Genomic DNA, 124446 nt, shown 5'->3' on the forward strand with positions numbered 1-124446 from the left:
CACAAAGAATGTTGACTTAATTCATGGCCGGATTTACATCCTAACTCAATATTTGTAGAATCGACAATAACGTGAAAAATTAGACTTGAAAAACAATCATCAAAAGATTTGCATAAAGTAAAATGGTCCATTTACATCGTACTGGATTTTAAGGATTTGATTGGATTAGTGGTTCTCTCTGTGCATCGTGGTATTTTCTAGAATTTCATAGAAGTCTCACAGGTGTGGTTAAAAGTTTTAAAAACATAAAAATTTATGTAGATTTTTTAACTTTAATTCTTTAAGTTTGTGTTTGGAACCAAAGACTGGTATAAATGCTGAGATGTATGTCATCATCATTTCATCAAGTTTTAGTCATTATACACTTTAATTCAAACGAAATATGAACACTTAAAAGTATAAACAAGAGAATGAAAAAAGGAACGAGAAGCAAAAAAGAAAAGCTCTTAAATTGAAAATACGACACGTACATATTACAGGAAATATTCACATTTACAAATATTTTAATAATGTACAAGAAGAAGAGTAGTTATGAAAAACGAAAAAGTATAAATTTCGTTTACAGGTAAAACGAGAAAGTATGGATTTACTTTCAAAACAACAACGTTAACAATATTGTACATAAAAACAAACTCATTTGTACATATGTAACAAGCATGGAATCGAGAATTTGTTTGCTAAATTCTTCTGTGACATTCTATGCTTTGAATGCTGCCCGATTGACACAATTCGACAAACTGCACTTTTTGGTGTAAATAAACCTTTAGCTATTTAGGTCTTTGAGATCCAGAACTGCTTTAGGGCGTTTCGCGAGCTAATTCTTATTTAACGAGTGAGGATGCGCTTGACTACTGCACTCAGTAGACCTATAGTATATAGTGGAATCAGAACCACTCTTTTGATGACGCTATTGTCAGCTTTTGGTCTTGGCCTACAAAGGGAGGCTGTGAGCCGCGTATCCACAGCATATGATTCGAAAAGAACAGATGATAAAGTTTCTCCTGCCAAGTCTCCGAATCCGAACCATGACCGCTTGATCGGTATCACAATAGTTAGGTACAAAACCATTCCGCCGGTGACCCACCCCGACTTTTGGTCCAAACCAGTCTTAATAATGACATTAGGCTAACTTCTTGTCTTACCGTTAACATGGTGATGTCGCAGTACCCTAGCGAACACGTTGTGCAGCTCGGGATTGTTGTTTTCCAAAAAAAAAGAACGGAAAGAAATTTGAGATGCTTGTTGCCGTTTGTATAGAATAAGCAATAATAATACATACATATCATACAGGTGCACTTGGCATGTGGTTAAGGAAAATATCAAAAAGATCGAAATATAATAAAATTAATCTACTGTCAAAGTCAGGAGTTAAAGTCAAGAGAGAAAAGAAAAAAAAATCATAAAATGAAATTCTCAAAAGCCTCTGCTGCTTCTTTCCTTTCCTTTCCGCTCTTCATTCTTATTTCGCTTCTTTACCTACCTTCGATTCACATTCAATGAAAAATTAATTTCTGTAACATCAAAAGCAGATTTTTTGAAATTCAAAAGAATCATTTCTTCTCTTTTCTTAAACTTAATTTACTACGTAGGAAAAAGAAACGTTCAGAGAGCAAAAAAAAAAGCAAAGTTCTTTTTCATATTTCTTATTTCTTTCTCTTTACGATGTCAAGCGATACTCAAAAGTAATTAAAATAAGTCAAGAACGAAAAAAAAAATTGAAATGCTTCGGAAATTTAATAACAGAAAATCTCGAGATTGAACAGTCTGTGACAACGAGACGAGTGACTCTTATTTTTCTTATAAGTACTTATTTATTGCTTTTTGTCTTTCTACATTAACTCTTTTGCTTATGGCAGTGTTGTGCAAAATGTGTGGATCGGCACAATCCTGAGTGGATAAAAATACATTATGACTGGTTGCAAGCTAATGCCTAGTTGTACGTATTTTTGTCCATTTGGGAATGGTTTTACATTAGAATAAAATCTTGCTTACTTACTTCGCTAGCCTTACAGATCAACTGTAATCCATGGTCTTTCTTATTTGGTTTCCGAAGCTGGTTCAATCAATTGCTGCCCTTTGCCAATTATCATCACCAAATTCAACATTGTTTCTATCAACAGTTCTTTGGCAAGTCTCAAGCCAGTATAGTGTCCTTTTGTTACACGATTTTATTAAAAAAAACTCAGGCTCAGGCTCAAAAATTTAATTGGTGTGCTGCAAAATCTTTTGTAATAAATAATATGCAGACAGAAAAATCTTCTGCATACAAAATGTGACATTGCTCAAAAAAGTTTGGACAACATAATGCAACACTGGCTTAAGGGCTCTTTTCTCAATGTGCATATTTAAAATTGACATTTAAGTTTTCAAAGAAAAAGTAATGAGTGACATAGAATGAAGAGGACGATCACAAATGTTTAGGGAAGAATCTAGAATTCCATATAAATGTACGAAAAAAAGGAACAAATTTTCGACTCTTGTTACATCATCTTAATTAATACCAATAAATAAAACCATTGAAAATTGTAAAAGATGTAGGAAGAAAGGGAAGGGACCTAAAATCCTGTTTTTGGTGGATGTTAATTAAAAATGGTCCAAATTATTTTCATTCGTTTCTAGGCAGGGAGAGGGATTCAATCTAGGTATTGAATACTTATTACGCTACGCGATAAATTGATCCCCACCTCCTCTCTACTGCAAAATTGGTCCAGAAAATCAGAAATTTTAATATCAAAACTCAGAACCTTTTCTCATATTTATGTTACTCAAATCAGACAAAGAGCTTGCTTTCATGGAACATAAATACCAGTGAGTTACCTAAAAGTGGTCACTTTGCCTCTAAGTGGATTATTCCAGATTTATTTGATAATTTGAATTTGAATAAAACGATGCCTTTATAAATGTTAGCGTAAAAATTTTAATATTGCTTAAATTACCGTAAAATATAATCATGCAGCAACTATACCTTTTATTAGTTTTTTTTTTGCTCAGAGCATTTAACGAAACGTGTTGGATTTTTATGTTTTTTAAAAGTTTACACGAAAAACTAATAAAAAACATAAAATCTTCTTTTTCCTCATTTAATGCTCTCAATTGAAATGGTCAAAATGTTCCATTCATAGCAACAGCAAAAAGAATCAACGTTTAAAAAAACAATTACATGAATATATAGCATGATGATGAGGGGGCAGGAAAGGAATATAGATATTCTGAAAATTTAATGATGATGCCTGCCATTCAAGTGGAATTGTCGATAAAAAATTAATGGTAAATTGTACAAACACAATATCGATTACAAATAACTTAAAAGGGAAGCAATTCCATTCACTCATTAGTCGATGTGGAGCTAAAAATAGCAAGGATGCTTCACTTGTTGAGGTTGTTTTTCTGTAATCCATAATCCTTCAAAGGTCAAAGATTCAAACAAACCATTAAGAAATTCAATTTCTATATTATGCAGCATTTAGGTCCAAAATTGATTATATACAAACATCAGAAGCTAGAGTTTTTCATGTCAATCGACATATGAATGAATAAATTTCTTGGATTTAATACATTCATCAAAAGCTTTTAATAATTCTTCTAAGAGTTGTTGAGGCATAAGTTTTCCACATAAGTGATTTTGTAAAGAGAAATATTTGATCAAGAAAGTCAATGAGGAGTGAGTTAGTTAATCGAAGAAATTAATTGAAAATTGTTTGAAAAAATGTTTATTTAAATTGGATGTATTTATAGGCTTATAAATTTGAATCTATATTTAATAGAAATTATGGTTTCTATGGAGTAATACAGCACATGCGGCTTGAATTAATAATTTTCAAATAATTTTTATTGCGTCTTAATTTGTAACGAAATTTGTATACAATAATTCGCAAAAAATATCCTGAGCGACACAAATGAAGGAGGTTAGAAGAAAGCTAAGCTACGGAGCTTATAAATCTACTCCAAATAGAAGCCGCTTTTGGATTCCTCGGGTTGCGATTAATATTTTTTATATTTTAAAATTTATTAATATTGTTTTATTTTTCGAAAATTTAATCAGATTTTAACATTTAGACAATTTAGACACTGATTGTTTGGTATAAAATTTGGACACACCCATTACTTTCATCAGTTACATACAGGTCCAGTCAATTTGTCAACTGCAAGCTAATGAGTCTTTAAAAAATTATTATCGAGACATGTGTATTCCGAATGTATATTTCCTTCCTTCGCTAGTCGAATAGAACAATTATGATACATGGCCTCCATCAAATGTCATCTGAAACTAGCTCTATCGCTTCCTTCCGCTTGCCAATTTCCAATTTGTATAGCTATAAAAACATTTTAAAAAGAAATGATTTCAATTCCTTTTGCAAATAAAAAATAATAATGCTGTTGCTACTCAGCCAACTAGTTACTCAAAAGACACAAGAAGGCGTATACCATCTTTATGGTTGCCAGATATAGGCTCTCTAGAGGAGAAAAACTGTTAGAACAAGTCATAAACTAGAAATTTAGTTAACTTTAACTAGTTACAACCTATTATTGCAGCAACTTAGGGTGGCTTCAATAGATGATAGTAACAGAGCGTCTGGGTCATCTGCCTGAAACTATGGATTCCATCAAATCTATAGAATTTATGGAATCCATGTACATGCTAATGGAAATCATGGAATTTATGGATTTTTTGGTAGATTTCATGGAATCTATGGAAATTATGGATTAATTCCTGGAATCAATGTATTGGTGGAATTCTTAAAAGCTCCCTGACGAAGCCTTTCCATTTGTGTCGCTCGGGTTGAATAAGAAAATTCCCAATAATTGATTTCCAGGAATTATTCAAATTATCCTAAATGTTCAAGTGTCGAAGCCTGAAAAAATAAAGATCCATTTAATGTTCTTAACATTTTAATTTCCTCAAACAATTGCCAATCATTTAGATTTAAATGAAAATCATTAATTGAATATGAGAATAGAATTGAAAATCAGCATTTTTTTCTTCTTATTATATAAAAAGATCCAGAATTTAAATGGTAGGAAGAGAAAGTACTCAGTAATAATGGTCGTTAGATTATATTGAATGGTTAAGGAAATTTATTCTCAATTTAATTCCTTTCGAATTTAGCATCATGTAGACTACACCTCTGTACTTTGATGGAAAAATAAAAGTAATTGCTGAAATTCCTTCTTCTTTTATTGTGGTTACGATTGCAAAAGTAAGAAATGAGAAGAGAATTAAGTAGAAGATATGTAGAAATATTCAGTGAGTAAAGAAAAAGGAATCGAAATGACACAGAATAGAAAATTAGTATTTGTGAGAGTTGAAAAGCTTAAAAGTCCCAGTGTGAATTCTTCGTCATTTTATATGAATACGTAATGTTATGCAAAGAACAATTTTTTTTAGATAGGGACGGAATGAGGGGCGGAAACGGTCGATTTGAGATATGAAGTAAAAACATGGGCGGTTAGAGATGAGAGTAGAAATGAAAATTGGCATGAGAAGTAGAAATGCTTAAAATTACACTTTCTACTGTACATTTGGAAATTGCCACACATAAAAGCAAATCACTGCCAAGTAGAAAGTCGAATAAGAGAATGCAATAAAATTATCATAAGTCCCTTTGGCTCAATTTCACTTTTTTTGGCAACTTTTTGCTGTTGCTGCTTTGGTTGATGTTTAACATGAAAGAAAGGAGGGATTCAGATATAATTTTATTTTCTCGTCCTGTTTTTTTTTTCCTTCTCTTATATTACTTATAAATTTTTTAAATGCTAAATCTGATAAGAAAAAATAAAAAAAAAACTGGAGCAAAAGAAGCAAGGAATGCTAAATAAATTATTTGCAGATGAAAGAAACAGCAAGAAAAAAAATGAAATTAAATTAAAAGAAGTCTTATAGGAGAGTATTATCGCATAAATTTAATTCTCTAGAAAATACATAATGGAGTCAATAAAAAGATTGTGATGAAAACATGCCAAGTGTGGAGGAGGTCAAACCTTAGAGTTGAGGATGATGTGAAATCTTATACAATTTAATAAACAAAACGGATTTGCCTTCAGAAAAATATAATTAAATTTGTGATGCAATTGTTGTTTTGAATGCGTATTCAGAGTTGGCATGGATGCAGATATAATTGGCGAATGCTCGCTGAACATAATAATATAATGTATAACAAAATTCACTACAAATATTCATAATTTTTGACAAGTTTGTCTATATAGGTGAAAGTCTCGTAAAGAGTCATCCATGGAAGGCGATAGCTTACAGAATGGGCCATCGGAAAAATGGGTGGAAACCTCGACGGAAGGAGGCAACCTGCGAAAGGCGTCTTCGACAGAAGGCGGCAACCTACGAATAGGTCCATAAGCAGAAAGAGACAACCTTAGGGTCAACAGCGGCTATCTACGGAATGGGCTATCGATGGAATACAACAACATACGAAAAGGGCCATCAACAGAAAGTGAAAATTTTAGGGACTCCAACAAAAGGTGGCATCGAGAAAAGGTTGTAACCTGCAAAATGGATCATGGACGGAATGTTAGCTTATAAGTGACAAAACTAAGATTTTGCCAACTCTGTGCGTATCCAATGATAAACTCCATGTGCTAAGAATTACAAATTTGAATCAAATCTCTGTTTAGCTGTGGCTTCTTCTTATTTAATGTAAATGCTTATAAATTTTTAAACTTTACAATTAGGTATTTTTTAATTAAATTTCTGAGAAAAATTCTCCTTGAATGAGAATGTTGAATAATTCATAAAAAATTCCATAATCACATGGAAATAAGCACATCTGAATTTCATTCAATTCTAATGCGATTTCTCTTATTTTGTGGAACCGAAGCATAATAAAAAATTCTCTAGAAATTATGTTGAATTTGCAACTCTTAATAGCTTAAGAATAATAAATGACCTTCTTACTCTCTTAATGTGCTTACTCTTCCTTTTTTAATTTACTTTATTCCCCCGTTCTTTTAATTTCGTCTCGCTTATTCAATTTCCAAAAAAATCTCACACATTTCACATTCATTGAATTTTCTTTAAGCTTTCTCGCAATTATGGATAATTGAAATTTAGCAGTCAGTGCCTTTCAGAGTACTTTATTTCTTATCAGATTACAGAAATTAATTCATCGCGGTTTCCTTAATTTCATGTCATAATTTTATAGCAGCATAAAATTTATGCTCGGTATTTGCTTGCGTAAATTTGCTGGAATTGAAAAAATTCAGAAGGAAATGACTGAATGAATGAGGTTACACATAATAATATTTGGATGTTAAAATATTCAAAAATGTTGCTCTTGAATTCCATGTATGTCGGCATTTAAATTTATATGCTAAGCATAAAGCATTCATGATAAAAGTCACTTTTTGCCACTTATCAGAGAAAATGTTTCTCTCAAAAATTGTGGAAAGAAATCATGCACAGTAATCATTAAGCCTATAAATTTAACGATTAACAGAGAACCATTTGACCATGGGCTAGAAAGGGAAATATAAGAACTAAGAAGAAGTAAAAGTTTTAGCTGAAAGCGCAATAAATAACATCCAACCATCAAGAGCATTGAAGTGAAACATATTTTTCTCGTGTTTTTCGTTATAACTTTATGAATTATTGCTTTCTGTATCCAGGCAGAAATAAATTTGATCAGCAATACTCCAGTACATGATGATGACGACGCTGGTAATGAAAGGAAGGAGGAACAGTTTGTTGTTGTTGTTGTTCGTATTATAAACATGTTTATATAATAATAAGAATACCTAAAAGGAAAAAATTTATTTCCCGTCATAATGCGTAATTTTCAGATTTACCTTTAGAATATTATTCATAAATTAAATTCATGGGATTTGGTGTGATGAAAGCATTAAAAAATTTGGACATGATGGAAAATTAACAACAAGTTTTTTATTTGTTTGTGGTTAGGGGTTGTTCATTTGTTACGTCCGATTATGATTAAGGAACATTTGGATATTACATTACGTTTTGGAAGGAGACGGGGGTTTGTAATTTTGTTATGGAATACACATTTTGGTACATGATTTAAGTTCCAGTAGGGGCAGGAATGTTACATAATTTTCAAACGTTGCCATATGATAAATAATGTGTTAATAACATTGTAACAGCTTAAATACCCCGAAGGTACATGGCGAATAAAATACCAAAAATTTGGCCAAAGGGTAGCGTGACTCTGGTCCTACACTAAATTATATAAAATATGACGTTAGGCTGATTCTAAAGCGTCCTTAGATCAAAGTTAAGTTGGCTTGGCGCTGGATTTTAGGACATTTCTACGACGTGTGCTTTCCGGAATAGTTTTCATCAAAAATTTGTGACGAGGGTAGGATTGGTCTGAAATTTTTTTTGTTTCTTTCATAACTTAATAAATGAATGACTCTTTTGACATTTTGTTTTAATTATATTTGCTAATGAAATCCTAATTAAATTTCGGTATGAACTTTTTTTTAATCAAACTCTGTAGAAAATAATAAATAACAAAATTTTAAGTAGAAGCTTTTAAAGTTTTTGTGATGTGACAAAGTACAATTACCATGTAGAACATGTTTGAACGAATTGACCTAAAGTTGTAGTTTAAACCAACAAAGTTCAATTTTGTATTTTAATTCAAAATGAGAGCATTATTGTTATTTGATATAAGGAATATTCACACAATGCTCATCACATGAATACGTAAGGATTTAGTGAAAAGCGTTAAAAATCATAATTGAAAGCTTGTTTTGAAAACTTTAATAAAGCATGTCAAATTGAAGAAATAAAAGTCAATATTATTCTGTTCGTGCTTTTTCATTTGCTGCATTTGACAACAAACAAAACGTTTTGTTTCAATAAATAGGTTGATGATAGTTTGTTGCTTGAATATGTTTAAATGCAACTTTTTTTGTATTTTTACTAGATTCTACTCTTCGATGTAATCCCGAAAAGCACAAGTCAGTTAGTCGATCCAAAATTCTATATCAGTCAGAACTGGCTCTAGCATGCATTTAAACCAAACCCTTCAGTACATCATCAAGTAACGCCTTTCAAAGGATTTTTGATTGATTGAGCCAGTTTGTGCTATTTGGGTATGATAATTCAATGAAACAGTAAGTATGACGTAAATAAAAATTGAAAATGAATGAAAAACTCTTCGCTATTATTAAATCATAAAATGTTGAGAGTCATTGTAGGTATTTTAAAAAAGCCGATTAAAACAATTGTGAGAGTACTTGCCAAAAATTCTATTTTATTGCATAAAAATTTGCGTTATATCCTTTGGTGGTTAAATTCAAGTGTTTTGTTGACATTAGCGAGACATTACATATAGGATATATGAATAAATTTTGTGTATTGCATAATGTACGAAAAATATAATAAATTATCCATATAGACTGAAATGGCAAACAGCTCAACCGACAATAAATTCATATATCATAAATATGTGCTATTTTGTGTGTAAAAAACAAAAATAAACTATTCACTTACCTTTCAAGCTGCCATTTTCATTTGTTTGCTTTCACAATTCAAATTTGTTAAAATTAAATTAAAGGTCGTGCTGGATTGAAAGATGAAAATGATAATGCTTGACTATATCAGGATCTACAATAAATATTTATGAAAAGATGCTTAAAAAAGTATTGTCAGATTTTTTTCTTATTGTACAACTTTTTATTATCATTTTCGTCGCTTAAGATAAACTTAAAAATAAAATTGAGATCTTTCATTATTATTTCTTGTTTTGTGAATTTTTTTATGATATAGAAGAATGGATTCGCTTTATTCTTGCAATCGCAATTTACCTACAATTTACATTATAATTCACTTCAGTTGAATAGATTTCATGACTTTTTGAAAAGGATTTATGACACCTTGTGGTTTTGTGACATAAATAATTTGAATTAAGGCTCCCGAATAGCACAATTCGGTACCAGACCGGCGTGACATTAGCATTCATACTAGAGTTCGAAGTCTCCTCGAATTTTGTAAGGAAAATTTGACTCAAATCGATTTGACTCCTTACAAAATTTAAGTCGACTTTCAGCTCTGATTTAGTCAAATTCGGCATCAAGACAGAGTAACGCAGGTCTAGACCGAATTTTTGATTGACTCATCAATTTGTGTTCTATTATTCCGACTAATCTCGGGAAATTTTTAACTAGTAAATAATTGGACTGTTTTGAATCCTTAAATTGGAAAAACTAGCTAAATTACGTTTTGAAATCACTCAAAAGTGCCATAAACAAACATGATTTTCATGTTAGAATCCTTAAAAATCATCGCCAAGAGTAAGCCTTTACAGTAATAATCGTGATTTACTCTTAAAGATAGCTCGATTGTACTGCACATTTTGTAGCTTATTTAGTCAAAAATGAAGAATTTACAATATAATAACGATATCTCCAATAGAGGCGTGTAGCTGGAAATGATTATATTTTTTGTGTAAATACTCTAGCTTTTTTGTTTAAACCATAAATAAATTGAATCATTTTAACCTGAAAAGGGCACCTCCCTCTCTAGCCTCAAGTCTGATACTTTAGATAATTTTGCCAACATGCTTTTGGCATTATTGTCAATTAATTGAGTGGAATAAAAGGTCAGAATTTTACATTAGTAAAGTTTATTTTTGTTATTCTGTTGACATCTAAGTATATTAATTTGAATAAGGGTAAGACATGACCGGTGGGCATTTACCTTTAACTTTTTTCTTTGTTAAGAGCCTTTTTTGTCTCAAATATAAAATTTAAAAGTCCTTCGATGTTCAAAAAGTAACTTTAAAATGGATTAAAATGTATATTCTCTGTTCTTGCTCGGTTTTTAGGGCAAGGATGGTTGTTCCTTTGAATCCTTTCATTCTTTTTCATAATTAAAAATTCACATACAGTAATTACAATTTTTTTGTATATCAGGTAAAGTTTTTTACATTCTTTTCAAAAAAAAAAATATTAAATATTTCTATCGTCACTACTGCTAAAATTATTCTTTATTCCATTCCTTTTATTAGTAATTATTAACCTTACACTAAAATTTCATCTTCATCAGTATGAGTTTTTTTGCTTTATTTTTTTATTTTATTTTATTAAGTACAAAGATAAATATTTACATCACTAATTTACAGCACTAACGGGAAAATGTTTTAATCTCATTCTCTCATTTTATCCTAAAAATTTTCATCATTTCCTTCCTAGTTTTCTATTTACATTTTTTATTCTCGTTTAATTTACAGAAACAAGTTTCTTTTTTTTGTGCTATGAATAAACATAAAATTGTTGTTAATTAAGGAGGAAGCATCAGAAATGAAAAATTTTAATAAATTATTTTGATATGCAGGAAACCTTAAAAAGATGCAGGGTTAGAAATGCGGTTTTAAGCAATCCCACAAATCAAGCAAAATTAGTCAATCATTTCGTTCCATTGTGTGGTGTCGTAGCAGAGTGGAATCTGGGGTATTGAGTCATATATAGGAACATCTGCAAATGCGACAGTAAGACCTCTGCGGCCGAGTGGTTGGGCAACAAACCAGATATCTGTATCACTTAGTCAATCATCTCAGTCATTACAGCAGTGTAAAATCTAGGGTATCGAGCCATGTATAGGCAAATCTGCCAGTTCTGAGAGTTCTGGATTCGATTCTTATGAGAGACCGGATTTCTCAATCATTATACAGAGTGCTGTCGATATGACAAGGATTCTCACAATGCTCACGACATTACACATAGAGTTTACATCTGTCAAGGCATTTTCTAACCCTGACAGCCTATCAACTAATATGAATAAAAAATTTTTGTTTAGAGAAGATTGAGACAAATAAGAAGAAAGGGTTTTATCGAACAGATATGAACTCAAAAAAGGTCTTGAAGCATTTATCATTTCATTTTGTATACAAAAAGATCTCATAATCATTCAAAAGCATTAATCAAATCTCGAGCATTTTGTGTGTCTTTTTTCCATATCTCATTATAAAAGATGGTATAGATGTGATAAAAGTCTTTTCCATTTCCACAAAATATTTTTCCTTTTTCTTATGCATGCTTTCTCTATTCATATTTTGTGTTTATTAAGTGTCTACGTGTGTATGAAGCTTTTCATTTTGAAATGCCAACAGAACTTTGATCATATCTATAAATCATAAAAACTCATTTGTTTCTCAATATATTCATAATTTTTTTGGGTTTCAAGCTATAAAAGCAACACAATGTCTTTTTTGTTCTTGGGGGTGATAAAGTCAGTAACTTACATGTAATATTGTTCCATATATTTAATCAATACCTCTAATAGCTATTAGGAAAGTTAAAAGCAAATATATGGATGTGCTTAATTGTAGTCTATTTCCAACAGAGAATTCAGACTGCACGGCCATTTCCACTTCTTCCTCAGTCATCATTAAGTTATTACTTTGGGTATAAAACTGATAAATATCACTAACCTATTGGGGGAATGGAGATACATAAAAAAATTAATTAATATGTAAATTATTCATTTTCATTCGTTTATAGTTGACTGCCGGTCTACAGTTTTGTAATGATCCTAGCGGACATGATTACTAATTCATTTAGTGTAACATCAAAAATTCCATAGAAAATTATAATGAAAATGTTTAATATCGCGAGCAATTAAAATGCATTTTTATGACCATCGTATTAAGCCAGTGCTGCTAAAACTGTGTGCCAAGGCACACCTGTGTCATGAACCGTGCCTTGTTGTATGTTTTTTTGATCGTGGCTTATCACAAAGGTGTGCCGTGGAAAACAAAGTTTGGACAACACTGTTTTAGACTGAATAACCAAATCAGCAGTTCTGTTGTTAAAATATGCTAAAAAATTACCTCATTCCACCCATATTGATTTTTAGCTTGTACAATTGCTTCATAAACGGAATTGTTTTCTAAGCCTCTTATTGTATATGTCTGTAAGCACCATCATTATTATTGGCGGCATCATTATCATCATGGTTGTTGTTATTAATAAGTTTTTTGATAATTTTATTAGTACAGATGAGAAATTATTGAGAGTGAAAGAAATAATCGCATTAATTAGAGGGAAAAAAATTCAGCATATTAGGTATAAACTGAGTAGAAGGAGTAATTTACCATGAAATGATGAGGAGTCTCCTGTCGAGTGTGAGGTGGTGTCAAAACCAATTCATGCCATCTCCCAGGCTGTTGATAAGTTTCATTCATCTATTGACAGAAAAATAAATTATGTAAATTTTAAAATCTTTTTCAATTTAACAAAAATAATAGAAAAATTGAAATGTAGGCGAAAAGAAAAATTGAAAATTAAAATCATGAACATGGAAATGAAAATGGAAAAAAAAAAATGATTCTTTTAAAACCACAAGCAACACGAAACAGCAGTAACGAATAACTTAAGGCAAATTTTGATGTAGTGAGAATGAAAAATTTATGTTAAGCTGTTTACTTGCAATAAAATTATTCCTCACACTACACCGCACGCACAGATAAAAGATGGGAAATAATTTTGTTTTATTTTTCTAAACCATTTCAACATCTGCTTTTGATTTAACTAAGCTGAAATATCTCGTCGAGTAGTGGTGTGATGGTGTGTATAAATGGAATATTATAATTTCATTTTGGTCTTGTGAAAATGATTCTCAAACATATAAAATAAAATGATTTTTCATCCTAATAAAGTGGTTAAATTATGTTTAGATGATGATTGTGTTGATGATGAGCATTGTGTTTTTGCTACAAATTTGCTCTGCTTACTGTATGGTTTACTGAATGAATGATGAGAAGTGAAAGTTTATACGTTTATACATAAAAAATAAGATAAAGATATATAGAATCTATGTACATAATAAAATCAAATTAATATCAGCATCACATGTGGAATTTTGTTTTATGTTTGGCAATTTGGTATGAAAATAGATCATAAAGATCTTTTCTAGTCCCAAAATGTCATGAAGCAGATCTGTGATTTTTCACGGCACACAAGCTGCTCACCACTGATTTAGATATTAAAAGCTCAAAAATTTAGAATGAATTTTGAGGATTTTTTTAAAAATTCTTAAATTAAATGATCATCAATGCTATATATGCAATAATACTTAGAAGATACTTAGAAGATACACGCAGTAGAAATTGCTGAAAATTCAACCAGCTTGACTCAGGCGACTGACCAGAATCGGTGAAATACGAATTCAAACTTGCGTCAAGACTGAAGTTACGAACTCAAACTTGCGTCATGAAGTCGACCTAGGATCAGATTTTTGGCTATTTCTACGAAGTATCATTTCCAACATATATCTAGAGTCAAGATAAATCAAACCGGGATGTAAATCCTAACAGGCCGCTTACGAGCATACTCATATGGTTCATTAAAGATGTACAAGCTCTCAAGTACTTTTTGCCTGTTATGGAAAATTGGTACATGCCTAGTCTCATGGCTATTTCTTGGCAATAAAACTCCTAACTTCAAAATATCATTACCAAGTTTCATAAGGAAGTGAGTAAAAAGATTGAAATATTAATAAAATGAGAAATTTAATTTCATCATAAATAAGTGGTAAGTACGTAAGTACGTAAGCCGTAAAAATGTAAATGTGCGTGGGTTAAAATGATGAATTTTTGAATTTTCCTTAGAGCACTTTCTCATTTCTTTTTGTTCTTTAGTAATATTTATTCATTACTGAATTTGATATTAATACATTAATGAGGAAACATAAACTTTTCACAACAGATGAATCTAAATATATATAGACTCTGACTCTAGTAAAACAAAATAAAATCTACTGCCATAAAAAAGCCTGAATGAAAGCACTGAGTTGTTTAAATATTCAACTTACCATCAATTTTCTGTACAAAATGCGAATCTCCTCTAATTTGGGAATACTTTCTATGCTCCACGTGAGATTATAAACGTCCCGCGAGCGACTATAAAGCGGAGAATGAAATTGTGCTGGTCCCGGTCTTCCCGAGACTTCAATATATTTTTTTGCTCGTCCTAATGCATTGTCAGCCACACAGCTAGGAGAGAGGGAGAGAGAAAATAAAGAAATAAAAATGAATTGAATCAATCTATGAAAATTTCAAGTAGAAATATTAACGACAATAGGATGTTCGAGGAATCCATTAGCAGCAGACAATAAACTGATGCGATAAATGAATATAAAGAGTGCTTTTGAAAGAGAAGTGCTGAGAGTTTATTGAACAACTTTTCTCTCTTTTGATTACTTCCTTTCAATGAATAAAAAAAAAAGAATGTTATATGTCAAGTATCGTCCATTCATCATCATTGCTATTATTGTATTTGAATGCTTTGTTCTCTATGTGCTATTATGTTACTCTATGTACATCCATTGTCAAATTGAAACTAGTAGATATTAGTTACCTGTAATTTCCAAAATCAGACTGCTGAATATTTCTTATTGTAAGAATATGACGATCTCCACGAGAATCCATTGTTCGTCTGTCAGTCGGATCGAGTAGGAATGAGTCTTGATACCACATTAACTGTAATTGAAAAAAGAAGTGGAATATACCAAAAACGTGTTTATTGCTGATGTAAAAATATGCAGAAAAGTAGAAGTAAAAAAAAATTTCATCGATATAACAGCATGGTAAGGAAGGAGGTAAAGGTAAAAAGTGGGATATAAAAATAAAGAAGTTAGTGAGAACAAAAAACGTGATTCATGAAAAATTCTGCAGAATATTTAAGTAAAGTTCATAAATAATTCTTGGGGAAAAATATTTTATCCTTTTATACGGTGGCAGTGACGATATACGGGGTAATATAAAATAAAGGGAAACGAACAATATATGCCAAAAAGTAAAAGGTAAAGAACGACAAGTAGGCATACAACATATAAATGCATAAAATAATAATAATATGAACGAATGAAAAAAAAAAAGTTTTCAATTATTTACCTCTGGATTGGCTTCACCATGAACAATGCATACAAGCTGTGCTTCGTGACCTACAATGTCATATAAAAAGGGAAAGAGTTCATCAAATGGTCGGATCAAATGTTTTGAAGCAATTTAAACTGACCTTCCCCAGCATGCACCCATGCTCGTTCTGTTTCCAACTCCGGTGGACCTGAAACGAAATGAATTATTGAAGACCAAATCTTTTTGCTTTCTCTGCTTTTATCTTTCTCCTAAATCCTTTTCTCTACTTCTTTTTTATTCGTGCTGGGATTTTTTATAGCTGTTGAATTTTCCAACAGTTCAATCTCATGCTCATGTTTTATTTTTATATTATTTAAGCAAGCTTTTACGAGAAATGCTACTGTGTAAATGGACAGTGTCTTCTGGATAGTGTTAAGTTGGAGTTTTAAGTTAATGCTACCTTGCCAAATGCACAAATGACATCTAGTACCTGTCATAAGGTACAAACTAACATGGACTCAAATATCCAGACTTGATCCAGACACTAACCAAAAACTTCTACCAGATAGTATGATAGATAAAATTAATACCTAAGATTAATCCATGTGCCTTCATTACCCCAAAAAACAGAAAGCTTCCCTAACAAACAAAGAGACCGCATTTTGGTACCATATAGTGACTTTGCTGTACCAAACATACTCTTTGTCTGTGAACGCTTCCTACTTACTCAATACAGTTAACTGCATATCTATAGAAACTGGATCTCGTACACCATTGTCAGCTACACAGCGATAAATTCCACTCGATTTTCTTTCCACGTGCTCTAGCGTTAATGTTGGACCTTCTGAAAGTCGTGGTGCATCTGAAAGATGTTCCTAGGAAATGAAATTATGCGGAAAAAAACACATGAAATTGAAATGAACAAAGGATTGCAACATAAATGGAAATTACTAAAGTTGTACGTGTGCTATGAATATAAATCAAAAAGTATGCATTTTAATTTACTTACTCGTTTTGTGACTCGAATCCAGTGAACATTTGGAACAGGATTTCCTGATGCCTTACACTCTAGCGTTACTGAGCTACCTTTTCGTGCAGTCACATGTCCCGTCTCTGGATGAGCTCTTACTGTTGGTGGCACTAATATTTCTACAGTATGGACTAAGTCTCTATTTTCGGCATCTCCTATTTGGCATATATAGTCACCGGCATCTTGTGGTCGAACGCCTTTAATTTGTAAACTATATTCGTCGAGTAAACGGAATCGTGGATCGCGTGTTATCATCAAATTTGATGCAGTCACAACCGAACTGCCTCGACGCCATAATAAAATGTTACTACCTGAAAATAGATAAATACTGTATAATGCGTATATCTAAACGTGTGGGAGCAGATTCAGTTTGATTACAACACGAATAAATATTCAATGTGATATTTCTGTTGCCTATTGGGAAATTGAGCGTTGAAATTGTATTCTTTATAGAAATAGTGAAAGAGAAAGAAGAGCAAACAAAATTTTGACAAGGACATGAGCAACAATTGACTTGTAGGATTTTCCCATCGTATACTATACTGACAGAATGAAAGTAATGAAGTGTGAAAAGACAAGCTTAGTGATTAGCGTAACTAAAAGAAAAATTTTGTTGATGCCTAAACCAACTTTTTTTTTTGTTCTTGATATGGGATTGAAGCTTCATTTTTTTGTTACTTTCTTTGGTAATTGACTTTGAATATTTTTGTTGATGTTGATAAGATCTTATAAACTTTTATATCCAATGGTGGCGGATAGAAAAGTCAACGTTACAACAAATATTTTTTTGAATCGAAAATTGTTACAAATTTACAGCAAAATTTTTTGATTTTAAAATATTTTTGACCGTTATTTTGTAGATAATTATACTCAGAGATTTTGTGACGCAAATTTATTTTTTTTTATGAATTTCACAACATTGATGACTTAACAAATAGTGTCTATTCCGATTGCTACCATTACAATTGGAAAAACAGCATTAATTTAATATTTTCATTTCATTAAAAAACGGTTTTTAAAAATTCAAATGTTTTGTTCTATAAATTTAGTACTTGAGTTCTACGTTTGTTCTAAGTATAAGGCCCTTAGTTCTAAGTATAAGGCCCTAAAATTTTCTCTCCGCCACCATTGGTTTTATATTAAGCTTGTTTAAATGTGTCTTGATGGTTTTTCGTAGGAGAAAATTAGATTAAAATTTTATTACATTTAGGTTGTGACTCTTGCATAATGAAAATCCCACGGAATTATATTATTATGGCTAAATAAACAATAATGGAGGCTGTGTTACCCATCTTGAACCTTTTTCCGTACATACTCTAGATATAAATGAGATTCTAGAAGAAAATTTAATGATTTTCTTCGAAAGTTCACGTAAGTGCTGCTAATAATACGCCTAACTTGTAAAATATTTTGTGAAATTATAATGAATTATTAAAAATTCTACACAGCCTTTTTTGCGTTTCCTGGCAAAACATTATTTGCGTCACAAGTCTATAGACTAATGTTTTTCTATTACGAACCATAATTGATATTCAATCTTTGAAACTTTTTATTATCTAGCTTTTATTTTTTTAATTTTTTTAAATGAGGTCTTTAAGTTTAACCTTGTGAATAGCAAAAGTTCACGAAGTCGGCTAAAGAACTCACCCAAATAGGCAATGAGCTTGCTTATGAGCAGTTTCTTTGTCTGTTCGTGTCAGAGGTCAATGTTGACTCAGATTTTGTATTGAAAAATTGACTGAAGTCGACTTCGAGCTCTGGTTCGTGTCATCAGAAAGGAAGCTATTGATGGAGACAATTTTAAATTTGGCATAGAAAACTGGTGACTGAAAGGCAACGATAGAGCTAGTTTCAGACGATATCTGAGCAAACTTACGAACCAGAATTGATCTGTACAGCCAGTGAAATAAATAAGAATTCCTATCCGGCAAAGATTGTGTTCTCAAGAGCAGATTAAGCTTAGAATAACGCTTATAGGCATGCTAATCTAGTATATTAAATAGACAAAAAATATTTCCTTCTTGGGAATGTATCTAGCAAATAGAAAATAGGTTTTATTTTGGTTTGTAATTATCCCTTTCTTAAACTACTTCCCAGAAGTAAAATTGCTTAGATGCCCACTTTTTTATTCTTAGTAATGAGTGAACGACCTAACGATTGTCCTTCAAATTATAATGATAAACAGAGCGTTGAAATTAAAGGTTATACACATAAATATTAGTTCTGATTCAGCTGAAGTCTAGTCCGCATTTACGTAACCTCCAAAAAATAATAAGTATTTCTGATAATTATCAACAAAAACTTTCTTGCTTTATGTTTTTCATTAAAAACTGTTTTTGCCTTAATTATTTAGCCATTTTCCAATTTTTGTTTACAAACTTAAATTCCACAAAATTCAATTTTCTCTTAGATTGAGACTTAATTACATTTCAATAAACTTTCCCTTGTCAATCATTCTGTATTATTCATTAAAAATTGTTATATCAGCAATTTGTGTACAGTAAGGAAGAAATAAAGTAATAATAAAATTTTATATACAAACCTAAATCTTGTGTTGCACATGGCAAAACTATTGTGTCATCTATTACAGCTCGATAGGATTGTCCTCTTGATATGAATTTAGGAAGTGATGAGGGATTTTCATATTCTAAAGGCTGATAATTTTGTGTCAGACTATTGTCTATCGATTTTCCTAAAAATATTCAATGGGGAAATGAGTTTTTATTCCTTTCATATTTTTTTTTATATTTTTTGATTCCATCCATTCAGTTCCATATAATAATAATTGTATTGAATAGAAAAAAATGAGAGATGTGTCCTCAACGGTATTGTATGTATGTTTTATATTTTATTATAAGAGCATGCTCATATGTAGTGTGGCTTTTTTCCGGATATAAATGACAGAAAACAATTTTAATATTTCAGGATTTTTGTTGTGTTCAACTCGGGTTTTCTCATGAATGGCTTTTATGGCTTTTTCGGTATTTACGTGTGATGAGATTGAATGGAAGAATTGGGAATGGCAATGGGTAAAAAAAGAGTAAGAAAGCTAAAAGGGGTAAAAAATTTATGGTGCTTGTCATAAAAAACTTTTTTTTTCGTCTTAGTTCTCTTTCCATCCTTTTCCGAATCCCTTTTAATGATGTTCGGAGACAGCTTTTTTTTTCTTTTATATGAAAGATTATTATTAATTTTGTAACAGATTTGAGGTGTGATTGCTATGTGTCAAGACGAAGAAAAGGCATTGAAGCCCATTTTCTTGTAAATCCTTAGTGTCGTACATACATTTATGTAAGTAGATTTATATTGTAAAGTATAACTCATGTCAATGTTGATTGGAGAAAAATTGAGGATTTGCGACGGATTATACATTTATATACATATGTGCTTTTTAAAATAACACGTACTGAGAGGAAAACTCTCTCATATATTAAATTGAATTTTTCATGTTCAACCATAAAAATGTGAAGAATTCACTTTTTTCATACTTTCATACTACATACCAAAATACTTGTATTAAAAAATATTTTCATATAAAATATTTTGAGAAAAATTTCATGCACATTGTTTACTCTTCAGAAAGTTTAATAATGACGACGATGATGATGATGATGATGATGTTGATGCTGTGATGTTGTGGATTTAATATTTTTTTCTTTTTTGGTCATAATATTATTTCATAATAGAATAGTTTTCATTAAAATATTGCACTAAAAATTCATTAATTTAGATTTCATACAGCATGAAATGTAAGAAATATTTGTTTTGTCGGAAAAGTTCCGAATGTTGTTTTTTTGACTGTACACACATGAGCATAAACATTTTTATAAAACTGTTATTATTAGCTTACAAAATATGCTTGAAATTTCTATTAATTAATTGAATTTTCTGAAAATTTATGCAAGCATCGTGTTAAAGTTTGTTAATGATTTTAGCGAAATCTTTTGTTGCTAATTTTGATTGTTTATTAAGCATAGGGGGTAAACGGGGGACAAGAGCCTGTAAAATATTTTTCAAAATGATTCTACATCGATTTCACATCAATTTTGCACTCATTTTCTGGTGTAAAATTATATAGTAATTTTTTTACAGGAACATGTTTTCCCGCTGATTAATCATAGTTGTAACAAAATTTAACAGAACTGCACCAACACTATAGTGTCAAGTAAACAGACTTGTTTAGCCTAACATGTTATTTGAAGACTTAAATAGATGGTCAAAGAGCTCGAAGACATTCAAATATCTCTTAGAAGGAAGCTGTGATAAAGACAGAATTGTCCTTGGTATTGGTAATTGGCAGACGGAATCCAGTGATTGATCCAGCTTTGAGCCCCATCAAATTAACCAATTTTCTTACTACCTTATCCAAAAATTTGGAAAACGTCAACTTGATACGACTCGGATTCATTTCAAATTCGAGTCGACTTCCATGTTCGAACTCTGACAGATTGTAATAAATATGTTGGAAAAATTGGATTTAATTGTGCAATTTATTCAATGAAAAATGTGTGTTTTTTTTTTTTTTGTTTTATTGAACACAAGTGGTTGCGGAACTGTAATTTTTTGTTTGGTCGATTTTATTAATGTATTATTAAGTTCTTGTGACTTTTTAAAAATAAGCTGTTTGATATTGAAAATTTTTGCAATTAACTCAATCTTTTAGCATTATTATCAACGAGCATTATTAAAAACTACAAGACCAGAGCGGCAATAATGAGAAAGGCTTCAACTATGAGACAAAATGCGGGTTCGCCATGTCTACTTCTTGTGTAACTGTTAAAATGTCGACCTATCTATACCCTCGCGATTACATTGTGCTTTTCGGGTTTATTAACAGTAAAAAGTATATAAAAATCGATTGAAAATTTTGATGACTATAAATAAAATCAGCTATTATATTGAAAAGAAAAACAGTATAATAAAAAGTTTCTGTGATAAAATTTATTTAAACGTCCGTGTCTGACTATCATGTAAAATATCAATTGTCGAGTTTACTAGTTCAAAACTGTCTTGAAAAAAAAGGAACTTTTAAAAACTTTTGCCATTTTTCACGCGCCAAACATTTTACATTACATTGCACTCGTTTGAAGTTTTAATTAAGAAAGAAGAACTGTAAAATTTTCCAGTCCACAGAAGAAATAAAAAGAAAAACTTTTTTGTAAGCTTCTTCGAATCGAAAACAAATCACTTAAGATAAATCATTTCTTTCTTTTCGTCGATTACATGACATCATTTCATTCTATTTACTTACTTTGTTTGTTTTAATTCTGCTACAAGCATTATAAAAGGTAATTGACCCAACATTTGCAGACATATTTCATTAAAGATTTAATTATATGATTTGAAGTGAAAAATGGTTTATCATGAAATAAATAATTGCACGTAATTTCTCTTGAAGTCTGTTTAGATAATATAAACGTAGCTTAATGAAAAGACTAACGATTCTGAAAATTTTCAGAAAACTAAAAAGGGAACTTTTTAATCATTTTAATTCTTCGTGTTTTAAAAAAAAGTTAGCTAATAATTGATATTAACATTAGAGCTTCACAAATGTCACGTAGTTTAAGTAATTTACTAAAATCATCTGGGAATTTTTCGTATTTTAATTTAAAATTCACAGTTCAAAAAGTAGCTTTAATAAAAAGTAACTTTAAGATTAGAGACATTTGAATTTTCATAGCTTATTCCAAATGTATTCTTCAATGACATACTGTGAGTGATAAGCTGAAATGAATTTTATTCAAATTGTTCCATTTCACGCCACAAAAATTGAATCATTTGGGCTTTAAATAGACAATGAAATTCTTTTTTACATATTCACTCGAAAAACGAAGAATTTTAAAGCTGGGTTTTATAATATTTATGGACCTTTGGACCCTTAGTTTTAACAATGTCCATTCACATAGTTTATAACGCTGATAGGGTGGAATTTTAGAGATTTTTTTACGCCTCTAAAAAATGAAATTTTTTCACTAGATATTTTATTACGGAGGGAGAGGGGTTAAAACGTAGATTTACGTAATAACTGAACGGCTAGTGTTTTATTATGAACATTGAGAAACCGAACTAACATTTTGAAAATTTGTCAAAAAATTAAATTTTAAATAAATTTGTTAAATGAGTTGACTAAATCTAATTAAATTAAAAACTTTTGAAACTTTTGGACACTTTTGTACATTAAAATTCAATTCTCAAAATTTTCAGAAGATATCATATATTAAAACTGCAAAATTGCTAAATCCGCGAACTAATTTTTTTTTTCAATTTTATAAAAATGCATGACTGCGGTTTTGAGAAATGTAGTATTTTAGAAACTTCAAAAAATAATCTAATAAACAGAAATCAGAATTTTTTAACGGATATTTAAGAGAATTTACGTAAAAATTATTAATGATGGAGCATGCTTACATTTCGAAAGTTCATTAATTTTATTTTCTGCAAAATTCGTTCAAAATTTTTTTAAAGAATTTGTTTTATTTTAGTAGAGTTCAAAGCGGATTAAAACTTTATATGGAGTCGAGTCTTCTTAAATCGATTTTTCGATACAAAATTCGAGACGACTTCGAGCTTTGAATTTTAGTATTTTTTTTAATTTTCTCGAAAAAGAAATTCTTCGAGTCGCTTCACTTACTAACATTTTGATATATTTACGCGTGTCGCGAATTTTTTAATTTTTAACTTAAGGACAACTGAACAAAATATTGAAAAAGACATATTTCAAGTCTTTCAACTGAAATAACAATTCATAACAGTCCAAATATTAAGTTGAATTGAAAATTGTTTCCTGAAATTTTTCATTGAATTGCACTTATCCCTTAATCCTCTTATCAAACAATTAAAGTAACATTGCATACAGATTGTATTTTGTAAATGATGAAATGATGTTCATGCATTTCAATTACATTTCTCGAAATTGATATTAAACTTAATGAAGTTCAGGTTGTTCAAATTGTGTGGATTTAATGCTATTAAAACTCTCCCAAGTAAAAGGTCCTTATTCTTAATAAAGAAGTTTGTTTATGTTTGAAAAATCCAATATTCAAGAAAATCGATAATGTTTCACTTTTAAGGCTCATTTAATTCACATTCATTTCCAAATCAAACTTTTCTCATTTCACTTTACTTGAAAAAAAAAATCATTAAATTTTCAGAAGATTTCATTGCCATTCCATTAATCACAGCCATAATGTATGTTGTTATTTCCGTTCATTTATTTTACAGCAATGCAGCAGCAACATTTAATGTGTTCATTTAATTTCCATGATTTTTCACTTTTCATGGATTCACATTTTACCCTTCGTAATGCAATCTTTCATTAAATTTTCATTTAATTTTTGCACTCTTTTACTAATTATTTCACCATAATGTTCTTTTTATATTACAGACTGGATTTTAATAAAGAACTCAGATTAGCAATTAATTATTTGTCACTTTCTAAAAGTGTTACACTAAACGAATTAAAAAGTGTTCTCATTAGCACATACATTCCTTCCTGTAACTCATATTCACACACATCTTTACACTCATTGCTTATTAGATGCTTGATTTTATTTCATTTATGATTTCTTTTTCCTTCATTTCCGTTTTGATATCAGTTGACATATTGACAAGCGTTGATGCCAAGTATATTTTTGATTAGCGCTGTTTTGGAACTGAACTTTGTGATATCGAATATGAAATATTTTTTTTGAGTTGTTCCAGGAATACACTTGAGGAGGGATTGTAAGGATCAATACTTTATGCTTTATATTCTCAAAATAGCACAACTTGTTCGTTAGGGTATCGCTAAGTCGACTTAATAGGCCAAGCTTCGCTTGGCACATGTTTGAGGGATCAAACTCCACGGAGGCCAAGCTTCGCTTGGCAAATGTTTGAGGGATCAAGCTCCAGCGGGTAGGCCAAGCTTCGCTTGGCAAATGTTTGAGGAATCAGGCTCCAGCGGGTAGGCCAAGCTTCGCTTGGAAAATGTTTGAGGGATCAAGCTCCAGCGGGTATGCAGCGGATAGGCCAAGCTTCGCTTGGCAAATGTTTGAGGGATCAAACTCCAGCAGGTAGGCCAAGCTTCGCTTGGCTTAAAGGCACCATGACGGCTAGTTTTGACTCATTAGTACCGAATTGTGTCGCTCCGGTTGGCGACTAAATTTCAGATTAATTGAAACATAGTAAAATTAGAAGCAACGGCTGCACCTGCCATGCCCAAAATCTAATCAGAATTCGATTAATGTTAGCAATGGAAGCTAAACTTGATCATATTTTGATTAACTGCTGTCTATATCCAAAGCAATCCCAACCGGTAATGAGCATGTTAAGAGTTTTATTTTAATTTAGTATATTAATGACTTAATAATGTTAAGATAGAAAGATGCCCTAAGGCACCATGACTACTTTTGTGTCGCCTCATACATGTAGGTGAGTATGCAACAGTCATTCCGAAAATGCGTCTAAATCACATCCTTCAGTATGATTTTCTAACTAGTACTTGCTAGTACTGACCTAAAATAAACATCACTTCCTCAAGCTAAGGAAAAGAATTTATTTTTTGCTTGTCTGTGCAAAATATTTTCATCCTTAATTTTGTAACATCATCGGAAATGAAACAGATACAGCAAGATAATACATAATAAGTATGATATCACACATCATTGTATACATTGTATAATTTTTGATCATTGAACTGTTTTTAGTATAACAAAAAATAAAAGTCACAAATACAATGAAGTGGAAAGAAAATATCGAGATGCTTTTCGTTGTCAATAGAATAACGTATTACGCATCAATGATAGCATTTTAATAAAATTACATCTTAAAAAATCAATCAACATCATTCATAGTCATTGACGATGGTTGGCTGATTTAAGGTTGGGAATGGTGTGCAATAAATTGTCGTAGATGAAAGTGAAAGAAGAAATAAAGCCATAAAACTCATGAGCATCAATCAATCGATTGCCAAAGTATCTTCTGTATTTGAAAAGCGCTGCTATTTTCCCACAAAGCAAAGAAAAATGAGAATCATGTAATTCACTTCTCAAGGTAGGGTAGCTGAAGAGCTTTATAATATTAAACTGTAATAAACTTTGTGTCCCAGTGTAGTCATTCACGTTTATGATGTTTATTCAATTGTCGATTTTTAGACCTGAATATTACAAACTTTCCATAGAACTGTATTTTATTTAATGTCACATGAATCATTATGACATCGTTGTGATTATCTTTACTCTTTCGACATACGACGTGATTAGTAAATGACTTTTTATATTTGCTCTGTGACATTTCCTTTGAACTTCTTCTTGTACATAGCAATCAGCGGCTTTAGTCGTTTCTTTTTCAGTATACCCAGCTGTGTAGCTAGGGGGAGAGTATGAGAGGCTCTTCAAGGTTTGTAAAATTGTTTTTGCAATACAAACTCGAACAGCACAACATGTCTGCAAGGGCAACGCTACAAAATTCCCTTGATGACAATATGACGGCTTATTTGTTCCATTTTACGCCGGAAAAAATGCGGTTTAAAACAAATGGCTTATTTTTTATGTGGTTATTGGACGCTCATTTATTTGAGTATGACGATATATGACTAAAAATAGTTAGAACAACGCCTCTGACTATGCCACATTCTCATATTTCTGCCAAATTGCGATTACATATAAAAAGTTAGAAGTTGGTACACCTGAACTGCTAACAATTTTTTATACTCTCTTCCGTTTCAGCTTTTTTTTTTGCGAACAGCATAGGAAGGTGGTCTAATGTTGTTTTTATCCATCTCAATATATATACTTTTTTGTGCTTTGTTTTGTAGCCTTGCACATCATCACATAATAATAATAATGATAGCAACATAACAAAGTAGAGTGGAGTGTATAAGAAACAGGAAAGAAAACATAAAAATCTATTATCGACACAATGGAGCTCAAATTTGTTTTATACAAGTTATGTACGTTATAAAAAAAAAGAAAGTAAATGGATGGAATTTTATTTATGTTTTGTAAGTGCAGACCATACCAGACACAAAATATTGCCGGGAAAAGAGTATTGTGATGGAGAAAAAAATATGCAAAAAATATCCGATTTGCTGTTTTTTAATCCTTTTCATTGTTTATGATTTTTCACTTCTTCACACTTATTTCTTCTTGTGAAATTTTTTATTCTACAATAAATATTTATTTATTTTTTTTGTATAACACAAATCCGATATATTTTGTGTTATTTTTTTCACTTCTTTTATATGCAGTGTGCTTGCGAAATTTTAACACTTGCTTTCCACAATCTCTTGTGGCATGTCATAAATTTTTATTTTCACAAACATTTTATTTCAATTTTTTTCACTTTTCAATTTAACTTTTTTTGCATCGTAAAATGTTTTTTTATTTATTTTATTTTATTACATCAATCCACAATAATTAAATTATTAAATCCTCATTATTATTAATATGACATCTACAAACATGTATATTATCTGATAATCCGTTTTAATTGACTATGTAATCCACTCGTCTTGAATTCACTCTTATCGGCTTTTAATGATGAGATAATGATATTTCATTAATATGTAATATGACAGAACATTCAACACTTTAACATTTCTTTTTTTTTTTGATAAGTTATCCGTCTTATTCCTTTCTCAACTTCTTAATTGTATCACGAGCGGCAACAAACTGTTCTAAAAATTGTAATGTTGTGAGTTTATATTTGAGTATGATTTCATACAATTTTATTCCATTCATCCAAATATCCCTTTCCATATTCTCTCACTTTCCCTTATTTTGTCTCACGGAGAGAGAATTGAGAGAGCAATCACATGTGATGTACTAAAAGCATTTAGGGATAAATAAAGCAGTCAGTTGTTTTTCTCACGCAATTCGTTAAGGGTGCTCTAAATTTTTATTCTGATAATTTTTATTTTGTTAGCGACAGATACATCAATTATATTGAAATATGTATTTATTTTAAAAACATACTATAATTTATTATAGTAACAAAAAAAAGCAACACTTTATCCCTTGATATTCTATGCAGACAAACATACCCTTAATATGTTCACATGTCATCTACACATAAAACAGAATCATATTCTTAGTGTTTTTTTTTATTCAACCGTCCCTTGTACGTGAATTTATATGTAAATAATTATTTCACTTTCAGACACACAAAAAAAAATTTTTTTTCTCTTTTCTTCCTGTGAATTCTTTTGTTAATAAGTACAATAGAAAAATAGGGATGAATGACTGATGGATATGATTATTTTTAAAATGTTTTATACTAGATAAATTACTAGTGAATCAGTGTGATTTATCTCTGTCTTACAACACCAAGGGATGCTAATGCTCTTTTATGTTAATGCTTGGCTTAATTTTCTTCATCTAAAGTGGGTTGTTTTGGAAATTCGCTTTGGTTTTTACAAAAACAGGGGATGTTGTTTAAAATTTCATCAATCCTTCGTCACTAACTTATTGTTTTAATCAATTCAATTGTATGTTGTGACTTGTTGTTCAGTCTTTTATATAAACGACATTAAAATTTAATTCCGTCTATTTTTATCATGGAGGTTATGTCAACGAGGTGCGGGGTCGATATTTCGCGTTAGTGAACAGCCTATTATCCAGTCACAATATTTCCTAAAAATACTTTTATTACAACAATTGTTCTAGTCTGGTAAGGAAGAAAGTGACAGGGATCATAACCTTAAGCATCTTATAAAAAGGTATACACGATTTTATTTGAAGGTATAAAAAGTCATATAAGTGGACACTTGTTAATGCCACTGGGAGTATCAGAAAGTGTCACATTTTACTTCTTTCACCTTGAATGTTGGATGTGACCCCACGAGCACATTTGTAACTGCACAAAATATATTGAAAGGTCTAAGTAGGATGTATGACTAATTTTTACAGTTCATAACAATTTCCACCTAAAATTTATAAGGATGTATTAATTTTTCTTTTTATTGTAAAGGCACAATCAAGAAAATTTGTGTTGTGTTTAAGCCAAACGTAATTCAATCTCCGCAGGGTGTCATTCTTTCACCTGTTTGTATAAAGTATATCACAGCATGTACAAAATTGGGGTCAAATTTAAAAGCATTCTGTTGAAAAATGGCAGGTTTTTGGTGGTAATTGTGTATCTTGATGGAAAAGTGTTTAGTCTAATGCTTCGAATCTAATGAAATATCACCAAAAATGTCAAAATAAAATTGATTTATGAATTTTTGATTCGGAATAGCTAATGAATTAGCTTTTAGGGAATTACATAATATTGGAAAAATAATTAGTTTGAATAATATCAATTACAGACTAGAACAGATTAAATTTAGTAATCAGAATGGATCCACATTAACCAAATAGCTGTAAAGAAGATTAGTTAATGTTCAGTAGCAATGCATTATATAATTCTGCTTAAAAACAAAGGCACAAAATTTAATCAAAAGCACAATAAAGTTCCACAGACTCGGTGTAATTCATGGTAAACAATAATTAGAGGCACAACAACTTTACAATATAAAAGCTCATTTAGAGCAGACACTGATATAGAAAAAAGGTTGTGTAAATTGTTGGGCCTTGTCATAATTAGTATATACAAGCCATTAAATTACTAAATATATCAAATATTATATTGTGTGGACTACAATACAAATTTATTGTATACCTTTGCACATAAACTACCTTTTCATGTATCCAAAATGTATGGAAGAAGTACAAAGGATGTAGGAAAAGACAAAAGCTGTTTGTTTACTGTGCTGCATTGTTAAAACTTTATCTTGGAAATGTTATCAATTATTGCTAATTCAACCTTTATGTTTTGTGTGTGAAGGGTAAAGATAAAGTCTTTAGGACAGTGGTGGGCAACCTGTGTGCCGCGGCACACTAGTAGGGTGACAAAGATAATAGAACATGCGTTGCTTCGGTCGAGGCCTAGCAACAAGGTGTGTCTTAAAAAAGGTTGCTCACCACTGCTTTAGTAGCTGAAATTCAACGGAAACAAGGATAAATTTTACCAACAATAATTTCTCAAAATTATTCTGTTGGATATATCCATGAACTTTTTAAAATTGACCTTTCGGATACCCAAAAGTAAGACTTCATTTAATTAATTGTTTCATAATATTTACTTAACCTCGTTTATAAATATTTACTAGATAATTCTATCAGAATTCCTACATAATATCGTAGATCAATTAATTAATACTCAATACACTTTCATTAATCAATGAAAATGTTTGTAGAAAAATTAATATTTTACGTATTTCGTGCCGTTATGCTTGATATTTTTTGAGTTGTCAAATACTTAAATTAATGATCATTTAATTCTAAAAGTGGAAACTTTATGAAATGCTATCGCATGTTCTTAATTTGAAGATTATATTAATTACGTTTAATAAGAAAATTGGAAGCAAGACCACAAACGAATAATACACATTTCCCTAATTATATGAATCATGTTGAAGCATATTTAAATTGTTCTCATCAAATTGAATATTGTGCATATAAAATTTTAGTGCTGCGGGTTTTTTCAAAAATTTTAAGCGTGAATAAATATTTTTGAATTAAATTATTGTAGTTTTTAGTTCGCTGCGTTAAATGAAGCATGTCATATTTTAATTGAACACTTTGTTTCAATTAAGGGAACGTTTGGAAATTGCGTAACGCGAAAAATAGTTTTTACCCACTCTAATGCCCCCCAAACTCATGAAGCTACACTTTGTACTCCGTAATAAAATATTACACCCCTTTACACAAGCGTTGCATAATTTCTGAATGTTCCCTTATGAGATTTCAACAATATCTAAGGGTCAGGGATCAAAGTTTTTTTATATGGCTAACCATTCCCCGAGAGGATCAGTGTGTAATTAAAAAGAGCTGACCAGTATAACTTTAATCGAGAGATACTCATGTGAAAGTAAGGCTGAATATGTACAACAATCCGGAAGAGCAATAAAGCAGAAAGTGTCAATGCAAGAAAAGAACCACAAGCTGGTGTTGCAGCCCTAGGATGGAAGATTACAAGAGAAAAGACGTCTTGGAGCTCGAAAAGCAACTTGACGTAGAACGGTTCTAAGAGAATATCAGTTGAATGCAAAAACAAATAAATTTCACAAACTTTGTGATAAAGCCATCAATTGAGTCTGACGGAAAGCCTTTTGTAGTAATCTAGGATCTACATCAAAGAGATTATGCATTTATCCCGAACAACGTAACATATTCGCTAGGACACCGCTTCTTCGCCGAATTAACGAGAAGACACAAAGTTTCCTTGATCAGACGTGCATGTGCAGCTGAATTTGACTCATTTTTATGGGAAAAATTAGTTTCGTTGCATTTTGCTGATCGGGTATATGTCAAATTCTGAAAACGAAACAATCTCATATCGACTTAATTTGGGTAATATTTACTGTTACGTAAATTGAAAAATATAAATAAAATCCAAAAACTCTTTTTTATATCAAGATTGAGCATTTTATTATAAGCCTCTATTTTATATTACAGCGAGAAATAAAAACCCTTGTGCCTCATTATCTTTAGGCAGTATCCAAGATCATTAAAATATGAATAAAAGTCGATATCATGATAAATAAGAAATGATGTTTCTATAGTCTAAATTTCATTACTGTGAGAATTTAAATTTTGAAGGATTCAATTCATGCGAAAACAGCAAGAAATTTGCGAACTCATTCACTGGTTTTTTGTATTTTTATTATGATTCATTATGAGAAAAAAAATTCATCCACGGTTCATTAAGTTGATAATAAAATGGGCTATAGAATCTGTTAGCTGTTTTGGATTTTATAATAAAAACTACAAAAAGGAATCTGGATTTTTTTATTCAGTATAGCAGATAAGTTAGTGAAGAATTTATATTTTTTGCTTCAAAAGGTTTAGAATCTTTAGATTCTCAACAAGAATTTATACAAGTGTCTCTTTGCATTATAGAAAACTACTATCTAAAATTAAACATCATTTTTTGATACTTCAATAAGCACAATAGTTGCAAGAATGAAGCCCTATTCGTTGATCAAAGGATTTTCATTTCTTGATAGAAATGATTCTATTCCTTCCTTTTGTTTCAACTCATGCATCAAAACTGCAAAACAACACTCAACAAAGATATTATCACGATAAATGTGAAAGGCAACAAAGTCATTGTAATGGAAAGAAAATTCAAAAAAAACAGAAAAATATTCATTTTTTGAATCTACAGCTATATTAAAAATCCCAGAAAGGGATGAGTGAAAGAGAGATGGGGTAGAGAAAGTGAATAAAAAGTGGAATCTGCTCATTGGGTTGGAAAAGTATGTGCATTCATATGACATATATTGCTTTTCATTCGTATGAATTTGTAACATATTTATTCTTCCCTTTTAAATACAAACATGAGCATGAGGAAAATACTTTTCAATGAGCAACAAACAAACAAACAAATAAACATTCATGAATCAGTGAAACAGCAGAATTGAGTGAGCGAATGAGGAAAAAAAAAGTAATAAAGCATATGAGCAACATTTAAATTGAAATCTGTAGTGACAATATGTATGTGCAAGAATTATGAAAAAGCTAGGCATGCATTTCGCAAAAAAATATAAAATGAATGCTATGAAGATATTTTTAATGAACTTTTTGGATCAACTATGATAGTACGAGACTATAAACATTACTATCACATTTTTCGACTTTCAATTGTAGCAGTTCTACTACACATATTATGTACGTATATTCGTTTTCATATTTAATTAGTAAACATTTGTCCTGCATGTGCTAGGGATATTTTATAAATGGGACAAAAAGCCTTAACAAAGTAAAACTAACAAAACAATTAATGTTTATAAAAGTTTTATGTAATTTCATTTGCTTGCCGTCAGCATTTATCGTGACATATTTTATTTCACAAACAAGTTTTATTTATTTTTGTTCCTGAAGTCGAAAGTGTTTAGGATAGTTAATTCTAAAGATACCTCCTTGAGCTTGGACAAAATCACTCGTCTCGGTGCCGTCAGGACACCTTGCGTGACTCTGGTATGATGTTGAATTCAAAGCTAATCCCGCAACAAGCTAGCGTCACGTCGATCAGGGACCAAATCCTTGATCGATTAATCTACTTGTACTATTCGGGAATAATGGATATCCGAACTATCTTTCCATCAGTAAACCTAATTTGAGTTTCATTTACTCGAAAAAAAAAAGTTTTCTTTTATTGTCTGTATTCATTTTCATCTCAATTCAATGTCAAATGCCTACACGTTGTGTCAGTAATTTTCAGAGTGTATGCATGAACGAAACGAAAGTGAGTCAAATAAAGGAGAAAAGAAAATTTATGAATGTAACAACTCATAAATTTCACTCACGAACGAATGACGAAAGAGGCAAAAGTGAGAACAAAAATATTTTTTTTGACCCTCTTCCGGATGCCGTAATTTGTTTAATTAAACATTCCATTCGTTTCATTCACTTCCATACTAAGGCATTTTGAAGGCATCATCGGTAAAATTTTTACTTCATTTTTTTCCTTGTCATTTAATAATCGTCCTTTGCTATTGCCGTGGCTGTTGTCGCATTACCTTTTGACACAAACAAATTGAAACCTTCGACGGAAGCTTTTGCACGTAGATCTTTAATCTTTTAATAATTGCTATGCAAATTTTATCACGATAGAATGTAAGAGAGGAAAGAAAGAATATAAAAAAAAAGGTTGCGGGTCTTCCTACTTTACAAGCTTTTTTTTTTTCGGTAGCCTTTTTCGCACTAAGAATGTCAAAGTATGAGGTAGTATTGAAGGAACTAAATTGAGACCTCCCATCATGAATTAAAAAGGAAAAGCAACCAACATTATTCAATAATTAATGTGAATACCTTTTGCCTCAACAGCATTTTATGGAGATAAAAATCAAATCGTTAAAAAAATTTTCTTTCAGCTCCAGGTAGCATGGAAATGAGTAGTTTTTCAATCTTAACTGAAGCTGCTGGAATAACCTGAATTCTAAATTTGTATAAATTCTTTGATACTATTCCAAATATTTTAAAATTTTCCAGACCGACGTAATTCTGACTTAGTGCTGGATTCCAGACCAGCATTAAATGATTCTGATTTAGTGCTGGATTCACTTTAAATCCTTGTCCGCCATGATACTGACTTAGTGCTGGATTCAGTTTAAATCCGGCATCATGCTAGAGTCACGCTGGTCTAGTACCGGACTTTGTATCGATTAACCAACTTGTGTTATTCTGGCGTATGCTAAACCTTCTAAAATTCCAATTCCATCCAAATCAACTGCCATTAACCAAAAAAAAAAAAAAAAGCAAAAAAGTGTGGGGAAGTTAGAGAAAGTTAAGAAACACACCTCAGCAATAAAAACAGGAAAAATGTGTGAGTAAAGTATACACGTAAAGGGAGAAGAATCAAATATAACAGCAAACGTGGAATAAAATAAAATAAAATAAAAAAAAAAAGTTTTGGGGTCAAAAACTACTTAAAGTTATTAATTTGTCGGAATAGATTACTTGTGTTACCGTCTCCTACAACTTTGTAATAAAAGAGTGAGAGAAATGGACTCAAATGGAATGCAAATTTTTATTTTTTTCAAGTCTCTGCTATGACTGTTCACTGCTGGTGTGAAGAAACGTTAGCAAAAATATTGAAATAAGAAGCAAATCGAGGTAAAATTGGTTTTTGGTATGCAAAAAGCGTCGAAAGAATTTTTTCCTTCCATTTGTGACAGATCATTTTTCATGTTTGTAGTTATTATCGTTGAGAAATGCTGAAATGTGATGTTTATGTGGAAGATTTTTCGCTCTACTTTTCCCTCTTTAGCGAGGTGATGCTGATGGAAGAAGAAAAATGCTTTATGCAAGGCATTCTTCATTCATGCTATTTTCATTTCATATTGAAATAATTTTTCTTATTTTCTCATGTAGGCTTTTAGTTCTATTTACAATACATAAATTTTCTTCACTGATAAATCATGAATAATGCGCCATGCATCCTTTAAAGCAAATATGAAAAATTGATTTTCACTGCTTAGTTGTGTACATAATGAAGATATTTCATTTTCATATATGAAATTTATGATGGTTTAGAAATATTAAAAGTGTTTTGTTGCTGTTCTATAATACATCATATGTTTCAGTTTATTGTTATTGATAATATAGAATGAGTTTAGGGATGATATCAATAATCTCGGGATTTTTTTGATTCTTCCTTTCCTTTGAAATACGAACATTGTGAACTACCTCATATGGTTCAATTTCAAGGGCATCATGTTGTTGTATTATGGGTTAGAAGAGCTAGTTGAGAAATAACCAGATATAACATAAAGCGAAGGACTTAAGAGACTTCCAGGTAGGTCCGAACTTATCAAAGATCTATACAAATCTTTCCAACATTTTCTAAATTACTGATATTAATTAAGGTTTCTAAAAACGAGAATATACACAAGAATTCCACTCTTAACAAGTTAATATTAAATTACAGACAGATACTTGTGAAATTCAATATTTGAGTCAATCCTTAGCAAACAATTCTTTATCTAAAAACCAAATGATTTATTGCAAACATTTCAAGATAACATTACAGCATGATTAAGTGAAATGGCAAACTAAAGCTGCAAAAATGTCAATTATTGGCATAATTTTCATCATTTAAATCATGTCAAAAATTTTATCAATTTATTCTTCTCAATATAATTTAGGTCATTTGTCATTTTCGTCTGTCTTTTCGTTTTACATCTTTTTTATAAACGTTTTGATTTTGAGATATTTTTTTATTAGGGTTCATTCCTAATTGTGATCCATGTCCTCCTTCAAGATGTCGTCTGAAAATAGCCTTAACTTGCCAATTTTCTTCCTTGTTAGTTCCAGTCCGATTCATTCCGTATCTTTCTTAGCTTGTATTTAAGGATTTCGGCTTGCGCGATCAATTTGCCCTACATTAATCAGAGCCTCGTTTGACTCTACCCCGCTATGTGGCATAAATTGACGGTCTCCATCCAGAGAAGGTGGTAAATGGTGGACTTAAGCTAAGAGTGACATAAAGCAACATGTATTACTTTTAGAAAATCACGTATAACCGATATTAAATTAACAATTTCTCATCATGCTTGATTGAGGTTCTATACTAGTAAATCATATATCATTACATCCACAAGCTTTTATGGATTCATCATATATATGAACAAACTTTTTCAATTTGAAAGTAATGTTAATTTAAATTTTTTTTGTTGATGATGAAATCAAATATTAATTAAAAATTTTTAAATGACAAAAATCCAATTAAAGTTTCAGTAAATTCGAAAATGTTACAGTCATATAGATAGATTAATATAGGAAACAAAGTGAAATGGAATAAAAAAAATTAATAATAGATGAAGTTAAATTGATTGATGGAAAGCAGAGATGATGAAAGAGACAAAACTTTTTAACAATTGTAGGAAAAAAAATCATGTCGTTCATTCAATGCCAAAGAGTTCCTATCTAATTGATTAACTATGCAAAAGTGGTATGTAATTAAGTAAAATATAAAAAAGGGGAATAAAAAGTTTTTCAATTAAAATTTTCTCGAGCATAAAAAAACATGATGTGTAAAAATCACAACGCTATTATTTGCCAATTTTCTGAATGCATAAATTACGTGACAAGTGCACATTATCGTTAACAAAAATATAATGTAAATTTATTCGTAGCGTAATTAATAAGTATCATGTCAATAGTGCGTTAAAAATACGACACGTTATAGGAGGAGGTGAAATATGTATTCGAGGCATAATATCAATAAGTGTGGTATGAATGGCTGACTACAATGAGTTGTTGATGATGTCGATGGTACACAATTGTGTGTATACTACTTTTTTTTTCGATTAATATCATAAAAATGTGGGTGCGCAACATTCCTCTCGTAAGGGTGAATAATTATTATTGTCCATTTTTTCAACAGCATTTGTGTTACGACTGTAATAATATAAATGAAACGAAGAGCGCCACAATTGTTGAGAGCAAGAAAAATTTGGAAAACATCGAATATCGTCCAGATGGCAGATGGTTTTTTTTGTGAATGAGGCACATTACAATATCTAAATTTTTGTTGTATTCAATTTAGATCTAATATCATTTCCTGTAAATTTGATTTTTATTGTAATTGCCAGCATCTTAGAACAATGAAAAGAGATTTTATTTGCGCAATTTAAATTTTCCATTTTCAGCTTTCATGTTCAAAATAGTTTAACATTTTCATGCATTTCCATTACAACACTTTAGAAAATGTACACTCAACAAATTTCTTTCTCATTGTCATTCTCTAAAATATATATATATGTAGATATTGTCAACAAATGGAAATATTTCTAAGGTGTTGTAATGTGAAGTTCATGAATATTTAATTTGCAATATGGACACAGTCTTCTTTGCTCATATTAGTATATTGTTTCGTCATGGTTATGTGAAATTGATAGAAAATTTGAATCACAAAATGTGTATAACGATGTGTAGTGAAGCCAAAGGCTATATGAGAGTTTTATGCTCTTAGGGAATTAATGTTAAACAATTCCTTTCATGATTTTATTCTCATGTCCTTTTAAAAGTGTCATGGTTCATGAATTTGGAAGTCTTTTGAAAGTTATTTCTAATGTTATGAAAAATTTAATAATCTTAATTTGAAAATGGTTAGAAAAATTATAGATTTGACACATATAAATTATGTTATGCTTCAAGTAGGTCTGGGTATGCATGCTGTGGATTAAGTATATTGACAATCACTTTTATGGTTGAGGATATACAAAAACAGTACTCTATTTGTTCATCATTGATTTCATCATAGCCAAAAGCATTTTATAAAGGCTTTGATGGTGTAATAGATCATCGATTGCAGTGCTGATAATCAGACCAGCGTGATTCTGGTATTTTGCCGGATTTAAACGGAATTTGCTACGCATGCATCAAGTTTTGGATACAAGTTCTTACATGGGTTTAGCAAAGAATTAAAAATGTCATTACTGGGACATTAGCTCCAAATTCAGTGTTCCAGCTTAACGTGTGGACAGATAATTTGTACAAACTAGGAGATTGAGTCACTACAGAATCAGATGGGAATCCATTTGTGTTAACCTAAGGTCAACGTGAGGACATGTTTAGCTGTTCTAATAATAGTAAATAATCTCTTTCAATAGTTCTATAGAAATTAAAGGAACACAGAATTTTCATAGCTGATCTATCATAGCTGAACGATTTTTTAAACCAAAATCAACAGCTCCTGAAATTTTTGAGATATTTTCAAAAGATTAAACCGAATTATTAATTGAAATCGGCTTTATAATCTATAATCTCGGTAGCATCAACAATGTATCCGTATAATCTTATAAAGTAATTTGATGCTGTAAACATTTTCTGAACATCAAATGAAAATTATTTTCTAAGATACATTACAGTACATGTAGACTTTTATAACATCTTTAGAAACAAACAAGCAAAATTTTCCATCTCAACCTTTACATATTTAAAACATCAACCTTACAAAAATGTATTGTTCCTCAACTTTGAAACTTTTCCCTAACAATTTAACTTTTCTATTGTTATTTCCAATTATTTGTTGGAAAAACATATTTATGAGCCCTCGATCTTTTAAACTTCATTCCTTTACTGAATCTTCCTACACTTTTTAAATTCTGCCAGAATTTTTATTCTAACTTTATTCCTTCAAATTTAGACGATTTAACATGTATAGATATAATTAAAAAGTTTATTCTAATAAAGCATGATGCCTACATACAAGAAGCAGTGTCTGTTTCTTTTCACACACAAATAGGATACTAAGAAGAAGCTTGGATATTATGAGGAATGAAAAAAATTTCATTTCTTGTATAATCTTACCTAGAGAACAATTTTCTTGATGAAAAGAAAAGAATTTCTTTTTTATATGTAGTATGAAAGTTTATGAAAGAAACATGAATACTCCTGTAGAGAACAAAAAAAAAAAGATGTACACAGGAAATATGAGAAATAATAAAAAGAGTAAACAACAGCAAGCATAATTAAATTGGTAAATAAATTTTCATAAAATCCCATAAAATTCTCATGATCAGAAAAAATATAAATTTTGCTTCTCCTGAAAGATGATTTATACTATCATAAATTTCGCATTTAACATGAGCAAAAGCAAGTAAAATATCTTTGAGCGAAAAGGAGAGAAATGTCAGAAAAATGGCCGAAAAGATGGGGAAAAAACCTAACATCATAATTTATGCTCTTATTCAACATTAATAATTATTTTAAGTATTCTCATGTCCTTAACAAAAAAAATTTTTGTTCCCATTGTTAAGAGCTTTATTTAGATACAGGAGTATACTGGATATGGGGCGTATGAAGGGTGGATTTGGGATTATACACCTCTTCCCCCATTCTTCATTTTGCTACGGATTTTGAAGCACAATTCCTCCTCCATCCTTAAATTTTGACGGTCTATTGGAAAATACCATTCCTGACTACACCCCTGAAACTGAGCATGGAATGTATCTTGAAGCATAATTGTAAAAAATATTAAGGATAAATGCTACCGATACAAACTTTCAAATCGATCAGAAGCTCTTTAGTAAAATTTTAATATCTCAAGTTATCCGTAAACATTTACAAAAAAATTGCCCAGAAATAGACTTAATGACGATACTGCATCAAGCTATCATGTGAATATACAACTAGTCCTGGGGTCTTTTTTTTCACCATATTCCACATTGGGGCCAAAAGTGGAAAAGATGGCAATAATTCATCTGATATGCCTATATTATAGACACTAGTGAGTACTTTATAGGAAAAATAAAATTTCTCCCCATGAGTGCACTGTGCGCGTAATACGGGGAAAACGTTTTTTGGGTAGAGGGGACTTTCAAATCGTTCTAACTTTTCACTGCCTTAGCAGAATTTTTTGAAGTTTTTTTCATTTGGTAGATATAAGTAGGGTCTTTCAGAAAAATATTCATATGTTACACTCAGGGCCAAGTCGAGCGTGAAAACCTCAAAAAAGTTCAAAAAATGCATGTTTTTAGTATTTTTCACTTCCTGTGACTGTATACCGAGATATAACTGTTGACAAGTTACTGCATATGAAAGATCTTATTTATATCTACAATACTTACATACAACATAAAACAAAAAATTCTGTACAGATAGTCAAAATTAGCTTTGAAGTTAAAAACACGTGGTTCTTCTGCCTTCTAGGGTCAATATGACCCCTCGGACATGACCAGCGGTTTTTTGAAACTAGTTATATTTTTACCTAACACACTTATCTATCTAATAAAAACAAAAAAATATCAATTTTTCTGCCAGCGCGATATCGAAAAATTGACTTGAAGGGGGTCTAGGGGGGTACCTCAAAATTCAAAAATTTCTAGTAATTACCAAACTTGATGAAAATTTTTGAAACTTACAGATCTTATTTAAATACTAATATTCTTTATATTCATATCAATAAAAATTGTTACGCAGTGTAATTTTCCCAAAAATATTGAAAAAACTGGTTTTTATGTTTTTGAATCCACTAAATGACCTTTGAACGTACTATAACCAAATATTTTCTATATATCTCATTAATTTATGCAAAATGCATAAAAATAGCTTTCTAATGATATATAATATGTTACATATTTTGCGTTTTATATCGAAAAAACTAAAAAGTTGTCAAAATTTTTCAAATCTGAAAATCCATAAGTTGCTAATTTGCTCATAATTATTGTAAATTTCAACAATATTTGACAAATTTGGTATTGTTGGAAAGCTAAAAACAGTATCTATGAGATAATAATAAAATTATAGCTTGAGAGGTACCCGGTGCACAGATATGCTAAGTCAAAAATGTCATATTTTAGCTATCCGTCCTAGGTGCAACGACTATCCAAATTTTATTTTTGAAAGTGATTTCTATAGTTTTGCTCTAGAATTATCTAAAAACACTTAATAAATCCATTTATCATCATCAAAACCTGTAAATAAGTAAACGGAAAAAACTTGAAATTCGAAAATTTTCGAAAAATTTGATTGAATCATTTTCTGTCATTTACAGGTTTTGATGGTGTAAAATGGGGTTATTTCCTGTTTATAGACAGTTCTAGAGCAAAACTATGGAAATCACTTTCAAAAATAAAATTTGGATAGTCGTTGCACCTAGGACGGATCGCCAAAATATGACATTTTTGACTTAGCATATCTGTGCACCGGGTACCTCTCAAGCTATAAGTTTATTATTATCTCATAGATACTGTCTTTAACCTTCCAACAATACCAAATTTGTCAAATATTGTTGAATAATTATGAGCAAATTAGCAACTTATAGATTTTCAGATTTGAAAAATTTTGACAACTTTTTAGTTTTTTCAATATAAAAAGCAAAATATGTAGCATATTATATATCATTAGAAAGCTATTTTAATGCACTTTGTATAAATTAATGAGATATATAGAAAATATTTGGTTATAGTACGTTCAAAGGTCATTTAGTGGATTCAAAAACATAAAAACCAGTTTTTTCAATATTTTTGGGAAAATTACACTGCGTAACAATTTTTATTGATATGAATATAAAGAATATTAGTATTTAAATAAGATCTGTAAGTTTCAAAAATTTTCATCAAGTTTGGTAATTACTAGAAATTTTTGAATTTTGAGGTACCCCCTAGACCCCCGTCAAGTCAATTTTTCGATATCGCGCTGGCAGAAAAATTGATATTTTTTTTTTTTTATTATATAGATAAGTTTGTTAGGTAAAAATATAAATATTTTAAAAAAACCGCTGGTCAATATTTAGAAGGCAGAAGAACCACGTGTTTTTAACTTCAAAGCTAATTTTGACTATCTTACAGAATTTTTTTGTTTTATGTTGTATGTAAGTATTGTAGATATAAATAAGATCTTTCATATGCAGTAACTTGTCAACAGTTATATCTCGGTATACAGTGTGAAAAATACTAAAAACATGCATTTTTTTGAACTTTTTTGAGGTTTTCACGCTCGACTTGGCCCTGAGTGTAACATATGAATATTTTTCTGAAAGACCCTACTTATATCTACCAAATGAAAAAAACTTCAAAAAATTCTGCTAAGGCAGTGAAAAGTTAGAACGATTTGAAAGTCCCCTCTACCCAAAAAACGTTTTCCCCCGTATTACGCGCACAGTGCACTCATGGGGAGAAATTTTATTTTTCCTATATAGTACTCACTAGTGTCTATAATATAGGCATATCAGATGAATTATTGCCATCTTTTCCACTTTTTGTGTATTCACTCGTCTATGAGGTAAACTTTGGCAAATTCTCTTTTAATTACTTTTCTGGGACATTCTCATTTATGCAGACATTCCTGTACATATGCATGACATTTTTGCAATACTGCATTAAAATTTCATTTCGTCTTTGTGCAAATGATAAACTTTTTCAATTTTCTCTCTCATTCATCATTTAAATAATGATTCCTTTGACTCTTTCTTATTTTTTTTTTTATTTTATGGTACAAAGATAATGAAAAATTCATGCTTAGAAACAGAATTGTATGGAAATGTGAATGGAAATTGTGTTTTTGTCAAATTGAGTTTGATGCTTATGGATATATGGATCATGTATCATTTGACATTCTTTAAAGGTTATTTACTTCTGACTTTTTACATTTGGTGGGAGAGTGGGGTGGATGAAGTCTGCTTTAGATGGATATCATTTATGAATGATTCGTAGAACAGCAGAAAAATTTGATTCAGAAAATCTTAAATTTTAGTGTCTTTTTTTAAATTGCTGTGCATAGCTTCAATAAATTAGGTATTAAATTCTTGGGGATTTTGCATTTTTGCGGAATTTTGCATGAACTAGAAATCAGAAATAACCTAAATTTTAATGCTTAAATTTAATTTGAAAAAATCCTTAACCATTTTATTTAGTTAAGGATTGCGTAATTCATTCCTTAATATAAGGAGCTTAGCAATTTTTCAAACATTTCTGCCACGTTTAATTTAGCGAGAATCATTTTCATAAATTATGCTTCTCCTTCTTCCATTCCTTATCAGATTTAACACCCTAGTCATTTTACTTGATGGTAATGACTAGAATGAAAATTGTGTAATTTCTGGAAGGATTTCTTTTTCCCTCCGTTATTAAAGAATAAAAATATGAGAAATTAGAATGACATGGGGCTGGGTGTCACTGCTGTCTTTCAAAATGAAAAGAATATATTTTTATTTGAAATTTTCATTTCATTTTCCTTCATCCTAATAGTTATTTTGTCATCTGATTGTGACATGAGTGAAAGTTTTACAATAGAAAATCAACAATTCAAGTCATAATGAATTTATGCCTTGTTGCTTATTGCAAATAATGTGTTTTCATCTTAGCATACTGATTAATAATTTAGGCAGAGTTTAAGCTTCTGAATTTTAATTAATTGCTAATTAATCTTGTTTTTACGAGGAATTAATAATTTATGGAATCAACTGTAATTAATTTTCAGTAATCAACCCTCATATCTTAATAATCAATAATATTTCTACGAATAAGAATTGTGTCGTGCAGATCGAACCAGTTAAGAGTATTTTTATGATTCTTCTGGTCGCCATCTGACAAGATTTATTCAGTTAAAATAATTAATGCTAATACAGGGGCGTACCCAGACAATATTTGGGGGAACAAGTGGATAGAGGGGATCAATTTGTAGAATGCTGTTCAAATATGGGATTGTTTTGACATCTTTAATCCCCTAGATTCACCCCTGGAGATATAAAAGGAAAACGGTAGAATGGCACTAAATTTGATTTACATTTTGTGACAAATAGTTTATAGCAGTAAACCACAGTGAACATTATAGTGTAAACATTTTGGTAATTGATCCAAAAATTTTGTATGTGCAGTGTGTCGTCAAATTTTTTGCGACTTTACAAAGTTGTATAGTACTTGGTGGAACTGTGGTCACAAAAAGGGTCAAAATGGACATTCATAGGTACATAATACGATAAACCACATTTCTTGTCTTTAAAAATTGGTCAAAATTAACCATCTTGGTGCCATCAGAGAAACTACAGGCACTACGGTTAATACAACGACTTCGCAGTGCTCTAGCGAACACATCGAGATGCTTGGGCATTATTGTTCAAAAAGGATTTGATGTCCTAAAACCCTTTCATCTAGACGTCTACAGAACTATGTTAGAAATCTAAAAATCCAATTTACATCCTCTATGAATAACCCCTTAGAAACCATGCGATAAAACAATAAAAATCTTTGCTCATAAATTTCTTCTATTAGCATTCAAAATAATTCGTTAGAGATAAATTTCCTGAACAATCCGAGAAACGTGTAAAGAAAATGATGAAAAACTGTGTAATAAATTTGATATTTTTTCAATAATGACTTTAGCCATAAAAACACAATGAACTCCCAAGCAATAAATTTTTTCTTGATGTTCCAATAGTTTTTTTTGTGCTGCTTTCAAATTGCTCGTGTCTTAAAAAGGAATGAGAGATGAGTTCTACGACTAACAAGAAAATAGCGTAAATTAAATCTAAAGGAAAGAAGAATTTTCAAGAAGTGAGAGATGAAAATTTCTCTCCATTAGAAGGAGATATTTCTTTTTAGTAATCGAATTTTAGTATTCTGAAAATGTTTTTGTCGGCATTTATCTCTTCTAACCTAATAGACGAGTTTTGTATAAGAATGAAGTGGTAGGAGGAGTTAAATTGTTTCATAAATCAATGATTTTCAAACACAAAAAAATATAAAGTGCCGGGGAAGTGGAAATGGAAGGAGAAAAAATAACAAAATCATGCTATTTTGTGATGTGAAATTCCAATTACATGACATAAATCTCTTTTTTTCCTTTCTCTTTCCTTCATTCATGTGTAATTCAATGTTCGAATTCTTACTAAGCATTTCCCTCTTCCTTTATCGTCAAAATAACAATGTATGACTCTTTGAGTTGGCACTCAGCTCTCAATAGTAATTAAGGTGTAAAAAAAGCAAACACTTGAAAATGGATGGCTTTAGCCTAGAAATTCGTAAAGAAAATATAGCATTTAATTACTGATAGGCCATAATGAACATTTCGTAACCCAAAATAATTGACATTTTTTGCTTTTTGCAAATCGTGACCCTTTTCCTCTTTATCCACTAATTTAATGCTATGTTGCCTTATTTTAAATGATTTTTTTTTTCTCAACTGATTGCTCGTCATTTCTATTTTTAAAGAGTATTAAATGACCACGTGGATGAATAAAATTGGAATCCATTTTTTGGTTCAATGGCGGTGTTTAAATTTACTTGCTTAAGAATTCTTCGAAGGTCAAATTTGCTAAGTAATCAAAAAAGGTTGCGTAAAATTGCTGTATAAGTCTGTTAGTGTTTGTAATTCTTGGTCTCATGAACAATTTCCTTCTGTTTATTTTCATAAAATCTGGCCCAATTACAATATTACATTGTAAACTGGTAGGAAGTTTTCGGAAGAACACAAACGCAATTTATTTGAGTTATTAATTAAAGATTAGGAACCAATTAAGAACTTGTTTAGAATAGCAAGGTTGTTGGCATATTTTCGGTATTTATAGAACTGATTCTGAGCTGCACAATGCGGTGAATTGTATTTTCTGCAAAAATGGGCAGAAGCCAGCGAGGTAACATTGCGTCTTATTGTAATTAAGACGATGTAGCGTTTTAGTAAACAGGTTAAACTGAACGGGTATTTCGTAAATATTTTGGCAATCAAAAGAATCTCCAATAATTCAACCTAAAACTGTCATTCATTAAGTAGTTCCTAAAAATTTTATGACTACATTCGTGAACTCTTGTTTCTTATTCTCAACTTATTCTTGACCAAATTATGTTTTTTTTGTACATGTTGATTTCGGAAATTGAAGGCAAATGTCGATAGAGACAGTTTTGCATTTGGCAATTTGGCATTTGGCGATAGAACCAGCTTTATCCGTCATCGGAGGGAGGCCTTGGATCGCAATTAATCTGGACGACCATCGAATTAAGTAAGTAAGATTTCGGAAATGGTCGGTTGTAAGTCATACCATCCCCAATCTGATTGTGGGATTACCACCCTACAGACGTGATTTGGATAGGCTTTTAAACGTTCATTTAACGTACAAAGTTCTTTTGTCAGCAATGTATTTATTGGTATCAAAAGATATCGCGTGAAGTTATACACTTGACATTTGGTCAGTTTGGAGATTAGATTTCGGTTTCGCAAATCCTCAAACACATTTGAGACCATTTGTGGTCAAATCAATTGAAAATCTAATCAAATAGCTTTTTTGCAGCACTATAATATGAATAATTTTTTATCATTTACCCCTCAAATAAAAAGTCATTTACTCTTCTAGCCTATTTGAAGTGAATGTCAAGTAGAATAGAAAATTGTATATGTTTGAAAAAATACCTAGTATCATTTATTTCCTCATTCCGTGAACAAACAAAAATAAATACGTATGTCTATCATTAAATTTTTTATAGCAATTTACTCCCTTGAAAAGTAAAAATAAGGAAAGAAAGTGCTTACGAAAGCAGATGGGTGGTAAAAAATTGAAGCAACATAAAAAAATTAGGGGAGCAATGAACGTCAGAAAATGTTTATAAGAAGAAAAAAAAATCGCATTATGCTTCCCATTGTAAAGCTCATCTCATTTAATTCAATCAATGTTTGAATATGTTAACTGTAAAATTCATGATTGGATGTAACACGACAGTACTTAAATTCATTATTTATTAATCAGCCCATAAAAGATATGGTTGTGTAAAAAGAGCATGAAACACGAGCACAAGCAACAGTTTTTTTTTCCTTCGTCATTTATTCAATTCATGTAAACAGCATCAAGTTCAATTCCAAACGAGAAAAATATGATGAAGAAGATAGAATTTGTTATGAAAAATTTATGCCGTTGTTGCGAGCAACATTACACATTTTTTGCAATCTTTTCCCTACCCCTCCATCCACATCCTTCTCAAATTTACTTCCTTCCCTTTGATGATGTCATATTGATACGCAAATGACACAAAAAAAGAGAGAGAAGCGGAGAAAAACTTTCAACTTGTTGTTTATCTCTCATTCGCACAAATAATAGATAAAACGTGAAAAGGTAAAGAGAAAAAAAAAGTTTATCGAATTTTACGTGATGTGGAAATTGTGAAACATAACGATATGCCATTCTACGCAACAGGGAGAAACAAATAAAATAAAATAGTATGAAATTATATCACCGTGAGCATAAATGGAAGTGAAGAAGACAAAGTTTGTTTTTCATTCTTTCTTGTTGTTATTTTTATTTTTCGGCGAGGAAAGTTGTGTGACATTTTTAGCGCAGTTTCATCAACTTTGATTGTTTATGTTTGGAGGATAAAAGTTTACTCAATAAAGTCTACACTTTGCTTTCCTTTTATATGCAAATGTAGGATTTTGGTAGAGTTATGACTCGCGGGAATAGTTTTGGATGCTATAATACTTGACTGGAAAATTGCTGTTGTAATCTAAGGTCATACTGCTTAATCTAACATTATTAAAAATGGGTTTAATGAAGAGAATTTCCTAATAAAATAGCAATGCCCGATCGACACATATATATTTCACAGCTCTTGGTTAGAATCCACGAGGATTTGGAATGTCAATTAGATTTCAAAACAGAGGATTTGTACATGCTTTGTGATGAGGCCAGCAATGTTCAAGATGCAATAATCTAGCTTTTGTGCATGAATCCATTAAGTAAGCTCCAAGTATTAGCATGTTTCCAGCCAAGAAGCTGCGACTTGGTTTTAAGCAGAAATGAAGTCTTCGATTTTGTAGAGAAGTCGACTCGTTACATTGAAATTTGAGTCGACTTCGAGCTCTGAATTTTGAGTATCCTCCTACCCCGCAGCCACGTTTGCAACATTCCAATATGTGCCGATCGGGATAAAAGCAATAAAAAACATCCAAAACCTCATTTAAAGTTTGTTATTATTACTATTTGTTTCTGTTTATCAATAAATAGACACAATGGCTTCGGTAACTGTTTGTAATTCCATAAAAATAATTTTCTATGTTTCTAATGTACGTCATAATTTATAATTTATGTGTAGGATGTGTGTACGATTATTAGGTCGTGATAAGTAAGTGTTCAATATTTTCTCCAATTTTTCTTCTTATCCGATGTAATTTTTCTCAATTTATGTGGATATTGTCACTTGGATATGGCAGATATAATGGAAAATGACATTTCCACATCCTCGATAGGGTTGAATTTTCAACAAATTTCCTTTTTCTGAAATAGCCCTCAGGTAGAAATTCTTTTTTGTATTTTCGGTAATTTTATTTCTCCATTATTGCATTTTATGGACATTTTATTCCCAATCCACACAGCATAGGAGTAATAGCACATGTTTCTTCAACTGACCGGACTTTTCATATTCAATTACATCATGAAATACGATACAACGATAATATTGTGTAAGAGGCTCAACTTTCAATGTAATTGAATTTACTGCAGCTAGCCAAGAAAAAAAAAATGATGATGTTGAATTTTTTGCTCCTTGTTTGCTTCCTTTTTTTTTGCTCAGATCATGGAATGTTTCAATAAAAAAAAATCCACAATAAAAAACATGAAGGATGAGAAATTGATAAATTATAAATGATACGAATCTCAATTTTATAAGAACATGAAAGAAAAGGCAAATGTACAAACATAGATAGAATAAGCAAGTAAGAAGAAAAAGAAAAATTGTTGCAAGAACTTATAATGAAATGAGAAGGAACGCATTAAATTGAATTGATGCAATATTTATTGATATTGCAAATAAATTTCAAGCAAATTCACATAATAAAGATTAGAGCTTATTTATGGATTTTTGACTCCATGTGCTCTTACTTTTTTGGAAGGATATATAAGAAGTCATTGTAAATGATGTTAAAATTTTTGGGGAGATACTTATAGTTGTGGTTTATTCAGAAGAAAGTCATTTGTATCTAGGAAGGGGATCAATGATTCCATTTTTTATGAGATGTCATTTGTGAGTGACCATTAAGTATTGATGCAAGAAGTGAATAAAAGTATGCAAATGGTTCTGAAAGACAAATTTAAATCCACAAAATGTCTACTCTTTGTACAGGAATTTACAAATCTTAATAGACATTTGTTTGCTTAATTGACTGTAGGAATTCTCAAAACTTTCGAAATCTAAGATGCTGGAACCAAAACTATTGAATTGAGATACTGAATGAAAGTTGCACTTACTTAGAAATTTATAATGGGAGTATTTTGGAAATCATTGTCATATCGACAGCACTTTATAGAATGATTGACAGATTGGTTTCTAGTGGAAATCAAAACCCACGTAGATACAATATGAAACAGATTTCCGGTCTGTTGTCAAACGACTCGCCAATAGAGGTCTAACTCCTACACTGGCAGATTCGCCTGTACTTAAATTCCACTCTGCTAAGACTTCACAAAATGCAATCGATGTCCTCTTAATATTCTTTGGCTTTACAGTTTATAGTAACTGCATTTTTTGCCAACCATACCTAAAATAATATTTGCCATAAAATTAAAATGACACAAAAATCATCAAATCGGCATCAAGCCTCAATTAAGAATTTCTATAGAAATTTTATCTAAAGAACAAACTCAATTAGTTAAACATTTCAATTTCGTTCAATTGCATTTTGAATAGGAGCATTGATAAACAGATCTAACCATAAACCTCATCTTGTTAAATTTTCCGACAAATATCTTTCAACATTCCTCTTCGTCTTTATGTTTGCATAGTAATTATTTGTAATCTAAATTGATTTTCATGGTAATTGAAATAGAGTTTATTTCCTCAACCACTAGAAATGAATAGTTACTTGAGATTGTGAGCCTTGTGGTTATTCAATAATATTCCCAAATATGTACTATCAATTGCCATGGTTAACATGCATAAAACAAGGTCAATAAATTTTGATTGAATATTGTGGCATGTATGAAATATGGTTATCGATAATCGCATGTAAGCACTTACTTTTGATAAACATTCATTGTTTCATTCATGTATATGAGAAGTCACGAAGCATGAGTATTTATAATATACAAACTGATGTCAATCTAGAGTAAATCAACTATAGCTATATATTGTACCTGCATTTTATTTTTGTGTCATCGATTCCTCCCTTCATTTTAGTTAACATATATGCTTATATCCTTCATAAAAGATGTTTTTTTTTTTGCATAGAATTATTTATGAACTTTACTTTAAATCAACAAAAAATTTCGTGAATCACGTTTTTCGTTCCTGAATATTTTATCATATTTCTAGCATCCTGTTATGTCAGTGGTGGGCAACCTGTGTGTCGCGGCACAATATTGTGCTTCCAAAATTTTCTGAAAATGTTCATGAATCTTTTGCCGTTTGCGATTTTGGTGGAGGCTTAACATCAAGATATGCCGCGAATATAAAGGTTATCCACCACTGTGTTATATCGATGAAACTTTTCAATTTATTCTCTTCTTATTTATGCTCTGGATCAATAATAGATAAGTGTCATTTAAACTCTTTCAACTTTTTAGTTGAACCAAAATTGGAATCATCACTCAGCAGAAGAGTAAATAGGAACAGAGATGTTGTGGCATCCACACAATACTCATCATCAACACAATCATCATCTAAACATAATTTAACCACTTTATTAGGATGAAAAATCATTTTATTTTATATGTTTTGAGAATCATTTTCACAAGACCAGAATTAAATTATAATATTCCATTATACACACCATCACACCACTACTCGACGAGATATTTCAGCTTAGTTAAATCAAAAGCAGATGTTGAAATGGTTTAGAAAAATAAAACAAAATTATTTCCCATCTTTTATCTGTGCGTGCGGTGTAGTGTGAGGAATAATTTTATTGCAAGTAAACAGCTTAACATAAATTTTTCATTCTCACTACATCAAAATTTGCCTTAAGTTATTCGTTACTGCTGTTTCGTGTTGCTTGTGGTTTTAAAAGAAATCATTTTCATTTCCATGTTCATGATTTTAATTTTCAATTTTTTAAGGCAAAAACCTACATTTCAATTTCTATTATTTTTGTTAAATTGAAAAATTTGATTTGAAATTTGCATAACTTATTTTCCTTCCAATTGACAATAGATGAAGGGAAATTATAGCCTGGGAGATGAAATGTATGGTATTATTGCCATGATGCAGCACAATAATAATATTTTATATCTATGACAATTTCATGTATCACTATCTCAATTATAGAATAATGACAGAGATATTTGAATTCTATAGGTTGTGAATACCTATAAAAAGGTAAAATAATGATACATGTTTGATAATAATTATTATTTTTAGACCAAACCAATGATCCTTAGTGATACAATGTAAATTATAATTAAACTCCACTTTAAAATTGTATAATATCATTTTCAGATGAAAATGAGTAGTAATTCATATGAACAATATCTGCCCACAAAATTTCACTCGAATTAATTTCAAAATAAATATTTATATATATGATCATGATGAAAAAAAAGCTGTAAAAGAGTACAAAATAATTAAATTTACTCAACTGAATAAATGTGTAATTAACATTGCGCCATTCGACTGTACAATTTTCATTTTTCGAAACTTAATTTTGCGATTTCAATTCATGAATAAAAAATAAAATGTTGAGTTGAGGTTGAAAAAAACTTTTATTTCCTCTCATTTACGTTTAAAATGTGCGGATGCTCATTAGTGTAGCTTTATAGATGAAAGTTTTTCGTTTCAATGAAAATTGAATTAAAATTGAAAAATTTGAAGCATAAAATTTAATTTCAATGAAATATTTTAAATAACGTATGGAATCCTTTCTCTAAATTTACTTTGAAGATTTAAAGATTTTGATGAGTAAGCAATTTTTAAGTGATTACTTTTATACTTCTATCATCGTGTATATGTATCCAAATCAATTTCTGTTTGAACAGACTCATGCGACATGATTAAATGAAAGAAAACGTTTGCAAATGACGTCTTACTAAAATGTTGATACAGAAAGTGAAAGAAGGAAATTTGTAAAACGAAATGAGCTCTTCAATGAGCATTGGATAGAGAAGAAGGTTTAAAGGGTTCTTTGTGCCAAGCTCCTTAACAACTCTCAATATCTCAGTAGATAAGAGCTTGACGTGTAATTGAGAGGGCGTGGGTCTGAGTCCCTTCCTTCTTAAGCTATGTTGTGGGAAATCGTACCTTTTTTCTCTAGAGCCTACGTCTAAAGCACACGCGGTTCGTACAGTAAATTAAGTTTTTCGAAAAATGTAAATTCCAAAAAGAAACACCAAATCCAATTTGACTCAAAGAAATTCTTTAACGCAGGACTAAAACTGAAAATGATTGACACTTTCAATGAAAGCTTAAATTCGCGCTAAAATTCACATTACTTAAAATTGGTATTAAGGTTCCAAAATTACTGTAAAACTTAGTAAAACGATTTTATAACAGTGCGTTAGATTCTAGATATTAGTTGGAAACAGATTTGGCATGACTTCAATGTGGAGGCGGACTCCAGTTGAAGAACCTTTTTGGATGTTTCGATATAAGATTCCAAAAGTCCTGTCAACTCTTGTTAGAAGCTTTTGATCTTACAAAACATTTCTGTTATCATTCAATATATTTCTTGATTAATTAAATTTCAATTTTCTTAGGAGTAGGTTTCAGCTTTGACACCCCTAATTGCAGATGATCTAAACCGAAATATGTTGGTCCAAATATGAAATGTTTGAAAATTTTGGGAAAAATTTATTATTTTTCAAAAAACAAATTTAAGTAAAACCCAATGAAATAAATTTATTTCAAAAAAATTAAAAATTTCAATATAATTATGTTTAATTTTGTGTACATACAGACTATACATCATTGTGCAAACAATTGATAATAAAATTCAAAATATTTCACAGTTCATGATATTTTTGTGCATTTGTAATTAATTTATTATGCATTTGATACATGAATTATCTAATTTGCAATTTGAATTGATAATTCATTAATTTTAATGACAGTTCATGCGTGTGAAAATTTTAAGGGTTTTGTGTTATTTCAATTTAAAAACAAAAAAAATTTTTGTCAATTTCAAATTTGTCATTTTTTATGTTTTTGCTAATTAAAGACCAAATTACCTGCACAATTTTAATTGCAAATTTTAATAATTGTTATTATTATGAGAACTGAAAATTGTATTTGTTGGTTTTGTGTAGTTGGAACGCGAAATTTTTGTTTTTATTCTAGAAAAATCGTTAATTGAAAATGTAAATTTATTGAAAATTCAATTTTTTCTTATCAAATTGTAAATATATTAAAGGAAGCCTGCACGTGCCTTTCACATGTCATGTTAGAAATTTAATTAAAAATAAATATGTTGGAAATGTTCATTATTTTAAATTTCCTCAAACATTTTCTAAATCCCCAAAACGCAAAGGAAAAATTTTCATCTTCAAAAAGAACCAATTTACTTTTATGCCTTTCAAACCCAATTATTGCATTACTTATCTTTCACATTCTATCACATTTTCTGTCTATTTTCTCTCCTTCTGAAACCTTCAGATTCATTTTGTAAACAAAATCAACGTTTTTATCGCGCCTTTCCTTTCATGGCTGCTTCTTTCACATAATTTTTTTCCCTTTATTTCTTTGTGCGCGCTCCTAAGCGTCAGCTTACTTAATCATAAAGTTTTCTACACGCTTTTACAAACATCATCAATCATGTATATAGAAATACATAGAATTGAAAGAAATGTGCTAAGTACAATGGAACAGAGTGTGAGGGAGGTAAAAATGGAATATTAAGCAAAAGTAACAAAATAACATTAAATGTCGACAAGAAATTATGCAGACGCACCTTCGCACATAATTGCCTGGTGTAAAAATGTTTTTACCTTTTGTTATGAGCTTTTTGTATTGTAATATTCATGAAATTGAGACGTCATTCTTAATTAGTGTAAAGGTGGAATTTTTTTTTTCGGTTTTATTTCCATTTCATCATGCAACAAATTTTCATGAACGTCGTCACACTTATCAAATTTAATATTTGTTTTATTTTTCGACGCTATTTCGTTAATGACCTAGGTATTTATGCAGAAAATTCTTTTAAAAATGCAGTGAATTACATTCAGATCTAGGACAGTATTTTGATACCAGAATTGCACAAGTCGTTAAATCGACATAAAATTCTCCACCGGACCAGTGTGACTCTGACATGTTGTCAAATTTAAACTGAATCCGGAATTAACTAACAGTCACGCGAGCCTTTGAAGTACAATACACAAAACAACCAATCCAGACTTTATTACTATCAAATTTATCATCCGAACATCATAAAAAGTACGCAGATGTACGCGCTAACCTTGGAGATAATCAAATTAAAAAGTCAGCTTTGAAACAATTTCATCAAGCTTTGCACTTGATATTTTTTCGATTTCAAACGGAAGGCTGTCTTTCAAAAAAGTATATGACACAGGATTTGTCATGCAATATACCTTGAGGTTATTTCGTATTAAAACGAGATATCGTAAAACATGGCACAACAGATAAAGCATTTGAAGGAACAATAAAACAAGCAAGGCAAGATATGTGGAAAAATATATCTGCGACATAAGACACGAATTCAATCTGTGGCTTTTTTGAATCTAAATGAAAAAATGGCAATTGTTCAAACTAAAAATTATTAAAGTGCTTGAATGTTGCGAATGATGGCTGTTATGAGTGCTGATGAAGAAGACACTGAAGAAGGTCCAATTACATAAATTTTGAAGATTATATTGAAAACTTATTTCGCAACATAAGTTTGTATTTTGATTAATTTAATCATAACTTCTCATGCTGATATAATTTTCCTCGCTTCATACTTGAACTTTTATAATAATCCATAAAATTGAAGATTTTCACAGATTGCTCTCTTAGTTTCTATTAAGCTTCTTGAATAGAAAATTTTCCTCTTATAATAAGCTTCATTAGATGAGAAATACTTCAGTTTGTGAGATTCTTTACTATTATACACAAGGGGGTATTAATAACATTGAATGAAAAGTACAATGACGTGGATACTATTAAGGATGAAAATTTTTGTTCGAATTGAAATTATTTCTAAAGAAATCATATAATTGTCAGAAAGAGTCTTTATAGAAGCTTCTGATACATAATATTTATTAATTATATTAATTTGATGTTGATACAGAGTCCCTAAGTATCATACTTCCGAAGATATTAAATGTCATTACTCTTAATATAAATTTCATTTTAAAGTCCACCTGCAAATTCTATTCTTTCATTCTCATTTCACATTCTAAACTGCTTTAATCTTTAATAATTGAAAAGTTTCTTTATGATTTTGCCTTTCCTGCTATATGTTGCTTATGTCACATTTTACAATTTTCACAAGATACACTATCATGTAGTTAGATAAAGAAGAAGAATAAGGAGTGGAAAGCGGAAAGGTCAGGAAAGCAAAATAAAGTCTCATTTTTGTATATCAGGAGTTGAAGAGGAGCTAAAAAAGAAAATGAAAAGCTCTCAATCCTCTTAAAAGATTTTGCTTTAACTTTAAGCATGAAAGGCAAATTGTAAAGAAAAAGGAATAAAATGATGGAACAAGAAGAAGAAGAAAAAGGCATCTGAGGACGTTGATGATGCAGAGAACGAGAAAAGTCAACCGAGAAAGCAATTTAAAATTAAATTGAAACTATAAGATTTGTACAATGAAGGTTCTTCCCATGAGACTATGCCAGCAAAGCAACCCTATTTTCATTGCTATAATTTAATGTTAAAAGCTAACCAAATAAGATGCAAAGTAAGGAGAGGATGGGGTGTGCGGTAGGAAATTTCCATAAAAATTAATAACATAAAAATGTTTCTCTCTTTTTTACTATAATTTGCATAATATTCAAAACCATTTTTTCCAGTCAAACATATAAACATGTACATATTTTGTTTTTCTGATATAATTTGGCATAGGAAGTTGAATAGGCTGAGGAGGAAGAAGAATGTGGTATTAACTACCTGCCAAATTCCCATTACATATAATTAATAGAATTTCATGTCAATAATTCCTTACATCATAACATGGTATTGTTGAATGAAACATGAAATTCCCCATGAGACATGGAAAAAGATGTTTTTCGAATGGCAAAAAAGGAAATTTAAGTGGTTTTTAATTACATTTTTCATAGCATTATGGAAGTAATATTGTTTAAGATGGTGCCGTCATGAAATATATACCTACACTTTTTTTTACTTGTGTATGACTAAAATAATATTAGGTGAAAATCTAATAATCATAAATATTCAATAGAAGAATGTGTAAAAGTTTCATTTCTTCATATTCCTTGGGTAGGTCGAAATTTGATACATTAATTTGTATCTATCTAAAACTTTTATGTACGTCTTATACCTGATAATGTCTGTATGATGATAGTAGGTATACATATAAGTTTTAGGAATTAATAACAAAATTTAACAGCATACATGTTCATAGGAGCTCCTGTTCTTTTATTGAATTGAATATATACATGGTGTTGCTTAAGACTATTTCTAGATAGATGGAAATAAATTAAACTGATTTACAATAGCAATTAATTATCAATTCGAGTATACAAAATTACATTAAAAGTTTCTCCACCTTTAACTACTTTCTTTACTTTTCTTTTGCGTACGATATATACTTTACATCAATTTTCATCCCACAATTAGGATAATTTGTCTTCCCTCTCTCATTTTATTGACTTGAATTAATTATTGGAATAAGTTGCTCAACAAATTGTTTTTGTGAATTATGTATGAAATCCTTTTTTTTTGTAAACTGAATATGAATTAAAGGTTAGCTGGAATTGCCACTTACATACACAATATGATTTCTAACTGTAGATGAAATAGAGACTATATCATCATTTCATCAACTTTATTTGTCACTAATTTACACAAATATAAAGTCGTAAATTCATTTATCTGCATCCTTGTATGAGATGAACATTGCAAATAAATCTGTAAACGTCGAGAGCATAGAGCATTAAATTAACTGCAACAACTTTCTCTTCCTTTCTTTTGCAAAAAAGATAAAAAACTTCCATGTCTTTTTGATTTTTATTCAAGATGTTCTTCGCAACTTTTTCTCTCTTTTTTTTTGTTTTCATGCTGTTTGTCTGATTTTCTTGTTTCACAAACATTTTTTTCCTTCTCCTTGTTTGGAAAAAATGCAAATAAAATTATAGTTGAAGGAACATCTCGACAGCAGAAATGGAAAGAAATTGTAGTAGAAGAAGGATTTTGAATTTAAATAAATAAATAAACAACATAAACAGCAATAGCAGAAGTGGGGAGAATTTAAAGAGCCAGGAGCTCTATATTAGACCTATTAGGGTTCCTTTGCTTTAGGGATGAAGCCAGTGAGAGGGCCCAGCACTACTCTTTTCAAATTCCAAAAAGTTACTATGCACACTGATATCTGCTAATACCATTCAATTGAGTTACTTAATATCCAAACATCCCCATGAAGTACATCGAATATTATTCAAACAAATCTGCTTCTTCTGTTGCTGAAAACATTCTCCTTGTTGTATGTTAAAGGAAATTTATTTGTATGAAAATTATAGTTTTAAGTTTAAAGTTTGCTCATATTTTTCATAGTTGAATAAATTTTCTCTCTTTTTTGGCAGAAGAAAGGAACATTTCTTTGAGAACCGAAATGAATCAGATGGAGCAAGAGTGAGAGGGAACAAAGTTTCTGTAAATTATTCAAAATATTTGTATTCATAATTTGATTAAGTAAAGTTTGACTTAATTTTATGTTGTTAAGTAAATTCATTTTCAGATGTAAATCAAATTTATATGCTTTGTTGAATGAGAATTTCTGTTTTTTGGGAAATTCTATGCTATGCAAGTATCTGTGAGCATACAAACATAATTTTCAATCAATTATAGAAGGATATATGCAAGAGCGTTCAGTTTTGATATGTAGATTTAAGCAAATAAACAAATAATATGTATATTGAGGTAATGCATCAGCATTGAATAATTACTGCAGTTTGAAATGTGTAGTAATAAAACTTTCTTATTTCTGGTTTTCAACTATTGCATTTTGTAATAAGTCAATTACATTTTGCAGTTATAAATTATGGATAGTCGTGTTGGGGCTCAAAAATAGATTTTTTGCGTTACGCATCCGAAAGTTCTCTAAGATTAAGGTTTGCTTAAGTTTCAGTCTCGGTCTCGAGAATTTGTCGAGAATTGGTGAGACCGAGGCTGAAACTGAGACAACCCATTAAGTCTCGGTATCGGCTTCGGTAACACTTATTGGCGTTTACGACCACTTTCCAATTTTTGATGGATAGACGACTGGATCAAACTAGTTCGTGAAGTGTTGCTCAAAACTTACTGGATCTTGTTATTTGATAGGGAAACGTAACTTTTACCTTACTGGTGATTTTAGTTCGTGGAAGTGAATGCCTTACTGCTTTGGAAGTGACTTTTACCTTTGGTAATATTTTACTCCTATTTTTCTCGTGTTTAAGTATTTGAATAACTGATCTTGTTTTTAGTACTATAAGTGACTAAAAACAAGATCCAGTAAGTCCAAAGTCATTTATGCAAATAAAACCGAGATCCAGTTTTAAGCTCAAATTCACTTTACGAACTAAAATCAAGATCCTGTAAGTCAAAGGTATCAACACTTTACGAACTAAAAAACAAGATCCAGTGCGGGAAAGACACTTAAACTAATTAAAGCAGGATGATGATCCAAGGAACTATCATAAAAAATAACAAAACGTTAGGACAAAAAAGTTAAAAATATGCTTTAATCATTAAAGTATACAAATATTTAGCCGCCGACATTAGACTTGATCTCTGACCCTGAATTTCAGATATCTCTCACTTTTAAAAACCAATATAAAGATGCACGTCATTTATAAGTGGCGTGAAACGGCGTGAAACTCCTATGGCGTATAAACGTTTCACGGATCTTCCCCCTGGTGGAATGCCATTATTTCAATGAAAATATTCACCAAAATCCAAATTAATCTGAATTCGGATCCAATATCGTACATGCATCTGTTCATTTTAACAATATATAGCAATGTACATCAAAAACACTTAGTGCTACATCTAAATCCTCTGATGCAATACAAAAGCATATTGTTTTGAAAATCAATATTATTCTATTTAACCATGGGCTTACCTACTCTCTATGTGCTCTAAATTTTTGTTAATTTAAAAGAAGTGCATCCGATAACACAAACAATCAACTTGTGATTTGTAATCAATTTTTCGATTTTTTTTTAAATACACTTTATTTATATATGTTGTACGGAAGGGATACAAAGAGTATCAAAATCATAGCGAATTGATAGGATCAGCACAAAAAAAGAGCAAAATGTACAAAAATTCATTTATGTAAAAGCATGAGACTGAGAATATAAAAAGAGTTGTATGGAAATAAAGTGCATTAATTAAAAAGAGTACAAAGGCTTGATTCACTTATTATTTTTTATTATAGTGCATAACTCAGGTCAGATCGTTCATTAGTGAATACAAAAATATGGTCTGTGGCCTCTTTTATCATTCATGTGTCGAATTTATTGCACTATGATGTATGAATGCATATACATATACGCTTGCAAGCATCGACTATATTTTATTATATTGATTCAATATTCATTATGAGAATTTTTACCGCAATATGATGCCATATTTTTTATATAGTATATGAAGCATACAATATTCAACCATGCGAGTGATTTTATTTTTAATTTTTTGAAAAATTTAATTGAAAAAAATGTATTTCAGTAAACACAAGCAGATCATAGATGATTTACTAAGAATTTCCCATTTTTCTGCAATTTTTATTAAAAATATGAAAAATGTCTCGCAGTTATTCATAAATATTGAGTTCGTTCACATTGTAAAGAGGCAAAAAAGCATAAGTAAAAGACTGTAATACTCCTGCAAATTTATTGTGTTTCTTTAATCAATATCAAATAATATCACAAATATTTCATTTGGTGATCATGCATTATATAGAAGTAAATGTGACTTGATATTGACTTTGGGTTAAAGGCTTAAGAAGAGAAATGTGGTACTTTTTATGAAACTATATTGTCTTGTATCTTCGGTGACACCATAATCTTATTTTATTGGTTGAGAATGGCAGTTTATTATTTTTTATTAGCACACAGTCTATAAGATAAGAATGAATGTGTAAGAATAGTCAGCTGCTTTTACATGGCTTGATGTTGGATGAAAGAAGAAGTTTAAGAATATATCACGGATTTATTTAAGATTTCTTTCTCTTGAAATGAAAGTTAGAAATTGAAACCGAAATATTTGACATTGATACTGGGGGTTTGGGATGGATATTCTTAGATATTAAAGGTTTTTATCTAAAAATTAGCATCAAGTGTATTTAAATTTCTTAAGAAAGAAGTGCTTGCTTCTTGGAAAGCACATAGTTAAGTGTAGAGTTGGCAGGACAGAAGACAGACTTCAAAAGTTCAAAAAGGCGCCTCTTTTGGTTTAAAAGTCCAGTGATAAATGGATATAAAAGACTATGAAGTATGGTAATTTTGGTTCAAGACTTTCCGGAATTGAGTCCCGTCTCCACATTTTTTAGACTCCATTAAATCCGGTCTTCACTTTTTTTTTTGAAAGATCAGACTCCAATGGGGGCGCCTCGGCTTTGAGGTTCTGCCAACTATGGTTTAGTGTACGTATCAGTTATAAGGAATAAAGCACATTCATTACCAGATTTATTAATTATTTAGGAAATAAAAAAAAAATAATTAAAAATCCGCAACCATCAATCTACAAAATGCATCTCTGGCATATTGATATATACACCATACTTCAAAATTTGAACAGATTATTTATTAGAACCTCAAATAGAGAAAAATTTCAATTTTGCAATACTAAAAATCATTTGGTTTTAAAGGATTTTATTGTATTCCCAGAAATAATAAAAATAAGAGATTAGTAATAATCCCTGATGAGCACTTCATGTTCATGTAACGAAAAATCAACATTTTAAACATACATCGTATTTCATTCAATCACATTATATCATATAGCTTAGTAAGCATCATTTACTATATTTTTCTATTATATATATTTTTATTACTTTGAGTGCACTCAAAAATTCATTTAGAATTGAGATTTATTTGTATAAGTGAAGTGTACAGGTTTTTTCATATATAATTTATATTCTACACAACATCCATTCATGCATGAGATATCCAACTACTAAAGAAAGAAAAGAAATTTTTGTTTTCTGTTTATTCAAAATCCGATAAAAGGATTTATGAGGGATTCCCATTCATATTTTATTCAATCATCTCATTCGTATTTATTTTCACTTGAAATAATAATAACAGGATCATTATACAAAATATATGTGAATGTTTTTATTTTCTCCTTATGTCTCTCTCTCTTCTGAAATTCGCATGAAGGAACCCTCGATTTTTTTTTTATTTTCTTCTTTCGTACCTTTGCCTTCTTTTGCTTCTCTCATGGGTACAATATTTGTAAGTATGTGAATAATATCATATGAATAGAGAATGGGAAATGTAATACAAGTGTTTAAATATACATTATATATCCACTTTAAATGAACACATTTATGTACGTATGTATCGAAGAAAGAGAGATAGCAGACTGAAAATCATTCACTGGAAATTTTTATTTTTTCCTTCCATCTTCATTCGCTTTGCAGTTGAATTACAAGTGAGATTGAATTTATTTCTGTTGTAAGGGTGCTTATAATAATTTTTACATATAAACTTGTAGAACTTAATGTACATATTATGTGTTTCACATTCCTACTTTCACTCACATAATTTTTATCTCAATAATATTATTTTCATATTACACGATGATTTTCCATTTCTACGCCACTTTGTTCTTATGTTTTTATTATTTTCTCTCGCATTCACAATCTCATACTGCTCAACATATATGCTTCTTTTACTATCGCATGTATCACTGCTTAAAGATTGCTACTATCTACTTTTATTTCTTCTATATATTTATCTGTATCCACTGCCCCGCAGCAGATGCGACATTTGAGATCCTTACCCATATGCTTTCTATAAAGCTCTTATTACACTCCGAGAAATGTTTTTCAATTAAATCTATTAATACTCAACTCAATAAGAGTTCTAAGAACTAATTGTCAATGACAACGAGCAAAGTATCAGTGTCTTAATAGCTTAAGACATTTAAACATGATTTTTATTGAGTAAAAGTTATTGACATCGTTTTGATTCGCAGAATTGTATAAATAAATATGTTGATTAGCTTCTATTAATTCGCTGCTTTTTTTACACGTTTCGAATTTGACTTAGATATTTTGGGGCAGGGGACAAAAACAAGTCAAAGGGTTAATTTCTTTGCGTTTCGTAATAAGTGAAGGAGGACCCTACATGGATGTGGCTTTTATTAATTCACTATTTTCTGCATATTTCGAATTTGACTTACAGCTATACGGCGTCCTCAGGATAACTTTTTCAGGGTGTTACCGGTAATACAGCAACGTAGCGGTGCCTAGCAAACACTTGGTGCTGTTTAGGCAAAAAATTTATCCGAGAAACCCAACATCTAATCCTAATCTAGAATCTAACCAAAATGTTAATTTAGGCATACACAATCTCTACACTATGCAAATTTTTATGGTATCTAAATGCTGCCAGCACCACAAATGTTTTTCGTCAGTGAAAAGCCTTAAAGCGGACGAGTTCTAAAATATGTAACAACCGATAATAGATATTCACAACAGAAAGAGAATAAAAGTGTGTATTATAGTCATATAAATATATCTACAAACAGTTTTGTGGATCAAATTTTCCACTTGATACTATTCTATCTTATTTTTCTTGTTATTATATCAAAAGGCAACACTATATGAGCTTTTAATATAAACAATAAACGACAGTTCATTCGTATAATGTCATCGCTGTGCTCTATACTTGTATTCACTTTTCGATACAGAAAGCTTATTGGATTATATGATGAGGCTAAATTCGAACGCGAGCTACTGGAGTGAAAAGAAAAAAATATCAAGTGTATCTATATATATATATGTGTGTAAGGATGTAAGCATAAAAGGAAAGGAAAGGTTTTTACAGAAGGAATATAAATTATCATAACATTATCCACTCACATATGTTTGTATTGTATGTTTTGCTGCAAGTGGCTTTTGTTACTTCGTAGAATGTAAAAGCAACCGATGTCAATGATTTATATCAGTGTTATTATTACATTTTTTACTCAAGTTGTAATACTGCTCATTTTTCCCCTCTTTATCTATCTTAACGTATTAGATGAAAACATTTACGGAGAGAATATAAGGAGTAATGACAGTTTGATTATCTGCAGTGTTTTTATGTCATTATTAGTTCACTGAATAGCATCTCGTATATATTTAATGAAACATAATAAACAATATATACATGTTATGTTTAGTCTCTCTTATAACTTAAGTTGAATAAACCTTATAATAACTCCCACAGTTCCTTTTTCTTCATTTTATTAAGAGCCACATTTGCTGTTTGTGAGCAGTCTCACCTTATAATATTTTAACATATTTTAAAACCACAGAGTAAGGAGAAATCTCTTTGCATGATACTATAAGAAGGTGTACATGGATTTCATCATATTCACGAGTTGAACGTAAGAACTAAGGGAGTAAGATCATTCCATATCATGAGAGTTGGCGAAAAAATTAGATTAGTTGATTAGATACATTTGCATCTCATATTAGTTTTGTAGCTTAAAGAAGTTATTAATGTTGAAAATTTTGAGTTGATTCAGGAGTAATATATCAATGACCTTATTCATAGTATGATATTTTCTAGATTTTTTTTTTATCTAAAAGGTGCTGTAGAGTCACCTAATATTAATCAAAATGTATGACATATGTATTCTCAATAACCCGGCTTAAATAATTTTTGCCAAACCAAGTTCCCAAAAATCCCAAAAAATTTGGAAAATCCTGCACTTCTTGACATGACTTATGAGTCCCCTTTGTATGTCTCTACTAATGATTATAATTAGCTTGGTTTTCCACGTTGAAATTTGTGTTAAAGTTTTAGATTTCAGAACAACTTTTGTTACTGCGAGAGTGGAGGTGGGGATCGTACATATCAGTTTTTTCGTTACGTAATATTCGACCCCTTAGCCAAATTTAAGGGCAAAATCTGGTGAAATCAGATAAAATAATAAGAAAATTTATTTAAAATCAATAAATTTCACTCAATTTCAAATCTCAAAACAAATTTAATCAATAATTCAAAGTTGATCGAATGTAGTTTTCACAAAATTATGTTTATGTTAGGAAATGTTTAATAAAAAATCAACAGTAAGGTAAACAACGAAGACAATAAAGTTCTACGTTTTTGTAAAATCATCAAGTATCAATATTTGATTTTAAATCGCAATTTTTTCCTATATCAAAATATTGTCAGATATAACAAGGCAGAGAAATTGTTGTATATAACGTTTGTTCTCCTTTGTTAAATGTCATTCCCCCGAGATTTTTTCAACCATATGAGGAATTTTTTCATCATGAAATTATTATGATAATAAACGGATGACGAAACAGTATTAAAAGGTATAAGAAGCGTGAGGAAAAGTATTAAGTCCTTTTCTCTATATGCACTGACAAAAAAGGTTTATTTCATTCTTCCTTTAAACTTTCTATTGTTTACCTTTTCCCAACAACGACAAACATGGATAATTTATTATTTACCAACGTAATGTCAACAGCACAGCAGTAGAATGTGTGTAGATATAAAAAAATCTTCGCATACATTTTTTTTTCTTGCTCTGACTGCAAAGTCGAGATACTTTTATCATAAAACTTTTCATATTTAGTCATTTTTGTTGTCCTTAGACGCTTCTTATATGATCTAATGGTTCTGCTTGTCAGCCAAGAATGAACAGAAATAATTCATAATTTCATGGGAAAACAAAGCACAATAGACTAAATGGTTGCGAAAATGAAACGCGGAAATGTAAACGTTGAAATATCTCTTCGTTTTTTTAAGGAGAACATTTCTTCACGTACCATAGATGGATGGAGAAACAAAGCTAATTATCATACTCAGCAGTGCACATCACAAGAAGAATTTCTTTTCTATAGAAGCATGAAGGGAAAAAATATTAAAATGACAAGAAAAAAAAAGTCATGTCAAGAAAGCAGGCAATAAGAAGGCAATTTTTTAAAAACAAATTAAAGATGTAAAGGAAGAAAAAAAATTGTAGAAGGCATATGACATGAAAGAATATAAACATAGCCTTGATTAAATGAAATAAATATGTGATGAACAAACATGGAAATTTCATTAAAATATGGTGTTTACTAAACTTTCTCGTACATTGTTGCGATACGTTACGCATTTTTGTCTCTTTGCTGTTTGTAAAATTTAATACATTTACGAAATTTTGTTTATTGTTTGACATAATATACCAAAATCAGATGTTTAAAAACACAAGCTTGAAGTTAAAGAGAGTAAAGCTTCAATTTTCGCTATTCATATGCAATACAAGTGTGAGTCGGGGAGGTTTTGTGGCGGAATGGTGTCGCACTTTGGTGTCTAATTAATGTGATACAGACAAAGTGGTCATAGGTCCGTGATTCTGCAAGAGAAACTTTTTCATGCTAATGACATATTAACAAATAAAAGTTCGCCAAATTTCCACTCAAAAATAGATCTAGTCAGAATAGAACACTTCTAGAATGATATTATTCAACCTCCAGTCTGCAATAAAAGCTATGAGTTTCATCTCAAGTACACATAATCAGACAAAAAGCGTCAAATACGTCAAACGTTATGAAGCAATTGAATAACAAATCATTATGCCACTGAAGCACTTTAATTTAAATAATAGAGATTAACACTCCGAATTATTTTCACAATACTCACTCTTAAGTCCTCCACAAAATCATAACCTTTTCACACAAATCTGTGATAGAGTATACACACCTACATACATAGACTTTATTGAATTCAAATACGTTTGATCTTTTTCAGCTGTTGTTGTGTCAATGTGTTCATTTGATAATAAAGATTATAACATACACCTACGCACCTCAAATAATCGGATTTATAAAATTCATAATGAAGGTGGTTGGTTGAAGGTTTTTGAAGGTGTTTGTTAGGTATTGAAGTCTTAACTAGGATTTTCAATATCGGGACGCAGTGCATTTTAATCCTGGGAATAAAAATTCCAGGCATTTTGCTTCCTCGATAGTCTTCTGGCTACGTCATAGTCCGAAATTAATCTACTAAGTACAAAATTGTTCATAGGTTTTTTGGAAGGATTTGTACCGATCACGCATAAAGCATTCTCATGAATAATGAGCTTGATAAGTCATATCACGCTCATTTAAGTGAGTATGCTCATTGTCTGTTCGGAATGATCTCAAGAATTTGTTGAAGATTTTGAACTTATTAATTTGAGTTACAAACAAGTCCAACTGGACAAAAATTCGTTATAACTAGTTAAGGGCAAGTCAATTTCCAGTCAATACTTAATTCTAAGATATTTTTGTCCACTTGGGAAGCCTGTTCACCAATTTAGCTTTGACAAAAAACAATTTCCTCCAATTTTAATGTTTTCCTATGACAAAAGATCCAGCTTTTTGAGATTAAAGTAAAATATATATCTTAATAGAGATACAAGAAGCTTCCCTTATTCCCAGGATAAGCACTTTGTAAAGACTATTTTTAACTACAAAGCTTATACATTTCCTTTAAAAAGGAATACAGATTATTTTGTATAGTTAACTTCAAAAGCTTCAAAGGAAGGAATGAAATAAAAAATACAAACTTTGCTCCACCATAAAGTTCATTAACTACCCCATGGCAATTTATTTTTCCCCGTTTTTTGTTTCTTATCACTCAGAAGAAAAAAAATGTAAAGGAAGAAATTTCTTATCAAGAAGAAATAAGTAGAAAAATTTAAATAAATTTTTTTAGAAGGAGGTAAAAAGTAGAAGAAAACTTCGATGTCTCATTTCGTATGAGGAGATAACATAGCGAAATACAACAGCACAAGAAAATTACGCATAGAAAAATTTTGAGGTTTTTGGAATTTTTATTCTGCTGATATTTAATTTCCTCTCTTTCCTTATGTTTGTTATGTTTGCTAACAAAAAAAAGTATGAAAAAGAGGAGAAATTTTCCATGAAAATCAGAAAGTGAAATATATACGAGCGCTTTATGCGTAGGGGTATTGTTGTTAAACACACGACGCACAAATAAAAGAAATTAATGGTGAAAGGTTGAAATTTACGCAGTTTGAGGTAAATCATTTTCATTCGAGTATTCCTTTCTTTATTTCCGCACACTTTTCTCCCCTTAGATTATTTTTATTTAAAATTTTTCTTTTTTTGTTGTTCTTGTAAAAGTGTGTACCTTGAAGAAAGTGTGCGATTGTATTTGAAAATATGTGTCGTTTACTCTTTGGTCCCCAAATGGCAATAATTCAAAGAAAAAAAGTTATGAAAAACACCGGAGCAAAAATTATGCTTTGCCTCAATGCTTTTTGATTGCGAATGTTATTTATGAGGCTTTGTGTTAAAAAGTTGGTGAAAAATTTTCTCTCGCCTTTTTCCATATCGTAATTGTCGAATAGATTTATGGCCCTTTTATTCTTTTCTCTTCACTTTTCCTATAAAGGAACAATGACGAAAAAATAAATATATTGAAATGGAGGCCTATCATACTTTGCACAAATATTTGCAAATTGTATGTCATACGCAATTCGCATTCATCTTTATATATCCCCCACATCACCAACATTCTATTCACATTCACCTATTTTATTGAAAATATCAAGAAAGAAATAAAAGAAGTTCCTGTCGCATTCATGAAAAGGTGATATGGAAAAAATATAAAAGTAGAGAAATTATATTACGACATAAATTATCCACGAAACATAGAATATAAAATGCTTTTAACTATAAAGTAAAATACATAGTCATATCGCACATTTGCCATCTTACAGGAGATAATGAGGGAAAGTACACATAAAAAAAAGTCCATTAAGAGCTAAAATTTTTCGTAACAATGTGAGAAAAAGAAGTCTTAAGCGCCAAAAGTCTCATTTAATTATATCATTAATTATTTTCATTTCAGCTGCTTCACCTACGAGTCTTATCGTTGATACATGAAATGGAAATGAGAGTGGATGACATCATGAAAGAAAATATTTAAATGTAAAAGAGGCAAAGTTTATTGAATTTTGTTTAGATGGAATTAAACTTTTTATTTTTTTGAAAAAATTAAATTGTAGACAATTAATGCGGGTATTTTGAACTTATACATTAATTAGGGTTGTGTTCTAGGGGTGTAATGCTTTGATCATGTGCTATAACCCATAATTTTAAAGATCAAAGGGTTTTCCTGCTGTGATTTTTTATATTTGCTAATTTGAAAAAATTATAGTATACAGAGCATGAATAATGTACATCATGTAAAGTATCATTTCAATATACACGTGCTTGAACCTGCTGTTATGAGATTTCAGAACATTTAAAATCTTAAAACGAAGGCATTGAACATTATTATTATTTTCTCAACTATAAAGCACTCAATTTCGTAAAGAGAAAGTATGAAAATCTTAATACTAATGAAAGTTGGTTGTTAACCATCAAAAAATAAACCAAGCATTAAGACAGGTACAAAGTAATATAAATTTTTCAATATACCACAGTTTTAAATATTCTCAACCCCTTAAAACAGCGAGGAAGAGATCTTAATGCTATATTGAAATGAATTTTCCTGTGCTCGCTTTGTTGTTAAAATTATATTTGAAAATATGTAGAGACGGCGACCCTAGAGCTGCTTTCTACAAATCAAATTATAATTCAATGGAGATGCTTTCATTATATTTTAATTTGAGTTCTTGAGTAGATTCAAAAACCTTTCTCTTCTCGTTTTCCTTCATTGTGCCATAGAATTACTCTTGGGTTTTCTCATCGTCTATTATATATATAAATATAGCCTTTCATTTGTACACATAAATATCATGAGATGAGCTGTGAAGAACAAAGTAGAAGGAAGCCACTTGAGGGAGCGAAAGATTCTTGTTTATTGTTTGTTTTTGAAACATTTTTAGCCGAGGGGTGCCAGCATGAATATGTTGTAAATTGATTATTAATTGCATTTTAAGAAAAAAAAAGTATAAATTTTTAAATTATGATTTTCAATTCTCTCATAAATTTAATTTATTTTGGTGAACAACAACACACACAAAAAAAAAACTGCAATTCCTAATGACCCTATAAATTTCACAAAACACCATCACCATTATGATGATTGTTGCCATTAGCAGTCCCCTTGAATTTTTATAGCAGGAAAATTTCCTTTCTTGTGTATACAAAAAAATATTCTATGAGAAACAGATAGAAATTGTCTAAAAATTTGATTTTCTTTTTCTCCTCTGTTGCTGGATGGTAATTTATTCGATTTATGAGTAGCGGAAAAAGAGCGATATGAGGGTGAGATAGACGTAGACGGAGCTGAAAAAAAAAATTAAATAAAGTAAAATATCTCATTATTTTTAAAAAGGTATACACACTGAAATGTGGTACAATAACAATCATGGAATTTTCTCTCATATTTCTTTATTCCTTTCATCATCATGATTTAGTCTTTAATCATTTTAGATCCAACAATATACACTTCAAAAGTGTCATAATACATTGGAAAAACAGATAAAGTTTAATTAAAGATAAATAGTTCGCAATTAGTATTGTTTGTGGAATTTGATTATTTTCTCGTAAACTTCAGTTGTCCTGATTAATTTGTAAGTGGGCTGATTGCTCGTATGCCTGATTTTTACGGTCCTAATATTTTTTATTCCCTTATTTTCTCTAGAGATTTATTTTGTGTAGGCTGATTGCGTGTTATGGACAGAATTTAATAAATGCCTTCATTACTTCTTTGTTCTAACTTTGTTCTAGGAATAAAATTTTAAATAAAAACATGCTTAAAATCAGCAAATATCTTCTGGATATTTTTAAAACATGGATAAACATTGCTACCTAAAGGTTGTTAACTTAGCTGCATGCGTTTAGGCAGACTCGGAATCTAAGAAAATCTGCCTATTTAAGGTAAATCTTTCACACGTGCTACCTTTTTCGACAGAAAAATACGTTGGTGGGTGAATCTGCTTAAGTCATATTACTGCTTAAAATCATATTACAGATATCAACCATGATGACCAAAATTCACTCAATTCTATTTTGTGAAGCACCTACAGAAATTAATAAACAGTAAATTGATCATTTTTCCATAGAAATAAAATATAATTTCAGGTATGGTCACATAACATACACAAGAATTCACAAAATAATTTACTTTTTCAAATGTCCGGCCGAAAACCGATTACTATTAATAGAGAACGTTTGAATGGTCATATTTATAAGGAAAGTTTTGTTCATTATTTCCATCATCATGATTACGTGATACGTAAGAATCATCATGAGACGACGCACGTATTTAATAATATGATATATAGGAATCATCACGAAAAGCCATAATGTGATCCCATAATAAGCAGTGCTTTAATGAACTATGAAAATCCCCATAACGTCAATCAGAGTTGTCATTGTCCACAAAGTCATCCTACACACAAATCTATATTCGTAAGTATGTGTAAATCTATACATTAAATGAGAAGCAATGCTTTCCCTCATCGCTACCATTTATTTAATGAAAATTGACAGGAAAAGGGAGTATGAGAGTGAAATGGATGAAAAGTATGAGCAAATATTTTTCAAGCGAACAAGCAAAGCAACAGAAATAAGAAGCGGCATGCCGCAAGTGCTTTAATCAAAACTTTGTGTGCTCAAATTATTCATTGTTCCCTTTAAAGTATTTTATTTTTGTTTATTTATATTTTCTACAGGGCTGCACTAAAACGGATACGAAAGAATTATCTTGCCGCGTTTTTGTTGCTTCCTTCTGCCACTTAACACCGACCGCAATAATGACTCAAACAATTTTAACGTGCTTGGAATAAAAAAAACACACAAAAGATGGTGAAATGAAGAAAATAAAAAGAGATTTTTTGAGGTTTTAAGTTCCCTTAAATTTTATAATTTCCTTGAATGTTTGGTGTGTTAATCCACATTGTTTATTCCTTGTCAAATCTACTTATGAAAATGACTTTCAACTATTTTAAAAGATTTAATCATTAATACACAAAATTGACAAAAGAAAAATCCTCAAAAGGGGAAAAAAAAAAACAGCTCACAGACAGTCAAATGTGAAAATGCAATTTTAGGTAACAGCAGACACAACCCCACGACCGGAAGGAATTTTGTTTGAAGCACAATGGAATGAAATTTAAACATGAACTGGTGCTCAACAAATGACGATAAGTTATTGTTGTAATCTCAGTCAATTCCTTTTTTCAAATATAATCCAATATCCTTTTCTATTTGTATGAAAAACTTTAATTACAATTTTTATTATAAAATTAGAAATGGCAACAAATGGGGATAAAAAAAAATTTCTTCTTCTTTTGTATAAAACCATTCGTGTGGACGGAGGAATAGCAACTTAATAAAGTAAATAACTTCTAACAATGGCAATACGAGCTAAAAAGAAGGAAATATCAAATCTAATTCAATCCAATAAGGCCTCGCAATTAGATTCAGTATCCTTTTTTAAAGAATTATTTTTCTTATAAAAGAATTTTCGTCCTTTTTTGTTAAATACTTTGTGTAATGATCTCAATGGGGATACTTGTATAATATCAGACTGTCCAAATTACGTTTATTAGTTTGCAATTTTGTTACGAAGTCCAGGTTTTTCCTAGCATGCAAAAAGATACTCTCCAGAGCAGAGTAAGTTGAAAGTAGCGTTAATGGACATGCTCATCTAGTGTATTTAAGGTAAGCAAGCTTTCGAAAGCATGATCATCATCTGTTTGGGTTTAGTTCATGATTTTATAGCAAAGCATTATGATGGGGGTGAAAACGACATTTAGCGCTCGTAATTTCCGAACGTTTCCCTATAAAGATTGATTTTAGTGGATGAACAATGATCAAAAACTTAAAAAGCATTCCCACTTAAAAAGATAGATAGCAATGCAATCTAAAGTTGGCGTACAATAGATTTCGTCAGTACAATTTTCGATAAAATGCGCTCTAACTTCAGTTTGCATTATTGGTGGCTTGTGAGCAAATTGAACTGTTTCTCTTGTAGGTTCCCGAGTGGCTTTAGTAGATTGACGGGACCGGTACGTGTTCAAATAAAATAAGCTTTTGTTTGAAGCTGGCTTGGTGAATTTTTTAATGGACATTTGTGTACGATTCATTAGGGAATTTTACAAAAAATAACAACTGGTGAAAAATTCTTAAATATTAATACTTAATGCTTAAAAAATCAATACTTATGATATGAAGTTTAATACCTAAACCGATAAAGTTATTCGAAATGTCTCATAAGTTGTCGAAACAATTAAACTTTTTTCGCCATTCTCCTTCTTAATTCACCCGTTTTGTCAAATCGATTTTAAAATGACTTTAATTTCATCCAAATCCATACTTACTGAATCTCAGCAATTTTCTTTACGACTTTTCAACAAACATTTCCTCAATATTTTCTCTCTTTTCCTTTATCCTTCTGCTGAGTATTTTTAAAGAAGCTGAAACTTTTATTTTATGTTTTCCTTGAATTTTTATTTCGGTTTAAAATAAACAAAAGTTTTCCATTCACAAATTTTCTGTATCTAGTTTCCGTTTTATGCTTCTGTTTTATTGTTATTTTCATTAAAAAGCAAGTTATCTCTTTATATGTACAGCATTATTCATTGTGAGAAAAAAGAAATCCATCATGTGGCTTGATATATTGATGTTGATAAACAACAACAAGACTTAACAATGTTTCCCATTTCTGCCAATGCGTTCCTTCATTTTTTTTTTCCTTCTTTCTTTTCGATGTTGACATCTTTCGCTTTATTCTGTCGAGGACGTAGGATACAACAAAAAAAAAAAAAAAACACAAGGAGAAAAATTTTCAATATGCTTAATGCATTTGGTAAATTTTTTCAGCTCAGCGAAGGTCCATTAATTTAATTAAATGCGACAGAGATACTGAGAAGATGAGAGTATAAAATATAAAGAATGAAGAACTTTTACTTATTTTGTTATGCTTTTGTAGTCTTAAAAATATTTACAGAATAAAAAATAAAAAAAAGTTTCTGATATCGTCATAGACTTGACGAGTGAGGATGCAGGTAATGGAAGTGATATTTAAAGCATTTATGAATGATTATACTCGAACAGCCCAACTTGATTAATCGATTAAATTAGCAACAATCGTGATCTGTTTAAATCCAGCACCACTTCAGAGTCACACCAGCCTAGTGCTGAATTTGGGATATAGTATACTTCTTGAAACTAATTAAAAATATTCAATCTACTGCACAGTCTATGCAGATCAACTTTAATGTATAGTATCTCTTAGTTGGTGTCTAAAGCAGGTCCAATTGTTGATTACCCTCTGCCAATGCCAAATGAGTTTTAACCTGACGTGACTCTAGCATGATGTTGATTTTAAACCAAATCCGGAATCAAGTCAGAGTCGCACTAGTCTTAGGCCAGATTGCTAATCGACTAACCGATTTGTGCTATTCGGGTGAAAACCTTAAAAATGTATAAAGCACCAAAGTGATCAATCAGCCAAACTTTCTCATAAAAAACGGAGCTTTACATAAAATTGATGAACATTTTTTCGTTGAATATAGAACAAGACTTGTCTCATGAAAATAGTTTTAATTCATTTCCTTACCATAGTCTTTTTTATGACTCATAAATCACTTTAAATTATTCGGCGAAAAAGAGATAAAGGAATGTCTTCAAGGCACCCAGGTAATGAAAAAAAAAGATTTTATAATTAATTATGCTAGATAAAATTGTAGATTAAAGTTTCCCTAAGTTTATCACTCGACGTCAGGTAGGATTTAACACGATTATGATAGTACAAGAAATAGCTGTAGGCGTTTGAATAAAAAATTTTCGGGTTAAAGGAAGGAAATCTTCTCACACTGATTGTTTTGGTTCAGAGTTGAGTAATAGGATTTTTCACAAATGACAATTAATTATTTTTTGTCACTAGCTCGAGCGACAGAACTAAAAATGTTCTTTCGAGTAGCTGTTAAAGATATACTATAACTCTATTATTAACAGCGACTTCTATTTCGTGCTTAAATGAGAGCTTTAGCGGAACCTTCTTCATTTGTGTCGGTGAGGTATTATTAACTGATGCTGATTGTAGACACAATGAAGTCTTTGATATTGATAGATATTGTCCATCGACAGATCCAATTTTAGATGTCAACTGAGAGGGACCATTGATTAAAGCTCATCTGTATGACCAGCGATGTAAGTAAGTTAGGGTGGAGTCAACTAAGGTTTATAAAACTAAATTTTAAAGGAAGAAAGGAACTACAGAAATAATTCGTGACAACATTCTATTTTCTAATGAACATTTAATCTTCAAAAACATTTTCCAATTCTGAATCCAACCTTTACATGAATAAAAGTTCTTCGTCAATATATTTGTTTGAGAGTTCGTAAAGGTTGTCGATTAGAAGGTGTAAAGAAAGGTCTATTCATTCTATTTACCTCACAATTTATCAGAATGGAGAATTAATTGTTTTTGAAACTTAGGAAAGATTTATTTTACCATTAGATTGTGTAGACAAAGTTTGTAATAAAAATTCTTAATAAAACGTTCAAATAAAGAAGTTTTGGCTTCAAAACACTCATGTGCTCCTTTAAGATATTGAAAATATTTCAAGTTTAACTGTCATCACCAATAGTTTTGCTATTCAAAACACTTTGGTGCTCCAAGATTCAATGACAATTTAAAATATGCAACTCACTGTAGCTATTGTACTGAATAATGTTAGAGTCAATCAAATAAGAGTTTCACAAGAAAGTTAAACAAAAAGACATCACGAGAAAATATATTTCATACACTCGTTCTCAACATAAATGTCTTGAATGTTTCAAGGATTCCTTAAGTAGGAAATATTTTGTATATTTTTCATCTCAATAATTTATCCCTATTTTCATATGTAAGCGGTCCTCATGCTTGAATAAAACGATCATAAATAAAACATTTGTACACCTTTAAATTTTCCCACATTTACATAAATCTCTATACATGTACCATAAACTTAAATAGCTAGATATCACATCAAGCTATCCTGAAAAAATATGGCAGTATGGTTATGTAAATTTGCTAAGCATAAAGAAGTGCATTTATCATAACATATCATACATATAATACCAGAGATAAATAACGCAAGCTTTAAGCTAACACCTCACATTAAAATACACTTTAATCCATACTTTTGTCATTTGTTGCAGGAAATTTTTTATATGTAAAGAGGCATAATCATCATCAACATCATTGTCAGTTATTATTGCTTGGTATACCTTTTTCAATTTACACATTTTTTATGTGCATCCATACAATATTGTTATTTTTCATTGCTCATCATAAAGACATGCATGCTTATTTTAACGTGGAAAGTCTACACAATGAAAGAGTCCCGAGCGGCACAATGCTGTGAACTGCATTTTTGCAGTTTAAATTGGTCAATATCAGTCGTCATGGTGTCAATGCCACATAACTTCATAGCGATACTCTAGCGAACACGTTGTGCTGTTCGGGAAGAATACTACAATGCGAAAATTTATTAAAATGTTCCAAGCAATTTATCATAAAAATCATCTGTGACATCCATCAAGTAAATCTAGCATAGCATAATAAAACTGATCATTATTGTCACGGTCTTACTTTCTTCTTTTTTCTGCAAAGTCAAAGTTTTTGCTTTTTTCCCACTGAAACCGACAGCGGCAAAGGCGAATAAGACGTGGAGTCATAAAATCATGAATGATAGAAGACAAAAGTGCGCGAAAGAAAGGAAGAAAGGTGTAAACTACATTATATTATAATAATTTATGAAAAATGAGGAAGGCAAGCGAGACCTTTTCTAATGATATTATACAAGAAGTGAAAATATCATCAGAGGAAGTAAGGAAAATTTCTCAATAATAAAAATTATGTGCTTACTCATGCATTTTCCTTTCAACAAAAATGTTGAAGCGCTATAAAAATTCTTTTCTGTATCCTTTTTGTAGCTAAAATGTTTTTATATGTGGATGTATGCGTAAAAACACAAGATTATCCTTCCACTTTTTTTCGGTTGCTCTTTTCCTTACATGAGAACTTGTTTGCTTATTCACACAATGATAATGGTAATAATGTGATGATATTTCCTTAAATCTAATCATATTATGTAATATATTTAAATATAAATTTTTTTTTATTCCTTTCCTTTTGGCTTAAATCTAGAACAGATAAACATTTGAATGAGTCATGACCGCTCCTTTTTGTATCGATATTTATATTTGATTGCCTTTATTTATTTATGTAGATTTAGAAAATAAGTTTCATTTTTCATTCGATTTTAAAATGATTGGTCATTGTATCCGATAGTTGTTTGTGGATAGATTTACAAAGGAAATGTTATGAATAAAGAACTGAAGGCGAAGCATGGAGTTGAAGTTTGAATTTAAAGGAAATGTTGGTTTTATTTGCAAAATCTAAACCGAGCGACACAAAGGACGGGAAGGATTCATTAAGGATTTCGTCAGATTCCAAACACTCCGAATTCTTTGTGGCTTCCTAATGACCGGCAATTGTGCTTCATGGGTACATAGATACTCAAAAGGAACCTGTCATCGAGGATTTGGTCAATTATTTCCTGAAAAAAGTGATTAGATTATAAACCAAAAGGATTAACTTCATTTAGAAATTCCCGCGACATACAGTTTGGAATTGCTAAATGAACCCGAGACATACAGTGTGCTTCAGTGACGTCAATAGTAGAAATAACTTTATGATTCTTTTCTAAAAATATCAAGCATTTCAATAAAAATGAAAATAGAACAAATTGTCTTTAATCAAAATTAAATCAACAGCAATAAAAGTCAACAAAAAATCAGGCTTAACAAGATTTTTATGAGAAATTTAAAGGATCAAAAGGTTCTCATCGCTAGGCATTGTAATGATGTAAATTGAATGAAAATAGAAAGTGATTGTAGGAAAATTGAAATAAAAGGAATTGATAGGAATATAAAGGAAAATAAAATATTGCCGAGATTAAGCTCCAAACAGAAAAATTTCTTCTTTATGCCCGCAATTTATCTTTTTAGTTTTCATCCATTTGCAAAAGAAGCAATTATTTATACTCTTGACAGAGATTTCCAGTTGAATGAAGTGTTAATTTACTACGGATATTCATTTCAACAATAATGTATATCCATACTTACAAACATTCGTTCATTCAAACGAATAAAGGGCGATGTAAAAAACAAGAGAAATGTAGCTAGTTACTTACTGACTCACTTAGATTTCATTATGAACTTACTATGGACGATATTAATTATCTCTCCTTGTAATTCTCATTCATTTGTATCATTTCTCACAACCATTCACACACAGAGCATAAGAGTAAGCATTCGTTTCAGCCGGTTCGTTTGTATGAGGAGAACATTACAAATAAATCTGTAAATGTCGAGAGCATAAAGCATTAAATTAACTGCAACAACTTTCTCATCCTATTCTCATAAATGTTACGGAAAAATTCCTTTTACTGTTTGACTTTTATTCAAGATGTTACTTTTCAGATTCCTAGTAGCATAACTTCTTGATTTGATCTTAAAAAGTTTTATTTCATTCAAAATTTCAATATAAATTTTTACTTCTTATACTGAGTAAATGAGGAAATTATTAATGACATTTTTCATCGTTTCTCATTTGGGGGCTGTTCATGAATGAGGTAAGAATTTCCTAAACAAACATAGAACATGCTAATGAGTATGCTCGCAAAATTGAGCATGTTCTACTGCAGTGGTGGGCAACCTGTGTGCCGTGTCAAACTAATAAGCTCTCAAAATGTTTTGAAAATGTCTTGAACCGTAAACCATGTGAGGCTTACTATCAGGATGTACCACAAAAAATAAAAAGTTGGTCATCACTGCTCCATTGTATTGATTGAGTATACTCAAGAGCAAGCTCATTGAGGAAAGCATGCTCATTGTCTTTCAGGGTTTGGAAATTGATGAACAGATTTTTCAAGTCCCTGGGGTCGGCTCAATTTGAAGTTTCGATGAGGGTCTAAAAATCTCATTTTATTATGTACATCATTTGCAAAGGAACTTCTACTCATTGTGGAAATTTACACCCTCGATGATATTATTTTATCAAATTAATGAACTCATCATCATCATTTCTTGAATTTGCTAATGAACTTCATTTGAGACATGTCTATACAATCTAAAGTTGTCATAGTATTTTTCAATTGAAAACAAGGAGGAAATTGAGAGTAAAATATCTAAGAAACTAAGAAGGAAGCGATTAAATGAATGAATCAAAGAGACATTAAAAGGCGGTCACGAAGGTAATTTACGATAAAAACGACCCATCTATTATCATCAATTTTTCATTTTACTGTTCATGTAGAGATATCGACTTCCATCAATAAAAATACCGAGATGATATCAATTTAAAAGGAAGAAAAATGAAACGAGAATTTATTGAAAAAGTATTGGATGATTTCTTTCATACATGATTTTTTTTTATATCTTTGCTCCATTATGCGCCCTTCTCCTCCTAAAGATCCCCTTCTGTATATTGAGAAGAAATATATCAATTTCTTCCACCAAAGCACAAATTGAAAATCAAATCACAGATAACTTAAAAGACTCTCGAGACTAAAAATTTATCAAATTTATCCATTAGAAATTGGTAATCAAATTTAATATTCTGGAAAGGTTTTTTTTCCTTCCTTCTTCCTCTTTTTTACTTTTATTTTCTTGACTTTCCTACTTTTTATTCTTGTGTAAAATGCTACAGCAGTTTTCATAAATCAATGATTTCAATGGAGAAAAATTTATTGAATCTTCAGGAAATAGAATAAGAAGATAGAAAAGTTCAAGTAAAAATAAATTTATCGTTTTGGATTTATGCAAGTAAATGAAGACTTTTTACCTCAAACCAATCCTACATCACGATATTCATATTTGACAATCTTCTTGGATTATGCATTCATAAAATTTATGAGTATCTGAAAAATTTTATTTCAGGCTTTCTTTTATCTTGACGAATGAACAGTATTGAGTAAAGCTCTGTATTGTCGTTTATCATCAACTCACCTTCCTCAGGTGGACCCTCTTTTTGATTACCATCTTCTATCGATGACTTAAGCAAATTGTCACATTCCGCCTGGATCCCTTTTTTCGCAGATGGTCCCTGTGAAGCTTTCGCCGACATCAGCAAATTTTTTGAAAATTACGAAATTTTTGCTGTATCTCAATACACTGTACATACATTCACTGTTAAGTTACTATTAATGCTTAGAAAAAGTATAAAAATATCTAAAATTCCAAATCTTAGATAATTTTTTGAGTTTTAAGATCGGATACAACCATTTTGATCAATAATTGTCCCTATTGAATAGATTTACTATATTAGTTATTGAATATTGAATGTACCGTGGCTCAAAAAAGGTTATCAAAGACTGCAATATAACAAAGTTTACAAGGTGAAATAATGATAAGGCAATTTTTGCGTTGATAGGAACATTTCAGTAACTTCATGGTTATAGCCATGAGAAGAGAAACTAAAATCTGAATAGCCATGAAAAATTTCTGACTACACCTCTGTTCAAAATTCTAATTTTTAGTTTTTAGCTTTTTGAAGCTGACAAAAATTTGTAATAAATAGGTGCAAAACTATACAACCGTTCATATATGGTCATACTAAACTACGAACGCCAATAAACCATGCTGTGCTAATGATTTAAAATACAAACAATATTAATCAATATCCGAATATAGGTGGCAAAAATCAAACCATTCATGAATTTCGGTATAATTTTTACACAAAAAATTTATTTTAGAGGTTTGTGATTTGTGATATTTTTTTTTGTTATCTATAAAAGGTCATGACAATATTTCGAAAGTATTGAACACAGAAATGTAAAATATTTACGAACCGTTAGCTTAAAATCAGTAAAAACAAAATATGATAAAACATTTCTGAACTTACAACTTTTTCGCACTTTATAGGCTGCTTCCAGCACATTCCAGAGATGAAGTCGGGAATTTTTCTAGGTTGAGGTTGTAATTGTTTGAATTTAGCAGATTCTTTCACAAGAAATTACCCAAGAAATTCTATTCAATTCCTGAGTCTGGCGCTTAAAACTCTTTCCTGACTACACTTCTGACCAATTCAATCTTGTTATTATGCGGGAACTTGAAAAACCCCATTTCCAAATGAATTATGATATTAATATGCATGTGCATTTAGTTTAATGAAATGCGTTTACTATTCAGTCAAACTTGGTCTCATGTATAACAACTCTTATCATCATGTAAAACAAAAAGAACAAGTTGTATCTGAAATATTCAATTTTAGACATAATAGTCGTTTTTAATTGAAATATTATGCAAACGAATAAATTATTTGATAATTTCTTTTTCTTTCTTTTAGGTTGCTGCTTATTTAAGCTAACTGTATGTCTGGCAGAATTTTTTAGTATTTCAAGAACTTTTGAACCATCAACATCATGGAAATATTTAGATATTGTGTGCCTTTTTGTGCGATTAGTTTTGTGTTGTCAGACAATTTGAGTAGATATAGAGAAAATATAATTTTTAGTGCCTTTTCTGATAGGTGATTGCTGTTTTAATTTTTAAATATATCAGATCTATACTGTCTAAAAAAGAATCAGTCATAAGTTTAGATATCACGTCATTAATATTCTTATTTCCTATTTTATAAACCATTTAAGCTACCCGAACGGTACGATAACCTATATTAATGATTCTTTGGAAACATTCAACTGTGATCCTCGAGGAAACACAACATTTGTTGTTCATGGATGGTTAGAATCCATTGACAGGCCTTGGGTCAGACCAATGATTAATGAGTTTTTGAAGCTCCGTGGAAATTGTGTATTTTTTATGGATTACTCGTTTTATTCATCAGGAGGTTATTTTGTGTTAACACCACATTTCAATGCAATTGCCAATTTATTGAGTGAAAAAATTTTAAAAATTTCTGTACCACAAAATGTTGTGCTTTTTGGTTTCTCGTTTGGTGCTCGTTTAGTTACAAAAGCAGGTGCGCTCATTGCAAATTCAGAAGCATCAAAAGTTGATAAAATTTATGGTGAGCGTAAAATAAAAGTTTAGTTTTTAATAATAATAGTATGTTCTTTTGTAAAGCATGTGACCCGGCTGGTCCAGGATTTGATCCTATATATAGACTAGATCCGAAAACATCAGCAAACTTTGTGCAATGTATTCATACAAGCAATACTTATGGAACAAAAGTTTACAATTGCCATCAAGATTGGCGGATGGGTGTTTGTGGACATAAACAAAATGGAGCTGGTCCTTTTCCTTATGGCTCCCATGGACTATGTAATAATTGAATATTTTTGTTGATCCTACTGGACTGACACATTTTGTTTATTTCAGGTCCATACTTCTTCTTGTCATCATTTTCTGAAAATTTCACACAAAATAATGCTCACGACTGTAGATCACGTCGAGTCCCAAAGGATTTACCCGATGATCTTATAATGGGACCTAGAGAATTCAGACTGATGTAAGGAATCAGATAATCAATCTTATGAATAATTACAATTAAATCATTAAATTTATAGATATTCAGGTGATATTTTTGCACCGACAGCAAAAAGTCCTCCATGGTCAGGTTTTAATGAGTCATCAAGGAAAAACGTTATCGACTTTTTTGAGGATGATGAAGATGCATTCGGAGAAGAGTATTACAATGAACTGAAAGAACATTTTTAAAAGCCTCAAAATTCTAAGATTCGTTAGAAAAGTTTTTAAACGAATTGAATTGATTTACTGTAACGGTTTTCAAATTTTTAAATTTTTTACTCCTTAAAGTACTTAAATTTTCTACCCCTTGATTTATTGTATCCTTAATAATTAAAAGTTAAAATTTTAATGAAATTTTAATACAAACTTATGAATGAAATGTTGAAAATACATTTTGAAAACTAGCACATGACAATCTGTCAGTTAAATTGATTTTTGTGGATGAATTATCATTCTTTTTGAAAAATAATATTTTTGCTTAGTAGTCAATGTATTTTTGTAAAATTTTATTATTTCTAAGAATTTCTGGAAACTGATATTTTACCTGAACAAAGTATATTGTCATAACTTAAGGAATCTGCATCCATTACTGCATGTCAATCGATATTTATCACGAAAATACAAAAAACATTAAGACGCAGAAAAAAAGTAGGCTTAGTCGTTTATTGAAAAACACAGAAATGTTTACATTTGACGTACAGCAACAACAGCAACAACAATAAAAATTGATGAAAATCGAAAGTTGAACGTTTTAAGTATTTAATTTTAAAATAGTCTCAAAATAATTTAAGCAAATGAATCAATACTTTTATGAAGATCAAGTTTTTACTATTGATAAGAAAGGAAGTGTAAAATTTGGTTTAGTTGTCGAGAATGAGGTAAGTTATGACAAAAAATTTTCTAGGAAATCAATTTCCATCGACTTAATAATTTTTCATGTAATGTCGATAAATTTGATTTGTTATCGATAAAACTGATGAGAAAATCTCTTAATATTGCATTATTTGTTACTTTACATAGGTTCCAAGTGATGGGGAATATGAAAATCATACAGAAAATGAAAAATTTTTACGAAAAGGAGAGCTAAGGGTGAGAAATTTTTAACTTGTATGGAAAATGAAAAAAATCTGATTAACAAGAATTTCCTTTTCTCTGCCGGAAATGTTTAGGTTGTGTGGTATCCTGAAGGAAAGGATGAAATCATTTTAGAGAAAAATGTAAGCAAATTTCATATTCAATCATTTTTTTCCCACAAAGAAAATAATTTTTCGTTATATAACAAGGATATGTGAAGAGATAAGATTTCTATCCTTTTTATAATGGACACTAAAATGTATCGTAGTATGGACAAAAATTTTTACTCATTTTTTAGGTTGGATTAGCAGATAGAACTTTAATGCCGGGGGATGTTGTACGGCGAATGACAGAAAGTGACACACAAAGAGGCTATTGTCGTGAAATACGTGTTAAAGCTGATCTGAAAATTATAGGAAATTCTAGATATATTTTTAAAGATGTATTATCAGAAAGACTTGTGCCACTAACTTTAATTCCTAGAGACAATGCAGTATGCTTAAATGGCTGGGTGGGAAGCACAAGAAATATAGATGAAAAGTTAACATTAAGGTAACAAAAAAATAATTTGAAGCGTATAATTATATTTTAATAATTTCTTTAATTTTTAGATCATCTTGCGGTTCAGTATTAGAGATCCGCCCAGACCTTGAATACTTTCCATTTAAAGATCTAAAAAACAATCGAACCGTATTTTCTAGTGATTTATTTTACGTTGGACAGCAGTTGATTAGTCCAGTGAAGGAACTTGATAAAGCAAAATGGATAATCCAAACGCCTGACATGAAGACAAGTCGTAAGCATCTAGCTGAACGTAAGTTTACAGTTCAATCTGTAGAACTTGAAGGTGTTTACGTTCATTGGCAATGTAAGGCATCATGTGAAGAAAATACTAGCTCAGATGAATCATGCATTCCAAAAAGCTACGTCTCAGGCGAGGATCTAAAGAAAATAAAAAGACTTAATTTATTTGAAAGTTGCATGTTACAAATCAACGATAAAAATTATCTCAATGTTGCCGAAAGCGACGTCATAGTTAGAAAATCGCAATGGAAAAAGGAGCAAAGTAGGTTGACCTAATTATTTTCAATCATATATAATATTGACTATTTTTTGTGACCTTTCAGGCAATAAATATCGAATTTTAAGTAGCAGAACAAATCAAAATTTAGAAAATTCCGAGGCTACAAAGAATACTCAAGAACAATATGATACTGAGAAAATTAAATTAGTTGAATGTGAGAAGCAAAGTGAAAGTGTACAAAATAAATTAAATGAATGTGATCGCACAAAATTATATCCACAATCACGAAAGTTCCTCGAAAGTGATGAATGGCAGACAGAAGAGGAAGAAGATGAAGAAGTATTTTCTGACAGTGGAACAACGGCATCATCTTGTTCAAGTAATCCAACACCAAAAGGATCTCCAAAGAAATCGCCATTACTTTCGCACAAAATTAGAAAATTAAAGAAACACAAACAAAGAGATCAAAAAGATAAAAAAATTCCTCAAATTGGTGATCGTGTAGTAACAGAAGTACTTGTAGTTTATAGTTGGGCTACGGTAGTTTGGCAAGATGGTACAATTGAAAAAGATATTCCATCGACTGAGTTGTGCCCAATTCATCACTTAGATGATCATGAATTTTTTCCGGCTGACTTTGTTTTAGCTGCCAACGATTCGGCAAATTTTAATCCATCCTTTCGCGATTACGGTGTCATTCAAAAAGTTGATCACTTAGGACGAATTGCTAGAGTTAAGTGGTTCAGTACTTACACGAATATAGATGAACCGACACCAATATATAAGGGTGAATCTGAAGTAAGCGTTTATGACCTTAAGGATCATCCTGATTTTCAATACCGTCCGGGAACGATTGTAATACGTGTTGCAAATTTTCCCAATGAACAGCAATGCGCTACGGCTGGTCAAGTTGTTGATAACTATCCAGAAGGAAGAGTTAAAGTCTGGTGGATTGATGGCACAGTATCCATGTGCTGGCCTCAGGATTTATTTGAAGTAGGACAATATGATTCGGAAAATAATTTTTGGGGAAATGGTGACGATTCCGATTCCGATGAGAGTTGGCAAACTGAAGACGAATTTAGTGAACCTGGCGAAATGCCACAACCACAACATTTAACAGCTAATTTAGAACGAGCACGAAAGGCAATGGCAAGATTAGAAGAATTATTTATAATCAATCCTAATTTGCAATCGCAGCAAGTTATGAAAAAACTTTTAATGGTCTATAAAAAGTGTCGATACCTTGATCGATTAATGAATACTTCATTTTTCCACGAATCTAATTTTATGGGATTAGTTGAAAGGGTTCGAAAAGGAGGCTCTCAAACAACTGCTGAAAGAGTATTGGAGAAAAAGAATCGTTTATTTGGTGAAACACCATGTGCAGTATTTAGTGGTAATCCAGTACCAAGCGCTGTAGAAAGTACATCAAACACTGGAAAGACCTTAACAAAGAAAATTTCACTTTTAGAGGCTACAAAATCCTCGTCATCAAATTCAAATAGTCATGAAGATAATAGCAGTTATTGCAGTTTTGAAAGCACCAAATCTTGTTTCCAGCCATCAACACGACAAGCTAGCCAAGAATCTCCAACAAAAAAACAAAACCTTTTAGTCGTTGCGTCGGAAGCATGGAAACAACAAGGCAAATTTCATTCAACATCATCAGATATATCAAGTATAACTGATGATAATTTAAAATTATCTACATGCTCATCGCCTTCATCTGCTTATAAGACACCATCACCAAAGAAAGGTGACGAGGTTGAAAAAAACAGTACAGATTCTGGTATTTTAATCACATTAGACAATGGATCATCTGAAAGTTCCAAACAAATTATTGAAGCACCGGAACCGAATTCCAGTAGTTATGTTATAACTGTGTGCGCTAAATTATGCTCGCTTATCAAAATTCAATTAGTTAAAGCCTTACAGGAAATTAATAATCGCTATTGTCCAAGTGACACATTTAAAGAAATTGTAGAACTGGAAATGGATTCCAAATCTATTGCAAAAATTGATAGTGAATTTGAGGAAGAGGATATATCTTCTCCAGATGAAGTAAAATCCTTTGACTTAACTCATGGTGATGCAGTAACGAAAACAGTTGAAAGCAGTAGCTCAACAAATGTTGCAGACGAACAAGCATCTAGTATTGATAACTTTCAAGTTATTGATCATGTACCTAGCACACACAAGTATCATTTGACTGTATTACTTCCAACAAATCCTCATTCATTTTATAAAGCTGTTCAAAAAGAGCACAAACTACTTAAAAATTCACTACCAAGTGGAGTTTGGATTATTACTTTTGAAGATCGTCTTGATTTACTGAGTGTTCTTATTAAAGGACCTACCAAAACACCATATGAAGATGGACTATTTGCCTTTGACATTCAATTAGGACATGATTATCCCAAGTCTCCACCATTGTGCCATTACATAAGCTACTGTAGAGATCGATTGAATCCGAATCTTTATGAAGATGGAAAAGTTTGCGTATCGCTTTTAGGTACATGGTCGGGACGTGGAACTGAAATTTGGTGTCCAAATAGTAGCACTTTATTGCAAGTTATTGTATCATTACAAGGACTTATTTTAGTAGATGAACCATATTATAATGAGGCTGGCTACGAAAAACAAAGAGGTAAGATAAGATTTATCATTTAAAAATGTTCATTACTAAATGATATAACATGAATTTCAGGCACGCAACAAGGTAAAGAGAACTCTCGTATGTACAATGAAATGGTAGTCCTTAAATTAGTTCAATCTATGACAAAAATGATAGTATCACCGCCAGAAGTTTTTAGTGATATAATTCATGATCATTTTCGTAAAAATGGCGTGAAATTTTACAATCGAATTAAATCATGGATGGAGTTGAGTGAAAATAACAGCACCGATGCTAATAAATCATCAACTAGTGAAGGTATGCATTTTTAATTCAATAATTTTCAATAGATTTATCAACTTAATGTTTCATTAAATAGGAAAATGTAGCGCTATTTCTAAGCCAGAATTTCCTCTTATTCCGGCCTCAAAGGGATTCTGCTTAACATTAGTTACAGTTCTAGATGGATTTTATCAAAAACTTCAGGAAATTAAGGCAGTTTCATAATTTTTAATTTAGACTTTTTCGCTAATTGAATGTTTTTTGCAAAAAATATTAAATAATTAAACTAAAATTGTAAGATTTGTATTTTTACGAAAGAAAATTACGTTTCTGTTAAAAATTCATAATTTCGGTGGATTATTATAGACAAATATAACTAAAATATGAGATTATGAAAACAGCCTTAACATCATAAGAAGAAATCCTAAAGTTATTAAAGAACGAAGTAGAAATTTTTAAAATAAAAGAAAATTTTGCTATTAAAATTAGATGATATGAAATAAATTAGCAATTATAAAATAAGCTCAACTAACAATTAAAATCAATTTCGAATCGAAATTTAAGTCAGATAAATACTTAAGACGTAAATGAGAAAAGATTTTTTGTGCCTTTTAGTTTGACAGCATTTTAAAGATGATTAAAAAATAAGGACAATTATATTCAGTTTATCATTTTAGTGTAACTTCGAACTAAGCAATAAGTAGCTGATTTTTTTCATTATCATGATTAGTAAATTGCTTGCTTTTTATTATGAAAAATCATATGCAAAGACACCATTATAGTAATTATAATTTTTTTCTGAGCAGTTTTAAACAGTGGTAATAGTTTAGAATTATAGAAAATTGAGGACTAATATATTTAGTTTATTAGAATTACCAAATACACATTTAAGCAATGGTGCTCAAACTGTACTCTCCAACACAAAATTGACTCTCGTAAGAATTTCTAATGCCATAAATTTTGATTTATTTTTGGATATTTTGAACATTTTTAAATTTGGTGCGTTAAATAAGTTTGAAGCATAAATGTCGTGGATATTACAAAAGTTTCCCCACCACATTATCAAGATTATCAAGATATTCTTCATGACCACACATAGCTTCAGTATAAAGAAATAATATTGATTATTTGAAGCTATTAGTCATAATGCAATGCAAACTCCTATGTCTTTTAGTTCTTTAGTTTTAACATCCTTAAACTAAATGCAACGTGACTTTGCTATTTTGCCATAACACATTCAGATACGATATGCTATACAACTAATCAAAACACTCAGGAAAAAATTATAACTTTTTTAAATACACAGATGATCTATAGTGTCCCATATGGTAGACTTTTATACCGTTTATTTATACTTGCAATACTCAATCACCATTCCAAAGAATAAACTGTTGACTGTTATTTATGCATTCACATTTAATCATAAATACTTTAAATTTAAATAAATACTTAACTGATATTGATATATTTAACGATAACTACTTATTTACACTGAGAAAAACAATTTATATTTTTTAATCCTGTATTCATAATTTCTAAAACCATAATGTCAAGGTTAAAAGCCTTAAATAATATTTTAAAGGTTTAGAAGCCTTTTCATTCAGCACTTTGCAATTGCATGCTTTATTTTAAATGTCATTAGTTCGTCGTAAAACTAGCAGCATTTAAAGCATTCCAAATTGGTTTAACATTCTAAACTGGTTTAATTTTCATACATTTTGAAATTCTAAACTAAAATAAAAATTGAGTTCTTAAATAAGTGTTCTATCAAACGCAACAAAAAATATTTTATACTACCTAATTCAATTTATAATAACCAAATTATTATAAGGATCACGAAAGAAGTTCTAGCCAATCAGCAACAATGACACTATTTATTACAAGAGGCTTTTGTTTCATAAAATATCAATTGAAAATACTATCACTATGTACAAATTATTTTTAGCACAATTATTAGCAAGCAAACTTAAATTATAAAACAATATAGAAATTTACATGTTGTTGACCTTTTCTTATATAAAATTATTTATTTATTACGATTTATTATTACTTTCTAAAGTGTATGCTCAAATTTGTATCTTTGAAAAATCCCAAGCTACATAGCTGAACAAGATATTTAATTTGAAACTAGTGAAATAAAGTTTGGAAATGCTAGATTTTTTTTAGAAAATGAAAAATCCATTAAAATTGTTGGAATGAAATTTTTGAAGGAATTTAATGTATGGAGGAAAAAAGCTTTTATGAAAATTTTCAATTTATCTTGAGCAGTGCTTAATTTCTCTCGTTCTCTACTAAAACACACAATAAAATTACATCAAAAAATTAAATTTAAATAAAAAGATCCTTTGAAATTCTTTTCAGACAAAAAACTTCCTTTTAAAAATTTCTTCCTCAAAAACAGTGGAATTCTTTGATTAACTTTATCTCATATTTAACCTTGAATTATTTTTCAAGATTAATTGATAATTAAAAAGACTATTGAAAAATATTTAGAAAAAATTCTAATCAAAATTATTAAAACACCAGGAAAATTTTAAATTGATATTTTGGATGGAATATGAATTTTTTTACATGATTGTGGTCATATACTCCCTAAGCTCTCGTTTTAAAGAATGTATAAAAAACTAAAACTCATTTAAGACTCGAGCAGCATAATTTAGTATGGAGAACTTTGTCATCAGGCATCGGAAAACTTCAATGCATTCTGCTATTTGAGAGATTGTGTAACACTTTACACAAAAGGAGATATTTTTATGCATTACGTATTTGACGAAGTATTTCATTATTAATTTAAGAATTTGAAAATTAATAAAACTTTGTAGATTTGAAAAAGAACGTTCAGAAATTAAGTAGCTTTTTAGACGTCATTGTAACGTATGTAATCCGTAACAAAATTGTATAGTCTCCTCTCTCTCTAAATATCCGATTAATCTCACATTCTATTCAAAATCTTAATTTTATTCTTTATTAATTATGCCAATTAGTTTTGGTTGAAATAAAATATTAATCTGGTATTAAAAATTATTTTCAAAGTTATTTATGAGACAAAGTTATAAATTTCAATTTATCACCTAAATCCTTGTAACTTAGCTTATGTGAATTTAATTAAGTAAGCAGCAAATATTTTTCAAAAACATATGCAAAATTTATCAAAAAAATACCTACCTACTTAAATAAATTTTGTATTTTTCTGTGCTTGAAAATCGCTGATGATGAAAAGAATATATGTAAGAGTGAATGATTTTTATATGTCTATCGATTTTAATTGATAAGTATGAAAAAAGTTGATAATGTATTATTAAGCTGTGCCTCAAAATAATATCTAAATAAAATGCTCGCGAGATATAAAGTAGTATGGGAAAATTAATGGAAGTGAAAATGATTTTCGTAAAAGTTGATTCTAACAAAAAAGGAAGGGAAATATTTGCATACATTCTGTCAAAAATATGCATCTAAAATTAAAAAGAAAAATAAAGTTTAAATCACGACATCAAAACGAAGTAGAAAATCTTTTTATTGTCGTTAAACTTTTTGTAATGTGAGGAATTTTTCGTAATTTTAGATGGCTGCAAGCATTGAATATGAAAGAAAGTTTTAAATAAAATTTTAAGCTTCCTTTCGTTTTTTCTTATTTCCTAGAGGGAAATGTATCTTTTGGAAGTACTACAAAAATTAAGAAAAAGGAGTTATAAGCTTTAGAAAAAATGAACATACCATACTATGCATGAGAAAGAAATGATTTTCGACAAAGCAACAACATGAATAATACTAAAGTTGAAAAAAGACAGTTGAAATGTAATAAAAAAAAGTTAAACTTTCCTCGATAAAAGGATCGAAAATTTAAAAGCAGTTTAATTTTGTTGCATAACTTGATATGTTTTTAAACTTTCAGAAAATAACATAAAATTCCAAATTATTTTTGGACAATAAGTTCCGATCGACTTCAGCTCATTGTTTTACGCAAAGGTTAGTATTTGATTTTCAAAATCAAAAAAAGGTAAAATTACCTTACAATATGGACATCATGTGAAAAATGTGAAATTTTTCCTGCCAAAAGTTGATTATGTTTTGAATTCAATTCAGATAACTACTCCGTTTTTAAGTCTTTTACAAGTCTCTCTCGAAAGCACGATTTTTCCTGTTTGGGTTAAGAATTTGATGTTAATGTTTTATAAGCAATTTGCTACGGGATATGATAATAATCATTTGTATTTTTAATTATATACAATATTTCATTCTCATTCTTCAACTTTGCATGAGATTTTTTTTTTTTACATTTTTTGGATGCTCGTAAAATAATAAAATAAATATTAACTATAAACCTAAGAATTTCACTAGTTCCTATCACATTATCATAAATTGGTCAACATTATCATCATTTTATGCTTTTTCTTCTGTTGAAGCTGTGGCAACTGATTGAACATCAGCGGCTTCAGTTGGTTCACTTGCACAAGCCAATGATGGATATTTTGCTTGGAGAGCAGCACGATATTTTGGATGGCTGATACCATAAACAATTGGATTGTAGACAGCATTTGCTTTGGCGAATAAACTTCCCCAGATTGTTGCGAGTGGTGTGATTTTGGTGCTTGTGAGAACTCCTGTGAAGTTGATGATCAAGTATGGTGTCCATGCCATGAACCACAATGAGATTGTCATCAATGCAACCTTAGCTAATTTACATTCTGCGCTTTGGTTGACATTTTCTGATGATCTCAAAGATGCAACATTCATTTTCTTAGCTTGTTCACGCATATTCTTCTCGTGAGCAGAAACGGCTTGCAAGATGAAGAAATATGAGTAGATGATTGAGAGAAGTGGTGTCCAGTATACGAAGAGAGCATAGAGCAAGATGTATGAACGGGTGTTCCATGAGTGTGATAAGTAATCTGTTCCACATGCAGTCATGTTTCCTTCTGGAACATATCTGCACCATCCGAAGAATGGAGCACCAGTCCAAATAAGAGCAAAGAGCCAGATGATTGCGATTTTGACCATAGCATCATTCTTGGACATTGGTTTGCCTGCAAGACCTTTTACGATAACATTGTAACGATCGAATGCAATCATGGTCATAGTCCAAATTGAAACACATCCGAACAATGATCCAGCAGCGGCATATAATTGACAAGCCAATGGTCCATATATCCAGGTTTCATGATAGCAGTTCATTACCATTGGTGGTCCCATTGTGAACATCATCAAGAAGTCAGAGAAAGCCAAGTTGACAACTAATAGATTTGAAGGCGTACGAAGTGATTTGGTAGATGTGAAGACGCTGATTACGACATAATTTCCAATCATTGAGACAAGTCCTAAGCAGAAGATGGTGAATCCGAGAATTGAATGCCAAAGAGGATTCATTGGTGCGAATTGGCCCCAGTGGTCACTTACTAAGTGACGCATTTCTGGTCGGACCAAATCAATAACGGTGATGTTACCACCAAATCCGGCGGATTGATATGCTGCATAGGCTACCATTTTTAATAAGTTAATGAAATTTCACTTTTGAAAAATTCAAACTGTTTAAATATTTTTCTTTTGTTAAAACTTTTATTCACTTTGATATGAGCTGAAGAAAATCGTTTGCTAACGAACTACTTCAAGCCCTATTACTAGTCGCAATGAAAACCAAATCAAGCTTGAGAAATTGTAGAAAATTCCTTCGTATTTATACACAACATAACCCTTTGACTATGTTCTTTTAATTTAATTATATTTCTTTAAGTTTTTAAGCCTTCTTGACATTGAAGTTTCATTTCCTTTCCACAGTAATTTATTTATAGTTCATTGAATTTTTATATTTACATACTTTTTAAAATTAATAAAACTTTGTTGAATAGAAAAAGCTTTTCAATATATCCAGTAATCTAGAATTCGTACTTTTTAAAACGAATTTTAATTTTAAGCAGAGCTTACAATATTTTGAAAATAAGATGATATAATTAAATTGTCATGAAAAATTCTATTATTAAATTTAAATAAAAACCAGTCGTTTTTTCAATTAACATATTTATCGAATATATATTAGAAATAATATAGTAATATTACATACAAATGAGATATAGTTTTCTTTAAAATTATTAACAATACATTTAAACGGGCTTTTATAATTTAAAAATTGATCGAGGTGAAAATTTGGTGAGTAAAGTTAAGCATACGTTCAGTTTTATTTACAGTAGAATTTCACAAAGAAAACATCAGTTGAAAAATAAATAAATTAATTAATTTTAATTAAACAATCTAAAGAATTAGCGACAGAGATGAAACAACGAGAAAATAACGAGGTAAAACGTTCTTTTTATTAATGATTGCTTTCAGATAAATTCTTGAGTAAATTAATGTTTAAATAATTAAATTTCTAGATTCGTCGCCAAATGTTTTTAAGTAATATCATGACAAAAATAACTACATCATTTCTTCATTACGAACATAGCTGAGCTTTTTTTACATCATTGCGAAAGTCATTCACCGATTAGTTGAATTAAAACAATGAGCTAAAAAAGTATCTAGTTAATATTTTAATTCTTGTAACTTTGGACCAAAGTTGCACCCACAAGAGCTAAGACAATAACAGCAGATTAAATAATATTTAAATATTAATTCTTCAGGAACTACCTTTTCGCAGATTTTATTTTTTATTACCTGCATGCAGGAATATATCTATCGCTCTGTAGGTCGCATATTGTGTCTTCAATTTTTCCACAAACTTGCAGGATTTTGTTATGATACTGCTGAATTTATGCAACTTTACTATGATTTCTTGTAAGATACATTATATAACCAAACTATAACTTATATTCAACATAAATGTTTTAAAAATTGATAGATTGATTTAATTTAAGCTTAAATTTGCAAAATATGAGATTTCAAAATGGCAAAAAATTGACACTATAAATTTCAGTGATCATATGAAAAATTTCCTAAAAGTGATGATTTTAAGTCCAAATATATTTGGGGTTTAACCCAAATATTTGGGAACCCCAAATAGTTGAAAAAACCCAAATATTTGGGTATTTGGGTATTTGTATTTACATCTCTAATCATGACAAAAATAACTACATCATTTCTTCATTACAGACATAGGACTTCAGCATCCGTTCATAGGCTTATGGTAAGTGATGCATTTCACATTTTACTATCGGATGAAGCTTCATCGGAAGTGATTCTGTAGTGGATCTTTCGTGGCAAGTTGCTGTAAATGAAATTTGATGGATTTACATTATTAATTTCTCGTACTGGAAGTCCTGAATCCTGAACAAAATGAGTGAACATGTTTACTATATTTTCAAGAAGGTTTTGTTTGAAAGCACTGACAAACCGTTCCATAAATTATAGACACATAGACAAGATGTGATTTAAATATTGTTTCATAGATAAATTTCTTGGTACATTTTGGTAGTTTGCTTTAGATTCCATATTTTTTCTTGAGTTGAGGCTAATTTAATTCCAATGCACAACAATGAATATCACATTACCATCATTGATTTTCATGAAAGGAGAGTGGAGAATGATTTAGCTTGTATTGTTGTTAAGTTCAATAGAAGAAGTTGTTCTACAAAAAGTTCAGGATTCTTTTTAAATATTAAACAGTTTTGTCTTAAATTTTCTCGTGCTGCTCGTATATTAAGCAAAAGCTATAATATAAAGTCTTTTTCTTCAGATAATTGTGCTGCTTTTGTACAGGAAGAAATCAGCAGACATGATCTTTTCGATGTGAATAAAAGATTTCGAAAAAATCTGGCTCAATAGATTCTTATTTAAAAAGATCAAATTTATGTTTCCACTATGCCTTATAAATTTCCTTAGTTTTTATTAAAGGTTGAAATAAGATTAATGGGATTCATGGCTGAAAACTATTGTGTTGATGATATGACGATAATCTTATTAGGTGCTTTTAGTAAAATAAACTATGAATTTTTAAGCATTTAAGAATTAAAAGGCAAATAATCTTTAAATTCAAAAATTTATTTAAGTATCTTCATGAGATTTTTTTTTTTACATTTTTTGGATGCTCGTAAAATAATAAAATAAATATTAACTATAAACCTAAGAATTTCACTAGTTCCTATCACATTATCATAAATTGGTCAACATTATCATCATTTTATGCTTTTTCTTCTGTTGAAGCTGTGGCAACTGATTGAACATCAGCGACTTCAGTTGGTTCACTTGCACAAGCCAATGATGGATATTTTGCTTGGAGTGCAGCACGATATTTTGGATGGCTGATACCATAAACAATTGGATTGTAGACAGCATTTGCTTTGGCGAATAAACTTCCCCAGATTGTTGCGAGTGGTGTGATTTTGGTGCTTGTGAGAACTCCTGTGAAGTTGATGATCAAGTATGGTGTCCATGCCATGAACCACAATGAGATTGTCATCAATGCAACCTTAGCTAATTTACATTCTGCGCTTTGGTTGACATTTTCTGATGATCTCAAAGATGCAACATTCATTTTCTTAGCTTGTTCACGCATATTCTTCTCGTGAGCAGAAACGGCTTGCAAGATGAAGAAATATGAGTAGATGATTGAGAGAAGTGGTGTCCAGTATACGAAGAGAGCATAGAGCAAGATGTATGAACGGGTGTTCCATGAGTGTGATAAGTAATCTGTTCCACATGCAGTCATGTTTCCTTCTGGAACATATCTGCACCATCCGAAGAATGGAGCACCAGTCCAAATAAGAGCAAAGAGCCAGATGATTGCGATTTTGACCATAGCATCATTCTTAGACATTGGTTTGCCTGCAAGACCCTTTACGATAACATTGTAACGATCGAATGCAATCATGGTCATAGTCCAAATTGAAACACATCCGAACAATGATCCAGCAGCGGCATATAATTGACAAGCCAATGGTCCATATATCCAGGTTTCATGATAGCAGTTCATTACCATTGGTGGTCCCATTGTGAACATCATCAAGAAGTCAGAGAAAGCCAAGTTGACAACTAATAGATTTGAAGGCGTACGAAGTGATTTGGTAGATGTGAAGACGCTGATTACGACATAATTTCCAATCATTGAGACAAGTCCTAAGCAGAAGATGGTGAATCCGAGAATTGAATGCCAAAGAGGATTCATTGGTGCGAATTGGCCCCAGTGGTCACTTACTAAGTGACGCATTTCTGGTCGGACCAAATCAATAACGGTGATGTTACCACCAAATCCGGCGGATTGATATGCTGCATAGGCTACCATTTTTAATAAGTTAATGAAATTTCACTTTTGAAAAATTCAAACTGTTTAAATATTTTTCTTTTGTTAAAACTTTTATTCACTTTGATATGAGCTGAAGAAAATCGTTTGCTAACGAACTACTTCAAGCCCTATTACTAGTCGCAATGAAAACCAAATCAAGCTTGAGAAATTGTAGAAAATTCCTTCGTATTTATACACAACATAACCCTTTGACTATGTTCTTTTAATTTAATTATATTTCTTTAAGTTTTTAAGCCTTCTTGACATTGTAATTTTATTTCTTTTTCGTTTTCTTTTTTCAACTTCCTCAAAATATATGAAATCTATCCACGCGGTGTATCATCTTCATGCAAAAATGTTTGCCAAATCCTGAAAAAGCATCAATAATAATTCGTAATTGTAAATAATTTCAATGGTCAGTGATATCCAGATTCGTTCTACAGAATATAAAGCCATCCATTAGAATAAAGTCAAGCTAAACGTTTCTCAAATTCATATTTCATTTTATTGTAGCAAGTAAATTTGTTTACTACTTTTGAATATCCTACAACGTAGTTTGATTAATATAACAACTGCAGTCATAAATATTTAAGCCTTTAGATACACCTATTAAAATAAATTGTTTTTGTTAAATGTTAGAATGTGGAAGAAATAAATAATCTGCAGTTGATTCAAGTGTTTTATTAAGTTGGAGATAACAATAATAATCCAAATATTCATCAGTTTATAAGAGTTCCTACTCCAGAAAGGATGCAAAACAAAATTTTCTTATTTTTTGCTTTACTTGCATTTGGTAATTTATTAAATCGGAAAAAGTTTTAAATTTTTTAGTAAAGAAATTTAAAATTATTTAAATATTACAGATGCAACCGTTAATGCATTTTTGCCCCAAACTACTACTTGTTTAAAATCCAACGAGGAATACTTGGCATCTGGTCCATCTTCCAGTTGTGAAAAGAGATGCGAAACTCCAACCACTGCACCTATATGCTATTTCTATAAACCAGGATGCTATTGTAAACAAGGATTTCTTCGTGATGCAGCTGGCAACTGTATTGCTGAATCCACATGCTTACAAATGTCTTGTAAAATAGCTAACGAAGAATATTTACAGTCTGGTCCATCTTCCAGTTGTGAAAAGAGATGCGAAACTCCAACCACTGCACCAATATGCTATTTTTATAAACCAGGATGCTATTGTAAACAAGGATTTCTTCGTGATGCAGCTGGCAACTGTATTGCTGAATCCACATGCTTACAAATGTCTTGTAAAATAGCTAACGAAGAATATTTACAGTCTGGTCCATCTTCCAGTTGTGAAAAGAGATGCGAAACTCCAACCACTGCACCTATATGCTTTTTCTATACACCTGGATGCTATTGTAAGCAAGGATTTCTTCGTGATGCCTATGGCAATTGCATCGCTGAGTTAACATGTTTACAAAAATCTTGTAAAATAGCTAACGAAGAATATTTACAGTCTGGTCCATCTTCCAGTTGTGAAAAGAGATGCGAAACTCCAACCACTGCACCTATATGCTTTTTCTATACACCTGGATGCTATTGTAAGCAAGGCTATCTTCGTGATGCCTATGGTAATTGTATCGCTGAATTAACATGCTTACAAAAGTCTTGCAAAATAGCAAACGAGGTTTATTTGCAATCTGGCCCTTCTAAAAGTTGTGAAAAAAAATGTGAAACTCCTACTACAGCACCAATATGTTACTTTTACCAGCCTGGATGCTACTGCAATACTGGCTATCTTCGTGATGCCTATGGAAATTGTATTGCCGAAAGCATTTGTTTGGCCAAGAAATAAAGCAAATTTATATGATTTGTTCTGAAATAAATATCAAACGAAAAATTCTTAAAATCTCTAAATTTGACGAAGCTTAATCCGAAGGACTTATAAATACTAATGATTTTTGTTAAATTCATCAAACTTTTATAATAAATTTAATGTTGCAATAATATAAATTACTTGAAGATATAATTAATTCAAATTCGAAGTATTAATTGAAATTGAAATGTTCACGTTTGCGGATAGATTTCATACATTTCAAGAAAGTTTAAAAGGAAATTGAAAGAGAAATAATATTGCAATGTCAAGAAGGCTTAAAAACTTAAAGAAATATAATTAAATTAAAAGAACATAGTCAAAGGGTTATGTTGTGTATAAATACGAAGGAATTTTCTACAATTTCTCAAGCTTGATTTGGTTTTCATTGCGACTAGTAATAGGGCTTGAAGTAGTTCGTTAGCAAACGATTTTCTTCAGCTCATATCAAAGTGAATAAAAGTTTTAACAAAAGAAAAATATTTAAACAGTTTGAATTTTTCAAAAGTGAAATTTCATTAACTTATTAAAAATGGTAGCCTATGCAGCATATCAATCCGCCGGATTTGGTGGTAACATCACCGTTATTGATTTGGTCCGACCAGAAATGCGTCACTTAGTAAGTGACCACTGGGGCCAATTCGCACCAATGAATCCTCTTTGGCATTCAATTCTCGGATTCACCATCTTCTGCTTAGGACTTGTCTCAATGATTGGAAATTATGTCGTAATCAGCGTCTTCACATCTACCAAATCACTTCGTACGCCTTCAAATCTATTAGTTGTCAACTTGGCTTTCTCTGACTTCTTGATGATGTTCACAATGGGACCACCAATGGTAATGAACTGTTATCATGAAACCTGGATATATGGACCATTGGCTTGTCAATTGTATGCCGCTGCTGGATCATTGTTCGGATGTGTTTCAATTTGGACTATGACCATGATTGCATTCGATCGTTACAATGTTATCGTAAAAGGTCTTGCAGGCAAACCAATGTCCAAGAATGATGCTATGGTCAAAATCGCAATCATCTGGCTCTTTGCTCTTATTTGGACTGGTGCTCCATTCTTCGGATGGTGCAGATATGTTCCAGAAGGAAACATGACTGCATGTGGAACAGATTACTTATCACACTCATGGAACACCCGTTCATACATCTTGCTCTATGCTCTCTTCGTATACTGGACACCACTTCTCTCAATCATCTACTCATATTTCTTCATCTTGCAAGCCGTTTCTGCTCACGAGAAGAATATGCGTGAACAAGCTAAGAAAATGAATGTTGCATCTTTGAGATCATCAGAAAATGTCAACCAAAGCGCAGAATGTAAATTAGCTAAAGTTGCATTGATGACAATCTCATTGTGGTTCATGGCATGGACACCATACTTGATCATCAACTTCACAGGAGTTCTCACAAGCACCAAAATCACACCACTCGCAACAATCTGGGGAAGTTTATTCGCCAAAGCAAATGCTGTCTACAATCCAATTGTTTATGGTATCAGCCATCCAAAATATCGTGCTGCTCTTCAAGCAAAATATCCATCATTGGCTTGTGCAAGTGAACCAACTGAAGCCGCTGATGTTCAATCAGTTGCCACAGCTTCAACAGAAGAAAAAGCATAAAATGATGATAATGTTGACCAATTTATGATAATGTGATAGGAACTAGTGAAATTCTTAGGTTTATAGTTAATATTTATTTTATTATTTTACGAGCATCCAAAAAATGTAAAAAAAAAAATCTCATGAAGATACTTAAATAAATTTTTGAATTTAAAGATTATTTGCCTTTTAATTCTTAAATGCTTAAAACTCATAGTTTATTTTACTAAAAGCACCTAATAAGATCTCAATAAAATTATCGTGATATCATCAACACAATAGTTTTCAACCATGAATCGCATTAATCTAATTTCAAGTTTAAAAAGCAGAAGTTTAAAGTTATAAATTTGATATTTTTAAACAAGAATCTATTGAGCCAGACTTTTTCGAAATCTTTCACATCGAAAAGATCATGTCTGCTGATTTCTTCCTGTACAAAAGCAGCACAATTATCTGAAGAAAAAGACTTTATATTATAGCTTTTGCTTAATATACGAGCAGCACGAGAAAATTTAAGACAAAACTGTTTAATATTTAAAAAGAATCCTGAACTTTTTGTAGAACAACTTCTTCTATTGAACTTCTATAAAATCATGATGATATTTCATGAAAATCAATGATGGTAATTTGATATTCATTGTCGTGCATTGGAATTAAAACCAGCCACAACTCAAGAAAAAATATGGAAGCTAAAAAGTAAACTATTTAAATCTACCAAGAAATTAAAATATGAATCCATATTTAGTGCTTTTAATCAAAAACCTTCTTGAAAATATAGTAAGCATGTTTACTTGAAAATATAGTAAACATGTTCACTCATTTTGTTCAGGATTTCAGGACTTCCAATACGAGAAATTAATAATGTAAATTCAGCAAATTTCATTTAAAGCAACTTGCCAGGAAAGATCCACTCGAAAATCACTTCCGATGAAGCTTCATCCGATAGTAAAATGTGAAATGCATCACTTACCATAAGCCTATGAACGGATGCTGAAGTCCTATGTCTGTAATGAAGAAATGATGTAGTTATTTTTGTCATGATATTACTTAAAAACATTTGGCGACGAATCTAGAAATTTAATTATTTAAACATTAATTTACCCAAGAATTTATTTGAAAGTCACTACTAATAAAAAGAACAATCTACCTCGTTATTATCTCGTTGTATCAAGTTGTTATTATCTCGTTGTCGCTAAGTCTTTAGATTGTTTAATTAAAATTAATTTATTTATTTATTTTTCAGTTGATGTTTTCTTTGTGAAATTCTACTGTAAATAAAACTGAACGTATCCTTAGTTTTACTCGCCAAATTTTCACCTCAATCAATTTTTAAATTATAAAAGTCCGTTATAATGTATTGTTAATAATTTTAAAGAAAACTATATCTCATTTGTACGTAATATTACTATATTATTTCTAATAAATATTCGACAATATGTTAATTAAAAAAGGCTGGTTTTTATTTTAATTTAATAATAGAATTTTTCATGACAATTTAATTATGTCATCTTGATGATGATTATTTTCAAAATATTGAAAGCTCTGCTTAAAATTAAAATTTGTTTAAAAAGTACGAATTCTAGATTACTGGATATATTGAAAAGCTTTTTCTATTCAACAAAGTTTTATTAATTTTAAAAAGTATGTAAATATAAAAATTCAATGAACTATAAATAAATTACTGTGGAAAGGAAATGAAACTTCAATGTCAAGAAGGCTTAAAAACTTAAAGAAATATAATTAAATTAAAAGAACATAGTCAAAGGGTTATGTTGTGTATAAATACGAAGGAATTTTCTACAATTTCTCAAGCTTGATTTGGTTTTCATTGCGACTAGTAATAGGGCTTGAAGTAGTTCGTTAGCAAACGATTTTCTTCAGCTCATATCAAAGTGAATAAAAGTTTTAACAAAAGAAAAATATTTAAACAGTTTGAATTTTTCAAAAGTGAAATTTCATTAACTTAATAAAAATGGTAGCCTATGCAGCATATCAATCCGCCGGATTTGGTGGTAACATCACCGTTATTGATTTGGTCCGACCAGAAATGCGTCACTTAGTAAGTGACCACTGGGGCCAATTCGCACCAATGAATCCTCTTTGGCATTCAATTCTCGGATTCACCATCTTCTGCTTAGGACTTGTCTCAATGATTGGAAATTATGTCGTAATCAGCGTCTTCACATCTACCAAATCACTTCGTACGCCTTCAAATCTATTAGTTGTCAACTTGGCTTTCTCTGACTTCTTGATGATGTTCACAATGGGACCACCAATGGTAATGAACTGCTATCATGAAACCTGGATATATGGACCATTGGCTTGTCAATTATATGCCGCTGCTGGATCATTGTTCGGATGTGTTTCAATTTGGACTATGACCATGATTGCATTCGATCGTTACAATGTTATCGTAAAGGGTCTTGCAGGCAAACCAATGTCCAAGAATGATGCTATGGTCAAAATTGCAATCATCTGGCTCTTTGCTCTTATTTGGACTGGTGCTCCATTCTTCGGATGGTGCAGATATGTTCCAGAAGGAAACATGACTGCATGTGGAACAGATTACTTATCACACTCATGGAACACCCGTTCATACATCTTGCTCTATGCTCTCTTCGTATACTGGACACCACTTCTCTCAATCATCTACTCATATTTCTTCATCTTGCAAGCCGTTTCTGCTCACGAGAAGAATATGCGTGAACAAGCTAAGAAAATGAATGTTGCATCTTTGAGATCATCAGAAAATGTCAACCAAAGCGCAGAATGTAAATTAGCTAAAGTTGCATTGATGACAATCTCATTGTGGTTCATGGCATGGACACCATACTTGATCATCAACTTCACAGGAGTTCTCACAAGCACCAAAATCACACCACTCGCAACAATCTGGGGAAGTTTATTCGCCAAAGCAAATGCTGTCTACAATCCAATTGTTTATGGTATCAGCCATCCAAAATATCGTGCTGCTCTTCAAGCAAAATATCCATCATTGGCTTGTGCAAGTGAACCAACTGAAGCCGCTGATGTTCAATCAGTTGCCACAGCTTCAACAGAAGAAAAAGCATAAAATGATGATAATGTTGACCAATTTATGACAATGTGATAGGAACTATAAGTGAATTTTTCAAGCTTATACTTAATATTTATTTTATTATTTTACGAGCATTCAAAAAATGTAAAAAAAAATCAAAATTGTCAGAAAGACAGTTTGAATAAAGCAATATAATTAAAAATATAGAGATATTTTTTTAAGCCGTTATTTGAAAATTCAAATAATTGTAGACTTACAATTTTCTCACACAGAACTCTACAATCTGTTATCAGCTGTTTGTTTACCGCAGTTGTTTACAAATTTTTTAAGGTAAGAGTAACATTTGTTTAAACCACAGCAATTTCTCACGATATTTGTTTATAATCTTGTAAATATCTATTCCACAACATTAGTTCACCATGAATCATCTAGCCAGAACATTGAGAATTGGCTGCATTCAACTGAAAGTTTGTGCCAATAAAACCGAAAATGTTGCTCGTGCACTGAACAAAATTCGTGAAGCAAAATTGAAAGGAGCTGAAATAGTTTCTTTGCCAGAGTGTTTTAATAGCTTGTATGGAACATCTTATTTTCCTGAGTATGCTGAACCAATTCCTGGTGAAACAACAAATCTTTTGTCACAAATTGCAAAAGAATTAGAAATTATTGTTATTGGTGGAACAATTCCTGAACGAGATGGTGATAAGTTATTTAATACAGCAACTGTTTGGGGAAAATCAGGTGAATTGCTAGCGAAGTATCGCAAAATGCATTTATTTGACATAGACATACCAAACGAAATTACATTCAAAGAATCAGATTCGCTATCAGCTGGAGATGGACTCGCAATGATTGATGTCAAGGATTTTAAGATTGGAATTGGTATTTGCTACGACATTCGATTTGAAGAACTTGCCAAATTATACAGGAAACAAGGCTGCAACATGCTTGTCTATCCAGGTGCATTCAATATGAAGACAGGTCCATTACATTGGGAATTGCTTGCAAGATCCAGAGCCAACGACAATCAACTATTTACTGCTTTAATTTCACCTGCTAGAGATATTAACGCATCTTATGTTGCTTATGGTCATTCTTGCGTTGTTGATCCATGGGGAAAGGTTCTTTACATGGCTGAATCTGATGAGGAATTGTTTGTTTTAGATTTGGGTAAGTAATTATACAGTGAAAATGAAGAAGTGAAATTAGTTAATTTTTAATTTCAGATTTGGACATAGCAGACAAAGTTCGTTCAAATATTCCGATATATAGTCAACGTCGTGTCGATGTATATGATACAGTTGAAAAGAAGTGATATCAACCAAGTGCAATTGAAATAAATGATATGAAGAATTTATTATATTAAATTTTTGTTGATTAGGTACTATGAGCAAATAAATTTATTTTTGTGAGAGTTTCTGTTTTAAATTTATGTCTCTCCAACAAGGTTCTGTCAATTCTTATCAGATTTACATATTTGGCACTTTTGCTTTTGAGAATTTTGAATTTGGACATTTAATTTTTTTTCTTAAATTTTTATTAAATTCAATTCCATAGATTCATCATGTCTGATTCGATGAGAAAGTTAAGAGTAGGCTGCATTCAATTAACAGTCAGTGCCAACAAAGCTGAGAATGTTGCTAGAGCTGTGGAAAAAATTCGAGAAGCAAAAGAGAAAGGTGCTGAACTTGTAGTTCTTCCAGAATGCTTTAATAGCTTCATTAGCAATGCTTATTATGGTGTGTATGCAGAGACAATACCTGGCGAGACAACAAATATTTTGTCACAAATAGCAAAGGAACTAGAAATTTTCATTATTGGTGGAACAATTCCTGAAATTGATGGTGATAAGTTGTTTAATACTGCAACAGTCTGGGGAAAATCAGGAGAATTGATGGGAAAATTTCGTAAAATGCATTTATTTGACATAGACATACCAAATGAAATGACATTTAGAGAATCAGATTCATTATCACCTGGAAATGAAATTACAATCATAGATATTAAAGACTTTAAAATTGGATTGGGAATTTGTTATGACGTTAGATTTGAGGAACTTGCTAAATTATACAGAAAGCAAGGATGTAATTTGCTGGTCTATCCAAGTGCATTTGGTATGAAAACAGGACCTTTGCATTGGGAGCTAGTTGGACGATCCAGAGCAAATGACAATCAACTCTACACTGTTCTTACTTCTCAAGGAAGGGATTTAAATGGTCCTTATGTTGCCTTTGGTCACTCTTACGTTGCTGATCCATGGGGCAAAATGCTCTATATGGCAGGGACAGACGACGAATTATTCATTGTTGATTTGGGTAGGATAAAAACTTAAATTTTAATAAGACATTAAAAATAATAATCTCTATATTTAACTACAGATCTGGATGTTGTGGACAAAGTTAGATCAAATATCCCAATATTTGCTCAACGTCGAGTTGATATTTACAATACTGTCCAAAATAACTGAATCAACTGAGCATATAATCGAAAAGTTTTGTAAACATTTTCAAATTTTCATTTTTTTTTTTTGGAAAATAAAATTTCAAATGTTATGGTCTGCATCATGATTAAATTATCTCAATTGCCATGCAGATAACTTTAATTAATTGCTGATTCTATTTTTGTTTCTTTTCTTTTATCAATTTGCTGATAAGAATAAATACTTTTAATTTCAAAATTCTTCTCTACTCTCTTGTCTTGAGAGAATAAGCTGTTTCAGGAGAGTTTTTATAGTTAAATTTATCATAACATTCTCAACGTTTGCCTCGACAAGTCGTAAAACACACATAATTAATAAAAATGGCAATTTATCGTCGTGTATTTGATGATTCTGTATTGAAAAACTATCGTGTTGTAGATCTGCGAAGTGACACTTTGGTAAGATTCTTATTAAATTTTTATAGTCAGTGAGAAAACTTATAAATCTTAATATTTTCTTCTTAAAGTCTGTCCCCACAGATGACATGAGAAAAGCGATGTTTGAAAGCGAAATTGGTGATGATGTTTATGGAGAAGATCCAACCGTTAATAAATTAGAGGCCAAGGTCGCAGAACTTTTGGGCAAAGAAGCAGCTGTATTTGTGCCTTCTGGAACTATGGGAAATTTATTAGCTAGTAATTTTAAAAACAATTTATGATGATTTTGGGAACCATTTAAATTTACTTACATTTTTCAGTAATGGTCCATTGCAATAAGCGTGGCTCTGAAGTAATGGTTGGAAGTTCAAGTCATGTTTTTTGTTACGAACAAGGTTCTGCATCTTCATTAGCTGGAGTTTTTGTTCATAAACTTTCAAACGCAGAAGATGGAACATTTTCAATTGATGAATTGAGAAATCACATCAGAGGAGCTGATATTCATGAGCCGATTACTCAGTTAGTAGTTGTAGAAAATACGCATAATATGGCAGGTAATTAAACATATTTTACAAATATAATTCATCCATTAAACTAAATTTCTACAAATTTAGGTGGAAAAGTCTTACCGCTAAGCTGGATTGAGGAGCTTTCGTCTGTATGTAAAGAAAAGAATTTATCGATTCATATGGATGGAGCAAGAGTTTTTAGTGCTGCCGATTATTTAAACGTGCCAGTTTCTCGAGTTGTTCGTGACGTTGATTCGGTTTCATTTTGTTTAAGTAAAAATCTATGTTGTCCTGTCGGCTCATTGCTCGTGGGAAATAAGAATTTTGTTGATCAAGCTCGTCGCCTACGAAAAGCACTTGGTGGCGGAATGAGACAAGTGGGATTTTTGGCAGCTGCAGGTTTATATGCACTCGAAAATATCGTTCCAAAATTAAAATTCGATCACGAACATGCACGTCAGCTAGCAGAAGCTATTGATGCTACAAAGAGTTTAATATTCAAAGTAGATGTCAAAAATCTACACACAAACATACTCATGGTTAAAGTTGCTGAAAATGATAAGAAAATTACAGCATTAGATTTGAGCAACAGATTAGCTGAAGCAAAGGAAAATGAGATTGAAAAAGGGATATGTGATGAGGATCAAAAACCAATCATCATTAAATCAAGTTGCAAAAATTTGCAAATTCTACGTGTCGTGTTCTATCATCAAATCACTGATGAACTGACAAAGCTCGCAATCAAAAAATTTGTGCATGTCATCAGGGAGCTAGAGAGTGCTGAATAGAATTTTCTAACTATTCATTTCTATTTGGTTCCTGTACAATTCAGGCAATACTTTTTGAAATCTGCAAAATAAAATATTTGTTTTCCAACTTAAATGATCTTTAATTATTAAATAGAGACTAAGGTATTCCCATCCTATGCTTGCTTAATCATTTGAATAAATAGGTACCCTGAATTTATGTTATAAGCCAGTGGCTCATCGGAAGAAAAAAGTTTTCAAAATTGTAAAAAAAGGCTTAATAACGAGTAATGGCTTAGTAAAAAATGTAAACAAATGAAGAAAAAACGAAAATTTTCATAGAAATCTTAAAAATTATTAATTTTTTCTAGTCTTTACTGATTGTTTATTGTTGAATTTTCAACATATAAATCCAAAATGAATTTATATTTTCTACTTAACGGTCTTTTTGAATTCAAAAATTTAACGACTTTAATAGTTTTGAATTTTCATATGTTTATACCCCGATCTTTTAAATTTTGCTTACTTTTGCCAGACTAGCGCCATTTCAAATATTGACCGTTATTATTTGAATGAAAAAACGGGGATAAAAACTATGTTTTTAAAAAATAAATGACCGTTGAAATTTTTTAAAATCTAAAAATACGTTACAAACAAAAAATCAATATTTATTTTAATTATGATGCATCTAACTGTTTTCTTTCAAATGAGCAATGATATCAATGATCATTTGAGTCTCAATTTCATGGAATTTCATGAAAAGAATTGATAAATTTAAAAAATATTTTTCGTTGTTTACATTTATATCAACGGTAAAATATTTTTTGAATTTTCGCATACAATTTCGAATCCTTCGAAATCAATGTCGAATCCTTTCGAAATGAAATGGCGCTAGTCTGACTTTTGCAACGATCATTTTTTGACGACACTCGAGTCGACAAATATTTTTAAAATTCTAAGTCGAATTAAATAAATAGAGCTACATAATTTCAAGAATTGAAACTTTCGAGTTTCCCCTTTATTGTTTATTTCGATTAGTTTTCAGGAAAGTTGTCTGAAGTCGTCATAGTTTATGTCCGAATATGTCATTTAAAATCGGAAAATTTATTTTATCTGGTTTAATTAATGACTTTTTGGTAGTGGCTTATTAACGGATACAAAATTTTTCCAGAGTCAAATTTCTTTACTAAGCTGGTGGCTTAGTAATGGGTAGTGGCTTATAACGTAAATTCAGGGTATTCCCAAAATATCAAAAAATTATGCATACGCTCATAAAAATATGAACATTATCTGCTGTGAAAAATATGTTAATCTTATCAAACGTGATGAGAATTAATCAAGACTAAGTAATACTTCAAGATTACAGATTAATCTACTGTATTAATGACATATGAAAATGATTGTACATGAGTGAAGGAGTTATTAACCAATGAGGTCTCTCAAAAATTAGATTTCACTTCTTCTCTTTGTGTCGCACATCTACAATAGATCCAGATTCTACAACAGATCCGCTCTACAACAGATCCGCTCCTTAATTATTAAATTAAAGAAATTAAGTGCAGTTTAACTGAGTAATGTTTACTTCACTCCATAATGCACCAAACTCATTTTCTTTAGGTCGAAATCGTCAATCCAAGGCACATTGCGGGGTAGATTTAAACCAGGCTCTTTTAAATACAGGGTTGGTCTAAGAAGCCCAAGAAACCGAATAAGAGAGAACGCCTGGAAGGTAATTGTTGATAGAAATAGCATTGGAAATTGGCAAGTAAAAGTCGGCGAAAGAGCCAGCTTCAGGCGACATCTATGCGAGATCACGGATCACAATTGATCTCTGTAGAACCAGCGAAGAGAAGAGAATTTATGGCATTACGTACCATGTCAGGCTTATTATAAAAATTTTACTTTTATATCTTATCAAAATTAAATCGCATATTTTAGACTTGGATGTGAAATGGTGTTTGGATACGTATTTAAATATGCACTCTTGAGTCCACATAAAAAGCCATATTTACTCGAATAAAAACAACTTGGTTGGAAGTTTTTTTAAGCTAATATATCTGAAGGAAAGAAAATAGTGTTAGTTTATGCAGGGAATGCTTATCTGACCATGATGTTTTCCTTCTCGTATTTACTTGATACTTTTATTATTAAATGCATGTATGCAATGTTACTATAATATAGAAATTCGAGAATTATAGATTACATGCTAAATTTATAGATTCAAATTCCTATACATAGTCATAATTTAAAAAGGCTCAAAATAATAGAAATATGTTTACATCAAGTCTACATCCACATTTATTTAGAATGTAGAAGAATCTAGACGAAATATATAAACAAATCATTTTGTACAAGAATCGATATTTGCAAAGTCATATTTTATGGCATGTATGCATAAAAGTGACAAGATTATGAGCATTAAATCGTTTAGCAAACAAATAAATAATAAACAATACTACAGTACATAAACCACTAATCAGAAAATGTCTCGAAGCCATCACAGTATGTATTTTTTTGGTCAAACCAATTTACAATTTTAATAGAATTTGTTATGGCTTGTAATATTTTTATATGATAAACAATAATATTGTAATATAATATTAAATTTTAGTACATTCATGGTCATGTTAACATAGAGTGAAAAACCTTTTAGAATCATCATCATGATTTTTTTTCCTTCTTTTTTTTGTACTGTTATTGTTTGTATCTCTTTTTATATCCCATTGCAAATGCTTCTAAAATTAAACAATACAATTTTCTGTTTGCCGTCATTTTATGTTGAAGGGAATTGAATTTAATATTCAAAACAACAATGAGAGAATGAATATGGAAAAGGATACAATAGAATAAAATAGAAACTCAACTCTATTGCATGCATATTTAGAAATAGATTCTGCTTAGTGTCCCTTTCCGTCTATCTCTCTAGCTTTTAAGTTGGAGTGGAGTTAGTTGAATGAAAAAAAAAAAACTTTTTTTCACTCAGTTGGTTGAGAAAAAAAAATTTAAATGAAAGAGAAAACTTTTTATCTCACGTTAATGCCAGTCAGAAAAATCTCGGGATTATATTATTAAAAAATTTGAAGTTTGAAAATTTGAATTTAATTTTTATTTTATTAAAATGTGAAATTTTTGTAAACATATTTTCTATGAAATATATCCTGTAATATGTCCTATAAATTGCCACATTCCTTACTGGGTACTGAGTATAAAAACACACATGAGGTATTCCCATCATGCTTTTGTAAAGTTTAAAACTAAATTTACATTTGAATTTGTTTTGTCAGAGTTTCTATTGAATTTTTTTTTTCTCAGTTTAATATTAAAGTAAGTCTTGAATCTGCACATACTGAAGAATAAATATTTATTGCCAGACAATTCTGTCAATTTTTATGACAGCTGATTTATACAGCATGTATCGATGGTCAACAATTCAGTTTTTCAATGCAATTATTTTGACGGAAGAATTTATTAGGTATGGAAAGTTTCTAGTGGTATACGATAAAAAATATCGTGACATTTGCATTCTCTACTGAAAAATATTTGACAGTACTATGAATGGATCACTCTCCTAGAATTTTTAGCGTTTTTAGCAAGTTTTTAGTTCATTTTCGAAAAATTAAAATTCATGATACACTTTGGCGCGAAAAATCGACAAATAGACTTATTAGAGAGCTCTAGTTTGAAATAAAAAAATTGAGATATGGAACTGGATATTATATCCTTTCGTTGAGCAGCAGTGATTATTTTTTATGAAATTTTTTAGAGATTTAATTAACTTTTTAATTTATAGAATGATTATTAAAAGAATTATTAGCTATGTTAATTGTGTATTAAATAGGAGACATAGGCTCAGCTCCACCGTGTAATTAGGATGACGTGGTGTCTCGAATCATCAATGATTTCAAATTAATGTTAATAAATACACTGCCTTCAAAAATGCGCTAAAGTTCCTCGGTCATATACGAGAATTTCTGCAATATTTTCTTTTAAATTCCTAAATAGAAATAAATACTTAATATTTATGACACATTGATTGATTGATCTCCACCCAAAAAATATTCCATTGTTCTCCAAGAATAACTATACAATCAAAACTAATTAGAAGCAACTTGTCCGTATTGATGGTAATAGAAAAGACAAACAAACGTGAAAATTGGAAATGAATGAGAAAACTATGCTCAAATCAACAGTTTGGAACACAAAAATCCTTTCCCCATCTCTTTTCCTTTTCAAACTGCTTCAATTAATTAATCACACAAGTTCCATTTAAGCCTTGAACAGTTTTGTTGGTGTTTGATCGAAAACTTTTTGGACATCTGAGGAAATGTGTACAGCAATAATTGAAAATCAATGGAAGTTTCATGCTTTTCAAACTTTATATGAGGCTTCATTGCTATTCAGTATTCGAAGTGTTTATGTTAGAATGAGTCCTAAGAGAAATAGGAGGGTGAGAAGAGATTTAGACATTTTTACCGACAAAAGTTGTGTGTAAATTTGTCTAATTTGTATTGAGTACAAGGTAGAATACGAGTATTTACAATAGCTAAATAAAGTTTGCTTTCCGGTCGGACCAACAAAATCCACTTCACAAAAAACAATTCATGTCATGAATGTTGATTGCCAAATTGGACCTTTCTATACGATAAACTTATTCTTTTCTTTTTTGCTCCTCTTCAATTCTTCTTCCATTTGATAATATAATTGGTGCTTTTTGTTTAAGCTATTGCTTTGTTTAGTATAAATCTATGAATTAAAATTTGATGTTTAATGGTTCTGGGATTTCTGATTCAACAGCACAAGCACGGGCGTATAGTCTTTGACTTCATGTCCTGCTTTTAAATTTGACTTGTTGAACTCCATTCCTCAAAGTCCTTTTTTCAAATTTTAATTAATCAAGGGAGATTTTCGTATTTAATTTTACCCACCTACATTCCTCATATTCTCAACCACTTTGTTATTATTCATTGACATAATTAAACCTTTTTCTTTTTTGCGACAATTTGTATGCTTTTCATTCAAAACTTTCTATTTAATTTTTATTTTCATTTTATTTTGCTGTCTCGACTTTTTGTTGACGAGAACGCTTTGAGAGCTCTAAAATAATTACATTTATATCCCTAGGCTTTACAGCAACATACAACAGAGGCATAACAAATTACGGTGATGAATATTTTTTTTTTTTTTGGGTGAAATCCCAGCTTCATTAATAATACTTTTTTCTCATTTTGCAGATTCAAAAAAATGGTCTGTTTGTAGAATTTTCTTTCTGCTGCTCATTTTGTTAATGTATTTAAATTTTATGGCTTGTTCCCCATACAAGATATGCGGGTAATTTTGATTATATGACACTACGCACATTTTAGTGAAATTAAAATACAAAGAAAATTTTCTGAAAAAAGTGCAACAGAGCATGATGATAAAAAGCGTCAACGCAGTCTGGCATATAAAGCTTGTTCATGTTTGAATGAGGGAAATTAATGAGGGTAAAGTTTCATTTCTTCATATATATATATTTTGTATCCACTCCTACCCTAAATATATACATATTTTGAGCGCATTAAGGGCATTATATTATAAACACATTTATATCACAAATTTATCTCATACATACGCAAACACAAGCAAACTAAAGTAATTTTCTTCAGCATGAAATGATGGAAAGTTCTTGCGGCAATAATGCAAATTAAAAAAGCAGTTCTGTCTCTTTTCTTCTCCATTCCACAAAATCGTGCTTCCATTTGTATGAACTTTCATGAAAGATAAAAGCTTCTTAATCGAATTAATTTCTTCTTATGGCTCAAACATGACTCCAATTTCTTTTTCATGTTGTTTGAATAATCTTGCTTATGCTTATGTTCATGTTCGTATGCGCTCATTCGCATATGGATTGTGTATTTTATATCTTTCGTTTTTTTTGCTACTATTCCTTCTTATGCTTAAGACATTCAATGATCAGAAAAAGAAAAAACCAAAAAAGAAAACTTTTTCTGTCTTGACTTTCCTTGCCTTGCGGTAATATGCTCATATTCATGGAAAGATTTGATGTTATACTCATGAGTTTGAGACTTGTTTCTTATATCTGTTCTATGATGCTTTATTTATATTTTAAGCTTTTTCGGATATTTTCAACTTTGAATGATGCTATTCTATCTACTTAACATACATAGGATTGAGGGTCATTCTACAAACATTTTAATTTTTTGTTGTTTTTTATCGTCTGCAAAGATTATTTCTAGTTGAGTTCTTGAAGGGTGATTTCTGATTTGTCCATTTTTGAATACATTTTTGGAACATTTTCAGACGTCTGTTAAAGGAATTTCTATAAATAATTCCAAAAATTCAGTCTTTTTCTAGATGTTTCTGTAAATCATGAACTGTGGACTTGCCGGACATAAAATATTTTAACTATAGTTCCCTATAAATCTAGAATTATCGAGAGTATCTTTTTGACCTGAAAACGATGAAGTTATCTCAATACATTCCGATAAGGTGAGAGTTAATACAAAAAGGTATCCACACAGTACATATGAGCTATATAAATCTTTCGTTTTTCTTTAACAGGTGCATCAATATTATTATAGCGTAGACATGATAGGATGGAGATTGTTGAAAGATAATCATAGTGGAAGATTGAGATAAGGGAAAGAGTACTGGCTTTGAGGGAAAAAAAAAACTTTAGATAGCAAAGATTTAAAATCTTCTGAGAAATATTTAAATAAAAAGTTTTGGATAGTTTCTGCAAAGCATCTTTTATGTAGCAAAGAATGTATATGTTCTATTTATGAGAAATTGAATCTTGACCAAGGATTGATACTCGAATGATTTTCTGATATTTATGCATTAAGTATTGAGTAGTTCGTGTACTAAATTTTGAGTATGAGCTCATTTATGAATGGCTCTCGAATAGCAAAAGTTGATTAATTGATCAATAATCTGACACCAGATTGGCATGAATTTGGCATAGTGTTGAATTCAACCTGATGAGAGTCATTTCAGTCTACTGCCGCATTTTTGATCGATCAACCGATTTGTGATGCTCGGGACTCTGGTCTCCACTTGTGTATAACACAGTAACTACAAGAAAACAAAATACCAAAAATTATGTTAAATCAAATTGAATTTTCCCAAGTTTTTGGTCGAAATCATATGAATAAATTAAAAAGCTTCTTTTACAACATAAAGTTTAAAAGTGAAAGAAATAAATTTCTCGCATCTGTGGAATAAATGTATTGTTGCTGAAGGTACTCATGAATAATAAAAAGTCTTGAGACTATCTACACTTTATATTGAGGAAAAGATGGAAGAAGAAGCTGAGAAAAATATTGTACAACAATTTTAATGTCGTTTAAGAGATATTATCAATTATTACGATTATTATTTGAATTCTATTTTCTGAATAATAAAACGAAAAGCATTTACTTGCTTTTTTTTTTGAATAAACGTAAACGTGTTCCGAATTTTTGAATATCTTCATTGATAAATGAACAAAATTGTGCCTTTTGGGGATTTCTGAACATTTTTTACTGATTTTTATAGCTAGTATATTTTTTTATCCAAAAAACGCCACTAGCACCATAAAAATGACGCGTGCAAAAACGAATAGAGGAAGTTGAGTTAATGAAATTTATCATCGCGAGAAGTGATAGGAAATTTAAGCTATGGAATCAAATTTCGAATAGGGAATTAAACATAGCGGCAGAGAAAAGCAATCGAATCCTAAAAATTTATGACATTTACGTGAAAATATTTCTATTCTTGCCTATGCGGATATCAAACAATTGTCTCACTCCTTATCGCATCATCTTCTGCATTTAGATAATTTTTGTATTTCGCGAAAAATTAACAAGAGACACAATCATTATTGAATAAAAAATTAGACGAGAGGGATAGCATCAACAAAGTATATATGATATAAAATTTTATATTTGATCATTACGTCGCAGAATGAATATCATCGTGATAAAAATGAGATTTAATTTTCTGATAAAGCTTGTTTTAAAACAAGCCAAGTAATTTTTTTTATCCGTGATCTTAATACAATAAATGTAATATAATCAAATTAAAATCTTCTTTGTCGCAATCATTTAATGAAATTGCTGTTTAAATTATTAATTGATGCATCAACGAGTTAGAAAGCTATAAATATACTGTAATAGATGGAATACAATTTTGGAATAGAAATGCGAAGAGACAATGCAATCGTTGATTTGTTTCAATTTGCCAAATTCTCCATAGAATAGCTTTTATTCTTGATGAAATCAATGATGTCCGAATGGCGCTGTTTGCATGTATCCATAAGAGCAACAAAGTTTTTATCGTAGTATTTATTCCTCTGCATACGTAATGACCTACATTTTGAAAGAATATGGATGATTGAAAGTTTATGAGTCTATGAAAGCTTAATAATCGACATTTACACAGAATATGAACTTTTATGAACCTTACAGTTTCCTCATATCAGCTATAATATATGCAAATTTTTTTATTACTTAGGTTTAACTTAAATAAATAACTATTTTTATTCATGTGATTCATAAAAGCTCCAATAAAAATCCCGAGATTCTTCCTGCTTAGCTTCATGTCATCATCCACCTTGTTATCGTTTACAGGATTAATTAAACATGCCATAACTTCTTAAAACAGTTAAAAATTTTAGTTTAAAACTTTAATTACGACCAGCTCAGGCTATAATAAATATACTTTATTTCATTTAAATTAAAATTGATTAACATCAAATCTACATTTTACATCAATATTTTGCTGTATTAGAATTATGATGGCCATAAAATCATATAATAGAGTGCATATATATAGCATGACAGCACATGGTCATTAATTCTCCCAGTATAGAGTTATAAATCCAATAGTACTTAATGACATTTGTACTACAGTAGTAATAATCTAATGTTTTTGCGATAACGCCATTATTGATTGACGCATTCGTATAAGTCATTAAGGCAATTGTATGCTATTATATTATTTATGATACTAAGCACATATAACATTCCTAATTTATGCGAAAACACAATGGAAACAGCAAAAGTATGTGAAACTAGAATTCCTTTTCTCTAATTTTCTATTTCATTTGTGCCACACTCGTTTGCCATAACAATTAACATCAAAAGCTTATGATTAATTACTTGTGTGTGATGTCGTGTTGATTTTTGACCCTGATAAATTCATACTTTTTTTTTTTGCCACTATCGACTTGCTTTCATTTTACTTCAAACAAATGAATTACTTTTGCTGTATGAGAAGCCTTTTCATTATTACAGCACGCACTATACTCTTTTAATTTTTCTTTTACATTTTTGTTCTCTATTTTCGTTTTTCTTTACAAAGTATTGTTGTTAAGACAAGAAAAAGGCTTTATAAAAATAATCGTAGCATGTAGGTATACCTTGATATGCTTTAATTTTGTTATGATATGAAAAGTAAAAGCTCTTTTATGTAGTTGAGACGTACGAGTAAATGAGCACTATTAATTATGCATATTTTTAGCTAATTCCCGTAACAGCTCATTTCACTTCTATTTTTTCTACTCGATTGCTTCGACTTTCATTTTACCCTTTTCAGAAATAATTACCATATCGCGTATATCTGAAAATAAATCCTTGCGCCTTCAATCAACTGTGGCATTTACTCATTTATGCAACTTCTTATTGAGCATGCTGAATTTGAAAGGTGCTATTACTAAGTGTTAATACTGTTAAATATGATATTGAATTATTGAGCAGCTTATGTTCAATTCTAAGATTGTTGATTGAAAAGCTTAAATATCATTCTTAAAATGTTTCACGGCAATTCTAAGACTTTGTGTTTTTAAGGCATTATTACCTTACTCCGTAACTTTATTTAGATGATGAAAAAACTTTTGTCGTTCAACAGTCAAACAACTTCACATTTTCCCAGAATCCTCAACATAATGAGTAAGCAAACATTTGACTAAGCATACAAGTTTGAGTTAATGCATTAAACAAGGAAAAAATAATAACGATAAATTATTTTAAAACTTTTCTCTTAATTTTATTAAAAATATAATGCCGAAAGCTCATTGTTGTACCTTTTTCTCACTTCTTATATTCATCGCGCTTTAATTAATTCTACTTGAAGCAATTTCATTTAATGAAGGTGTAAAATCATTTGCTGATAATGTTAATCCACACCATCGACTATATTTATATTCATTCAGAATAGAAAGACGATGAGACGATGAATTTGGAATGAATAAAAAGGGGATTTGTTCACTTTTGAATTTATGGCGTGGAAAGCTGTGAAAAGGAAGGAATCAGTAGCGATAAAATATTTCGTTCATATTTTTTTTTTCACTTTTATAAATTAATTCTTTTCTTTTCTCATTCAATAAAGAGGAAAATGAAGAAATTCTCTAATATATTCTTTTACTTCTGACTATTCTGACTATATGTATCTATTCCATGTAGATATGTAGGTATATAGTAAAATCAACTAAAAAAGGCAATGAGAAAAAAATGTGAAAAGAAAATGTGAAAAATTAATGAGATAAAAATTCATTTGTTCAAAAGTGTTCATTCGTAATTCAGGAAAAGTGAGAAGGAAGGGAAAAAAACATAGAAAGGAAATTAATCCACCCTATTGTCGAATAAGAAAAGAGAAAAAAAAAAAATGGAATTGAATTGAAAATTGAAATGATCTCACTGAGAGAATTTTTAATTTCGATTCGTTCAAGTGGCAAAAAGGAATAATAAGAAGAAATTTGAGGAATTAAAAAGAGTACTTATTCCTTGAGGCACATAAAAAATAAATTGGATATTTGATATCTTAATTCCTTCTCTTCTAACATCATTGAACATCAATTGTAATTGAAATTTTGCGATTTTTCTTCTGGAGGTAGACTATAATTCAATTTTTTTCTCAGGAAATGTGAAATGAGATCTTTTAAAATGATTATCAGAAAAAATATCACGAAATGTGAGGTAAATTTTATTCAAATATTTACCAGTGATCAATTTCTGCGAGGGTTTAGCTTTTTTGTTCTTTTTTTAATGTCATTCAATCCTGAAAAAATCATTTTTATTGTAATTTTTTACAGACCATTAAATACAGAACATGGAAAGTTTGGGAGGCTGTTAATCTGACTCGGTAACTGACCAAACATCAAGTGCTTCACCTTCTCGGAGTACTTACTGCTTCCATCAAAACGAGCTTATAAGAAGATTATAAGTGTATTTAAACTCTTTGTCTGTAGGGTTGAAGTTCCACCAATATCATAAGAATGCCATATATGCTTACAACCTTACAATGTAACCATCAGTCGTTTGGTAAGTTTTGGTGACAATTAACTATTATAAAATAAATTGGGATTCTATTATTAATTTCCGTTATTTAGACTGTTATTATAGAAATCACGAAGTTTGTTTTTGCTTTGTTTTGCCTTTTGAAGACGATAGACTCTCATATTGCTAATCACAAAAACCTTATTGACATGGGAAAATATCTGTAAATTACGGAACACTAAAAGTAGCATTTTTAGGCCCCACTTTTACCAACATTTCACTTTGCAACAATATCATAAACCAAGATTCTTACTCTGTAACCAAATTACTTTCAAATTAACACTATTTAAAAATTCATCAATCATTTAATAATGTTAAGTAATAAGCTAGTTGATTATTGTAATGAACAATAGAAAATTGAACATGTAAAGATGGTAAGGACATGCTAATGGCACATCAATCATTATTGGTATGAAAAATTCAAAGCTAATAAACCTTCATTATCTCTAAAAACCTTTTAAATAGTTAAGCAATGAAAATATTTCATATCGAAGTCACTTGTATCTTCAAACGTAATTAAATACGATTTATTAATTAAAAGCATGCGTTCGTATTACTTGATATAAGCGAATTTCCGATAAATAATATCTGTTAATTAACCAAATACATCATGAATAATTCCACAATATTATTTTGATTTTCTCGAAGGGTATTTATGTGACATTCTCAATATCCCACATTCAATTTCCCACTTGTCTTGTCATAAAGTTACATAGCATTTTCGGACATTTGTTTGTCTAATTATGGTGTTAGAAAAGGGGTAGGAGAAGCAAATCAAAATGTCCATAGTATGGTCATTGAATGAATATGTGTACTATGTAACATAAGAAAACTTTGGATGTATCATGACATAGAAGTAAAGTTATTGAAGCACATTTAATTTGGAAATTGTCAAAGAGAATTAGAAACTTGGAATGATTGAAGTAAACTTTCAACTTATAACACTCATAATGATGATTATGTTTGCTGCCAATTAGAAGTTTATGTGCCAATGGCAATTTTTGGTATTGATTACATTAACTAACAGTTGGTATTATTAAAATATGAATATAATTGTGAATACTATTGATTACAACTTGATCTGCTTTGTTTAATTTTGACAACATAATCTTGATTGTTAGGTTTTGTATAACTTTAAGGGGTAATGTTTCTGTGGGAATTTTTAATTCATAATTAAATCTAACGATTTATTAATAGATTTAAAAATATTTTTTATAAAAACTTAAACACATTTAATTTTAATTAATGTCATCATTATAAATGTATACCTGAATGTTTTTATATATTTATACTGTTTAAGGTTGTAGGAAGAATACGCTACTATGGTTCAACCACGTCTTTAAAAATAGAATATCTTTGAAATTTCAGATATCATTTGGAAAAAGTTTTTTAATGTTTTTTGATGTAATAAGCATCAAGCAGAGTATAATTGAATCTGCCGATGTGATATAAAGCTCTCTAAAGACGAGTAACTACTGTCTCTAGGGAGCAGACCGACATTCCACAATCCTTTCTTATATCTATTTTTAGGCTTGACTTTCATCTGATTTAATTTAGTTTATAAAGTATTTTAAAAATAGTTTTATAATTTTTGAGTAAATGTTGATTTCTTTGTCAAACGAAAACTGCTCAAAAAAAGTGGCCTTAAATTATACCCAAAATATGCACCACGCAAAATAATGCAATTGCATTGTTGACATATAACTATTATGTTTATTAAACAGCTTTATTGTTTATCATTCTAGTGCAGTGTTGTCCAAACTGTGTGACGCGACATATTTTTGTACTGTAGAACAAGCTCGAGTGAGCTGTAAATTTTTTTTAATCTGCATAAATAAGTTGTATTCTTAGTAAATTTAAAATTTTCTCCAGCAAAGCTCAATGACTTACTTTTTTGTTGTATCGTATGTCTATAGTCAAAGTTTGCAGCGACATACAGTTTGGATAACACTGTTCGAGTGCATTAACTTTTGATATTATAAATGAACGCACACATTGAGCACAGTGCCTGTTATCTCCAATTTGAACAAAAAATAATAATCACCCAATGTAATTTCCTTAAGATAATTTTTCAATATTAAATATTCAACATGACAATGATAATAGATAGCACTAATAAATCACACTGTGAATTTCAGCAAATACAAATTACAGCCAAATAGAAAGTGTTGAGGCATGAAGAACCGAAAATAAATCACATTTAATGAATTCTGAAGAAGCCGAAAAAATTGCGATACTTTTGAGTGATCTCAATGAATCCTCAGTCGGTGGTTTTCATTCATAACACAAAAGCATGCTTGAAATTACTTTTGTAAAACTCTGAACGGCGCATTGGCAGTTATAAGTAATAAAAAAATTGATTATAAAGATGAAACAATGAGTAGTATATTACAGAGGAAGTGAGTTAATTCTCTTTGATTTAATAAAATTATTGTTTTGTGAAGAAGATGCATATCAAAGCATAATTGATGATTAAAATCATGCATCGCGCACACATGTGCATATCCATTCATACAAATCAACTCACTCTCACTCATATAGTCTCACTCACTCACATCAGCTGTTCACATATATTCATTCTTATAAGAGAGACAATGTTATAAGATTTATATGCATGAGTGATAGATGGAAATACATTTCAATAATTCATATCAATTGAAATCATTTTGTATATGGGAAAAATTATTCTTAAATTCCCAAGCGTCACGATTCTCGTCACTTATATTATAATTTTAATCTTTTTTATTGTCATCGCTCTCTTATTTTACTTAACTCCCTCTCTTTTTTCATGACCATGTCTCATTAAAAAAACAACATATTTTATTTAAAAAATTTTGTACAGCACAGTTGAAAGGGAAAAAAATTGAGCGCGGGAAAAATTAAATGAGATCTCATATAAATTAGCCATCATTTACCCACGAGTCTGTCTGTTATTTGAGATGAAATAATGAAGAAAGAAGACATAAACAATTGTTACATGCTATGAACATTACTAAATGAAACAAACGAAAAAAAAACAACAGCAAAACAGAACGAAGAAAAACTGGGAGAAACACAAAATTCAGTTACTTGTTCTCTCAAACAATTTCATACAAACAAATTTTTTTTTTCTTTCAGTTGTTCAACTGATTTTGTACCGAAAGCATTCTCCGCATCGATTTTTCCCGTGTGCGCTCTCTCGCATTTTTATTTTGTTATAAATAAATATATGTATATACATAGATTCATATTTGAAATCAAAATCTGTAGTGTTTGTGATATATTTTAATAAAGAAGTGTTCTTTATGTTTATTTTTTATACACGGCTGCATGCTAACTCTTCAAATTAGATTATTGCTGATAGGTTTTGACAAGACATTGATTGTCTCATAGGATTGGAAAAGTTGTCTTATTGGCAAAAAGTTTCATCGTTTATCGATTATCCTTGTTGTTGGTTTATATGTTTTTTTTTTTGCGAGAATCCTTAAATGTGTATTGGTGATAAGCACAAGGAAAATTCTGAGAGAGAAAAACGAGAATGAGAGAGTATTTTTTGCGTGCCGAAATTTCTCAACAGTGTAGACGATAATAATCAAAATAAATAAAACTTGAAAAAATATTTTTTAATTCTATTAAGTGCTTTGAGTGAATTTTTGAAAATTTTCTACTTTTTAAAGAAATTTTGTGATAAAAAAATTTATAAAAATTATACGCGTGTGAGTGTTTGTGTGAGTTAAGGAGTTGAAAAATGAGGAAAATTACAATAAAATGTTAAGAATTTTCTATCAGTCTACACTGCAAAAAAATCATCTAAAAGAAGATTAAAGAAATTCAATTCCCGTTCGTTATTGCTGAGGGGAGCTATACATAGTTGGGTATGTTATTACAGAATGCATATAATTTTAATACAATATCGATATTATAGAGAACTAGTTTCTATTGAATTATTTTTTTGTGTATATCTTACATCGTCACTTACTTTCGAAGTCGCTTCCGAAGTGCACTCAATTAGATTCTATGCCGTATGCAACGGGTTTTTTGTGTGATTTCTTCTTTCGCGCTATATTTCTGCATATATACAAAACAATGTTCAATTCAAGTTGAAAGCGAGATGAAAATTTGCCCGAGGAATTCTTGTGTGGTACAATGCTATAAAAAAGACTTCAAATGCCATTACTTGCATCTCATTAAAAAATGCAATCCTCCTTCATACTTATTTCTTATTTATATCTCTTAATACAAGAATTGAGTTTCAAATAAGAGGAATTATTGACAAGAAAATTTCACTTGATGCTGCCAAAAACGTTTGATAATAAATCAAGGTTAAGTCTGCACGAGATGCGAGGTGGGCTGTATTTGTCATATTTGATGTATAGACATATAATTTTAATGGTTAAATTTGCTTGCCAAATTCATATTAAAGCGATTTGCATGATTTTTTATTACGTCAGTCGCCTCATGTGTCAAATAATTGATATTTCAAAAGTATATAAAAAATTATAGTCAGAGGCGTTGAATCTTTTTTATTCTATGAATATTGAAGACTACACTGGATCTCTTCTAAGGCACATGACAATTTTATTTCTCTCCTACACACACACATACATAGATTTTATATTTACTCACATTGCTAAATCCCTGTCATAATGCCGCCTTTACGTCTCCAGCATTGATAATTCTTTATTTATTTGTCTCTGTACGACATAAACAAATATACGAAAAGGAAATCGAAAAGAAGACACTGTAATACAATTTTGGTTGATTTTAAGTATGTTTCTTCTTCATGTCGGGTGGTTTATGAATTAAAAACGAAGAAACGACAAAAAAATATCGTCTTATCGACCCAAATGAATTATATAATTAAAAGGGAATGAAAACAAGTGCGAAGATTGAGATTTCAAACTGACAAGTATATGCTGTACACATATTAAATATTTCTAAGAATGAGTTTCAATTTAAATATTTTTGTGATGAGATTTTTAAATGAGATAACTTCAAATAAGAATTAAGACTTGATTATTTATTGCTGTCCATATATGACTTGATGTTGTCATACTGAATCTAATATACTAAAATGAAAATGTCGATTGTCGAACTTGAAAAGTCTGCAGAATGCCAAATTTTTTGTTTACGAAGATTTCTTTTTGAAATAAAAAATTACGCAATTGAATCTGCAGGCATTGCAGATACATATTTTTTTCACTCAGAGTACCATAAAATTCGCTGGTATCCAAAAACCGGATTAATTTTGTTCATTGCTAAAATTTTAAATATTCAGATTACGATAGAAAATGTTTACGATGAGAAATCATAACAATATTGTTATTCACATGGATCTCCTCAAGACATCTTTCATTTCTATGTTGTAAATTTCTACAATTTAATTTAATTAAGAAGAAGTCTACAAATAGACTAAAATTTCCTACATAGACTATCTTGAAATGGAATTAATTCCTAGAATTTTTTCATGCTAAAGTAGTTAAATACCTGATTTCTAAGCGATGGAACATGTTCAATGAGTGCCGACTTTTATCAATTATTTTCTATTCATTCCTTAATGTATTGTTTAAAAATGCTTTTTTTGCGGTATATGGAAGCTAATGTAAAAAGTTAATATGGATTATTATTTAAATGGTTGTGATTTTCTATTGTTCTAATAGCAGATAGCAGTACGTCATATTCATTATTATTGTTCTCATATTATTGAAAAAAAATGTTCACAATATCATTTAACTCGATTTTGTTCTACATTTAACCCTAGCGACCCGAGCGGCACAATGCGACAAAGCCCTATTTCGCTATAAAAACGTTTCTCAAATCTGCTATCACGGAGCTTTCAAGGCTAATATGTATCTTACCATTAATAAAGGAGCATAGCAGTTCTTTAGCGAACATACTCTCTAACAGGAAAACAAATCGCTTTTAGGTACCGTAGTGGTCTTTCTGTACCATGAAAGAATACTTTTTGCATACTTGTGCTTACTGCTCGGGAAAATGTCTATAATTTTAGTAAGCACTTTTATAACTATCCAGAAAATTTTCATCTGCACACGAACCAGCAATTAATTACAGTATTTTGTTGACGAAATCATACACACTTTACTTAACGAGCATCAAACAGCTCATTGACCATTTGTTTGTTTACTGAAAAAACTGAAAAACGTTTTTTAAACAGTAACTTGGAACATAAAAAACTTTTAGTGGAAACAGTTTATTTATTCCATTTGCTATCGCTTTAATTTGCTTTTTTTCTCTCATTTTTTGATCGTGCGACATACACGTGATTGTTTGAAATGTATAAAAATATATCGAACATATAAAGTTATAATTTGAAGCAATTTAAATCAGGAAAATGACAACCTTAGGAATGATAATTTAGAAGGATGATGATGCTTTTTAAAATTAATGTATTAAGCAGAAGTAATGGTATATCATCGATTCAGAATTTCAATCAATTTAAGGCTTGTCGTGTATGCATATTTCTTAAAGTAAACGATTTCATGTCTATAAATAAAATCATGAAAATTGAGTGAAATAAAGACACACAGACGAATCGATTCGTTCGGTTCCATCTCTTTAGATTTGAGAAAAAAATAATAAAATTAGAGGAATTTGTGGGTTGAAATGTGACTTTAGCATGCATAAATTAGAAGGAAAATGACGCACAGTCAAGAAGTAATGGAATTTAGGTCAAGGTAGAACTTGACAAAAAGCATACAACTTTCTTTTTCATTTCACTTCCCCTCATTTTAATATAGATGAATTTGAATAGCGTCATGGAAAATAATTACAAAAATATTCT

The 124446-nt window shown here is 30.5% G+C and overlaps 11 protein-coding genes across 11 annotated transcripts; 8 read left to right on the top strand and 3 right to left on the bottom strand.

Moving 5' to 3' along the window:
- Positions 1-10311: 10311 nt before the first annotated feature.
- Positions 10312-27485, bottom strand: LOC139097586 (limbic system-associated membrane protein-like). The gene is made up of 11 exons (XM_070649472.1): positions 26854-27485; positions 19400-19549; positions 16837-17168; positions 16555-16702; positions 15988-16035; positions 15864-15913; positions 15328-15449; positions 14783-14963; positions 13065-13154; positions 12801-12881; positions 10312-12401 (listed from the first exon to the last, which is right to left on the bottom strand). Exons 1-11 carry the CDS (start codon positions 26942-26944, stop codon positions 12234-12236), a joined length of 1461 nt encoding a protein of 486 aa, XP_070505573.1. The 5' UTR covers positions 26945-27485; the 3' UTR covers positions 10312-12233.
- Positions 27486-80834: 53349 nt separating this feature from the next.
- LOC139097603 (phospholipase A1-like) lies at positions 80835-81737 on the top strand. The gene is made up of 4 exons (XM_070649490.1): positions 80835-81087; positions 81144-81341; positions 81399-81528; positions 81587-81737. The coding sequence occupies exons 1-4, from the start codon at positions 80835-80837 to the stop codon at positions 81735-81737; spliced, it is 732 nt and encodes a 243-aa protein (XP_070505591.1).
- Positions 81738-82267: 530 nt separating this feature from the next.
- LOC139097647 ((E3-independent) E2 ubiquitin-conjugating enzyme) lies at positions 82268-87473 on the top strand. The gene is made up of 8 exons (XM_070649541.1): positions 82268-82426; positions 82569-82637; positions 82718-82765; positions 82921-83174; positions 83234-83688; positions 83750-86296; positions 86357-86581; positions 86643-87473. Exons 1-8 carry the CDS (start codon positions 82343-82345, stop codon positions 86768-86770), a joined length of 3810 nt encoding a protein of 1269 aa, XP_070505642.1. The 5' UTR covers positions 82268-82342; the 3' UTR covers positions 86771-87473.
- A 3357-nt stretch (positions 87474-90830) lies between these two features.
- Positions 90831-92309, bottom strand: LOC139097648 (opsin-1-like). The gene has a single exon (XM_070649543.1). The coding sequence runs from the start codon at positions 92024-92026 to the stop codon at positions 90926-90928; it is 1101 nt and encodes a 366-aa protein (XP_070505644.1). The 5' UTR covers positions 92027-92309; the 3' UTR covers positions 90831-90925.
- Positions 92310-94497: 2188 nt separating this feature from the next.
- On the bottom strand, positions 94498-96045 carry LOC139097641 (opsin-1-like). The gene has a single exon (XM_070649536.1). The coding sequence runs from the start codon at positions 95751-95753 to the stop codon at positions 94653-94655; it is 1101 nt and encodes a 366-aa protein (XP_070505637.1). The 5' UTR covers positions 95754-96045; the 3' UTR covers positions 94498-94652.
- A 352-nt stretch (positions 96046-96397) lies between these two features.
- LOC139097642 (rh5-interacting protein-like) lies at positions 96398-98072 on the top strand. The gene is made up of 2 exons (XM_070649537.1): positions 96398-96546; positions 96617-98072. The coding sequence occupies exons 1-2, from the start codon at positions 96504-96506 to the stop codon at positions 97570-97572; spliced, it is 999 nt and encodes a 332-aa protein (XP_070505638.1). The 5' UTR covers positions 96398-96503; the 3' UTR covers positions 97573-98072.
- A 14-nt stretch (positions 98073-98086) lies between these two features.
- Positions 98087-99378, top strand: LOC139097639 (opsin-1-like). Its single transcript, XM_070649534.1, has one exon. The coding sequence runs from the start codon at positions 98123-98125 to the stop codon at positions 99221-99223; it is 1101 nt and encodes a 366-aa protein (XP_070505635.1). The 5' UTR covers positions 98087-98122; the 3' UTR covers positions 99224-99378.
- A 1514-nt stretch (positions 99379-100892) lies between these two features.
- LOC139097640 (opsin-1-like) lies at positions 100893-102414 on the top strand. The gene has a single exon (XM_070649535.1). It carries the CDS (start codon positions 101175-101177, stop codon positions 102273-102275), a length of 1101 nt encoding a protein of 366 aa, XP_070505636.1. The 5' UTR covers positions 100893-101174; the 3' UTR covers positions 102276-102414.
- A 121-nt stretch (positions 102415-102535) lies between these two features.
- On the top strand, positions 102536-103653 carry LOC139097643 (omega-amidase NIT2-like). The gene is made up of 2 exons (XM_070649538.1): positions 102536-103409; positions 103466-103653. Exons 1-2 carry the CDS (start codon positions 102659-102661, stop codon positions 103552-103554), a joined length of 840 nt encoding a protein of 279 aa, XP_070505639.1. The 5' UTR covers positions 102536-102658; the 3' UTR covers positions 103555-103653.
- Positions 103654-103783: 130 nt separating this feature from the next.
- On the top strand, positions 103784-104841 carry LOC139097645 (omega-amidase NIT2-like). The gene is made up of 2 exons (XM_070649539.1): positions 103784-104554; positions 104618-104841. The coding sequence occupies exons 1-2, from the start codon at positions 103804-103806 to the stop codon at positions 104704-104706; spliced, it is 840 nt and encodes a 279-aa protein (XP_070505640.1). The 5' UTR covers positions 103784-103803; the 3' UTR covers positions 104707-104841.
- Positions 104842-104966: 125 nt separating this feature from the next.
- Positions 104967-106486, top strand: LOC139097646 (uncharacterized). The gene is made up of 4 exons (XM_070649540.1): positions 104967-105116; positions 105185-105353; positions 105416-105649; positions 105710-106486. Exons 1-4 carry the CDS (start codon positions 105039-105041, stop codon positions 106390-106392), a joined length of 1164 nt encoding a protein of 387 aa, XP_070505641.1. The 5' UTR covers positions 104967-105038; the 3' UTR covers positions 106393-106486.
- Positions 106487-124446: the final 17960 nt, after the last annotated feature.

The sequence above is a fragment of the Chironomus tepperi genome, unplaced genomic scaffold (genome assembly GCF_022539635.2).
Source record: "Chironomus tepperi strain 1889 unplaced genomic scaffold, CSIRO-AGI_Ctep_v1 contig_425, whole genome shotgun sequence".
Lineage (NCBI taxonomy): Eukaryota > Metazoa > Arthropoda > Insecta > Diptera > Chironomidae > Chironomus > Chironomus tepperi.

Bases quoted from the DNA above. Each gene is read 5' to 3' on its own strand.
- LOC139097640 (XM_070649535.1), top strand. From the start codon at position 101,175: ATGGTAGCCTATGCAGCATATCAATCCGCCGGATTTGGTGGTAACATC.
- LOC139097603 (XM_070649490.1), top strand. From the start codon at position 80,835: ATGATTAATGAGTTTTTGAAGCTCCGTGGAAATTGTGTATTTTTTATG. The intron at 81,342-81,398 runs GTAATAATTGAA...TGTTTATTTCAG, and splicing joins TTATGGCTCCCATGGACTAT to GTCCATACTTCTTCTTGTCA. The intron at 81,529-81,586 runs GTAAGGAATCAG...TTAAATTTATAG, and splicing joins CCTAGAGAATTCAGACTGAT to ATATTCAGGTGATATTTTTG.
- LOC139097639 (XM_070649534.1), top strand. From the start codon at position 98,123: ATGGTAGCCTATGCAGCATATCAATCCGCCGGATTTGGTGGTAACATC.
- LOC139097645 (XM_070649539.1), top strand. From the start codon at position 103,804: ATGTCTGATTCGATGAGAAAGTTAAGAGTAGGCTGCATTCAATTAACA. The intron at 104,555-104,617 runs GTAGGATAAAAA...ATTTAACTACAG, and splicing joins ATTATTCATTGTTGATTTGG to ATCTGGATGTTGTGGACAAA.
- LOC139097648 (XM_070649543.1), bottom strand. From the start codon at position 92,026: ATGGTAGCCTATGCAGCATATCAATCCGCCGGATTTGGTGGTAACATC.
- LOC139097641 (XM_070649536.1), bottom strand. From the start codon at position 95,753: ATGGTAGCCTATGCAGCATATCAATCCGCCGGATTTGGTGGTAACATC.
- LOC139097586 (XM_070649472.1), bottom strand. From the start codon at position 26,944: ATGAAAAGGATTAAAAAACAGCAAATCGGATATTTTTTGCATATTTTT. The intron at 19,550-26,853 runs GTATGGTCTGCA...GAATATTTTTAG, and splicing joins CCGGCAATATTTTGTGTCTG to GAAAATCGATAGACAATAGT. The intron at 12,882-13,064 runs GTAAATTACTCC...TGGTGCTTACAG, and splicing joins AGACTCCTCATCATTTCATG to ACATATACAATAAGAGGCTT.
- LOC139097643 (XM_070649538.1), top strand. From the start codon at position 102,659: ATGAATCATCTAGCCAGAACATTGAGAATTGGCTGCATTCAACTGAAA. The intron at 103,410-103,465 runs GTAAGTAATTAT...TTTTAATTTCAG, and splicing joins ATTGTTTGTTTTAGATTTGG to ATTTGGACATAGCAGACAAA.
- LOC139097647 (XM_070649541.1), top strand. From the start codon at position 82,343: ATGAATCAATACTTTTATGAAGATCAAGTTTTTACTATTGATAAGAAA. The intron at 82,766-82,920 runs GTAAGCAAATTT...CTCATTTTTTAG, and splicing joins AAATCATTTTAGAGAAAAAT to GTTGGATTAGCAGATAGAAC. The intron at 83,689-83,749 runs GTAGGTTGACCT...GTGACCTTTCAG, and splicing joins GCAATGGAAAAAGGAGCAAA to GCAATAAATATCGAATTTTA.
- LOC139097646 (XM_070649540.1), top strand. From the start codon at position 105,039: ATGGCAATTTATCGTCGTGTATTTGATGATTCTGTATTGAAAAACTAT. The intron at 105,117-105,184 runs GTAAGATTCTTA...TTCTTCTTAAAG, and splicing joins ATCTGCGAAGTGACACTTTG to TCTGTCCCCACAGATGACAT. The intron at 105,354-105,415 runs GTAATTTTAAAA...TACATTTTTCAG, and splicing joins TATGGGAAATTTATTAGCTA to TAATGGTCCATTGCAATAAG.
- LOC139097642 (XM_070649537.1), top strand. From the start codon at position 96,504: ATGCAAAACAAAATTTTCTTATTTTTTGCTTTACTTGCATTTG. The intron at 96,547-96,616 runs GTAATTTATTAA...TAAATATTACAG, and splicing joins TTTTGCTTTACTTGCATTTG to ATGCAACCGTTAATGCATTT.